The sequence below is a fragment of the Pelobates fuscus genome, chromosome 9 (genome assembly GCF_036172605.1).
Source record: "Pelobates fuscus isolate aPelFus1 chromosome 9, aPelFus1.pri, whole genome shotgun sequence".
NCBI lineage: Eukaryota > Metazoa > Chordata > Amphibia > Anura > Pelobatidae > Pelobates > Pelobates fuscus.
The window spans coordinates 22,564,417-22,675,192 of NC_086325.1; the positions used below are offsets into that span (position 1 = coordinate 22,564,417).

The 110,776-nt window shown below is 42.7% G+C and overlaps 3 protein-coding genes across 7 annotated transcripts; all 3 read left to right on the plus strand.

Annotated features, from left to right (window-relative positions):
• The first annotated feature begins 12,077 nt into the window (after nucleotides 1–12,077).
• On the plus strand, nucleotides 12,078–15,691 carry ZBTB12 (zinc finger and BTB domain containing 12). Of its 3 annotated transcripts, none has more exons than XM_063433274.1 (2): nucleotides 12,078–12,247; nucleotides 13,545–15,691. In XM_063433274.1, exon 2 carries the CDS (start codon nucleotides 13,972–13,974, stop codon nucleotides 15,319–15,321), a length of 1,350 nt encoding a protein of 449 aa, XP_063289344.1. In that variant the 5' UTR covers nucleotides 12,078–12,247; nucleotides 13,545–13,971; the 3' UTR covers nucleotides 15,322–15,691. The 3 variants fall into 3 exon arrangements, with proteins under 3 accessions (XP_063289344.1, XP_063289346.1, XP_063289345.1); XM_063433276.1 differs by lacking the exon at nucleotides 12,078–12,247 and adding an exon at nucleotides 12,681–12,740; XM_063433275.1 differs by lacking the exon at nucleotides 12,078–12,247 and adding an exon at nucleotides 13,191–13,257.
• Nucleotides 15,692–18,975: 3,284 nt separating this feature from the next.
• Nucleotides 18,976–36,467, plus strand: EHMT2 (euchromatic histone lysine methyltransferase 2). Of its 3 annotated transcripts, none has more exons than XM_063431480.1 (28): nucleotides 18,976–19,141; nucleotides 20,335–20,413; nucleotides 22,356–22,490; nucleotides 22,899–23,095; nucleotides 23,862–23,946; nucleotides 24,095–24,165; nucleotides 25,244–25,393; nucleotides 25,482–25,532; nucleotides 25,674–25,782; nucleotides 25,919–26,017; nucleotides 26,245–26,390; nucleotides 27,123–27,266; nucleotides 28,154–28,374; nucleotides 28,477–28,659; nucleotides 28,983–29,089; nucleotides 29,288–29,394; nucleotides 29,475–29,597; nucleotides 31,663–31,764; nucleotides 31,841–31,945; nucleotides 32,123–32,277; nucleotides 32,736–32,903; nucleotides 33,084–33,228; nucleotides 33,305–33,382; nucleotides 33,464–33,579; nucleotides 33,905–33,991; nucleotides 34,273–34,351; nucleotides 35,606–35,781; nucleotides 35,960–36,467. In XM_063431480.1, the coding sequence occupies exons 1-28, from the start codon at nucleotides 19,115–19,117 to the stop codon at nucleotides 36,132–36,134; spliced, it is 3,420 nt and encodes a 1,139-aa protein (XP_063287550.1). In that variant the 5' UTR covers nucleotides 18,976–19,114; the 3' UTR covers nucleotides 36,135–36,467. The 3 variants fall into 3 exon arrangements, with proteins under 3 accessions (XP_063287550.1, XP_063287551.1, XP_063287549.1); XM_063431479.1 differs by having other exon boundaries at nucleotides 18,980–19,141; nucleotides 28,947–29,089; XM_063431481.1 differs by lacking the exon at nucleotides 25,919–26,017 and having other exon boundaries at nucleotides 28,947–29,089.
• A 7,450-nt stretch (nucleotides 36,468–43,917) lies between these two features.
• SLC44A4 (solute carrier family 44 member 4) lies at nucleotides 43,918–109,665 on the plus strand. Its single transcript, XM_063431482.1, has 22 exons — nucleotides 43,918–43,989; nucleotides 62,423–62,471; nucleotides 62,558–62,631; nucleotides 74,236–74,314; nucleotides 74,443–74,542; nucleotides 75,274–75,366; nucleotides 76,681–76,741; nucleotides 90,844–90,949; nucleotides 91,290–91,373; nucleotides 91,807–91,919; nucleotides 93,756–93,878; nucleotides 97,779–97,878; nucleotides 97,959–98,051; nucleotides 100,530–100,632; nucleotides 100,778–101,034; nucleotides 101,456–101,550; nucleotides 102,117–102,220; nucleotides 105,637–105,710; nucleotides 105,875–105,945; nucleotides 106,380–106,474; nucleotides 107,937–108,021; nucleotides 108,398–109,665. The coding sequence occupies exons 1-22, from the start codon at nucleotides 43,971–43,973 to the stop codon at nucleotides 108,523–108,525; spliced, it is 2,106 nt and encodes a 701-aa protein (XP_063287552.1). The 5' UTR covers nucleotides 43,918–43,970; the 3' UTR covers nucleotides 108,526–109,665.
• The last annotated feature ends 1,111 nt before the right edge of the window (nucleotides 109,666–110,776 follow it).

Genomic DNA, 110,776 nt, shown 5'->3' on the forward strand with positions numbered 1-110,776 from the left:
GACACACAGATACACACACTCAGACACATACTATTTGACAGACAGACACGCATACACTCTCACTGACAAGCACACACACATTCTCACTGACAAACAATAATACAAACTCCTTTACAGACACACACACAATTTTAATTTTTTTGTAAAATTTCCCTCTACCTAGTTTACCTACCTTTGGGACTGCTGGCATGGAGTCTCTATTTCCCTGGGGTCCATTTGGGCTGCTGGGCTGAGCGGCTGGCGTGCAGTCCCTGGGGTCCATTTGGGCTGCTGGGCTGCGCGACTGGCATTTAGTGTGGGCAGCGAGGGAGCAGTGATCTTCCTGCTCAGCTCCCTCGCGCGCCTCTTAGTGATTCCGGAGCCAGAGTGATGTCCTATTCCGGCTCCGGCATCACTGCTGTGCGCGCGAGGGAGCTTAGCAGGGGAGAGTGCTCCCTCGTGCCTGCGGCCATTTTGGCTCCTGAAATTTTGCCGGTACCCCATTTGTGTTCTCGGAACACCAATTGGGAAACGCTGCTTTAGATTGTAAGCTCCCAGGCTATCTAGCTAAGTCCTTTGACTAACAGTAAGATCTCACGGGAAGGGTTTGATACCGGAGAAACTGACGGAAGCCAAGCACAGAGAGATGGACACAGGTTTCTTCAGGAAGGAAGAGATTCTTTATTGGATCACCGATCGGGACTCAGAGGGACTAACGTCACCAAAATACAGCAAGTTCTGAGCCCCGGACAATAGTGCAGGCTCCTTATATAGGCACATAACTCCTCCCATATTAAGCTCCACCCGCACATTCTCTTAACCAATCAACACAAATAAGAATTAACTTCCTGTTTGACCGCATGGCTTGTCCAGCACAATGGAGGAGGGGGAATACTATATCCTGTATTCTTGCACATGCTCCGTACACTACTGATCGTATCTTGCCTCGTGCAACCAACTGATCGATACGTCAGCATATGCACGTACACATGCCACGTGGTAATCTCGGCCTACTAAATTTATTTTTACCGAGATTCCACCACATTCCCCCCTTTGATGCCTCTTGATATTTTACAATTACTTGAGGCATCACTTAACCTTGGTTTGCATACACCGCAAGTTACCTTGAACCAGACCAGACTTATCTTATGATGTGAATCTCTTAACACTCATCTTCCTGCATTGGTTCTCCCTGATCTAAAGCCTTATACTTATAAATCGCCATTATCTGTGCAGCAGCCTTCCTCTCTGCTATACTTCCTATCAGGCTTTGCACAGACCTAACTACTAGGGGTATAAGACACGGCAGGAGTAGACACAACATTAAAATTAGTAGGACTCCACCTACCACTGCCTTAAGCCCTCCAAACCACTCATACCAGCTACCAAACCAACTACTTGGATTATACCCTTTCCATACCTGAGTAGGCACATGCGCTAGTTTAACCATATGGCTAGTAAGCTCAGCTATTGCTTGCCCTTCGTCATCTATTTGAAGACAGCAATTGCTCAGGTTAAACTTCCCACATACACCTCCCTCTACTGCCAAAAGGTAATCCAAGGCTAATCTATTTTGGTAGACTGCTGTCCTCATCCTGGTGTTATGTTTCGCTAGAAGATTGAGCGCTTGTGATGTCTCATTAGTGATAATCTCAACCACCGCCTGTAATCTTATAATACGGTTGAGCATATAAATAGGGGTTCTGTAACCAAAGGTACCATCCTCAGCCCACGTGGCTGGCCCATAATAATCTATAATACGCTGGGGAGGCCATTCATTATCTTCCCAGGTGCCTATCTCTATGGGTCCCCTTTTCTTCCTATGATTCACATCATACACTTTAACACCTAAAGTCTCACCTGTTTCAATCGGTAACAAGAAGAAGGATGGTTTGAGCATACCCAACACACATGCCCCTTCCCAGTCCTGTGGCAACTCCGAATAGGCTTTCTTACCACAGATCCAGTACAAATTTGCTGGGGCTCTCCAGGTAGATGTGATGGATAAATCAAACCACACGTCCTTTAAATTGGCGTATCTAGCAAACGGGTTTGATGGTTCTGAGACATTTGAAGCCGACCACCAAGTTGTATTTTTTGTATCATCATCATAAGCTTTTTGCCCTAGACAAGTTAATTCTCCTACAGAAGTATTATACATTATTCCTTTCCTTGCTATGCAAACATAACCTATGATGGAGGTCTTTAATCTCCACTCAGATTTACCTCTAACACTCATATGATAATCGGCTTGTGTAGATATTAGTTGGTCAACTGCCTCAGAACCGGACATTACCTCCTTTGCTTCCCAAGGCCATTGGTCTCCCATGTTAGTACCTCCACACACATAGCAGTTGGTAACATTAAGACTACCGCCAATACTTTCAGCTAAATCGATGAACAGGTTTTTAGCATTATGGGGGATCTTATTATCTATACTCATCTCTTCATAAAAGGAATGGTATACTTGATGAGTTTGGGAGGATACCGTATCAGTCTCTATCCCTATAAACAATAATGTCCCAGGATCTAAACCCGTCCCGTATATCTGAAACCCAAATAAATTGCCATATTTGTCTAAGAACTTATCGGGGTTATTTATAAGTATATGGATGGGATTACATTCCATAGACTTACAATATGGGCTAGTCGGCAACTTAGTCACTATCATGTCTTTGTCTACTGTCTGTCCCCAAGTCGCCCACCCCACACAAGACCAATATGGGCAAAAGTTATAGTCTTTATTTGAGCATCTAGGACTTACATATTTATTTTTACTACTGGGACAAATATATTTATCATTAGACCCATACGTCCTCTCCCATCTAAGATCCCCACATACATTCCACGGCTTTCTACCACTCGATATCGCTTTACACGCATCAAATAGCAGAACACCCGAAGAATGTACGGATTCTAACACCGTCTTATTAATTAGGGTCCCCTGAGGATCTCCATTCCTGAGAGTCAACCAAATTGTACGAGGTTGATACTCCGGACTGAAGCACTTAGGTTCTCCTACTCCTAAATGGCACACACTATAGTCTATATTTAAGTATCTACATCTCGATACATCTCCTTTACACTCGTATTGTGAATGCCAGATTAGGGTTTGGGAAATATGGTTACCTGTTCTCGTAGTCTTAATGCATACCTCACAGCTAGGAGTGTCGGTACCTCTACCTTCCTGAATATAAAAACACATATAAATAAACACTATCAAAAGCACATCTTTCGCCGTCATCCTCAGTCTTCGTCCGTGCGATGGCGCCTCAGCTTCCAGGATGTGAGGGCTGCAGGGAATGGAGTTCTGCTCGTCTTCACAGGTGTCCCTTCGAGACTTTCCTGGCTTATACACTATGTGTTGGTAAGCGGACAGGCTTTATTATGGCCTTCTCACTCACGCACCAAATCCCAAAAATAATAAAATTTGTAATCCACAATAGTTCCTCGTTACTCCGACTGAGTAGTGCGTTTTAACCGGATCTTGCAGGGATTCTCTGGATCTGCTGTAACTTGCCAAGAATCGACTGCCGCCGGCTTAACCCTGGAGTGATGTATCCACGGAGTCACTTCGGCTACTTTTATCGCTGTAGGGGTAGACAAAAGAACAACATAAGGACCTCTCCACTTGGGCCCTAACGGTACATTATTCCACTCTTTAATCCACACTTGATCTCCTGGATGATAACTATGAACAGGGGGATAAATATTCACAGGTAATCTATCTTGTACCCATTTCTGTACCTCCTCCATAGTCTTACCCAACTCTACAACCTGCTGCCGGGTAATTCCTTCTCCCAACTGACTCAAATCCCCCCTTAAGTTACCAAGTACGGGAGGTGGTCGCCCATACATAATTTCAAAAGGAGAGAGGCCCATCCTTCTGGTAGGGGTACTGCGGATTCGCAATAGAGCTATGGGTAAGAGAACGTTCCACTTAAGTTGGGTTTCCTGACACATTTTAGCCAACTGGTTCTTAATAGTTCTATTCATTCTCTCTACCTTACCAGAACTCTGGGGTCTATATGCAGTATGAAGCCTCCACTTTATACCAAGCATATGAGTCAGTTGTTGTAGGCACTGATGAACAAAAGCTGGACCATTGTCCGATCCTATAGAACAGGGTAGTCCATATCGGGGTATTATTTCTCGTAGCAGGAATCTTACAACTTCTCCTGCTTTCTCTGTACGAGTAGGACATGCTTCTACCCAGCCTGAATAGGTGCACACAATTACCAGCAGGTAACGATGTCCACCCGATTTAGGCATCACTGTAAAGTCTATTTGTAGATCGGACATGGGGAGTCCCCCCATAAACTGGACTCCTGGTGGCTTTACTGGTCCTTGTCTTGCATTATTTTTAGCACACGTTACACATCTGCGTACAATGGCCTGAGTCAAGTTGGACAATCTTGGTATGTAGAAATGTTTCCTAAGAGATTCTTCAGTACTGTCTCTCCCAGAATGTGTCCCGTTGTGATAATTTTGGACAATTTCTACCGCTAGTGATGCTGGTATGACTATTCTTCCATCTTCTAGCTGATACCACTTGTTCTCCAAATACTTTCCCGGTTCAGTCTTTAACCACTCCTCTTCTTGAGCTGTATAAACTGGAGTCCATTGGGACAGTGGAGTTGGTATAAGAGCAGCTATATGCCCCACATACTCCTGTCTTCCTGATTCAGCAGCACGCTTAGCTGCACTATCTGCCATCCGATTTCCCTTGGTTACATCACCATCTCCTCTCAGATGCGCTCGACAATGTATGATACCGACTTCTTTCGGCTCCCACACTGCTTCCAATAGTTGTAGGATTTCAGCTGCGTATTTGATTTCTTTTCCTTCTGAATTCAGTAGTCCTCTTTCTTTATACAAAGCTCCGTGGGCATGAGTGGTTAAAAACGCATACTTAGAGTCCGTATAGATATTCACTCTTAAACCTTCAGCCAAGTGTAACGCTCGTGTTAGTGCTATTAATTCTGCCTTTTGTGCTGATGTTCCTTTTGCCAGTGGCCGAGCTTCTATCACCTTGTCTATTGTTGTTACTGCATATCCTGCATAGCGGATCCCTTCTTTCACATAACTACTGCCGTCGGTATAATATTGAACATCGGGGTTCTGGATGGGGAAATCACGAAGATCTGGTCTACTTGAGAATACTTCATCCATTACTTCCAAACAATCATGTTGACTTTCAGTAGGTTGTGGCAAAAGGGTAGCTGGATTTAAGGTGTTTACAGTCTCTAAATGCACTCTTGGGTTTTCACACAACATTGCTTGATACTTGGTCATACGGCTGTTACTAAACCAATGATTTCCTTTGTAATCCAACAACGTCTGTACTGCATGTGGGACTCGTACATAAAGTTCTTGACCCAGAGTGAGTTTATCGGCTTCAGCTACTAGCAGGGCGGCTGCAGCTACTGCTCTTAGACAAGGTGGAAGTCCGCTGGCCACTGCATCCAATTGTTTAGACATGTAGGCAACAGGTCTTTGCCATGATCCCAAGTACTGTGTCAATACTCCCACAGCCATTCTTCTTTGCTCGTGTACATATAAGTAGAATGGTCGTGTGTGATCAGGTAGACCTAATGCTGGGGCACTCATCAAAGCCTTCTTCACATCTTCAAATGCCGTTTGCTGTTCTTGGGTCCATAAGAAGGGGTCGTGCTCTGTACCTTTGATAGCTGCGTACAGAGGTTTTGCTAGTATCGCATAGCTGGGAATCCATATCCTACAGAAGCCTGCTGCCCCCAAGAATTCTCGCACTTGTCTTCTATTCTTGGGTATTGGTATTTGGCAGACAGCCTCTTTTCTCTCTGGCCCCATAATTCTTTGACCTTCAGAGATATGGAATCCCAGATACTTGACAGTTGGTAAACACAACTGAGCCTTCTTTCTAGACACCTTGTATCCTGCCTTCCAGAGAATGTGTAGTAGATCGTGCGTTGCTTGCTGACAGATTTCTTTTGTAACTGCTGCTATCAACAAGTCATCTACATATTGTAACAATACACACTCTCCTGGGATGGACTCGAAATCCAGTAGATCTTGACTTAGGGCTGAACCAAATAGGGTAGGTGAATTTTTAAACCCTTGGGGCAGTCTTGTCCAAGTCATTTGGCGTTTTGAGCCCGTTACAGCGTTCTCCCATTGGAAAGCGAAAATACATTGACTTTCTGCGGCAATTCGGAGGCAAAAGAAGGCATCTTTGAGATCTAAGACTGTGAAGTAAGTAGCCCCGCCCGGAATTAAAGCAAGCAGGTTATATGGATTGGGTACAACTGGATGTATACTAACAACCGCATCATTGACTGCTCTCAAGTCCTGCACAGGTCGATACTCATCTGTACCGGGCTTTTGAACAGGCAGCAATGGGGTGTTCCAGGGGGAAGTACAGAATTTTAGGATACCATACCGTATGAACTTATCCAGATAGGATTGGATGTTCTTCTTAGCCTTCTGCGGGATGTGATATTGTCTTAGGCTCACTGGATAAACCCCAAGTTTCAGTTCAATTTTTATAGGTGGAATATTGCGGGCCAGTCCTGGTCGGTTGTTCTCTGCCCAAACTCCTGGTATGTTAAATAATGTCTCATCACTCCTAGGGTTTTGGCTAGTCAACGCTGTATAAAGTCGCCACTCTTCTTCCTTTGGTACAGATAATGTCATGATACCTGAAGGTCCATTAAACTTTAAAGATGTTGTTCCATTTGGTAGGAACGTAATCTGCGCTTGTAATTTTGATAGCATATCACGTCCCAGCAATTGGACTGGACATTCAGGCATATAAAGGAATTGATGTTTTATTACGTGGCCTCCCAATGTACAGAGTCGACTTTTAAGAACCGGTTTTTCAGCACTTCTTCCAGTTGCTCCTATCACAGTAATAGTCCTTCCAGATGGAGGAGCGACTAGATTAGTCACCACTGAATGTTCAGCACCAGTGTCGATCATGAACGCACTCCTTTTCCCCCCTATTGATACATCGACCATAGGCTCCGCTCGACCAAGGGGGATGGAGCCCGGTCGGTATCAATAGTCCTCCATGACCGTGTCAGCCAATCCTACGAAGTCCCTACCTTCTCTATCGCGGGACCTTTGCGCTGCTGGAATATACCTGTCTTCCCTAACACTTCCTCTGTTCCCATTACTCCCTCTATAACCATTACTCCCTCCGGGGCCTCCTCTACCTCTCGCTCTGCCTCTAAAGTTTACATAACCTGTCCTAGGTCTGTCTCTCTCAGACTGTTCTCTTCGCGGACACTCATTTCTCCAATGCCCTTCTTCCTTACAGTAAGCGCACTGATTTCTACTTAGAGGTTCCTCATTCCACTTACTATCGCCTCTATCTGGGCCCCGTCTATCTACGCCTGCGATCGCTACCGCTAGCATATCAGCCTTTCTACGCATCTTGCGCTCTTCCTCTTTCTTGCTTTCTGTTTCCCTATTCATATACACCTTATTCGCTACCTCCATTAGTTGGGTGATTGACATACCTGCAAACCCTTCTAACTTTTGTAGCTTGCGCTTAATATCTCCGTAAGCTTGGCTGACAAAGGCGGAGTTCACCATTCGGGAATTGTCTGCGTCTTCCGGATTAAAGGGGGTATACAAGCGGTATGCCTCCAATAATCGGTCATAAAAGACACTGGGCGCTTCATCGCTTTTCTGAATCACCTCAACTGTCTTCGACATGTTAATAGCTTTCTTTCCTCCGGCTTTCATGCCAGCAATTATAGCGTCTCTATAGGCTCTGAGTTGAACCATATCAGCACCATTTACGTTCCAATCGGGATCGGTGTTGGGATAATGTGTTGCGGCCCATGCTGATGGATTGGCTTGGTTTAAAGTACGGGCTTTATCCTCTAGTGCTTTAATGGCTGCTTGATTTATTCTTGTCCTTTCCTCATTGTTAAATAAAGTCATTAATAACTGCTGGCAATCAGCCCATGTCGGGTTATGTGTCTGTACTATTGAGGTGAACAGATCAGTCATAGCTTGTGGTTTCTCGGTATACGAGGAATTGTGGGTCTTCCAGTTTAAAAGATCGGTTGTCGTGAATGGGACATATACAAAGACTGGGTCAGCGTGTGCCATTTGACCTGCGGCATCGATATAGGCTGACCCGGGATTCAGACGAAGAGGCATCTGATAGTGCTTTAATTGTTGGGCACCGGTCAACTGTCGGGTCTGTATGGGGCTACGTGGAGGGGCGTCAGTCATGGGTTCCAGTCGGGGAGAAATAGGGTATGGGGATGTGGGAGCTTGGTTTTGGGAAAAGGTGGTAAATAAAACACTTCGAGTCGAGCTAGATGAAGCTTGACCGGAAGTCTGAAGTGGCGCCAAATCAGGATATTCGTTTTTAATGGGGGTTGGTTCTGATTCCGGAAGGGGAGATTTAGTACGAGGGGGGGTGGATCCTGTACTGGAGGAGGAAGCGGAAGTGGATGGGGGTAATGAGGGGAGGGTTGCAGGACTTCCTGCGTTTGCGTCACTTCCTCTTAACGGAAAGTAAGGGGGCGGCAAAGGGATCTCGGACTCAGGGGGCGTGTCCAAAATGGGCCTAACACCAGTCCTAGTGGACGAACAAGTCCTAGCTACCATGAGGCGACACTGCTCCTCGTGGCATGTCCGGAGCCATTTTGGCGAGTCATTTACGGCCTGTCTCCAACAATCAACATAAGGAAACTGGCCGTAAAGTTCAGGCCTACCTGATACAGCCACGTGTAAGCGCTGTACCAGAGTTGGATCCAAACTGCCACGTGGCGGCCATGCCGCAACCAAAGTAGGCCACTCCCTAGTACACAAAGTGACCAAACGTACAGGAGACATTTTAACCCCAAAATCACAAGTTTTGAATCCCTTTTTAAAATTCTTCACCATACAACCTAAGGGATCCGGGATCGTTGACTGCGACGCACCCATACTTAACAATGGAACGTCGTCGACAACGAATACTATACACGCGTACTTATTCAACAGTCACACCCGTTTCCTCTGGCAACAGCACCACGTGGTACGGTTACCAAGTGAAACGTACACAATAACAATAAACACTCAGGGAATTCCCGTACACACACAGCTGTTACACCAGTCACTATATAATCAATATTATGCCCTTTGGCGTAACTATACAGTCACCCACGCTATAATTCTCTATATACGAATTACCCGTCTATAACACACCCCAGTAACATCGTCTTTTACAAATAGCGGTTACAGTACGGTTAGCATAGGTCAAAGCACAAGTTAAGGTCACAATACAACTATTAGTGGTTATGGTGTTAAACATGCAATGGACGACAATGATTAGTACTTATATACAGTGTCAGTAAATATACAGGGTTATGGTACCGTGCACTATAATACAGCAACACACTATTAACACTCTCGCTAGACGGCTGAGCTCGCGCTATCTAACAAGATATACACTTTACTAAACAATCGTTAACACATTTACAATTCCCAACTAAACTATTGGCCAGTACCTTGAATGGACTACCTAAAAACAATCTACATACGTTTTGGTTAGCCACACTGCCCAATCACCACATATATAGCGAGCTAGAGGACCGAATTTACACAGACGCCTCTTAGTCGCACTATCAAAAGTCTAGTGGGTTCCAAATTTACACGCCTTCCCACTTAGCCCAGATAGGATGAGAACTAGCGAACCGAATTTACACAGACGCCGCTTAGTCTCCCGGTCCCTCCGACCTAGCGAACAAAAATGTACACCCTAGAACGCTAGTCTAGACAAGACACCGGTGTCCGGCTAGGGCTATTTACACCAGAGCCCCGCCTGACTAACAGAATCAAACGGTCTGACTAAAGAGCGTTCGATCGAGCGGTGCGCCTTCGCTCCTTCCCTCCGACAGAGGGGGCAGATACACAGATTCAAAACCCCTTTGGGCCTACCGCACAATCGGTATACCCCTAGTGGGTCCTGCCGTCTAAAACAGCAGTTGTCTTACCTCCTCGTTCCTGAACCTGAGTTCACACTCATCGACGGGGACACCCCAGCACTTCTCACGTAGAGGCCGATGATCTCCTGGACAACAGACCAGTGGCGCCGAGACGAAGGGAGGTCCACGCAGAAGTTCAGGGGTGCAGCCGTAGAGAACGTGGGCAAAGATAGACCGTCTCACGCCTCTGCCTCTCAGCTACCGTTGAACGATGAGCTTCCCGGCCAATGCACCAAATGATACCGGAGAAACTGACGGAAGCCAAGCACAGAGAGATGGACACAGGTTTCTTCAGGAAGGAAGAGATTCTTTATTGGATCACCGATCGGGACTCAGAGGGACTAACGTCACCAAAATACAGCAAGTTCTGAGCCCCGGACAATAGTGCAGGCTCCTTATATAGGCACATAACTCCTCCCATATTAAGCTCCACCCGCACATTCTCTTAACCAATCAACACAAATAAGAATTAACTTCCTGTTTGACCGCATGGCTTGTCCAGCACAATGGAGGAGGGGGAATACTATATCCTGTATTCTTGCACATGCTCCGTACACTACTGATCGTATCTTGCCTCGTGCAACCAACTGATCGATACGTCAGCATATGCACGTACACATGCCACGTGGTAATCTCGGCCTACTAAATTTATTTTTACCGAGATTCCACCACAGGTTCTCTTCCCATTTTGGACTGTCTTTTCCCCAGTTGTACAGAGCTGCAGAATTTGTTGACTATTTATAAAAGCAAGCAATAATCCCAAATCTGTTTTTGTTTGCTTGTTAATACCTATTCAGCAGACCAGCAATTATAGTGAATTAAAAAACAAACTGCAAAAAAATTCTCAAAAGCTTAGCTATATTACCCTAAATGTTGTAACTCAGTTTACAGTTCACAACTGGGTATTATTGAATAAACAATATATAAAACAGGGTTATTTACTAAACTGTGAATCGCATAGAATTTTAATAAGGATGGCAAAATTCTGTCAAAAATGATCCAACCCAGCTACAGTCACAGCTTGGCTACGTTCGAATAAACTTTGTTTTTCGTATTTTAACTCTCGACAGCTTTCAGATTTTCTCCGAAGACGACGTTCCAAAACAGATTTAGGAGACATCCACAGCTCAGAACCAATGTAATTATGTAAATGTAGAATATAAAGCATCATATATAGTGGATCATTGCGTGGCCATAAATGTATATATTACCTCTATATTAAAAAAATAATAAAATGATATATATCAGAGAAAGGAGACTACATGGATATTGTTGTATATTTAATATAGTTTACTTTATAGCGCCTCTTAGAGGGTACTGTACAAAGACTAGTACTTTTGCAGAATTCATGAGTTTAAATATATACAGTTACAGAAAGAATAAACTAGTTTCTTACCAATATGGCCCATGAGCTTACTATCTAATTGTGAAATCGTTGTGTCTGTGTGTAGACCCGAGCACTTAGCATGTTACAAAGGGCTGCTAAACGTTGCTGATCACTGAGAATGTGTAAATATATTTAAATCTTTTCTGGCAGCTTTAAGACATCGCATACAGGAATGGCTACCACCCTCAGCCAGCCAGTGCCTGGGGTTTATAGCCTACAGCAGCTGGTATTCCAACAGTACACAGCCACAATCATAACACACACTATAAACAACTGATTAGTTACTAGGCTTGTGCACCCAGCCCCCTCCTGCTGAATCCCTGACTGTGCTCTGGCAGGAGAGGGCAAGGGGAGGTTTGAAGGAGGCAGAGAGGGCATGGAGGGGGCAGGGGGGGGTATGGAGGGGCAGGGGGAGGTATGGAGTAGGCAGAGAGGGCATGGAGGGGGCAAAGACGGCAGGGGGAGGCATGAAGGGGGTAGGGGGAGGTATGTAGGGGGCAGAGAGCTCATGGAGGGGGCAGGGGGAGGGGGCAGGGGGAGGAATGGAGGGGGCAGAGAGGGCATGGAGGGGGCAAAGAGGGCAGGGGGAGGCATGGAGGACGTAGGGGGCAGAGAGCTCATGGAGGGGGCAGAGAGGGCAGGCATGGAGGGGGCAGGCGGAGGTATGGAGGGGGCAGAGGGAGGAATGGAGGGGGCAAAGAGGGCAGGGTAGTAATGGAGGGGGCAGGTAGAGACAGAGAGAGGCAATGAGTGGCTGCTAAACCCTGCTGCCAGTGCTGCCCCCTCTCCATGACCTGAGATTCCAGCTATACCCCTTTAAATCCTACAGAGAGAGGGAGGAGGGATCCAGGGAAGGAAGCTGGGGAACAGGAAGAGGAGGAGATAGGAGAGGAAAGGCCTGTGTATGGAGGTAATGTGTGTCTATACCTTTAAATTAAAGGGGGGGAAGAGAGAAAGGAAAGGGGAGCGCTGCAGAAAGGGGGAGTGGGGAGCCCTCTCCCCAAACTTCCTTCTCCTGCCAGTCATGTTGTCTCCTGCTCCTTGTGACCTGCCTCCCATTAACCCCTGTCCTACCTATCACCTCACTGACGCAGAGGTCATCCCATTAACCCTGATTTAGCCAAAAGGCAGAGCTCTGCGTGCACTAGAACTACAACTCCCATGACGCTTTGCTTCAGTGTGGCACAGCATCGTGGGAGTTGTAGTTCTACCACAACTGGAGAGCAGTATGTTCTCCATTCCTGCTGTAACTCCTACTTTACAGAAAGATACAGGACAGCATGGCTATGTATCCTGGAGTTATCTGTATGTTGCTGGACTGCAAGTCTCATCACTGTAAGCTAGCTGGCTGGGGATGGATGGGAGTTGTAGTCCAGCATCTGCTTGAAGTATTGGGGAGCAAGGTGCCCAAAAACCTGATAGATGGCTCTCATCAATATTTTCTCTTAATCTAATTGTTATAGAATGCCTCATTAACCCAGTCACGGTTATCACAGTGAGAAAATTCCCTTATATGCTGCCATTAAGTTTATCAGTTCATTAACCCTTCACAAGTCCATTTACTTGTAGCATTGGTTGTTTTTTCTACTCACTCATGAATGGTCATGTGCTTTGCTGTATTCCCTATAAAATGTCCTCTGCCAGGGACACAAGACATGATTGTTTTATTACTTCTCGCCCTGTTGGAGATCTTTCAAATTCTAACCGGTTTCTCCACCTCCCAAAGATCCCTAGACAGAGTTAATTACTTAAGACGGAATTCAAAAATAATTTTAAACTTGAATCCAGAGGAGCCAAACTAAAAGCATAGTTAAGCTTAGATAATTTTCCCACTTCGACGAATTTGACCTTAAATTTGAAATTCAGTTGGAATTCTCTTCTATGGGAACTGCTCCACGTTTGGAACTTTGCCCCAGAAATGTATGTAGTACAGAGTTCCTAATGCTTCAGTGTAATGTGTTTCAATAAAAGGCTTTCATTTCTCTTGGGTAGTTTTAGCAAGTTTTTTTCTTTTATTTAAAAGCTGACTTGAAATTTAGGAAATATAGCTAATATGGGAAATAAATGGGTAATTTTCCTATTCTGCAATTTCAGTTCATTTTCGAGAGTTGGCTATCAAGTCACTCCGTCTTGCTTTTTTAGTTAATAGAACACTGCATGTTTACTCTGGATTCATGTATTCACTGTACTATCTTTTTTCTGTCTAGGACATGTTGCCGTGGTCGTTTGAACAGTAAAATCCACATGAAGGACAGGTACAAAAAACACCCATCGGGTGAACTGTCTGTTGAGAGTGAAAGACTATGATTTTATCAATGTGACCTCCGACATCAGACAAATACCAAACCGACTATCGAGCTACTTTGAAAAATAAAACCTTTACAACTTTCCTGATTAATATGCATCATTGAAGACCTCACTCCTTTTACAAGACTCTTTCATTGATATGCCATTGACTTTTGCCAGGCCTATATTAATTACAAGCGTATGTTCTAATGGTTCGTCTACAGCTCTACCAAGCAAAAAAAGACTCTGCAAGTCCACTTAAATAGGATTCCCATCGCTCAACCAAGAATTGATCCATAAGTGCTAAAAATCCCTTCTTCCAAAATATTGTTGCATCAGAAAAAAAAGATGGCGTCTACCCCTGACATTCTGCGCTTCCAACTGCCTGGCCATGAGGCAGCCACCCTTCGCACCATGAACCAGCTACGATCAGAAGAAAGATTTTGCGACATCACTGTGCTTTCTGATGGCTTTAAATTTAGAGGCCACCGTGTGGTCCTAGCTGCTTGCTCTCCTTTCCTCAGAGACCAGTTTCTACTCAATCCAGGCTCTGAGCTCCAGGTATCTCTCATGCATGGACCCAGGGTAGTCTCTGATCTCCTCCTTTCCTGTTACACGGGCCTCCTCGAGTTCTCTGTGAGGGACATTGTGAACTATCTGACTGCAGCCAGCTATTTACAAATGGAGCATGTGGTGGAAAAGTGTCGTGAAGCTCTCACGCAATTTATTGAGCCAAAAATTGGTTTAAGAGACTCTAACAGAGGCATGCCCTCCCGTGCTTCAACAACAACAATGAGCTCCATTCGGTCATCAGACAACCGGCGATCTCTTACAGCAGAAGCTAAGACGGAAGAGGAAAGCGAGGAAGGCATGTTGCTAATGGCAGAGGAAGAAGAGGAAGAGGAGCAAGGAGAAGAAGGATCATCTTCGGATATTTGTATTGTGAAAGTGGAGGCCGGTATGGGAGGAAGTAAAGGGGGACGCTCATGGGGGAAAAGGGAAGAGGAGCAGAATGCTGGGACACAACAGGAAGAGGCTTTAGTAAATTCTACAGTAGAAGGTGGTGAGACTTGTGATGGGAACATCCAACAGGGAGGGATTTTGAAAGCCATCTACAGTGATGAAGTGGAGGGTGGTGAAGGTGTGCTAATTATCCCAAGCAATTACCATGAAGAAGGTGAGGTGTTTGATAGCTCAGGTGGATGCCAGAGCAGCATGGTGGCTGATGGTGGATCTAGAAGTGTACTTGGTGGATTAGGAGGAGCAATGGGTTCACTGGTCACTGGGGATGCAAGATTTGGAAGTAGACGTCCAATTAGGTGCTGTAAATGCGAGGAGGTTTTTCAGGGAGTGGAGAAGCTGGTTTTCCACATGCGGGCGCAGCATTTTGTTTTCATGTGTCCACGGTGCGGTAAACAATTTAACCATAGCAGTAACCTTAACCGTCACATGAACGTGCATCGGGGAGTAAAATCGCACTCCTGTCCCATATGTGGCAAATGCTTCACTCAGAAATCCACGCTTCATGACCATCTCAACCTACATAGCGGGGAACGTCCTTACCGTTGCTCTTATTGCTCGGTGAGGTTTGCGCACAAGCCAGCCATACGACGTCACCTAAAAGAACAGCACGGAAAGACCACCGCTCAGAATGTCTTGGAGGCCGGGGTGGCCGAAGTTAACATTCTAGTTGGGTGATGGTTAAGTAAAACTTTAATGAAAGTTGATGGAAATTCTGATTGGAAGACGGACATTTCTAAAATGCAAGATTGAGCTTTACAGAACATATGTTGATCAATGTTCAGCTAACATGTCATGACTCTAATTTAACCTCTTCCAGCTGCCCAGTGCCCTTATTAGAGTGACCTCTTTGCTGTCACGGTTTTCTCCTTTTATGAGCTAGTGTTGGACTCTATAGACTTTAGGACTAAATTTTGAAAGACCCCATGAATGCGTCTACTTCCCTTTTCCACCAGAAGTATAATGTTACTCTCACGCTCCATGCAGTCTTTTTAGTCGTTCTATAATAATACTTAATTTTTATGAAATAAAATATTTGTTTTACGAATGATACTGCATTTTTACCTTACCATTGTGTTATTAGCTATTGGTATCATGGACCCGTCTGCTGTATAGAGCTGTAACTATATCATTCTATCATTTAACGAAGCAGGTCAAATGCATTGGACTGTTGTGTATATTGTGTTAACTGGACACAGCGATACTATACGAATTGGAGCAAATCTTGTTGTACACAAAGGGGAAATCACTTAACACCAAATTTTCACAAATTCAATCCGAATGGCAAAATAGAGGCAAACTTTGCCAAATTGTGTCTGTGGCTAAATTGAAGAATTTTGGCAGATCTGCTATTTTTGCCTCAGTTCTGACATTTGGATTTAATTTGTAAAAATGTAAAGTTTAGTGAATAACCGTTACGCTTAGTAACTAACAGAGTTATTCACTAGAGTGAGAATTTAAAGTGAATTGCAAATTTTAGGTCAAAGTAGACGATCTAGATAAAAATGCTGTAAATCCACAATGCTTTCAATTCGACTACTCTGACCTTAAAATTTAAATTCACTTTGAATTCTCATTTTAGAGAATAACCCTGATAATTAGAATTGCGGAGAATTGACCTTGGGATTTAAAATTGTAGGTTAACAAAACTAGCTAAAATGGCAATATAGCTGCGTTTCGATATGTTTTTCCAAATCTGGCTAGTTTGGCCTGCAATGTACACAATTCACTTGTCAATTTCTCTGATATCCAGGTTTAGAGAATAATCCCTTGTGTGTCAGTATATGTCTATGTTCACTTGTTCTGTATAGCTTTAATGTCTGTAAATAATTCAAATGTATATAGAAATGCAAGGGAAATCATATGACAATCAAAGGAACATTTCAAGCACCATAATCACTGCAGTGTGCCAAGAGTGCCCTGGAGCCACTGCAGTTCAGGACTTAGCTCAGTGTCTGAGAGAGGTCTGCTGGGTAGTGGTTATGGTGTTTGGAGTGTTCCTGTAAGGGTTGCCATACCTAACTTATATTCCTGGAGATATACTTATTAATGTTGTTATGTAGCACAAGAATAGTTTTACCCTGCAGTATGTAAACTCATATGTTGTAGGGAGGAAATCGACTAAAAGGTTATGATCAATAAATTGGTGTCCTTCCTGCAGCACATGAAATCTTCATACCCCAGGGTATAACTTTTAATGTCTGTTCGTTATGGAGTCATAGGCATCCTTGAAGACATGGTAAAGGAACGCTCCAAAAATACAAAGCAATTCAGTTTGCTCGAGTCTATTACGTGTGACATGAGTTTTATTTTTTTAATTTTATAAAAGAAATCTATAGAAATGTGCACTATGATAAATGAGAGCAACTGACAATAAAAATAATAAAAAGCAGATCAAACCATTATATATGTGCAAATAAATATAACTCCTATAACACCGTTCACAGAGGGAGAGGGGCAGCTCCCTCCCCACCGCAGCTTTACAAATAAAAATCCAGTTGGGATGCAGCACAAAAAATAATGGAAATGAAAGAGACACTTCATAGAATGTGGCAGAGAGCTAGGAGAAGGATAATGAGTAATGTTCAATAAAAATACATGGCACACAAACTCAAATGTTCAAAAACAGGAGACGCGCCTAATGAATTTCATGATCAGCGTCGCACTTAGTCATAGACCATCGTGGCTTTCACTGTGTCTCACGTTTAAATCAACACCTAAGCAGAAATTCAATTCCTTTTCACTATGAGGGCATCATGGAAAGTGTGCTGCACAATAGCTAGAGTGCTAATATGTTGGCGCTATATAGGTGATAATGATCCCCACGCTATGATTGTACCATACTACGTACTATGTTGGAGCTATATAAAATAATAATGATGATCAACACGCTATAATTGTACTGCGCTGCGTAATAAGTTGGAGCTATATAATAATAATGATCCCCACGCTGTGTTTGTACCGCGCTGCGTTATATGTTGGCGCTATATAAATAATAATATTGATTCCCACCCTATGATTGTACCCCACTATATAAATAATAATAATATTGATTCCCACGCTATGATTGTACCGCGCTGCGTTATATTTTGGCGCTATATAAATAATAATAATATTGATTCCCACGATATGATTGCAACCCGCTTTATAAATAATAATAATATTGATTGCCACGCTATGATTGTACCGCGCTGCGTTATATGTTGGCGCTTTCTAAATAATAATAATAATGATACCTACACTATGTTTGTACAGCGCTGCGTTATATGTTGGCGCTATATAAATAATAATGATCCCCACGCTATGATTGTACCGCTCTGCGTTATATGTTGGTGCTACAGAAATCAAAATAATAATGATCCCCACGCTATGTTTGTACCACGCTGTGTAATATTTATTTATTTATTTATCAAATATTTTACCAGGATGGATACGTTGAGATTTCTCTCGTTTTTAAGTATGTCCTGGGTCTTTGTCCGCAAAAAATCCTGCCGCCCTGCTTTATGCAGAGCTCAAATTATACAGGAGGAAAGGCAGTGAGTGACCCTGTGAGAGGGCACATAGGGTGTGAGCTCACACACGTTTTATTAACCATAGATAAAGGCAGTTGTGTTTGTTTGTCAAAAAACAAAAATAAAGTGTGCTGTGCCTTTAAGATTCATTATAAGGACTACTTATAAGTGAGTTAGTATTATTATTATTATTATTATTATTATTATGCCAATTATATAGCGCCATCAAATCCTGCAGCGCTTTACAATGGGTGGAGTTACTAAAGGTCTTTTTCAAATATTTGCACAATACACTAAAAAGTGTTTTTTGTTTTTCACAAGAGCACCTTGTCACTTTGGTCATTTATTATTGCACTAATGTTTTTTTTTTTAGTGTTTTACACATTTATATGGTATTAATGTGAATATCATTAATTGTAGGCACAATGAAGGCACAGCACACTTTATTTGTTTTTGTTATATGTGAGTGGAGCTCTTTCACTATATACAGTGCTGCTTATTTATTAATATTGAATTGTGAGAACTGTTATAGCGCCATTTTAATACTTTGTTGGGTTTTTTTTCTGTGTTTATTTGTCAACCTGCAACAAGGTGAAAACAAAATGATGCCGCTTTAAGAGGGACCGGCCAGGTACACAGGGCGGGTCTTATTACAGCCAATCACCTGCGCGCTCTCACGGGCCAGTGCCTGGGAGCGAGGCTTGGATTCCAGACAGCCAATTAAATCGTGAGTTCCGCCTGTGACACGCACGTTTTTGAAACGAGGCTTGGAGTGCAGGTATTCAATCAGAGAGCGAGGAGGTGAGACCCAGTGGAACGCAATGCGAGAATCCTTCTCCATGGTTACAGAAGGGCCAATGGGAGTTCACAATGGCTGTTCTTTGTGCCATCCAATCAGGTGAAGCCGAGAGCCGGATGTGAGGTCAGGGGCAGGACGGGAAGCTCCGTGTGAAAGAGCCATGGAGACGGCGGGAGAAAGAGAGAGAGTGAGAATGGACGGATTTTAAATAAACATGCGGCATGGGGGCGCCATGTGGGAGGGGGGAGCAGGACTGAGGGCGATCTCAGGGCAGGAGGGGGGCAGAGAGCCAGCCAGGCAGACTGGGAGCAATGGGAAACAGCTGGCTCTCTGGGAGCTTGGCTGAGCATGGTGGGAGTGAACCTGAGGCACCAGAGCTCTCATAATAACAAGGCAGCCTGAAAGAGAAACAGCTGGCTCTCTGGGAGCTTGGCTGAGCATGGTGGGAGTGAACCTGAGCGACCAGAGCTCTCATAATAACAAGGCAGCCTGAAAGAGAAACAGCTGGCTCTCTGGGAGCTTGGCTGTGCATGGTGGGAGTGAACCTGAGGGACCAGAGCTCTCATAATAACAAGGCAGCCTGAAAAGGAAAACCACCAGGGAGCAATGGAAAACAGCTGGCTCTCTGGGAGCTTGGCTGAGCATGGTGGGAGTGAACCTGAGGCACCAGAGCTCTCATAATAACAAGGCAGCCTGAAAAGGAAAACCACCAGGGAGCAATGGGAAACAGCTGGCTCTCTGGGAGCTTGGCTGTGCATGGTGGGAGTGAACCTGAGGGACCAGAGGTCTCATAATAACAAGGCAGCCTGAAAAGGAAAACCACCAGGGAGCAATGGCGAGGGGAGAGAAAGGCCATCATGGAGATTACACATGGCATATAAAGTAGGAGTTTAGAAAATGCTGGCAGAGAGTCAGTGCCGGGAAGAGGTGGTTTAGAGAGGCTGTTATTGGAGAAGGGACATGCAAGAGACAGAAAATAGAAGAGAGCAGATCTGCAAATATAAAAATAAAGGAACGAGCTGATGTGATGTAAGATGCAGGAAAGGTAACGTAAGAGATGCATGATAACTAAAGAAGTGCAGTGAAGATGCTGGTTAGGTATAAGAATGGGGAGAGGGTGATAGGAGTGGAAAACCAAGGTATGGGGATATATAGAAAAAAAGACAGGAGCTGGAAGAGAGGTGGCGAGGCAGTAGTTGGATATGATGTGGTATGTTCTGCTTCCGGGAGAGAGAATAAAATATCACAGCTATAAAGGAAGACCAAAGCAATGGTGCATTCAGTTACACCTGGCACCATCCAGCATTAAACATAATGAGACATTAATATACACTTAAAGTAACTGTCACTATTGTCTACTTATTTTCTATTCATTTACAGGTGGTGTCTGTGAGAGAGGCTGAAAATGACCCTCCTCTTGAGAGAGAAATCCCAGGAGTGTCTCCTAGCACAAACAGGGGTATGGCTGCATATTTTTTTTTTTTTTTTTAATTCTTTATTTTTGATTCGACACGGAATGCGGCATAGTGATATACAGTGGCTCACGCAGGGGCCGATTACCAACAATTTTACAGGTTATGTAACAATAGACAGGTGGTTTCTCAGCATGTGTGACGTTAATATTTTGCCGTTCCGTGTCGTCTTTAACTGAGGGGTGCATTCCCAGCCCTTTTATAGAGTAAAAAAGAAAAATAACAATACAATAAATTAAAAAACATTACATTGTAAAAGTACAATACGTAGTTCAGGACACTTTCCATCGATTCACGGTGGTAAAATGCAATCTGTGTTGCATAGATCAGGTCAGGCTTTAACATCTTTGTGTTGCGTCGGCACTGAGTGTGGCCCGCTGAAACACTGCGGCTCACACAGAGACCGACCTCCGAGAAGTGTCGTTTGGCATACAATAAATGCTAGGTGTTTTTTCGATTTATATGTGGTATGGCTGCATTTTTATGTATATGTGTATGTAAACTCATTAAAGGGGCACTGACACTCCTGCCATTGAATAAAGTAAACCACTTATAACGGGATTCATGAAACGGTTCATTTTCTTTTAAAATTACAATAAATATTTTGCTAATGACAGCAGTCCAGGTCAGAAAAAGGCAAAGCAAGGGAAAACATTGCGAATGGAGAGGAAAATAGAAACCGTTTTATTTCTCCTCTTTTCGGTACGCTATCTCTTTGCTGACTTCCAGGGGCAAAGGGCAGGGCTTATAGTAATAACTGACAGAGGGCTTAGATAGAGGCGCCCAGTTACAAAATAAATAGGTGGATTTTTAGATTTAATTTTATTTTTCAAACTGACAAAATAAATATTTAATAAATACATGGCTAAGTAAACATAGTATTAAAATTCCTGGAAAGTGACAGTTCCCCTTTAAATCTTTATGTATGTCACCACTATACAAATACAATAGTCTTAAACAGCTGCATCAAACTTGTATATTACATGCATATATAATAATGATAATAAAGTATTTATATACCAACAATGAATAGAAAAGAAAATAAACTATGAAGAATTTACTAATATACTAAGCAGACAAATTATTTCAGCACAATCTATATTTGAGTTTTATTAAGCTATTACAGTGTGTTAATTGAGGACATGCTTCTTCCTCTTGAAAGGCCTTTTAATGTAAATTGAGAAAAGTTGGAGATTTGTTTTGGATGCATAATAACCAGCAATTTACTGCCTTCCAACCTCTTGCATTTCATTCTATTTTACTAATGTAATTTATACATTAACTTTTTAATGTATCCTTTTGTATGGAACGCACCAGAGTTGAAATCAATTAAAACGTCAATATTTCTTAGCCACTTTTAAGAGCTGTCCTATTTAGTGGGGCCATCTAGCCACCTTAGGGCAGGGTTACTTACTACATTGAAATGTTTTTAGAGGTGAATTTTAAATTTTGGGACAAGATAGCCACATTTAAAACACAAGTAACATTTAGATTTTTCTTGGAATTCCGTTGTCCTAAAATTTGAAATTCACTTTGGAATCTAGACATTTCACATTTTAGTGAATAATAATGGAATGAATTATGTGTTCGTGCAGGAATTCCATCAACATTCCTTTACTCTCTACTTAGTTCTCATTCTGAACCCACGCTGACTTTTACTACACCGTGATAAACTGGGCTGGTTATTTACCTCCCTAATACTTACTGGTGCTGCAGTTTGTCTGGGATTTACAGCACACTCGGAGGTTGTGTTATCAGTCACATGTCAATCTTGCAGTTATACATTTAAGCGTCTCAAAACACCCAAGTGTATTTACTTGTTGTAGTAATGTATTGTTGCTATTTATTTATATACCTGTATATTATTTTAATGTGGATGTTAGCCTTGATTATAGTCCTTTTGGGAACAATGTTTTATTTGCTTCACAGCTGATCCTGAGGGTGAAGTGGTACAGAGTAACAAAGAGGTGGCATCCCTAAATGTGACTCCTATGCAGGAGGAGGAAAAAAGCGAAACTGAGAAGGAGATTCTCACATTTTCTCCCGTGTCCAGAGGATTATCTGGTAAGAGCTCATGATGTTTAAACTGGGACAGACTGAAAGTGATTGACACTCTGTTTTATTTATACAACGTGATAAGTGTGGAAGGCGATTCCTAGTGTTATATCTGTAAGATGTGTCCTTGCCATGTAACAAGCTTTTAAAGCAGGTGGGCTGTAGCTGCTAGTTGTCTTGGGAGGAAACTAATCATGTTCCCAATTTTAGCATAATGTCTCATTAAGTAGTTTAGTGAATCTGTGTTTTTGTGGTCTGAAAGGTTTGGCTTTTCAGTAGTAACTATTGATGAAGGATGCCCACTTTTAGAAAAATCTTTTAGGATAATGAGCTACTGAGATATTCTATATTCTCTTCTAAAATGTGTTGTGGGGATGTGTACAACTGTTTGATATTTATTACATTAATTTCCCCCAGGCCATGCTTCCAAATCTCTCCCTACACCACCCTCCTCTTCCTCGTCTCCAGTCACCAGCAGAGCCAAGATGTCTCTAACTGGGGCAGGGAAGCTGCCACATGCAGCACAAAGCTTAGCCATGAGATTGCTGAGTATAACCAGGGATGGAACAGACAAAGTGCACCGTGCCAGGAAGACCATTCCCCGGGCCGGCAATGTATGTATGAAGTAGTATTGAATCTGAACTTGGTTATAGCATATTTGATTCTTATGATACAAGTTTAAAGACGATCTCCAATGTCAATTTTGCTGATCATCTGTCTTTCTTTTAAAATTTATACAGCTAATGTAATAACTAAAATTATTTATATAAAAAACAAACACATGGTCTGCCCTGCATTTGGGCTTCATTGATGTCCTGTTTCAAGCAGAAAGCATCAGATTTATCTTGACCAATCCCTGGTTTATTAGGAGACCCACCAAAGCTTGAAATAAAAAAAGTTTAACAGGTAAAGCTTCAGGAATTAATTTCTAAAGCGGACTATAGCTTATAGACTAGTAAATTTAGCATCTGGATATTTTAGCAGTTTGAATGTATTTTAATTAATCCCACTGATGTTCCCATATTCAGATATTTGTGGCTGCTGTATGTAGCCATATATCTCCCAACCTGGAAAAGTAAAGTTAGGTTACCAGGTGAGGCGAGGGATATGACATTCTAATTTATGTTGCCCTTTAAGTCCTTTTTTACGGCTAGCTTTGCCTGTTCACAAAACACTTTGAGTCAGTCTCATTTAATTTTACACTCAGGTTTTTTTTTCCCTGTTATGATAACAATAAAGGGACCCAACTTTCTCCACATTTTTGTGTACAAAAGCTCTTCTAACCTTGTGCATATTGTGTAACACATACAATGTGTAATCTTTTTATCTTGTTCTTTCGTGCACTTCACATCTAATAATATCGCATGTCACTAATCCTAGGCAACAGGGGACATTCCGCTCTTTCCAGATGGAGAAAGACTGGGTGCCAGAAGAGAGTCTGAGATGGAGAAACGCGACAGCCCAGGTGCGGAGTGCTGGCCTTGGACATGGAGAGTTTTGTGGGAGGGCAGGCTGACATAAAGGGGAATGAGCGGAACATGTTTCTAAAACCTCTATATTATTAGACGTTTATTTTTTTATCTCTTCTTACTTTTCTTCACTTATTCCTTTAGACTCCACACAAAAGAGACCCAGCTCCTCCCTGGGAACAGAAACGTCCGCAAACCGATCCAGTGAAATTGAGGTGAGATGAGATTCCCAACAATCTATGGGAATAAAATTGCTTATGATGTCCTACACGAACAACCCACCTTCTCTATCTGAATTTCAGAAGTAGTTTTTTTGTTTGTTTGTATTTTTTGGAGGGGAAGAGGAAGGTGGAATATTACATTTTTACTAACAAAACACTCCTGTTATTTAACTGTGCATCAGGACTTGTGCACAGGTAAAAAAAAATGGTGTATTTTAATTGATGTATGCTATAGCCATTGCTGCCATCAAGGAGTAGTGGAGTTTGAGAGCAGGATTTAATTTTGTGTGTTGTGTGAATTTTAAATGTCTATAACTAGAAAAATAAGTTGGAAATCAAACACTATTATACAGTAAGTTCTGAAGTTTAATCAAGAAAAGTGGGTGCAATGCTTCTACCCTTGAGGACAATATCTAGCACAGTGATGACGAACCTATGGCCTCTCTGTGGGCACGCGGCCATAGGTCGCCTGGATGGGGGGGATGCTTTTGTATCTTCACCATAGGTAAGAAGAAGGGAGGGGTGGGACAAAGATTTCATGTATAGGTCAGGATTATTAAAAAAACAAAAACACATTTGCTACCTGCAGCACCCCTACTCCACCCCCCCACACACACACAGCATCCCCCTTACCCCCCATGTGTATACGTATTCAGCAGTCTGTGTGTATGTTTGTGTGCGTGTATTCAGCGAACTGTGTGCACGTATTAAGCAGACTGAGTGTGTATGTATTGTATGTATTGAATTTGGTGGAGATACTAATAAATATAAGCTTAATTTATCTATTTTTAAATATCATTATTTAAAATTTACATCATTAAACTCTGTTGTGTTCTTTTAAAACAAAAGTTGTTGATTAGTTTGGACAGCTGTATGAGTTGTTTTTTCTAAACTTAAACCTCAGTATTCGGGTTTAATTGCCGTGTTGGCACTTTGAGGGGAAAAAAGTTGGCATGTATTGCGGTTTGGGCACTCTGACTCAATTAGGGTTCGCCATCACTGATCTAGCATATGGGCCTTCCATTGGAAACCGTTGTTTACATAAATGATACTTCCGGTTTATCGCGCACAGGGTACATCTATACCAACATCACCTGCTCCTGGTTCATCCCGCGACCCTGGCGGAGCAGAAACTGAAGACTGGGAGCCGGAGGTGGGGAATGAGTTCAGCCTTTACTATGATAGCATATCACTTGAGGATCAAGGGGACAGTGACAGTAAGGTGAGTGTAACATTACCATGGAGTGGTGACAAGGGGACAGTGACTCCACTAAAACACAGGAAACCTTATTGAATTTTGTTGACTGCAGGAGGAGGAGGAAGAGGAAGAAGAAGAGGGTTCTGGGAATCAGTCAGAAAGGGTAAGTGTGATCTTATTTTTGTCCTACACTCAGTGGCATATCTTTCACTGTGTGATGGCATGTGGTAGGCCACTAATGGACTGTAATGTAAGCAATTCTGTGACATAGACTGCTGATGGTGATTCTCCTCCTTCTGTTCAGAGCTCCAGCAGTTTGAAGAAGAAGAGTAAAAAGAAATGGAAGATGGATAAGGCTTGGCTGAAACCTACAAGAAAAAGGAAACGGAGGGAGAGAGAAAAACCTGGGTCAGGTATGATTGGAAAAATGACATCTCTGGGGCTGGAGGGGAGGGGAAGAGGTATGTGCAGGCAGCAGGCACACATAATTAAATGAAATGCATGCTGGGTGTTTCTCTGGTGGTCCTAGCCTGTTCCCTGCTCTTGTAGCTGTCAATTCTGCGGGGGGAACACACAGTGAGTACACGGAGGTGCCTCTGGGAGCCCTGGATCTTCCAAGCGAAGGGGCGATGTCTCCCAATCATGCAGGTAAATGCCTTTTTTTCACTTTTTATTCCTGGTATTTGCCTAACTTTAAAACCAAATCCTGCCATCCTCGCTTCCCTCACACCTCTCAGTATGACGGTGCTGCCATTTTCCCTTTTTTTAAAAAAAATTACAAATTGAGCACTTTAATTGCTAACAATGGTGCTGCCACGTTCCCATTTCCCTCAACATAGCGCCTTTTGATTGTCATCCATTGATGTCTTCTCTAGGAGTATGCAACGAATCCAGCTCTATGGACACAGAAAGGTTTGAGGAGCTTCCTCTCTGCAGCTGCCGCATGGAAGCCCCCAGTGTGGAGAGAGTCTGTGAGCAAGCTAATAATGTCTGTATGGCCACAGAGAGTGTGGATGGAGAGGTGAGTAGCAGGGGCAGGCCTGTAAACTGGCTTGTAACATGAGTCTGTGATCGGGAATGGGTAAAAACCTGTAATATTGACTCTTGTTTTCTGTAGTGGCAGCTAACTTGCTCTACCAACACTACATTTTAAAGCTGCTACTTATTCTTTAAAATTTTTCTCAATCTCCCACAACAAATGTTGAAAAAATAAAGTAAACTGAAAACGCTATACATACACATTTTATTACAGGTCCATGTTCTTATTCTAAAGAAACAATAAAAGTAACCGTGCAGACTGATTACAATTAAATGGGGTCAAAGTGTAATTTGTACCCGGTCTGCACTCCCATTATTCTGAGCTTTAGTCATAGCTCTGAGATTTTGAAGCTCTGGCGTCTTTTTTTGGGTGTTCTCTACCCCTTTCCTATCATTGTATATCCACTAGGCTTTTGGAACCCAGGTCTCAGAAAGTCTCTGTAGTGATGGAAACTTGGAATACGGATTAATACAGGGGGGAAAAAACACTTAGCAAAATAATGAGAAAAGAGCATTCACTCCATATCTGTCTTTCAAGGACTGTTGGGAAAATCCACGTGCAAGGGAAGCCAGCATAAAGAATCTCTGTGTAGGACAGTCTTCGAAGTGGCTTGCAGTGTCTTTGAAGTGAAGCTTTTTGTTGCCGATTTATATTTTTATGCTGTATTTTAAATGCACCTTAATATTTTCATATGTTTCTCCCTGGTGTCTTCAGCTAAGTGGATGCAATGCTGTAATCACAAAACGGGAAACAATGCGGCCTTCCAGTCGAGTTGCACTCATGGTTCTCTGTGAGAGCCACCGCGCCCGCATGGTCAAACATCACTGCTGCCCAGGCTGTGGACACTTCTGTAGCACTGTAAGTGATATTTAAAGGCCTTTCACTACTCTCTCCTTACTTTATATATTTATATATTGTAATTACCTGCAGCTCGGTGATTGATACACTGTTACTGGCTGCAGGCAGCTTAGGGAATAACACATTACTGGCTGCAGGCAGCTCTGGGCATGATGTATTGTTACTGGCTGCCGGCAACTTGGGGAATTATACATTTTTACTGGCTTCCGGCAGCTCGGGGAATGATACATTGTTACTGGCTGCCGAAAGCTCTGGGAATGATACATTGTTACTGGCTGCCGACAGCTCTGGGAATGATACATTGTTACTGGCTGCCGACAGCTCTGGGAATGATGCATTGTTACTGGCTGCAGGCGGCTCGGGGAATGATGCATTGTTACTGGCTGCAGGCGGCTCGGGGAATGATGCATTGTTACTGGCTGCAGGCGGCTCGGGGAATGATGCATTGTTACTGGCTGCAGGCGGCTCGGGGAATGATGCATTGTTACTGGCTGCAGGCGGCTCGGGGAATGATGCATTGTTACTGGCTGCAGGCGGCTCGGGGAATGATGCATTGTTACTGGCTGCCGGCGGCTCGGGGAATGATGCATTGTTACTGGCTGCCGGCGGCTCGGGGAATGATGCATTGTTACTGGCTGCCGGCGGCTCGGGGAATGATGCATTGTTACTGGCTGCCGGCGGCTCGGGGAATGATGCATTGTTACTGGCTGCCGGCGGCTCGGGTAATGATGCATTGTTACTGGCTGCCGGCGGCTCGGGGAATGATGCATTGTTACTGGCTGCCGGCGGCTCGGGGAATGATGCATTGTTATTGGCTGCCGGGGAATGATGCATTGTTACTGGCTGCCGGCAGCTCTTGGATGTTCATTTACGCTTTCTTTTCGCAGGGAACATTTTTGGAATGCCACCCAGATTTCAGGATAAATCATCGTTTCCACAAGGCTTGTGTCTCACCTCTGAACGGCGTAATATTCTGTCCTCATTGCGGGGAAGACGCGTCTGAAGCTGAGCAAGTTACAATAGCAAAAGCCGATCTCCCAATTGCCGTTCCTGCACCGTCCCACCATGACGGGGGCGGTCCTGGTAGGGCAGACACGACACAGCCTAGGTAAGAAAAGAAAAAAATATCTACATTCGTTCTGGAGCAAGGCAAGGATAAAACCAAAGTGCTCCTAACTGTCTGTTCTCTCCTTCTTGCTTCTGTTTTCAGTGCAAGAATGTGTGGTGTTGGGGAAGGAAAGCGTAATCTCTCTGAAGATTCCACAATTGGTGATGGCTCAGATGGTCCTTGCGTTCTTCTACCATCAGGAGCTTCTCTTAGTACTTCTGGGTTACCACCAGGACCAGCCCGAGATGCACTCCGAAAAGCTTTACTGTCCCAGGAGACAGACAGGTGGGGATCTGGAATGTATCACCCTGCCGTCCCTTTTCTATAGGTCTCCTTTTACTATGCTCTGGTTTTCTGTCTAACTACATACTCATCCTGCTTCTGCTCTGTGTCCTAATGTTTGAACTCTTTCAACCCTTCACTTTTATTTATTTTATCTAGTTTATATTTCCCCTGGCTTTACTTTTGTTTCATTTCCCAAGATGACCCCCCTCCCTCCGATGTTTAATTTTATGTATTTTGGTCGCTGCCGCATTCATCCATTTTGCGTCTTCGTCTTTTTTGGTTTGGAGGTCGTTATTCACCCCTCCTGCTCCCTCCTTGCATAGTTTGTCTCAGCAGAAGAGAGATCGCAGGAAGAAGGTTCGATACAACTCCCGTCAACTTTACCTGTCTGTGAAACAAGGAGAGCTGCATAAAGTCTTACTCATGCTCAGTAAGTTTCCATTTCCTTCTCTTTACTACCATCTTCTTTTTGTCCTTGAATTACCAACATTAGAAAACCTAAACTACAGTTCATTGGTCACCGCACTTTAACCCAGTGTGTTATTCTCGGAAAATCTTTTTCATTTTTTTTTTTTTTCTTTTCAGTATACTTTTAATGTTTGTATTTTCCTCCCTTTTATTCTCTCAGTGGATAATCAAGACTCTAGTTTTCTGAATGACCAACAGTTAAAAAGGAGTCCTCTCCATGCAGCAGCTCAAAAAGGCAGCTTAGAAATGGTTCACGTGCTGGTTCAGGTAAACGTTTTACCCTTGTTTCTATTGCTTCCTTTTTCATTTTTACCATCCGTTTCTGAAGTTGCCTACTTTTCACACAGGCCGGAGCGAACTTTAATGCCACTGACAAGGTTCTCCGTACCCCTCTGTTGGAAGCTGTGGTCAACAACCATATTGAAGCCGCCAAATACTTAGTCCAGTGTGGGGCATGTGTTTATCATAAGGTAATATCTCATCCCATTCTGTCCTGTACCTGAGCATGCAAGCGTTTCTCCTCAACGAGATAACTAGCACTAAAAAGAATACATTTTGGCCTAGTAACCAAATGACATTGCTTGTATCTGCACGTATTGCATGAAACTGCCTTTACCTTAAAATCATAATGTTACATCTGTTTTTTGGGGGAGGGTGGGGTTGTTGTTCTTGTTTTCCAAAATGCAGTGTTTCTGACTTTTAATGGATATAAAGCATAACCAGTTCAGCTTCCACAGGAGATTAGGCAAACTCCTACTATTACTGTAAGTTTAAATATTGTGGTGCGTATCCAGAATGGGAAAACCGTATTATATTAAAGCGATGATTACAGTTACATTTGCCATAACTTGGTTTCATAAAGCTGTAGATCTTATTTGGGATAAATCACTTTATATCTATGTATATTTTCACACAGTTATATTAGGGGTGAGCTCTGGAAGCCAATTGTTGCTTACTGAGAATTCTGAGAGTAGAACAATAAGTTTAAACAGAGCCAGCTGATACTTTAGGGGGGGGGGGCTGGGGGGAGTGTAGTGTTATGTAGAAATGTTGTTATGCTGAAAAATGTACAACTTTAAAACTGGACATTGCATTTGGTATTCTGTCCTTTTGTCACAACACACTGCAAATTTGATGACATCCTCGCCTTTCTGAATCCTTGAAACAGCCATTAGTTCTTGTTCCAAAACTGAAAAAAAAATTGTATCTCACTTTTGCAATCTTTTAAAAAGATTCCTGGTCTGTACATCAATAGTTTTTCAAATGCATTTATTTATTTAATCATTATAGTGGAAAACTTAATAATGAGCACCAGTTTATTTTTCCAGGTTTTCCCTAGATAGTGTTTTAGCATTTATTTAAAATGAAAGGGAAAAAAGAATCAGAAATACAAGCTGTATTTGTCTGTCAGTCTAATCTTTACTTCCAACCTATAATTACTTTTAATGTTGAAAGATTATGATGTGAGCTCCTCGGTTAAACCTTTAACAACTGAATACAAAGCCTTAAAATGTGTGCATATCTCAATCTTCATCTCCTGGCTCTGAAAAATATTGTTAGTGATTTTTATATTTACAAACTACAACAGTGGGGTGTCGTATCAAAATGTCAGCTAAGATTATATGGGCTGCAATTAAGAACAGTAAGTGACATGTGATAACCGTAAAGTAGGCTTTTAGGAACTAAACCTGATCTAACCAGGTGAGGGAAGATAAGGACAGGTTAGCCAAGTTAAAGGAACACTATAGTCACCTAAATTACTTTAGCTAAATAAAGCAATTTTAGTGTATAGATCATTCCCCTGCAATTTCACTGCTCAATTCACTGTCATTGAGGAGTTAAATCACTTTGTTTCTGTTTATGCAGCCCTAGCCACACCTCCCCTGGCTATGATTGACAGAGCCAGAGAAAAAAAAACTGGTTTTACTTTCAAACAGATGTAATTTACCTTAAACAATTGTATCTCAATCTCTAAATTGAACTTTAATAACATACAGGAGGCTCTTGCAGGGTCTAGCAAGCTATTAACATAGCAGGGGATAAGAAAATCTTAATTAAACAGAACTTGCAATAAAGAAAGCCTAAATAGGGCTCTCTTTACAGGAAGTGTTTATGGAAGGCTGTGCAAGTCACATGCAGGGAGGTGTGACTAGGGTTCATAAACAAAGGGATTTAACTCCTAAATGGCAGAGGATTGAGCAGTGAAGCTGCAGGGGCATGTTCTATACACCAAAACTGATTCATTAAGCTAAAGTTGTTCAGGTGACTATAGTGTCCCTTTAATACAGGTTGCTCTCTGCCATCATTTAAAGGCAGATTGGTTTCCTCTTACTGTTGGTGAATCATTCTTCATGTAAAGACTCAAGTGAGCTAAACATGTTTGACATGTCCTGCGTAGGACGTTCCTGTAGGTTTGAGTATTAGGGTTTTGCTATCTGAGGGATTGTAATGAAATGAAAGGTGTGGTAGTAACCAACTAGGGTGACATTGAGGGGATCGACTATTAACCTTTTGCTAATTGTTCCCACCTGCCAGGAAGAGGACGGATCTACGTGCCTACATCATGCCGCAAAGTGCGGGAATCTGGAGATGCTAAGTTTCCTGCTTTCTACAGGCCAAGTCAACGTCAATGCCCAGGTGAGATGGTGATGCAGTAGGAGGACACTTTAAGTTGAAAAGTGTTGGTGCTGTATTTATATTTTTGTCTTTTCAGGATAATGGTGGTTGGACACCGATCATTTGGGCTGCAGAACACAAGCACATTGAGGTGATCCGGATGCTCTTAACTCGGGGTGCAGATGTCACTCTACAGGACAACGTGAGTGAACAAAATAGTGATGACAGATTGCCTCAATCGCTTCCTTACAGTTTCTCCACAAAATCACTTACATTCTTTCACGATTATATTTTTAACTTTCCTAACCTCAATTTTTATATATTTTTATCTCTCCTAACCTCCATTTCCAGTAGCAATTTTTTGTTTCTTTATTTGTAGGAGAAAAACATTTGTTTGCACTGGGCTTCCTTCACTGGCAGTGCTGACATTGCTGAAGTTTTGCTCAACGCTCGTTGTGAGCTCCACGCGGTGAACTTCCATGGAGACACACCTCTACATATTGCTGCACGCGAGGGCTTCATCCAATGTGTCAAGTGAGAGCTCACAGTTCCCTAAAGTACTCAACCATGAAATAAAGATTTAACCCCTTAAGGACCAAACTTCTGGAATAAAAGGGAATCATGACATGTCACACATGTCATGTGTCCTTAAGGGGTTAAAGCTCGCATACAAGGAAGTGAGAGGAATTGGGAAACTTTATAACTGCTTGAGCGAGCTGTGTGTATACCATAGCACAGGACTCACAGATATCTATCCCTAAATCTTGGCTCTTATCTAAAGCTAATGGCATGTTGTAAATACATTCTGATATACCGAATATAGTAAATAAATGGCAGAAAAATCTCAAGAAGTAGAGGAGGTACTAATAAAGAGTGGAAGGGGGCGGGAATCAGCGTAGACAGTAACTTAGCGGAAGCTAAAATTAAGGAAACCTTCATATATTTTTGAGGATCTATTTTAAATTTTCTCTTTATTGATTCTTCCTTTGTAGCCTTTTCCTTTCTCGGGGAGCCAGCACAGAAATTCGTAATAACGAGGGGGATACACCAGGAGATCTAACCCTGGAGCACACAGATGTTTGGTACGCTCTGCAACTGAACCGTAAGATCCGGCATGGCATTACCAACCGAGCTGTTCGCACAGAGAGGATAATCAGCAGGTGAGGCCACATCCATAATGAGACTTTGAGGAATGTTGGGTTTATCATCCAAGTGAGAGAAATTATCAGGAGACTTTGGGCAACATAATCATTATCAACAAAGGGAAAGTGGAATTTTAAGCGGTCAGTGAGCATGTATTTGACAGGTCATTTTCCCTGTACTCATATTGTTCCTCTCAGGGACATTGCACATGGCTACGAACGGGTCCCAATCCCCTGTGTGAATGGTGTGGACGAGGAGCTAACTCCAGATGACTATAAATATGTTTCAGAGAATTGCGAGACGTCAGCCATGAGTATTGATCGCAATATTACTCACCTGCAGGTACAGCACTCACTCCTTAAACCTTTTCCTTACAATTGCACCTCCAAATTCTTTACTCACTTCTCTCTTCTCTCAGAACTGCAGTTGTCTTGATGACTGTTCTTCTAGCAATTGCCTATGTGGTCAGCTCAGCATCCGCTGCTGGTATGACAAGGTGAGTGCTGGTGAAGTTAATGTGATTGTGATCTGTCACTTTGAACTTGGAATAATCCATCTGGTATCTCTCTTACCTTAGGATGGGCGTCTGCTCCAGGAGTTTAACAAAATTGAGCCTCCACTCATCTTTGAGTGTAACCAGGCCTGTGCTTGTTGGCAGACCTGCAAAAACCGAGTGGTACAGAGCGGCATCAAGTAAGTCTGAGTGCCGAACTTGCACTCTCTTTTCAATAGTAAAGTCAGACGTCCAGTTGTTGTAGGAGATGCATGTATCTGTTCACATCATAAACACAGTAGCAATGAATTGTAGGAATGAGATGAGGGATAACAGTGGGAATAATATGTATAGAGATGGCAATAGCGATGTCTAATTGTTAGTAACTGCAGTATCTCAGAGTCCCCGATAGCTAAGATCAGACTGTAATCCTTCTCATGTTTATAAAATGAGTACCTTGAAGTTGGATGTACTTGCATACTGTGTTTTTCCAATGCTACTTGTTTAACTCTCCATCTTTCCCAGGGTCCGTCTCCAGTTATACCGCACTGCTAAGATGGGCTGGGGTGTGAGAGCCCTGCAGGCCATTCCACAGGGATCCTTCATCTGCGAGTAAGTCCGGTTTAATTTCCCCCCAGTTTGTGATAAGCCCCACTCTGCCTCTTAAAAACACACTTAAAACGTCTGCGCACTAACTCCCACTACTCGTGGACAGCAGTCGACTAACTGTAGTAATATTCAATATGAAGAAATTAAATATATAGAACAAACCCCAATAAAATGACCTGTGCACTATCTCTATCTAAATTAGGATAGTACATAGGTAACGTGTCCAACCTTCCCCCGCCCGTCTCTTGGTGTTCTGTGAGTCACAAACCTTTTGCTTCTTGCAGGTATGTAGGTGAGCTGATCTCTGATGCGGAAGCTGATGTGAGAGAGGATGATTCCTATCTATTCGATCTGGATAACAAGGTGAGGCATTTTGTTTCTACCTTTTCTCAAGCATATAAATTCAAGGGACGTGCCAGGTGGTAGATTCCCCAACAAAAAAAGTTTGAGGAGTTGTGCTGGTTGAGAAAATGAGAGCTACTCCTTGAATAGTTTATACAGCCTCAGACCATATACAGCCTAAACCTCCTCTGCTCCGAACCATAACAGGTTTCTCTTCTTCCCTCACGTTGTATCATCATTGACTCCTCCAGGGAACTGTCCGCTAATATTGTGTAGTTTTGATCTTTTTCCTATTGTTTTGTCTATTTGTACTTCACTCCCATTTTTAGGTAAAGTCTTTATGAAAATAAATTAGAATCTTTCTTTGTTGGGAGCCATCTGGCTTATTACTGTAGAAGCACTTGTGTAACTGTTTAACAGCAATAAATGTGGTCACCACTAGGTGGAGCAGTGTATTAATAAGATATAGACCATGTTTATTCATTTGTGACCTTTTCATTTAAAATAGAATTACTCCTTTTTATATTAAACAAATTAAGTAAATTTAATCCCTTAGAAATTATTGCCGTGGGAGCTTTAGTCTTCTTAGTGTTTGCCTGGCGAGTGATGTCTTTGGTGTTTGAAGAATGACTTACTTTATATTGTAACTATTGAAAGTAGAAACCTCCCTTTGCTCACTGCTACATTCTATGAAGCAATCATAGACTGCAAACTATTTCTCATTAATTTTATGTTTATTGCTTTTTAACCCGTGCAGGTTGTTTTATTGGGATACATTTCTGTCACTGGTCCTGAAGGTGTTAACTTCTGACCTTGGAAACTTTGCTTAGTCCATATTGTCAAAGCTGCCAAGCAATAGGCATGCCCGTTTCATCACTGCCAATTACTTTTTTAAGGTCCTTGCTTTAACTTCGTGCATGAGCTACACTACAGCGTAGTCTTCAAATGCCTTTAGTCAAACCTATGTGTTCTTATTGTCACTCCCCATTTACACTTTGTCTTCCCTTCTCCCCCGTCACTGACCTGATGCCCATCCCAGCCTCAGTGCCAGTTTACAGACTCTGCTCATCACACCAATAACTCCATTCCTGGTAGCATTTCAATGATATATAATAAAGACTTGGGTTTGTTCGGTTGTCCTGTAGCTGGAAACAACAGCATTACAATCTTTTAATGCCTTTTTCTATGCAGTAATCCGTCTGTTTTTCATACTCCCAGTTCCCCTGTCTTTTTTCCTTTTTGGTCCTGTTTAAGTTTTGTTTTTTGCTCTATTAGGATGGAGAGGTGTACTGTATTGATGCACGCTATTACGGGAATGTGAGTCGTTTCATTAACCACCTGTGTGAACCCAATTTAATCCCTGTTCGAGTCTTCATGTCCCACCAGGACCTACGTTTCCCTCGCATTGCATTCTTCAGTGGAAGGGACATCCGTTATGGTGAAGAGCTGGGGTAAGTAGCATGAAATAAAGCAAGTTTAACATGAAAGGAGTGGCATTGAATATGTATAGATTCCAATGACATGGGTTGGGCCAAGAAAGATGACCACATTGCAGAAGATAAGTGATCATTATATGTAGAATATCCTGCGATCTCTCTTGCCTTTACCACATCTTTCTTCCTCCTGTAGATTTGATTACGGGGACCGTTTCTGGGACATAAAGAGTAAATACTTTACGTGTCAATGTGGATCAGAGAGATGTAAGCACTCGGCAGAGGCCATTGCGCTGGAGCAGAGCCGCCTTGCCCGCCTTGAAGTACCAGACTCCGTTCCAGCACCAGCTCCACCCCCTCAACCTGTGTGACACTTGCTATGCCCCCAATGCCTTTAACTTACTGCCAAGGATGGCCTTGCAGAGTCACACCGTTATCCCAACAGCTGTAAGAGACCCTGCCGAGCGTCACCCCGTTAGTTGACCCCACCAGTCTTGTCACTTTAGCCCTTTCCCAACTACGGAGACCCTGTTGAACTTAGTCTGTTAACATCTTCTGTACTTGGCCATTGTCTTGTAAAGCACCCAGACTCACAAGTGAAAATAAAGTCCTTGATCTTTTTTTTATTTTATTTTATACACAACTGTCTACATATTATTCTTCCAGTTACTAGTGGTCTAATAAATAAAGACATCTGATTTGTATCCATTTGCCATATTTTGGAAGTGGGGGGGGGGGGGGGGGTTTGCTTTAAAAAAAAAAAAAAAAATATCATTAATAATAATAATTTCTTCGAAGGGCCATCATTTAATGCAGATCCCAAGGAACTGTGTGTAATTGTTTACAGGCAATCTGTGTTCTTACATTATGTTTGTATGTTCCATGTGACATACTATGCCCATAGTGCTTTATTGTTTGCTGCCAAGGACAGATTGCAGTGTCTTACACCTATCCCAGTAGAGATTTACAGACTGTCTTTTTACGATGACCACTTGATACAGACTTGGCAGCAAATAGTTTAAAGGGACACTATAGTCACCAGAACATCTACAGCTTATTGTATTTGTTCTGAGTATAATCAGTCCCTTCAGGCTTTGTGCTGTAAACACTGTCTTTTCAGAGAAAATGCAGTGTTTACATTACAGCCTAGTGATACCTACACTGGCCACTCCTCAGATGGCTTTCAAAGGTGCTTCCTGGGGGCAATGTTTCACAGTGAGCAGCACTGCCATTCAGTGATTCCACCCTTTGCAGGGATACACTGAGCTTTCCTCCTAGAGATGCAATGATTCAATTCATCTCAATGAGGAGATGCTGATTGGCCAGGGCTGTGTTTGGCTTGTGCTGGCTCTGCCCCTGATCTGCCTCTTTGACAGTCTCAGCCAATCCTATGTGAAAGTATTATGATTGGCTTTTGTTTAACACTGCTGATGATGTCAGCCAAGCAGGCAGGTCAGGGGCATAGCCAGCTGCAGACTGCAATAAAATGTAAGATTTTGCTATTTTTAGGAGGTCTGGTTAGATGGTGATTTTAACACTACAAGGGTCAGGGATACTTGTTTGTGTTCCTGACCCTATAGTGTTCCTTTAATTCATTAAAAGTGCATCCAACTTCTACAACATTTTAAAATAAACTGCTATGTGGTTTTTGACCAGGTATATGAGTAGTTTAACTCCTGTGTCGTAAATTAAAGCAGCATTGTCACTTTTGAGAAACAATCTTTATGACCGAGCCAGTTTTTAATTGAAAAATAAAAGTCAGAGTAAGTCCCTGCTTTCTCACATGGACAAAAGAAGTTTTGATAAAATGTTTCAGGGGTTGGATCATCACATCAGCCGAAGGGCAAGTCATGGTGATGGAATACAGTTTGACAGGACAGCCATGTTTTGTTCTGCGTAGAAGTGAATGAATGTACTCGAGCGAACAGTGATTCACTTCAGCTGTAAAATCAAACAATGTTAAGAAGAGGGTAAATATTTGGGACATCTCTCTATCAGCGTGGATTACCTGGGTTGGTGTGTATTTGTTTGCTACATTTATTCAAAGTTAAATGGTTTTCATGAAAGATGTGATGGGTGGACTGTGCATTTTCTATTCGAAAGGTCTGTAGTAAACGACCATTTGATTTGTGTTCGTTATACAAGATAAATGGTGCCTACAGAATATTTGCTCAAACGGTTACTCTAAACGGTTAGTTCTGAGAAAAATCACGGGACTCCGAGCAATGGCAAATCCAATCCAGCTCCCAATTTAGAGCAGCAAAAAGCAGGAACCTCAAAGTTGGCTCTTTTTTTATTTTTCTATTCTCAATATTTATTTATATATATATTTTTTGTATCAGACATGTTGGTAAATTCTCTCCGTAGTTTATTAAACACTTCATTACCAGAGTGGAGTGTAATCTGTTTTGCAGAGTGAAAGTTAGTCCATAAAGCCTCACTCACCCTCATTTATACTCTAGTTGTGAGTACCAACCTGTAGACTAATCAGAATAATAAAATCCTTGTGTTTTTGTTTTATATTGGGTTATCCTTTCTCAATTACTGTAGGTAAGTAGGCAGTTACTTACCTATAGCATACCTCCCTAGTGTCCCTATTTATATAGGTGAAGGCTGTTGTCACGTACTAGTAGGTAATAGGTTGTTGGTTACAGTAGGTAGAGTTTTTTTAGTTAGAGTAAGTAGTGGCTTCTTAACTACAGCAAGTACATGGTTGATCTTATTTAAAGTAGGTAGTGGGCTGCTACAGTAGGTAGGTGGTTGTTAGTTACCGCCAGTAGGTAAATGTTCTTAATTACATTAGGTAAGATGGTTGTTACTTACAGTAGGTGGGCTTTTAGTTACAGTAGGTAGGTGGTTGTTGGTTACAGAAAGTGGTGGGTTGTTACAGTAGGTAGGTGGATTTTAGTTATTGTAGGTAGTGGTTAGTTACAGCAGGTAGGTGGTTGTTAGTTACAGTAGGTTAGTGGTGGTTAGTCGGTAGTGGTTGGTTACAGTAGGTAGAGGTAGATAGTTACAATAGGTTAGTGGCTGTTATGGTAGGTGGTTGTTGGTTACAGTAGGTTAGTGGCTGTTACAGTAGGTTAGTGGTGGTTAGTCGATAGTGGTTAGTTACAGTAGGTAGTGGTTGTTGGTTACAATAGGTAGTGGTTAGTTACAGCAGGTAGATGGTTGTTAATTACAGTAGGTTCGTTGCTGTTACAGTAGGTAGTGGTAGATAGTCGGTAGTGGTTAGTTACAGTAGGTATTGGTAGATAGTTACAATAGGTTAGTGGCTGTTAGTTACAGTAGGTAGTGGTTACAGTAGGTAGGTGAGTTTTGTCAGGTACAGTAAGTAGTGGTTATAGTAGGTAGGTGGTTTTTGTCAGGTACAGTAGGTAATGGTTACAGTAGGTAGGTGGGTTTGTCAGATATAGTAGGTAGTGGTTACGGTAGGTGGGTTTTGTCAGGTACAGTAGTGGTTATAGTAGGTAGGTGGGTCTTGTCATGTACAGTAGGTAGTGATTATAGTAGGTAGGTGGGTTTTGTCAGATACAGTAGGTAGTGGTTATAGTAGGTAGGTGTTTTTTGTCCGGTACAGTAGGTAGTGGTTATAGTAGGTAGGTGTTTTTTGTCCGGTACAGTAGGTAGTGGTTATAGTAAGTAGGTGGTTTAGTCAGGTACAGTAGGTAGTGGTTATAGTAGGTAGATGTTTTTTGTCAGGTACAGTAGGTAGTGGTTATGGTAGGTAGGTGGTTTTTGTCAGGTACAGTAGGTAGTGCTTATAGTAGGTAGGTGGTTTTGTCAGGTACAGTAGGTAGTGGTTATAGTAGGTAGGTGGTTTTGTCATGTACAGTAGGTAGTGGTTATAGTAGGTAGGTGTTTTTTGTCAGGTACAGTAGGTAGTGGTTACAGTAAGTAGGTGGTTCAGTCAGGTACAGTAGGTAGTGGTTATAGTAGGTAGGTGGTTTTTGTCCGGTACAGTAGGTAGTGGTTATAGTAGGTAGGTGGTTTTTGTCCGGTACAGTAGGTAGTGGTTATAGTAGGTAGGTGGTTTTTGTCAGGTACAGTAGGTAGTGCTTATAGTAGGTAGGTGGGTTTAGTCAGGTACAGTAGGTAGTGGTTATAGTAGGTAGGTGGTTTTGTCCGGTACAGTAGGTAGTGGTTACAGTAAGTAGGTGATTTTGTCAGATACAGTAGGTAGTGGTTATAGTAGGTAGGTGTTTTTTGTCCGGTACAGTAAGTAGTGGTTATAGTAGGTAGGTGGTTTTTGTCAGGTACAGTAGGTAGTGGTTACAGTAAGTAGGTGGTTTTGTCAGATACAGTAGGTAGTGGTTATAGTAGGTAGGTGTTTTTTGTCCGGTACAGTAGGTAGTGGTTATAGTAGGTAGGTGGTTTTTGTCCGGTACAGTAGGTAGTGGTTATAGTAGGTAGGTGGTTTTTGTCAGGTACAGTAGGTAGTGGTTACAGTAAGTAGGTGGTTTTTGTCAGGTACAGTAGGTAGTGCTTATAGTAGGTAGGTGGGTTTAGTCATGTACAGTAGGTAGTGGTTATAGTAGGTAAGTGGTTTTGTCCGGTACAGTAGGTAGTGGTTACAGTAAGTAGGTGGTTTTGTCAGATACAGTAGGTAGTGGTTATAGTAGGTAGGTGTTTTTTGTCAGGTACAGTAGGTAGTGGTTACAGTAAGTAGGTGGTTTTGTCAGATACAGTAGGTAGTGGTTATAGTAGGTAAGTGTTTTTTGTCCGGTACAGTAGGTAGTGGTTATAGTAGGTAGGTGTTTTTTGTCCGGTACAGTAGGTAGTGGTTATAGTAGGTAGGTGTTTTTTGTCCGGTACAGTAGGTAGTGGTTATAGTAGGTAGGTGTTTTTTGTCCGGTACAGTAGGTAGTGGTTATAGTAGGTAGGTGAGTTTTTGTCAGGTACAGTAGGTAGTGGTTATAGTAGGTAGGTGAGTTTTTGTCAGGTACAGTAGGTAGTGGTTATAGTAGGTAGGTGTTTTTTGTCCGGTACAGTAGGTAGTGGTTATAGTAGGTAGGTGGTTTTTGTCCGGTACAGTAGGTAGTGGTTATAGTAGGTAAGTGTTTTTTGTCCGGTACAGTAGGTAGTGGTTATAGTAGGTAGGTGGGTTTAGTCAGGTACAGTAGGTAGTGGTTATAGTAGGTAAGTGTTTTTTGTCCGGTACAGTAGGTAGTGGTTATAGTAGGTAGGTGTTTTTTGTCCGGTACAGTAGGTAGTGGTTATAGTAGGTAGGTGTTTTTTGTCCGGTACAGTAGGTAGTGGTTATAGTAGGTAGGTGAGTTTTTGTCAGGTACAGTAGGTAGTGGTTATAGTAGGTAGGTGTTTTTTGTCCGGTACAGTAGGTAGTGGTTATAGTAGGTAGGTGTTTTTTGTCCGGTACAGTAGGTAGTGGTTATAGTAGGTAGGTGAGTTTTTGTCAGGTACAGTAGGTAGTGCTTATAGTAGGTAGGTGAGTTTTTGTCAGGTACAGTAGGTAGTTGTTATAGTAGGTAGGTGAGTTTTTGTCCGGTACAGTAGGTAGTGGTTATAGTAGGTAGGTGAGTTTTTGTCAGGTACAGTAGGTAGTGGTTATAGTAGGTAGGTGTTTTTTGTCCGGTACAGTAGGTAGTGGTTATAGTAGGTAGGTGTTTTTTGTCCGGTACAGTAGGTAGTGGTTATAGTAGGTAGGTGAGTTTTTGTCAGGTACAGTAGGTAGTGCTTATAGTAGGTAGGTGAGTTTTTGTCAGGTACAGTAGGTAGTGGTTATAGTAGGTAGGTGAGTTTTTGTCAGGTACAGTAGGTAGTGGTTATAGTAGGTAGGTGAGTTTTTGTCCGGTACAGTAGGTAGTGGTTATAGTAGGTGTTTTTTGTCCGGTACAGTAGGTAGTGGTTATAGTAGGTAAGTGTTTTTTGTCCGGTACAGTAGGTAGTGGTTATAGTAGGTAGGTGGGTTTAGTCAGGTACAGTAGGTAGTGGTTATAGTAGGTAAGTGTTTTTTGTCCGGTACAGTAGGTAGTGGTTATAGTAGGTAGGTGTTTTTTGTCTGGTACAGTAGGTAGTGGTTATAGTAGGTAGGTGTTTTTTGTCCGGTACAGTAGGTAGTGGTTATAGTAGGTAGGTGGTTTTTGTCCGGTACAGTAGGTAGTGGTTATAGTAGGTAGGTGTTTTTTGTCCGGTACAGTAGGTAGTGGTTATAGTAGGTAGGTGGTTTTTGTCAGATACAGTAGGTAGTGGTTATAGTACGTAGCTGTTTTTTGTCCGGTACAGTAGGTAGTGGTTATAGTAGGTAGGTGAGTTTTTGTCAGGTACAGTAGGTAGTGCTTATAGTAGGTAGGTGTTTTTTGTCCGGTACAGTAGGTAGTGGTTATAGTAGGTAGGTGGTTTTGTCAGATACAGTAGGTAGTGGTTATAGTAGGTAGGTGGTTTTGTCAGATACAGTAGGTAGTGGTTATAGTAGGTAGGTGTTTTTTGTCCGGTACAGTAGGTAGTGGTTATAGTAGGTAGGTGTTTTTTGTCCGGTACAGTAGGTAGTGGTTATAGTAGGTAGGTGAGTTTTTGTCAGGTACAGTAGGTAGTGCTTATAGTAGGTAGGTGAGTTTTTGTCAGGTACAGTAGGTAGTGGTTATAGTAGGTAGGTGAGTTTTTGTCAGGTACAGTAGGTAGTGGTTATAGTAGGTAGGTGAGTTTTTGTCCGGTACAGTAGGTAGTGGTTATAGTAGGTGTTTTTTGTCCGGTACAGTAGGTAGTGGTTATAGTAGGTGTTTTTTGTCCGGTACAGTAGGTAGTGGTTATAGTAGGTAAGTGTTTTTTGTCCGGTACAGTAGGTAGTGGTTATAGTAGGTAGGTGGGTTTAGTCAGGTACAGTAGGTAGTGGTTATAGTAGGTAAGTGTTTTTTGTCCGGTACAGTAGGTAGTGGTTATAGTAGGTAGGTGTTTTTTGTCCGGTACAGTAGGTAGTGGTTATAGTAGGTAGGTGTTTTTTGTCCGGTACAGTAGGTAGTGGTTATAGTAGGTGTTTTTTGTCCGGTACAGTAGGTAGTGGTTATAGTAGGTAGGTGAGTTTTTGTCAGGTACAGTAGGTAGTGGTTATAGTAGGTAGGTGTTTTTTGTCTGGTACAGTAGGTAGTGGTTATAGTAGGTAGGTGTTTTTTGTCCGGTACAGTAGGTAGTGGTTATAGTAGGTAGGTGGTTTTTGTCCGGTACAGTAGGTAGTGGTTATAGTAGGTAGGTGTTTTTTGTCCGGTACAGTAGGTAGTGGTTATAGTAGGTAGGTGGTTTTTGTCAGATACAGTAGGTAGTGGTTATAGTAGGTAGGTGTTTTTTGTCCGGTACAGTAGGTAGTGGTTATAGTAGGTAGGTGAGTTTTTGTCAGGTACAGTAGGTAGTGCTTATAGTAGGTAGGTGTTTTTTGTCCTGTACAGTAGGTAGTGGTTATAGTAGGTAGGTGGTTTTGTCAGATACAGTAGGTAGTGGTTATAGTAGGTAGGTGGTTTTGTCAGATACAGTAGGTAGTGGTTATAGTAGGTAGGTGTTTTTTGTCCGGTACAGTAGGTAGTGGTTATAGTAGGTAGGTGGTTTTGTCAGATACAGTAGGTAGTGGTTATAGTAGGTAGGTGGTTTTGTCAGATACAGTAGGTAGTGGTTATAGTAGGTAGGTGTTTTTTGTCCGGTACAGTAGGTAGTGGTTATAGTAGGTAGGTGTTTTTTGTCCGGTACAGTAGGTAGTGGTTATAGTAGGTAGGTGAGTTTTTGTCAGGTACAGTAGGTAGTGGTTATAGTAGGTAGGTGAGTTTTTGTCAGGTACAGTAGGTAGTGGTTATAGTAGGTAGGTGAGTTTTTGTCAGGTACAGTAGGTAGTGGTTATAGTAGGTAGGTGGGTTTAGTCAGGTTCAGTACATTTTGCGTTGCATTTGTGTATTTAATGAAAGAGGACCGCGGGTTTGTCACGTTGCTAGGTAACAGCGGATTGGTTGTACCGTTGCTAGGTAACAGCGGGTGGGCTGTACTTAGTGTGACCGTTGGATGCAGGGGGCGTGGCTTGTCGCTATGCGGAGCCTCGGGTGTAGTTAGGTAAATCTTTCTAAGTGTGGGCGTGTCCAGTGAAGTTGGATTCCTAGCGGGGCGTGGTTTGCCGGGCTCCAGGTGAGAAGCAGTGGGCGTGGCTTGGTGACACCTCGGGTAGAGAGCTGCAGCTTCGCGGACAGTCAGTGAGAGAGTCCGCGGGCAGAGACATGGCTGCCGAGGAGTATGGTGAGTCCCGAGACTGGGGTGTGGGAACTTCACATACTCTGTGTGTGTGTCCCGGGCTCCCTGTCACAACGGAACTTCATTGTACCCACTATGCCCACACCTGTGCCAGCCCCCCCTCCCCGACACCTGTGCCAGCCCCCCCTCCCCGACACCTGTGCCAGCCCCCCCTCCCCGACACCTGTGCCACCCCCCCTCCCTGACACCTGTGCCAGCCCCCCCCCACACCTGTGCCAGCCCCCCTCCCCGACACCTGTGCCAGCCCCCCCCCACACCTGTGCCAGCCCCCCTCCCCGACACCTGTGCCATACCCCCTTCCCTGACACCTGTGCCATACCCCCTTCCCTGACACCTGTGCCATACCCCCTTCCCTGACACCTGTGCCATCCCCCCTTCCCTGACACCTGTGCCAGCCCCCATGACACATGGGCCACCCCCCTGCTCTCTGACACCTGTGCCAGCCCCCCTGCTCTCTGACACCTGTGCCATCCCCCCCTCTCTGACACTTGTGCCAGCCCCCCCCCCCTCTCTGACACCTATGCCATCTCCCCCTCCCCCCCCACAACTGGGCCATCCCCCCCTCTGACACTTGTGCCAGCCCCCACCTCTCTGACACTTGTGCCAGCCCCCCCCTGCTCTCTGACACCTGTGCCATCCACCCCCCACACCTGTGCCACCGCCCTCTCTGACACCTGTGCTAGCCCCCCTAAAACTGTGCCAACCCCTCCAAAACCTGTGGCAGCCCCCCTCTCTCACACCAGTGCCAGCCTCCAATCTCTGACCTGTTTAGTCAAAATGTTTCAATTTTGCCAACACCCTCACTGAACAAATAGTTAAATGCGTCCTCTCAGACTATTGTATAACATAAACTGTCAGCCCTAACCCTGAATATCTCATTTATCATTATTATGAGAGGTTATCCACCCAGCACATGTCACCAAGCTTCCTCTCTATGAATTGTATTTCACTCTGTGTGCTTCCAAACTCCTCCTGTAACCCACATCTGTGTGAGGAAGGTTACCACATTAATATCTGTCTAAATATTGAACCCTCACTCCCAATACTCTCATCTGTGTATCTTGACCATCAGGCTACGGCTGATACTATTAGCAAGCCTGGCTGCATGTCACCTGCCTTCCCTCCAATCCCTGAGTTGTGTTTTCTAGTCCCAAATCCCCACGATTAGTACAGTGTGTTCCTTTTAATACCTGTATTGCCTTTTCCAGTCCCTTATGAATGCTATTACTGACGTAGATACCTGCCAGCTGCCTTCTTCTACATCACCTTTTCTAATCCCTGATACATACTATAAGTGTCTACCTGTGTCTCCTTCCCTAGTCTCTTGGCCACACTGCTAGTAAATGTTTACCTGCCACATGTCCTCTAACACCTGTGCCCCCTCTTCACGTCCCTCGGATATACTGGTGGTGTAAATCTGGAACATTTTATCGTTCTAAACGTCTTACTGACCATCTTTCTATAAGTAGACATAGCCACTTCAATCTAACATTAACATTTAATTTAAAGTGAGTTTGATCTTGTTCCCATGGCAAATGAACCAACATTTCTGATTAATTAAAGATCACCCACTCTCCTAAAATTCACGCAACAGAAAATCACCTGTCAAAATACAATGAACGTAAAGACGGCGCAGTAGGATTTAAACTGCCTTTAATTGTAAACTGTATTCAATGCATGCACTACATTTTAACCCTGTGTTTAAACAAGTCTGGCTGTTCTATTGTCTCCCTTTCAATACCTCATTTTAATGTTAAAATAGTTCCATAAAAGTGCAGCGTTTAGAATATCTTGAGCCATTACAGTGACAGCCACAAGCTTTTAACATTACAATGCCTCTCATAATGGCATAGTACACAAGGGACCTTACTGCATTATAGCCTGGCTGAAAATGATGGGATTTATAGTCCACAGCATTTTGAGTGCAATTATATCACACTGAGCGAGCACCATATTCATCTGTACCTCCTAACCCCACACTATTGGTAGGGGGGAGACTTCTGGGGAGATTATCATCGGAAAAACAGGCGCTATTTTGGATGCAAACTTTGGATGCAGTTTCCATGGCGATTGCTACATATTTAGCTCCTGTTTTTGCCTTGATAACTCTACCCCATTGGTATACAGCAAATAGAATATCACTATTACAAAACGGCTGTTAAAAGTTGAATTTGTCTGTAAACACTCTAAGTGAGCAGTACTATGTTATTCTCTAAAGGGAGAATAGTCGAAAATTGAAAGTGAATTTCAAGGTTAGTCAGCAAAGCCGTATTGAAAGCATTATCCGTTCATCTCTAAATTTCCTGACCACTCACACCTGAGGGAATAACCCTGTGTGTTTCCAATTTCAATTCTTTAACTTCTATTAGAAAATGTTAACCCGTGTTATCCATCCCCCATAAATTCGTTCACTCATCCCCTTCCTTCGTCTATTTCCTCAACTATTTCTTACTACCTGTATGTGTTACTGATCACAACGCATGCATAAAGCCCCCAACATCACCAGACTATCACCATTTTATTTTATTTCAGTAACTACTACTTCCTCCGGGTGTGCAACCAGTTTAACCAGTTATTGTTTCACCTGCTCATTGATACTGTCCTTTCCTGTCTGTCCACATATTGCCTTTGAGCCCCCTTCCCCCTCCTCATATGCATTATGTCCCCAATCCCACAATTTCATTCCGTCAGCCTGCCGGACCTCCCGGTTTAGACCCCTTTTACATTTAGGAAATGGGCTTGTCAATACCTAATATCAACTAAAAGGGTTTGCTGTGTGTGTGTGTGTGTGTGTGTGTGTGTATATATATATATAAATATCCAAAAAATACCGGCACTCCAGGAATTCTCAGCGAAATAAATATTCTTTATTCAGTTAAGGACATCAGATGTCCTTAACTGAATAAAGAATATTTATTTCGCTGAGAATTCCTGGAGTGCCGGTATTTTTTGGATATTTATGATTTTTGCTACCAGAGCACCAGGTACCACTTTATAGTTTTGTTGGAGTGCAAGAATATTTTCCCGTCTTTGTATATATATATATATATATATTTGAAGCTAGAGAATTAGGTTCATCTGGGACAAAAGAAATAGGTTTGGTCACGTCCGATTCGTCCAATTTCAGTTCGGACGACTTTTGTCCATGAGATTGTTTTGGAAAAACAATTCGAAGGAACCAAAATGGTGTATGTATATGTGTGTATGTATATATGTGTGTATATATATATATATATATGGGGGGAGTGATCACTGAAGACCTGTGAGTGCACCCCTTATTTTATATTTTTATATTTAGTTTTTTGTAAGGAAAGTGCCAAGCTGTTCTACATTGTGTATATATTTCTCTGTATATTTGGGTGATTTGTGTCACAAATCAAGTGATTAGAAATAACCAGGAGAGGTAAAAAATAAGGAGCAGTAAAAATGTATATTTATATTTTATACCTTTTATTAAATATACACTTTAATAAATATAGGTTTGTTTTTTTAGTAGCTCTTCTCTTTTTTTCCCTCTCTGTTAGTCACTTGCCACTTGATCAAAGTATTGACTCAAAATATAGTTGCTGTCGAGTAACCACCAATCATCTTTTTTGAAACGCTCGTTCATTCTTCATTTGTTTTGTGGTTTGGTCATATGATGAATTATGGAATTTGACTGACTTGCTAATTTCCTAAAATATAGATAAATCACAATTTGTTTCAAAAGGAATACACATGTGCTGTCTGTCTTATCTATCCATCTAATCTCCATACCCTGTACATGGTTTATAATATTATTGTTGATAATGGCTAATCAAGCAGTATGCGGTTTGGGTACACCCATGGTTTATATTGGAATGTTTATCTATCCAACTAATTTACAAATTTCACAAATATTGCCCTTGTTATAGTTACTGCCACGTTTCCTTGAAGCAAGAAGAGACCTGTGAGCTTTGCATGTAAACCTCCATTTCAATGTTTAGAGTAATGAATGCTGTACTAATTCAGGCCAGGGAATGTCTGCCGATAGAAAGTACTTACCGTATTATTATTATTATTAATATATATATATATATATAGCCTGGCTGTGCTGATATAGACCTGTTTAGCTAATTGCTGTAGTTCCCTGTAACAAGGACTGTGTGTTATCATATCTCAACACAATAAGTTCATGGGAGATGTTAGCCTGAAATAGAAGTAAATCCGAAAGAATTGCAAATCACTCCCTTTGTACCCGGCCCGCTAACTTTTATTTTATTAACCTGGAACTATAGTTATAGATTTACAGCATATGCAACATAAATGGCTAAACATTAGCAGTTTAATACAGGAAGGGTTTTATTGTAGACAAAAAAAGAGCCAATTATATGACTTCATGGCGGACATTTTATGGTCTTTCTCTCTCTACTCCCTATATAAGCATATATATTTGTGTGTATGTATGGCATGGGATAACCAGCTGCAGAGCCTGAAATGTGAATGCAGGCGGGTATCTGAGTGCAGAGCCTGAAGTGTGAATGTAGGGGCCCATTGATTGCCCTGCTATGTCTGTGCCCATTGATTGACCAGCTGTGCGGTGCCCCATTGATTGGCCTGCTATATCTGCCCATTGCTTGGCCTGATCTATCGGTGCCCGAACCCCCTTTTGGCCGCAGACCTTCAGGTGCAGAGCCTAAAGTGTGAATGCATGGGGGTATCTAGGTGCAGAGCCTGAAGTGTGAATGCAGGGGGGTTATATAGGTGCAGAGCCTGAAGTGTGAATGCAGGGGTGTTATATAGGTGCAGAGCCTGAAGTGTGAATGCAGGGGGGTTATATAGGTGCAGAGCCTGAAGTGTGAATGCAGGGGGGTTATATAGGTGCAGAGCCTGAAGTGGGAATGCAGAGGGGTTATACAGGTGCAGAGCCTGAAGTGGGAATGCAGAGGGGTTATACAGGTGCAGAGCCTGAAGTGGGAATGCGGGTGGTATCTAGGTGCAGAGCCTGAAGTGTGAATGTGGGGGGGGGGGGGTTATCTAGGTGCAGAGCCTGAAGTGTGAATGCGGGGGGGTATCTAGGTGCAGAGCCTGAAGTGTGAATGCGGGGGGGTATCTAGGTGCAGAGCCTGAAGTGTGAATGCAGGGGGGTATCTAGGTGCAGAGCCTGAAGTGTGAATGCAGGGGGGGGGGGGGTTATACAGGTGCAGAGCCTGAAGTGTGAATGCAGGGGGGTATCTAGGTGCAGAGCCTGAAGTGTGAATGCAGGGGGGGGGGTTATACAGGTGCAGAGCCTGAAGTGTGAATGCAGGGGGGGGGTTATACAGGTGCAGAGCCTGAAGTGTGAATACAGGGGGGGGTTATACAGGTGCAGAGCCTGAAGTGTGAATGCAGGGGGGGGGGGTTATACAGGTGCAGAGCCTGAAGTGTGAATGAAGAGGGCGTATCTAGGTGCAGAGCCTGAATTGTGAATGCAGGGGGTTATACAGGTGCAGAGCCTGAATTGTGAATGCAGAGGGCGTATCTAGGTGCAGAGCCTCAAGTGGGAATGGGGGCTGGAAGGTATCTAGGTGTAGAGCCTGAAGTGGCATGTTAGGCAAAGGGCAGAACCTGATGCGGGCATGCTGGTGGTACAAGGGTTCAGAGCCTGAAGTGGCTATGTGGAGGGTATTAAGATGCTGAGCCTGAAGTGGGCATGCAGTGGGTATCAGGGAGCAGAGTCCCTAGTGGTTTTGGTGCACTGTAGCAGTAAGGCAGAGCCCCTTGGCAGGACTGATAGATAAAGCTTCGGGTGTGTGTTTGTGTGTGCGTATAATTATTTGTGTTTTCTTGTTTATATGTATGCAAGAACCACGTCAGGGTGCGCATGTTGTATTTTCATATTCTGAATATTGTTTGCTGTTGAAAGGAGTCAAAGTACATTTCTAATAAGGAAATCACAAAATGTTAATGACTCACACAGATTAATTGCTAGTTAGACACTAAGGTTTCTCCTTCAAGTCTGGTTAAGGTGCGTCTATTCAGGTTTATTCCCACATTATTCTGCCACAGAAAATACCCTTTAATTCACACGAGGATCTTCCAGCCATTCATGGGGGGGACGGCGAAAGCTCACTGAATTAAAAGCCTCTGCAGCAGCAGACCAAAAGAATGAAAAAACTTAAACCCTTGCCGGACAAGTGTTCAGCACCTTGCTCAAATTATTCAGTTTCACATCTTAAAAAAAAATGACCGACATAGGGATTTGGTCATCCAGTGTTAAACTCACCACTACACCAAATTACCACAATATCAGTGGGTTCCATCTTGGAAGATGTTTGTGCTAACAGCATTCGTATTGATTGATGGGACACTCTAAGCACCATAACCATTGCAGTGCCCTGTTGTGGTTATGGTACCAGGAATCCTTTGGCGCCATCCTACAGTTAAACACTTACCTCGTGCTGTTTGATGCCCTCTGTCCTTGATTTGATCTATACGGATATGCTAAAACAAATGTTAACACTTCCACGTTAGCATACAAACTTTAAACATTATTCATCGCCTGCTAAGTATGGGATCTCCATTACACCCAGAATCGTTGGCACAGCACTCTTATTATTTTTCAAACCTCTTTCTATTTCAGATATTTAGTGGCTAATTTTGCATGATTTTCCCTGTCTAATATTTGCCGCTCCCTTTTCTGTGTATGGAAATCCAGGCAGACTATTCAAATCAGAGATGTGGAGAGTTACACTAACCCTTGTTCTGCCAGGAAAACAAATATTCTATTTTATTATTTAAATTTTTTTTTAATCCCAGAAGAACTTTTTGTTCATTTGTTTCATTAATTCTTTATTAATGAAAGGAATACCAAAACAGAGATAAAAATCACATTGCAGATATATCGTGCATAGTACCATACTCTATCCCAACACAGGATCCTGTCCGTTTGGGAAACACTGCTTAGGGGATAGGGGGATATTCACTAACCGTGAATTAAACATTAAATTTGCAATACGGAGGAAAAACTAACAAGGGCTCATTTTCATATTTGTCACTCTTAGGGCTCGATTTAATATTTTTGGATACATTTTTCAAATTATTTAGCATTATTTCGAATTTTTGTTGGGGGGATAAACAGTTAAAATGTTTTTTTGTTTTTTTTCTTCAACATATTAAAATATCAAAAAATATATTCTATGTAAAAGAATAAATCGCTACATAAATAATATCAAAATATTTAAATATTATGAAATCTTTTTAAAAGTTTATCTAAAAATATAAAATCGAGACCTTCATTATCTATAAGCCAGTAATGGGTTATAGTAGCCTTTGGTCAAGTTAGCGATTTGTGGCTAATTAGATAATTTTTCTGTTAGCGACTGGTAATAAGCGACAGTGGTAACTTTTAATATCCCTCCTAGAACTTAATGGGAGACAAGAAACCGTACATGACACCGGTTTTCCATGCTAGATGGTTAAATTACCACCAGCTTGGATGTAGTCACCAGCACCTTTTAATTCAGTTTAGTGTATAGAGACAAAGACAAGTCAGCCGCTGCAAAATACCAATACATCCAGATGGGAAAAGGATATTTACTCCATATTTAAGCAAATTTAAACTCTTAAGCCTGTCTATAAGAATTGTATAAGTAGTCTCCATTAATTTCTGTGAAATGTTGCAGGGATTATTCATTAAGCAGCAAAACTGAAGTATATTGAAAATGAATAAATCCCTAGGGGCATCCCATAATCATACTAGAGGCTATTGCTTACCACCCCCCAAGTGGATATAAACTGAACAGATGTATAATTTTCACTGTTTTTGACTTAAATAAATTCACTTTAATTTTACATGGTGATACACTGCTATGAACTGAGTTCCGCTGTGGGTTTGTGTGGTTGTCTCCCTATCAAGTTTCGATATTGGTACAGATGTGAATACTGTGCAGAGAAGGTGAATTATGGAAACCTGATGGTTACATTTAGCAGCATTAATCTACCAGCTGCTGATATTAACAATGTTTTGCTGCTTTTTACCAATAACCATGGAAACGAGACACAACTATGGATTTTTGCATAGCATCATGTAATATGTAATTTTTTTTTTTTGCTTGTTAACTTTACATTTTTATCTTAAAGCTTTTGCCCATTACTGGCATGCTACATGCAGACATAATAAATAATTATCTATTGTGTATAATATACTTTTCGTCTCTCATTAGATCATGCTCTCACAATCCCAGGCGTCTCTTTGACACCTTTAACTCTCTTCTTCAACCTGCTGTGGCCACCCCCCAAACTAACCTTACAGCCGATAGCTTTGCATGTTACTTTATCGACGAGATTGAACAGCTAAGGAAAGAATTCTCCCCACCCTGCCATAGGTCATGCCTTTCCTACCCTTCAGACTTTCTCCCTGGCTCTTGCCCGCTTGATCCTGTCTCACCTCACCTTATCAGATCTCTCCCCTTGTCTTGTGCCTTCCTTAACACACAACTTCAACTGCTCTCTCTATTCTGGCGTTGTCCCTGCTGACCTTAAACATGCCACTGAACCTGTACCTATGTACCTATCCTGAAAAAAAAAACATCTCTTGACCCCTCCTCCCCCTCTAACTATCGTCCCATATCCCTGCTCCCTTTCTCCTCAAAGCTTCTGGAAAGTGATGTCTCACTTCCTCAATTCCAGCTCGCTCCTTGACTCTCTTTAATCTGGCTTCCGTCCTCTCCACTTTTCTGTGACTGCGCTTATCAAAGTTACTAACGACCTAATCGCAGTTAAATCCAAAGGCCACTACTCCATACTAATTCTTCTTGACCTCTCTGCTGCCTTTGACACCGTTGATCATGCTCTACTCCTTCAAAATCTTCAATCACTCTGTCTCTGTGATTCTGTCCTCCCGTGGTTTTCTTCTTATCTCTCCCAATGCTCATTCAGTGTCTCCTTTTCTAATGATACCTCCTCCCCTCGTCCTGTCTCGGTTGGAGTCCCCCAAGGCTCTGTCCCTGGTCCCCTTTTATTTCTCTTTATACTGCCTCTCTTGGCAAACTTATTACCTCTTTTGCATTCCATTACCACCTGTATACTGATGACCCAGATATATCTCTCCTCCCCGGACCTCTCCCCTGCCGTCCTGCAACGTGTCACTGCTTGCCTTTCTTCTATCTCCGACTGGATGTCCTCCCGCTTTCTGAAACTCAATCTCTCTAAAGCTGAGCTCCTTGTCTTTCCTCCTCCTAATACTGATCCTCCTCTTTCGCTCTCCCTTCAAGTTAGTGGTATCCACATAAGTCCATCCTTGCAAGTGCACTGTCTTGTTGCCAAATCCTGTAGATTCCATCTTAAAAACATAGCCTGCATCCGCCCCTTTCTAACACAAGATGCTACCAAGGAGCTTGTCCATGCTCTAGTAATCTCCTGCATGGATTATTGTAGCCCTCTCCTAATTGGTCTTCCCAGAAGCCGTATTGCCCTGCTACAGTCTGTAATGAATGCTGCCGCCAGACTGATTTTCCTCTCTAGTCTGTCCTCTCACCCCTCTGTCAGTCCTTACATTGGCTTCCTGTATCCTATAGGAGTCAATTCAAAGTGCTAACCCAAACTATAAAGCACTGACCAATTCTAGCCCCTCTTATATCTCTTCACAGATCCATAGGTATGCCCCTTCTCGTTCTCTACGCTTTGCCCGTGACCACCTCCTGTCCGCTGCTCGCACCCGTACGGCCAACTCGCGCTTGCAGGACTTCTCGCGGGTGTCTCCCTTCCTATGGAATAGCCTGCCTACTGCCATCAGACTCTCCCCTAGTCTTCAATCCTTTAAGAAGTGCCTTAAAACCCATCTCTTTAGGAAAGCTTATGGCCTCCTAGAGTAACCTCTACCTCACATACCTGTCTCTTGCTCTCTCCTAAAGGGCAGCACTCTACTCTCTCCTCCAGCTCTGCTTCACTCCCACCTTATTTGATTGCTATTTCCTGTCCTATTGTGTTTTACACCCCACCTCCTATGAATGTAAGCTCGTTTGAGCAGGGTCCTCTTCAAACTATCGTTCCTGTAAGTTTTCTTGTAATTGTCCTATTTATAGTTAAATCCCCCCTCTTAGAATATTGTAAAGCGTTACGGAATCTGTTGGTGCTATACAAATTGTAATAATAATAATATGTATTAATTGTAAAAAAAAAAAACAGAAATTTCATGGAATGAATACACAAACAAGAAAAACAATCTTATTTACTAAATACTTCCAACCCTGGTTCTCTCGTTACTGAAGGTGACTTAATTTTTTTTTTTTAAACTCATTTATTGTTCTAGCAGTCCAATAGCACTTTTAACAGAATCCTTAACCTCAAGGTAGACCAACCCCTCCCCCCAGGAACGGGTAAATAATAAGGAATACAGAGGAGGAAGCACTGGCATAAAATGCTCAATAATTATTAATTCGCCTTCATACTCCATTGCCCCATTCACTGGAGTGACGGATCCGTGACTGTGACGGCTTTCGCTTCACAGCAACCAGGCTCTGCTCTAGAACAATGAGATCCCAGCGTAGCTCTGTAGAGCGCCTGTTACAGGATCCAGTGTTATCGGAGCAGACAGAATAAATCAGCAAGTCAAATATTACAAAACAAACCAAGCCTGACGGCAGCAAAATGAAAGATAAAAAAGTAAAAGGTATCATGCAAACACAAACTGCATTTAAATCTAATAAAATACATCGAACATACATCCCACGGCCAATAAATGGGCTCAGAAAGCACAGCATTGTGGGAATGCTGGTGAATATTTCAGTCCACTCTCGCTCATGTTAACCTGGCCGAAGCACTTTAAATCTCATTGTTATTTATTATATCTGCATGTAGCATGCCAATGGGAATATATTTTAGCCCCTTAAGGACCAAACTTCTGCAATAAAAGGGAATCACATGTCATGTGTCCCTAAGGGGTTAAATAAAAAAATTAACGTTCAAAAAAATGTGCATACATGATGCAGTGCAAAAAGTAAAAAAAAAAAATTCAATAGTTGGGTTTCGTTCCCATTACAGGGAGTGCATAATTATTAGGCAAATGAGTATTTTGACCACATCATCCTCTTTATGCATGTTGTCTTACTCCAAGCTGTATAGGCTCGAAAGCCTACTACCAATTAAGCATATTAGGTGATGTGCATCTCTGTAATGAGAAGGGGTGTGGTCTAATGACATCAACACCCTATATCGGGTGTGCATAATTATTAGGCAACTTCCTTTCCTTTGGCAAAATGGGTCAAAAGAAGGACTTGACAGGCTCAGAAAAGTCAAAAATAGTGAGATATCTTGCAGAGGGATGCAGCACTCTTAAAATTGCAAAGCTTCTGAAGCGTGATCATCGAACAATCAAGCGTTTCATTCAAAATAGTCAACAGGGTCGCAAGAAGCGTGTGGAAAAACCAAGGCGCAAAATAACTGCCCATGAACTGAGAAAAGTCAAGCGTGCAGCTGCCAAGATGCCACTTGCCACCACTTTGGCCATATTTCAGAGCTGCAACATCACTGGAGTGCCCAAAAGCACAAGGTGTGCAATACTCAGAGACATGGCCAAGGTAAGAAAGGCTGAAAGACGACCACCACTGAACAAGACACACAAGCTGAAACGTCAAGACTGGGCCAAGAAATATCTCAAGACTGATTTTTCTAAGGTTTTATGGACTGATGAAATGAGAGTGAGTCTTGATGGGCCAGATGGATGGGCCCGTGGCTGCATTGGTAAAGGGCAGAGAGCTCCAGTCCGACTCAGACGCCAGCAAGGTGGAGGTGGAGTACTGGTTTGGGCTGGTATCATCAAAGATGAGCTTGTGGGGCCTTTTCGGGTTGAGGATGGAGTCAAGCTCAACTCCCAGTCCTACTGCCAGTTTCTGGAAGACACCTTCTTCAAGCAGTGGTACAGGAAGAAGTCTGCATCCTTCAAGAAAAACATGATTTTCATGCAGGACAATGCTCCATCACACGCGTCCAAGTACTCCACAGCGTGGCTGGCAAGAAAGGGTATAAAAGAAGAAAATCTAATGACATGGCCTCCTTGTTCACCTGATCTGAACCCCATTGAGAACCTGTGGTCCATCATCAAATGTGAGATTTACAAGGAGGGAAAACAGTACACCTCTCTGAACAGTGTCTGGGAGGCTGTGGTTGCTTCTGCACGCAATGTTGATGGTGAACAGATCAAAACACTGACAGAATCCATGGATGGCAGGCTTTTGAGTGTCCTTGCAAAGAAAGGTGGCTATATTGGTCACTGATTTGTTTTTGAATGTCAGAAATGTATATTTGTGAATGTTGAGATGTTATATTGGTTTCACTGGTAAAAATAAATAATTGAAATGGGTATATATTTGTTTTTTGTTAAGTTGCCTAATAATTATGCACAGTAATAGTCACCTGCACACACAGATATCCCCCTAAAATAGCTATAACTAAAAACAAACTAAAAACTACTTCCAAAAATATTCAGCTTTGATATTAATGAGTTTTTTTGGGTTCATTGAGAACATGGTTGTTGTTCAATAATAAAATTAATCCTCAAAAATACAACTTGCCTAATAATTCTGCACTCCCTGTATTTAGCACTTTAAATCTCACTATTTAGTCTGTCCGGAGCACATTAAATCTCAATATGTAGTCTGGCCATTCTGTCTGTGTTAAATCAGCCTGTGCAAGCAAAGGGCCTAAAAGACAAGCTACCAGTTTTGATGGCAAATGTTTGGCTGTGTGTTGTGGGAAGAATTGTGCTGGACACCTGCAGTGCCAAATGTTCCCTATCTGTCGTCTGTCCATAATAGAGGGTAGATAGGAAGCATGCTTAGAACTGGTTCAGTAACCACTATTTAAAGGGACATTCCAGACCACTAATCACTTTAGCTTGCCGAAAAGCTTTTTCTTTTTATAATTTTGGAAATAGTGTAGATTTCAATATAAATTTACACTTTTATAAATTATACTGGTTACACCCCCTGGCTTTTCAAGCAGAGAAACAGTCCTGGTTTGCTCAGTGGAGCTAAACTTGAGGCAGCAATTGCCCAGAGCACCTGCCTTGCAAAGACTGCTCATTGAGCTGCATTAAGAAGTCTGTGATTGGACAGCCACAGAAAGTATGGGCGGGATTAGAAGGGGAGGGCTTGCAAATGCTGCAGACAAAAGATCTACAGTGTTTGCAAGCTGTTTTAGATATAACTCCAATGAACAAAGGCATAATTAAATGCATGCACGTTTTAATATGAGCTAGATCTACTAAACAGTGAGTTTTATTTATTTTGTATTTGGTAAGTGGAGTGTCTCTTTAATAATTAGTACATTGTGAGGCCCTTAGACATTCCCCATCTGATGTACAACTACAGATCCCAGAAGACATTGCAGCCTTATAGCTAGAAATCTATCATGGGAGTTGTAGTGATGGTGGGCTGATTTTTGTCCATCAAGTGTATTGAATGAGGAGTGAGTTATTGGTGAGTTCTATCTATCTATCTATCTATCCTGTGTTTTTTCCTCCAAATACATACATTACAGAATTCCTTTCACAAACAGTAACTCAACACGTTATTAACCATTCCATCTCTCTGACCATGTAAGACAAAATATTAATTTAGAAAATGACTAATTCTAGCCTTCTTGGCAATGTCTTTTTACCTTATGTGGGCTATTCTAGTCTATATGCCAATTTTAGAATTGTATCTCAATGAAGTGGCCTGGGTGTGGTGTTATTGTCCTTTTAACCCTGTAATGTAAAACATTGCGGGTTTTTTAAAATTTATTTTACATTGCTGGATTTAATCCACCACTAGTGATGGTCTGTCCACTAGAGGCACTGCCTGGTTCAGTGCTTTCCTATGGGGAAGTTTGAATGTGCGCTCACCACACATGCACATTAGGTCCCATAGAGGAGAATTGGATTGGACCATATCAGAGGAAGCCATGCCTCCTCTGTGATGTCATGGTGGGTGGAGGTTAGCATCGCCAGTGGAGTCATGGTGCTGGAAAAAGGTAAGCGAAACTTGGATAGATTGTGCTGGAAAGTATTTCAACTTATTACTAAGATACATATAACTACAGCCTGACCATAATAAACTTTTACAATCAAGATGGCAGCCTAGGAGTAAGATAACGAATCTAACATATGCTATACAGTGGTTTATTACATAATGGTGAAATCGGGTTAGGGTACACAAGGTTTGTTACAGAACATTTGGCAATATCTGTAATATTACAATTGCCCCTGAATTTGCAGGAAACGCCATGAAAGTTACATTTTCCTTAACGATCTTTTGGTATTGTAGAACTGTGCTAAAGTCCAATTTTGTTATATTCACGAGTTTGCTGAAGCTGAGTGTCACATTTAATGACATTTTCATAAAAGTGAAAGGGAGCATTTTATAGCTTATAAACTCACAAAACCAGCAAAACACGCATTTTGACAATATTTTATTATACAAGAGGAAAAAGTAAGAAAAGTATGTTTATTTAAAATAAAGCCTACGCTTCACGACAGTTGCTCATTGAGCATTATTTTGATTTAAAATTGCTCAGACTTTTTTAATTTATAAATCCAGTTTGCTAAGGCTTGAAAATTAGGTTTATCAATAAACAGTGAACCATAGGAGATTAGAAAAGGAATGGTGCATTTTATGCAGAACTTTTAGTGTGTCTGTTTTGTCCACCTATTTGGTTGTCAACTTTCCGTGGCATGATCAGTGTTTAGTAATTAAGCCAGTAGAGACTAGTCCATTGGGGCAGGTAGGGTAGCGCCCTTCACCCACTCCGTTTTTGTTGTGCAAAAAAAATACATCCGTTTGCGTTGTAAGGACTAATGATATGTTTGTTAAAAAAGCATGTTGTTTGTCATGATTATATCTGTGGTTTCCATCCTCCCCTTTACTGATGGCTTGAAATGTTCCTGAGAGTTCAAGCAACTAATCTTTTTAAGGTTTGGAATGTTTTTGAGGGGGAAAAAAACACATTTCCATTATATGGACCCCTCAAAAAAGCTTAGTCTGCTCAAACGGGAATCTCTGATTTCAGCCATTGGCTGTCAGTTTGGCCGTGAGATTCTGGACATGTTTCTATACGTTTATGTTTTGGACAGGGCATGGCATCTCATTGGGCAGAGGCCAATAAGTTAGGACCACCATCTTTAACCAGTCGCCTCTCAATTAAACGCAAGTGATGTTATGACCTCCAAGAGCACTTTATTGCAATTCCCAAACAATTACAATTATTCATATAGCACCAACATATTGTGCAGCTCTGTACAATGGGAAGCAAGACAAAACATCTCATTCTGACAAAGCCTGTCCAAGCGAGCTCACAAGCCAAATGGATGAGGGACAAATACACAAAGGGCAGTACGAGAATCAAGTTATCTGAAAGTACCAGAGAATAGGGAGGGTGATTGACATTTACAAGTGACTCAGGCAGGTGAAGATTCAAAATGTATGCAATATATAGTTAGACTGACCCTACACTGCTAGCTATACATCTTATTGTAATGCATAATAACCAGAGATGACTAGTCTTGGCCCCCCCATCTGCTTGTGAACTACATTTACCTCAGCCAATAGACCAGACAAGTATTATGGGAAATGCAGTCCACGAAGACCTGGAGATACCCAGGCTACTCTAACATGGCTATAGAGTTTGAGTTAAATACATTCAAAGCAGCAGGATAGTTGCAGTACTGAGAATGTTCTGAGAAAAGTGAGTGTCTTGTTAGATACATTATCTGACTGATAATCCCTAGTGTTGATAGGTGAAGATTCTGAAATGCCTCATTATTGCTCCATGAATCATTGAGCTAGTATTGCTGCATCACATTTTTCTCTAATTGGATTTATTTCCAAGGAAAATCAGGTTTTACAGGCTCATTCCAGATAAATGATGCTCCAAGTAAAGTATGGGTGACTGATTATATTTGTCCATCATTGGCAGTTTTTCCATCCCTGCCCAAACAGCTGGCAGCAGCAGAGAGCAGTATCACACCTGCCAGGTGCCTTCCTTCACTGCAAATCATATAGGAATAGACAGAGACCGCAGGGCCAGTGTGAAAGGCTAGGAAAAGGCCATAGTGATTGCCCAGAATGCTTTGCAGTCTGCGAGCTAAATCTGAACAACAGGTAACACGGTGGATTGCCCTGATTCTCCAGGGTTCATTGTCATGGTTGCGCTCGCTGTTTGTTGCTTTTAATTAATGTTTCGTTTCCAGGAATGGTGACTGTTTTGTTCTTGTTAGTTCCTGACTTGCCTTAATTGGAAAGGTAGCGTAACATGCTTGTCACTCATAAAAAAAAAAACATGTCGGCTCCTGAACATCGTTTTACAAGCCCCTACTTTAAAACAGCCCTTGATGTATTGAGTTGTCAACCCTCCATTTACAATGTCCGCCCCCACCCCCCAAGGAAATAGTAAACAATATTCTCCTATTAACTCCTCTTTTGTTCGTGCAGGATTTGACCACAAACCCGTTACTGCAGAAGCACCTTGCTGGAGGGGGGGTGTTGTATTTCAGGAAATGATTCTATAAATACAAAGTTACTACATAACTGCATTGTGATGTGTTGTATGTTCTGCCAATGCTTCCGTGTGACGTGGGGCAGAGATAAGAGATAAAGGTGTGAACGGGGAAGGAGAGAAGAAAAAAAATAAAGGAGGGGGTGGATAAAAAGGAGGACAAGTGAAAGGGGGAGAGATTAAAATGAACGTAAACAAGTGGGGGTGCTGAAAGTTTAAAAAGGAGAGGTGACTGATCAATGCCAAGAGGTAGTAATAAATGTTTTAAAAATTAGGTGAAGAAAGTGGATAAACCCTAGTTTCATAAAAGAGTAATAAAGGTAGAGACGGCAGTAAATATAACCAAGGGAGAGGTGGAGGTATAAATGTAGGCTAATCGGATTAATGTGAGCCAACGGGACATGTAGAGGGGATACATGCATTGCTTTATTTGATTTTATTAAAGATTATGATAGTGTCAGACAAGACATAGAGAAGGATTTGGGGGTCCAGGGTTGCAGTAATGCAGTTAGGACCTTATTAATGAGTGATGTTACATGCTGGTTGTATCTAGTATTGGGAATCAATGAATTTAGTTTTGGGAATCGATGAACATATCATTTAAAGGAATGCAGCAATGAAAAGTACATTCACAGAGGGTTTAAAGAAACGGCACAATTCAGCTAACGAAGGCAATTCATTTCTCCTGCGTATGTTCTGTGAACGTAATACAAGACCTACCACACCCTCTGTATACAGAGCATTCTGTTTGCATCACCCTGAAATAACTCATATCTTTGTGTATCTTATATCAAGTTTCCCATGGTTCATTCTGCTTGTCAGGTGGGGTTTGTGGGCAGGAAAAGATCTAAACATGAAAGTGGCCCTGAAGTTTAATGAGCAGGAGTGCTGGGGGACGATAACAGTGTCATTTTGCCCGGTTTTAATATTCAGATGAAATGAAGGGTGTCTGTGTTTGATCCGTAGGCCCAGTTGTTTACACTCATGGTTTGATCAAATGCTAAAACATTAACAAATAACCCACACCACAGTTTATTCAGGTCAACAGTGCTCAAGGTTAGGAGTGAAATTTCCTCCTGTAATTAACTGATAACAGGCAGATAGGACCTGTAATTATCCACATAAAACACAGATAGCCAGGACTCATAATAGAGGAATCAGGAAGAAACAAGCATGTACTGTTATTAATGACATGGGTAAAGGGAAATTTCTGAAGGTGAAAATGATCGTGTTTAAATGGGGAGATGACATAAAGTGGGGAATTGTATATGTGTGATGTGGAAAGACTAGACTGTGGAATAGAGAGGCATAGAGAACGGGCGTTATAAAGATATGAGAGACAGACGGTTTAAAGACATGAGGGGGACAAGAGACAGACGGTTTAAAGAAATTAGGGGGACAAGAGACAGACAGGATAAACAAATGAGACATACAAGAGACTGACTGGATAAAGAAATGAGGGGTACAAGAAGCAGGCTGGATAAATAATTGAGGGTATTAGAGACAGAAAGGATAAAGAAAAGAAGGATGTATACGATGAATTGAAAGTGGGGCATTAGGGACAGAATGAGCCAGGTGAAAGTAGATACAATGGAGAGAGAAGTAATAATTGGGGAGAAAGACTACAATTATAATGGGAGGTGGAAATAAGTTGGAGATGAAGTTAGTGCTTATTACAGTAATGAAAATGTTGCTCTTATAGTTATGGACTTGGGGAAACTAAGGCTGCTGGATCATCTGAAGAAAGAGAAGCCCTAGAGGGTTGCTTAAAAAGATCTGAGGAGTTCTATACCTTATTCAACTAATTCCACAAACCATTGTTAAATTATTATCCCATTTATATGATCTCAGAATTCAGAAACCCTGCCCAGCATTCCTGTTTAGGTGGAAGATGGGCTTTAAACATTATATAATCCCTGTCTCTCATTTTGCTTTCTTCTTCCAACAGGAGAACCTTCCAAACATGATCCTACCTTCAAGGGTCCCATCAAGTCTCGGTGAGTGAGTTGGACGTTTAAATGTCTGCTCTTGTCTTTGTCTGCTATGCTTCTTGCTAAATGTCAGTGTCCTTCTCTCTTTCCAGGAGCTGCACGGACATCATATGCTGTATCCTCTTCATGGCTTTTATTGGGGGATATTTTGTAGTTGGAATAATGGGTAAGAATCTGATTTATGCCACCCAAGTGCATTTCACACCAATACCTACAGGGGGCGTATCTGTAAAAAGTGTGACTTCCTTTCATTACACAGAAAGCACAAACCTGTTCTTTAACTCTGTACAGTGGGCGGGCAAATTGTAGAAATGATTAGCGGATGGAATGATTTTAAACAGCCTTGGGATGTAAGATCGTTTCTGCTCCTCTCTAAATATAGATACCGCCAGTCTGTTTTGTGTTACTCTATTTATTAGTCTGTTGTGGAAATTAAGGGGTAGATAATTTTGCAGATGGGGTGTATGCATGGATTGGGTTGGATAGGAGTTATGGGTTAGTGAGTTAAGCCTCAGGGGTCAGTGTGTGCTTTGACACTAGGAGAGAAGGATTTAAATGGCTAAATCCATGACGATTAGCATTAAGAAAGGTCACAATACTCAATATGAACGTGCATTTCATTTAACAAATGTTCATATTGAGTTTCAACTCTGACAACCTGGTTAAACCCAGCTAGGGTTCAAACATTTCCTAAGCTATTGAAGTGTTTTGTGTGGTGTTTTATGTTTCACTGGGTGTTAAATACCGTTCTGAATAGTGTAACTAGCACTGAACAAGAGTATCTCATTTCGTACTATTCCTTTACACTGTACCCATTGTACTGGAGGTCCCACGAGAGGGGCATAATACACCTGTAATAAAATAAACTACCTGTGTGAAGTGCCATTTAAGAATACATTTCTTTTTTATGGTTGAAAATGAATCGGTTTTACAGGTCGTTCTCATAGAATAGGAGTGTCATCCTCAGACTTTTGTCCAGTAATTCTGTGTCAGTGGACTGGTAATGAATGATGGAAATGGTAGAATAGCTGATGTAAAGGGCCAAGGTCGGACAGCCCCTGTTCTAGAAGCCAAGGTTCTGCTTCCTAGACTGATCCAGAACACTTTACTCCAACTACTGTATTACATAGATAATGTGTTATCCTTTAGTTAACATTCCTGTGTTCTTCATTTCTATAGTGATATCCTCACATATGGACTCATCAGACAGTAGCCTCTGATAACGGACACTCTGCTATCTTATCAATCGTGTCAATTCCTTAATTCAAGATGAGAAAATCTTAGAGATAATCTATAGAGAGCCTCACTGACCTGTTTTATCACCTTAGATAAGATTTATCTTAAATCAATGACAATTCATAGCGTGTGACAGGTGATTCACAGCAAAGGTAACGTGATCTACTGGCAGGGATTACAAGTGAATGCAAATCCTGTGTGCTCTGTATTAGTGTCATGTAGCGGGATGATCAGATTTAAGTAAATGCCACCAGCAGGCTAGTGGCGGTCAGTAACTGTCTCACAGTCTGATCTTCATTTACATTTATTGTAAATGTTACAACATGTCATGGAATGGTTGATTAGGGAGAGATTAGAACAGGGTTATTTACTAAAGGGAAAATCCAATGTGAATTCCAAATTCAAGGTCAAAATAGCAGAACCGCAGAAATTCAGCTATGCTTTCCGTTCAACTACTCTGCCCTCAAATTTAAATTCACTTTGAATTCACCTTGGCTTCTCACTTTAGTAATTAACGTGCAGATCAAATTTTTCTGCTTTGTAACCTCTGCTAGTGCTACTGCGTGTACGACATCTGTATATACACATAATCACATAAGGTAAATTGGGGCCAGCCATATGATAACACTTGGAGTTTTTGTTTCCTTTGCCTCTCAGGCTGAATCTTCTCTGTCTTGTCCCTTCAATGTCAAGGTCTATTTCTGTCTGAACGTCTTTTGCATCTAAGACAAGTTCCATTGTTTCATCCACTTGGCCCACTTTCTCTTTCGCTAATGTGCCTTGTCTTCTCCAGTCCATGCCTAGATCTTTTACTCTTTAGCCTCAGGTCTTCTACTGTCTATCGATAGGATCCTTAATTAAAGTTTCCAGTTCTGTTATCTGTAGTCCCACCATTTCCCTGGTGTCTTAACTTCTGTCTCCTCAATCCCCAGGTCTCTAGCATTTTTTGCATTGTGGTCCTGTACTCTATTCGTTCGATCTCCCCATTAACAATCCTCTATTCTTCCTTCATCCCATTGATTTTCCACGTTGATTCCTTTTTTCATTGTTCTCCCTCCCCACATGAACATTCTGCCCTTTTAGCCAATTTAGGTAAACCTTTCTCCTGCCAATAACGTAAAGCTTTGATTTGTAATCTGTGTTATGAGAACTCCCAATCCAATGCGTTTGCAGGTGGACCTTTTTTAACTTTGTGTTATTATGGAAACATTTGGTGAGTAACAGAATGTACACAATGGTTTGAGTTAATATTTTTTCTTTGTCGGTTTTACCTCGAAGAGGAAAAAAAGTGACTGCTTTATCTCTGAACAGCCATAATATGACTTTCGCAATAAGCTTGTGTAAGCAAATACTGGTCAAATAGCGAGACTGTTCACATCTATAAATAGTCACTAAACAGCGAGATGGCTGCATTTACAATCTGATCATCTTGCTACACAACGCCTAAACACGGAACTCCCAGAATTCACAATCACCCATGATCCCCAATAGATTACAACGTGTTATTAATTAAGCTAAATCTTATCTAATGTGATAAAACCATGTCAGGGTGTCTGAATACATTATCGATAGTTATCATGCTATCTCGCTTTCTGTCCATCACTCTTCCCAGCTTCCATACGCTCATCTTTCCGTGCAGGCTCTTCCATTTTTTTCTTGCTTTTTGTTTGTCCTTGTTCTTCCAGTCTGTCTCCCTCCACATTCCTCTCCATGTTGGATTTTTTATTTTCTTATTTTCAGCCTCCCTTCTGATTGCCAGAATTTCAGGCTTTGGGAAAAGATAACCGGTGAAGGGAGCAAGTTATCTCTGCCTTCTCCTTGCTCATAGCTTACTTTCCTGCACTCCCGACTGAGACAAAGTGACTGGATATTGTTTTGTATTTCATACTTATCACTCAGACTCTTTACATTTCACAGGACTATAAGGGGAGCAATGAAAACTGTTTGTTTTCTTTGGAGACGGCAGATGACTTGCTCCATTGTAACACTAACTGCTGTCAGGCAATCATGGGAGACCATTTGATCTCCCAAACTGGTCCAATATGAAGTAAAGTTCCCAACAATTTGCAGTCCCCCTAGGATTAACCTGCAGCCTCTGTGAGGCAGCAGGCAGGTTCAGAAAGCCTTGGAACTCTTAGATCCTCCCGAACAATGATAAGTATTGGAAGGAGCTATAACCACAAACTGAAAGGTGGACTTTGCGCAGGTGTGTCTCAGAGAACAGTGATGCCGATTCTACATTCACCATAGTTGAAGTATATAGAACGTGGAATGTGTATGGCTAACTAATACGTGGAATGTGTAATACAGTTAGATTAGTTAAGTGGGTAGTAGGAGAATGCAATACAGTTATATACTCCTATTATTGGTATTATTATTTGGATTTACAGGGATCGTGGACAGCTGCAGCACTGACCCAGGAAGACCCAACCGTCTGATGGTCCCTGGAGGTGCCCCTGGACAGTAATGTAATAATTGCCTTTTCTTTGAAAAGGCAGTGTTTACATTAAAATGCCTGCAGGGACTGACTATGCTCACCAGAACCACTACATTAAGCATTATTTGTTACTTTAAAGCAGGGCTGCCCAACAGGTAGATCCTCAGATGTTGTGGAACTACAACTCCCATGATGCTTTGCATTCCTTTAGTTCCACAACATCTGGGGATCTACCTGTTGGGCAGCCCTGCTTTAAAGTGTCCTTTAAAGTAAACCATATAAAATAAAATTCAAAATCTCGCAGTTAATACTAGGCTTTTACAAATAAACCCTCTCATATTCTTTTGCTTTCTTCATCCAGTCCTTCCCCTTATTATACATTATTCTTATAAAATATTATTTATTCTTGTCTTGTTTGAATGTTTATGTAATTATGTCCTTGGAGGTGGTTATGACGGAAGCTGATTAACTGTATCATATTAACCATAAGCCTTACTCTATTCTATCCAATACACCACACAAATCAAACCATACAAAAAAGATCTTCAAACTCCTTCCTGTAAGGGGCAATAAAGGGTTCTTGTAAAAGTGTAACCTACTGCATAACCTTAATTGTAGCTACTCACTTCAACCCCCTGTAGCCCGTTCTCTATTGTCCCTATTAGGTCTCAGGAGTCCTTCATCCCTCACCAGTCTGGCTTACTCACAAAGAACCCGCAGCCATAGTTGCCGATGTGTTATACACATTTAATAAAGCACAATCCCCCAAATCTCACACAGGGCACACCTGGCATTGGGCTAAGCCAATCACTTCACACCCACAAACATGTTACTACCGAACATGCTCCGTCTACCATATACCCTTTGGTCATGTTATACTGTTATAAAGCAGTAGTTTATATTACTGTTATTCTGTGACGGTTTCTCTTTATTTTGATTTTTGTATCATTATTGTTTATTATCTCATGCTCATTATGGGATCAGTCACCCAAAGACTAATGCTAGCCCTTAACGTGCCTGTTTACAATTTGAAACACATTCCCACTGTGTGTTAGATGCGATGTGACATGCAACATGCTAATTGTTTTTTTTTTTTGTGAATTAAGTTTTATTCAGATTTTCAAGAATAAATTTGCAAACAACAATAAAAGTAAACGTCTCAAGTGTGGTTCAGTGAAACACGCAGGTTTCCAACAAATGGCAGATACAAGTTATGGAGCACAATGTTAGCGAATCTGAAGTGTCGGTATAATAAAGCAGGGAAACGCTCAGGTTTCCAGGTCGAAACATGTGTAGTTAAGCTTTCAATGGCATACCTGAAGTCTGCTGTATCCTGGTCCGGCTGCGTGGCCCGCAGGTCCACCCGGGAAGGGGGGTGGGGGGGGGGGGGGAGGGATGGGAGAAAAAATTGGGGGGGGGGATTCCTCAGCGTTTGAGAGAGCGTCCTCCCTGCCCTATAGGTTTGTGTGGTCCTTCGTCTCTGTCAGGGCTAGAATTGTCGTGTTAACTTCTGTCAGTGGTAGCTTCATGTGTGACGTGCGCTGTCTTTTCGGTCATTCCTTGTCACCCCTACCCATTGTCTCGGGTCATGTTCCCATTGGTGTCTACTCAGTCTGTGATAAGTGTCTGGAAGTCGGGTTTCGTCGTGGTCAGTATCCAGTGTGTCCAGGTCGTCATATACGACTGTTCCCTCCCCTCTGCGTGTGAGGTGAGTTCCTCTAGCGCCCTGAGCTCTTCCATGCGCTTAAACCAGGCCGACACAGGTGGTGGGGTCTTTTGTTTCCAGTATAGGGGAATGAGGCTCTTGGCTGTGTTTAAAATCCTGATCGTTAGGGATTTTTTGTAAGCTGAGCTACGGGTGGAGGTGTGGTGTAGGAGGAAGGCTGCTGGGTCTAAGTGGGGGGGAGTATCAGAAAATTTGGTGATGATCGTGTGGATCGCTGCCCAGTAGGGTCTTATCAAGGGGCATGTCCACCAGATATGGAAGAGAGTGCCTAGGGCTTTCTCACATCTCCAACAGTTGTTGGTGGCGGTTGGATCGTAGGAGTGGGTGACCAATGGCGTGCGGTACCAGCGAGACAGTACTTTATAGGCCGTTTCTTGTGTGCTACTGGATGTTGAACAGTGAAGGGACAGGGTACAGATCTTTTCCCATTGGGCTGGCAAGAGTGTAATTCCCAGGTCGGTTTCCCATTTACTCATGAAGCTCGGTGGGGGAAGTCTCCTTGCGTCCATGAGGAGGTTGTAAAGAGTGGACAGTCCCCTGGCCAGTGGGCTTGGGTCATGGCAGAGCCTTTCAAAGTCCGTGAGCGTCCTGTGAGCATGGATGTCTTTGGTGATTGTTAGTAGGTAGGCGGATAGTTGTTTGTACCTGAACTGTACCATGAACGTCGGTCTCTCTACGGGCATCAGGGACTCAAGAGTCCGTATCGTGCCATTGGTGGTAGCGTGGCAGAGTCTAGGTAGCGAGTTTCCTAACATTTGTTGGAACGGGCCTGCGTCCAGTCCAGGTGGGAAGGCGTCATTATGTGTCAGGGGTAAGAGTGGTGAAATGGGCGTGGTGAGGGAGGAGGGTGTCCCCACTTTATGCCAAACCATTAAGGTCGCTCTAATTAGCGGGTGTGGGTTAGCCAGCTGTCTGCCCTGGTGGTGGTCTAGCCACGGTAGGAGCCCTATTGGTCTTGATATTTGGTCTGACTCTATTTCTTTCCATAACTTGTGGACCTCCGATTTGGACCATTCCATCACCCTCTGGAGATGGGTTGCTTTGTAATAGACCTGGAAGTCTGGGAGGGCCAGGCCGCCCTTCCGTTTTGGTAAAGTGAGAGTGTCGTGTTTGACCCGTGCCTGTAGGTTGTGCCATGTGAATCTGAGTGCCATGGAGCGCAGTGTTGAGAAGTATGCCTCAGGTATGTGGATTGGTAGTGTCTGGAACAAGTAGAGCAGCCTGGGTAGAATGTTCATTTTTAACACTCCAATGCGTCCAAACCAGGAGAGACGGACTTTGGTCCATTCCTCCAGGTCTCTGCGCATTGTGGTTAGGAGGGGTTGAAAATTAGCGGTGTATATTTGTGACAGGTCTCTTGGTATGGAGGTGCCTAAGTATCTTATAGTAGTGTCAGACCATTGGAATGGGAGCGTGTGTTTCAGGGCTTCAACTCTATTGGGAGGGATCGAGACATTCAGAACCGAAGATTTGGCGAGGTTAACCTTGAAATTCGATAATTGGCCGTAGAGCTGGAACTCTGCCATGATTGCTGGCATTGATGTTTCAGGCCGGGTGACATAAAACAGCAGGTCATCTGCAAAGGCAGCCACTACGTGTCTCGTCCGTCCTATTTGTATCCCACTTATGGCTTGGTTGTCCCGGACAGAGTTAAGAAAGGGCTCCAGCGCCAGTACAAACAGCAATGGGGACAAGGGGCATCCCTGTCTTGTGCCGTTCCGGATGGGGAACGGGTTTGTGAACAACCCGTTCACGCATACCCTTGCTGTGGGTTTAGAGTACAGTGCTCGTATCCAGCTCATCATGTGCGGGCCCAGACCTATCGCTTCCAATACCGCCAGCATGTAGCCCCAATCTATGCGGTCGAAGGCCTTCTCCGCGTCCGTGGAGAGCAAGAGGAGGCCTTCCCGACCGTCTTGTGCCCTGTGGATGAGATCTAGTGTCCTGATAGTGTTGTCTCTTGCTTCTCTCTGGGGCGTGAACCCTGCCTGGTCCCTATGTATGAGATCAGGGAGGTAGTTTTGTAGTCTGCGGGCCAGTATTTTTGTGAAGAGTTTAAGGTCACAATTTAGTAGGGAGATAGGTCTGTAGCTTGCACAGAGTTCCGGGTTTTTACCTTCCTTTGGGATTAGGGAGATGTTGGCCTCTAGAGTCTGCGTAGGTAGGCTGGCTCCGTCACGTAAGGTGTTAAGGGCAGTCAGGAGATGTGGGGATAATACGTCGGCAAATTTTTTATAGTATCTAGAGGGGAGACCGTCAGGGCCCGGGCATTTGCCCAATTTCGACTCTTTTATGGCCCAGGCTAGCTCGCGAGGTGTGATCGGTTCGTCAAGTGCATTCGTAGCTTCCCTGGGAAGTCGGTTATGTATGCGTGTGTGTAGGTATTGTCTAGTCTCTGGTGAGGCGTCACCTTGGCGCGGTGGTTCCCTGTCGGGGTGTATGGCATAAAGCTCCGCATAGTATTCCCGTATAGCCTCCGCCATGTCTCCCGGGAGTTGTTTCAGTCGTCCGTCTTTGTCTCGAATTTTAGGTATGTAGGATTCTGCTCTCTTTTTGGCAATCATACGGGCCAGCAAGGTCCCGCATTTGTTGGCGTGTGTGTGAAAGAAGGCTTTGGTGCGCAGGTGTGCCCTTTGGTGGTAGGCATTCATGATGGATGCCAGTTCCCTGCGTAGTGTCAGTAGCTTGGCACCATCGCTCTGGAGCCGTGTAAGTTTGTGTCTGGCTTCCACCACCTGTATCTCCGTGATTATGGTCTCCAGTCTGGCAGCCTTTGCTTTTTTCATGGCTGCGCTTTTAGCTATGAAGTAGCCTCGTATAACGCATTTGTGGGCCTCCCACACGCAGAGGGGTGTCACATCTGGGGTAACATTGTCAGTGAAGTATTGAGTAAGTGTGGTTCGGGATTCCGTGGTTACTGTTAGGTCGTTAAGTAGGGCTTCGTTCAGTCGCCAGTTGCTGCACGTCGGCTTATAGAGGGGAGACGTCAGCGTCATGGTGAGTGGTGCGTGGTCTGACCATGTCGCGGTTCCGATCGTCACAGACTTAACATCTGTCAGGTAGTAGTGTTGTAGGAAAAAGTAGTCCAGTCTGGAGTACGTCTTGTTCGGATTAGAATAAAAGGTGAAGTCTCTGTCGTCAGGGTGTGTCGCTCTCCAACAGTCGGTCAGGCGTTGGTCTCTAAGGGTTTTGTTGATAGTAGTCAACACATGTCTGGGTATCGTCGAGGTGCCCGTAGAGGTGTCTAGGCTCGGTTGTAGGGCCACATTAAGGTCTCCTCCCATGATCAGACAACCCTCCGTAAAGGCCATGATGGCTTTCAGTGATTTAGTTATAAAGCGGTGTTGCGCGGTGTTAGGAGCATACAGGTTTGCTAGCGTGTACGTACGGTCAGCTATCGTTCCCTTAATGCATATATACCTTCCCCAGTCATCTTTCAGGGTAGCTGTGGGAGTGAAATGTAGGGATTTATGAAGGAGGATGGCCGTGCCTTTGGATTTCCCTAAGGGGTTGTTGCTGAGATAGCATTGGGCGAACCTTTTGTCAGTCATTCTAGGTGTCAGACCTTCCTTGAAATGCGTCTCCTGTATGAATACTATGTGGGCTCTTTGGCTGTGAAAGTGGCGGAGCGCTTGTGATCGTTTCTCGGGTTGGTTAAGGCCCTTGGCATTAATAGAGATAATGTTGATGTCTGCTCTGGCTAGCGGTTTCGGGGTCTGCATGCCGGAGTTCCTGTGGACCACTCCGGGAGGGGTGGTGTGGGCAGATAAGTGGTGGGCCTACGGGTTGCAGTACTACTCCGGTGTTGGGTGGGTTCAGGGGAGGAGCGTGTCGGAGGTACAGGGAAAGGGTGTTACCTGGACGGGTGGTCCTCGATGAGGCCCCTTCTCGAGTCCCCACGCGGGCACCGCAGCCGGACCTTGAGTGCCTAGGAGTAGGTACAGAGACAAAATAAAATAAACACTATGTAAACAATAAGTAAACAATAAACAATTGACAACAATATACAAAGTAATGGCTCGGGTGTAGGCCGAGGTGGAGTCGTCCCGTCCGTACTAGCGGTGCGGTCGAGTCCCCTTGCCTTTCTTCCAGACACCCCGACCAGGTGGGAACGTGGCCTACTGGTTACTAAATGCCTCTCGGATATACCCGGTCCCTCTCCGGGGTCCCGGTTCAGAGAGGTGAGAGGAAAGGATAAAAAAGAGAAAGGAAACGAGGTGTTTCCCCGTGGGGTCACCTATAGCGGTGACAACGAAAAAAGAAAAACTCCCACGTGGAAGGCCTCTCTGACTACCCCCTACCCGCCCCGCCCCAAAAATATACTCTAGCCCCTAGGTTATCCGTGATCTTGTGAGTGGGGTATCTTAAAGATTATGTGTGTCGTATGGACCAGGCTTCGAGCCTTGTGAGTCGTGAGTGTGTGTGTGTGTGCATCATGGCGTGTCAGGTTGTGTGGCGTGTCGTGATGTGGCCTTGAGCTCTAGCGGCAGGCGTGTGTGTGGTGGCTGTGACCCCTTCCTGCCTACCCTTCCTCATGGTATATACCCATCTACTTCAATAAAGGGGGAGGTTGGGCCCTCCGAAAAAGACCCTATATCTCCGTTACTGGTAGTCACAAAATGTCGGTGGCACCGAGTCTCCACGTCTCTGCGGCTCGTGGTTGGTGGTGTAGCAATGTCAATCCCTCCATGGCAGCGCAGCTGGTGAAAAGGATGTTCCCCATCCGAGTGGTAGTCGGGGCACAGCGTGAGCCGCAGAGTCGTCAAATCCCCCGTTTCAGCCCCCCACCCAAAAGTGAAACAAGAGAGGGAGTCCGGCAGTTCAGTGTGGTGTGTGGGATACCTTATGGGAAGCTCCCCAGCGGGTCATAGTTCATAGGCAGGTACTTCAAACTGTGGGACTCAGAGTCTCTCGGGGGACGCGGGACTCAACGAGTGTTGCCGGCTGGTCGCGCCGTCTCCATTCTGGATCTGGTTCTTCTTTGTGGCAGCGGGTCGTCTCGTGCCGGCCTCGGCGGGCCAACGTAGAAGTCTAGCGGGTCCGGCCAAGGCATGTTTAAGGGTGGTAGCTGGAGCTCGGTAGTGAGATCTTGCAGGTCCTGTTGGTTGCGTACCGGCATGGGGCCGTTAGGAGTGTGAGCAATTAGGCCGGTCGGGAAAGTCCATCGGTATCTCACCTTCTGAGCCGTCAGGGCTCGAGTGAGGGGTTTCAGGGCCCTGCGGTAGCCCAATGTGGCCGGGCAAAGATCAGGAAATATCTGGATAGGGCGATCCTCATGGGTGATGGATCCCGCATTGCGAGCCGCCTGTAGTATGTCTTCTTTGAGGGAGAAGATAGTTAAGCAGCATATTACATCTCTTGGCGGCGCTCCTTCAGGGCCTCTGGGTCTTAGTGCCCTGTGTGCACGGACAAAGTCAATCGGCGTGTCCGTAGGACGGCCTAGAAGGTCGTTAAATAAGATGGTAAGTGTGTCAGTGAGCCGGGTTGAGGGTTCTTCGCCTTCAGGTAGGCCTCGGATCCGCAGGTTATTTCTGCGGCCCCTGTTGTCGAGATCTTCTACATGGCGCGCCATGGCTTGCAAGTGGGTAGTGTGGCTGTGAAGCGTGGACTCTGTGGTGGTGTGGGCCACAGTGAGGTTGTCCTGTTCCTCTTCCAGCCGCGCCATGCGGTCCGCCATACCCTGCATGTCTGCTCTCATTAGTTGAAGGTCGGCCCGGATCGAGGCATGGAGGGCTGATGTGGCTTGGGTCAGGTCAGCTCTGGTAGGCAGTGCTCTCAGCAGGGCCATCCAGTCTGTCGGCGGGTGTTCTGTGGGTTCTCCACTCGCGTCACCGGCCTGGGAGTTCGGGCTCATGGATGAGGCCTCCGAGTACAGGAAGGCCTCAGCGGAGGCCTGGGATGATGGGTCCGGCTGTGTGGTCATATATTGCCTGACCGATGCCTGGATTGCAGGTGGGCGGGTGGCCGCCGGTTTGGGGGTACCCCCAGCCTTAGTGTGTTTCCCCATATTTGCGTTTGGGGCAGCTTTCTAGCGATTTGCAGGGCGAGTACGGAGGAGCTCAGAGATTAGGCAGCCATTCCGCTCCGCTGCTAGGCCACGCCCCCTGCTCATTGCAATTTATCTAACAGCATCACTGTGCTGTCTGCCTGGCTGCTGCAGCTCCTTATCTTCTCATGCTAATTGTTTTTAACGCAACTGCTCTGTAATTGTCTTGAAAGTTGATGAATAAACACAAATTAAACAAAACAAACAAATTGACTGTGATTGTAATTGGGATCCTGAGTTATGTCTGTAGCCAACTTCTCTCTTACCCAATACAATGCAGAATATATCAAGATATATTAACTTGTTTTACTCGACTTCTTCTCAGCCTGGTTGTACGGGGATCCACGCCAAGTTATATATCCCCGAAATTCAACTGGAATGTACTGCGGGGTTGGAGATAATAAGTAAGTACACTCACCATTCATCCTACTTTATTTTTTTGTACCCTAACACATCTTTTTACCCCTCATGTCCTCTGTTTTCTCCCCTTAAGCTTTGCTTTTCCCTAATATGGTCTTTTTTCTTTTTCCAGAGACAAGCCGTATGTCTTATATTTTAATTTATTGAAGTGTATCTCTGCAACGAATGTCTTGGCTGCAACATTGAATGGATTCCAGTGTCCCACTACTCAGGTACTTCATTCGAAACAAAAATGTCGGAAATTTCTGTAATCCGCAAATATGGGTTTTTAAAACCCCAGTGTATCTGTCATTATTTCGATCTGGCCCTATATGGATCAGAGTATACCTTTGCTGTGTATCTTGGCATTCTCACGATACTAGTTTAATCTTCTTCTATGTTGCTATAGTATTGTTTGTTTTGGGGTTTTTTTTGTCTTGTTTTATTTAATTCTTGCTGCTGTGCAGAAGATGACAAACAGGCTTGCAATGACATGGGAGCAAATGCAAGCGTTTCAACAAAAACAGTCATGGCATGCGAGAAAACTGCACATTTTGTACATTGTAATATACAAGCTTGGTTGACATGAGTAACATATAGTATAGAATCAAAGAATTGAGTAACACTTATTAGGTGCTGCCTAAAGTTTGTTGAGAAAAGACAAAGCACATACAAGAGATATAATTCTATCAATGATAAATAAGCAAGCTCAAAGTATATCTACCATAAGGTGCATGCACTTATCGCTCATTAAATGATTTCTAAATGCCTATTTATTATTTTTTTATGGAATCAGAGATTTCCCTAACTAACTAAATAGAAATGCCATGTATTGTTTTATTGTCTTTTAATTATTACCATGTTGTTTTTTTTTTGTTGTTTTTTTGGGGGGGGGGTGGGGGGCGGGGGTTGTATTGTTTGTTTTTTGTTTTTTTTACTGTTGCTTATTTCCTTCTTAACCCAGATCTGTGTCAAAGAATGTCCAAATGATTTCTACTGGCCACCCCTTAAGTTTAATAGTACTTTTTGCCTGCCAGGGACCAATCCAACAATAACTGTGAGTATCTGATAACCAGTGTCTGAATAGCATAATGTGCTGTGATGTCCTGAGAGATATCTAGAGATCTATTGTGTCCTGTACAGCAATATCTGATAGGTCAATGGTCCTCAAGCCACTGCTTTAGTATCACCAGGATTCCAGGATTTGTCAGCAGAAATTAATTAATCTTGAGCTGTTGTCGTGCCTTGAATACTGGGTTGAATCTACAGATACCTTGAATCTAAATCATGGACGTATTGAAAATTGTTGGGAAGTCCCTGTTGTTGCGGACTGTTTCGCCCACAAGAGGATAAACGTTTAGGCGATATCCCCCTTTCCAGATACACAGGCAGCTACTGTAAGCACCAATCTCCCGAACTGCAAAATGCACAAATTCACCAACTCCCGAACAAGAGGCACACAAATTCTAGAAGCAGCCGAACAGGAAAAGCAATACGCCTGGCAATCGGCATACAGTCAAATTCCCCCCAAGAATGAGACAACACTTCACTTTGAGGGTTAAGCAGGAACTCTACTGTAATGGCCACACACTGGCTTTTATGCAAGTCCACATGCAAGGGGACCCCCCCCCCCCAACCCAAACACACACACACACACACCGTGATTCAGATGGAGTTAAAAACCCCTTCTGTCACTTACCTGGGTCCAGTGCCAGTGTCCCTTGCCGCTGGCTCGGGTCCACCTTCACTACTACCCTGACGACAATTGCCACGCTCACATTAGGATTTCCCTATAGGAAAGCATTATACAATGCTTTCCAGTGGGATTCGGGTGACGCTGGAATGGCGTGAGGAGGTCTCCAGCGTCTGTTAGGCAACCGAAAGTCGTCTACCAGCCCAGAAGTCCCTCTAGTGGCTGTTTTTCTTGAAAACTACAATAATTACCTTTTTCAGGGCTAAGGGACCTGGGGCACTGCACCCAGACCTCTTCAATGAGCTGAAGTGGTCTGGGTGCCTACAGTGTCCCTTTATCCCTGCAATATAAACTTTAAAGGGTTAAAATTACAGGGCCACTTCACTGAGATGTAGTGATCTGGGTGACTTCAGTGATCCTTTAAGTTATCTATGGTTGGAAGCTCCACTGATCCATCCCAACATATGGGAATATATTAAAAAACTGAAGTGAAAATCTAGATCTCTTTGCATTCAGTATGCGTACAAAACATTGACTATTCCACAAAAATTATCACACAAAAAAAGGAAACTTGCAGGGGTAATTTGTGCTTGTGGTAATTACGCTGTGTGTGCAATAAAATATGTTAAGCATGGTGATAGATAAATGTTTTTTCTTGAATTTTCTTCTTTCTTGCAGAATATATTTGAACTGATTAATCAGGAAAAATGTCCGGCATTTCTTGTTCCCTCTACTCCCTGTGAGTATTGTGATATAATTATTAGTATCTCCATCATTGTACGTACATCACCTGTACACATTGATCACATCATGTGAGCACAAAAGTAATTGTGAGCTACGTTTAATATGTAATACTGCCGATATATACATGTATGTATTTATTTATTTATTTATTTATTAAGAGTGATTTCCTGATATCTTTATTTTCTTTTTCATCAATTGCATTTAGTACTCTTTAATAAATTCCATAGCGCTGTACAATGGTACATGGCATCATATTCTTGCCCTCGTCTTTTACACCCGTTCAGAAAGGAACTCTACAGACTTTATCACTGCAAATGAGTTCCTCAATAATGTTTATCTGTATGCCACTGTAAAGGAATCCTTGATAAGATAAGCATACAAGACACAATGTGACCATATTAGACTAAGCATATTTGGTTGGGAGAATATGTGACATTATTACAGTGCTATAGACAGGGCCAGATTAAGAGCACACTGGGCCTGGTGCTGACAATTATGATGGGCCTAATGACGGAATCTTATCGCCCAAAAACACTAAAACAGTCATACCTCTGTATCTGATGGAGATTGTGTTGGAAGGAAACTCATAGGATGCAGCTATAAGAAAACACATACTCTATGCTAATCTCTCTCTAATTTATGCTTTCATATTTCAAGTAAATCCATAACCCCTAACAGCAGTGTCCAGTGAAGCAGGAAGTCAATGGGCGGGGTAAAAGGGTGTGCCACTGGTGCGAATCATGTGACCAGACCTGCCAAAAGGGGTGAACATGCCCAAAAAGGGGGCATGTTTGTCCAAAGAATTGGAAGGTCAGCCTGGCATGAATGCATGTCAGGCTGCCCGCCAATTATGCAGGCTGTCCAACTAAGGGCATACTATGCAGGCAGCACCCTGAGCTTGACATAAATGCGTCTAATGATGCGCTCACTCCACGCTTTCTAAGGACTGTCCCCTAGCACTCGCTGGTCCACTTGTCTCCTTACCTTCTTACTAGCAGGCAGAAGTTCCTGAGACAGAGAAAAAAGTAGAAGAAAGGGAACATGCCATAGTGTTAGAGAGACCAACGTCTGCATTACCTAAACTAATTATATTGTCAGCCAGTCCACACAAGTTTTGTTCCCATACATCCCTCTTAAGCTTCCAAACTTAAAGGGACACTATAGTCACCAGAACAACTACAGCTTATTGTATTTGTTCTGGTAAGTAGAATCATTCCATTCAGGCTGTTTGCAGTAAACACTGTCTTTTCAGATAAAATAACTCCACTGGCCGCTCCTTAGATGGCTGCTAGAGGTGCTTCCTGGGGCAGGACTGCCTAGTGTGCAGCACTGCCACTCGGTGTCTCCACCCTCTGCATGCAGACACTGAACTTTCCTCATAGAGATGCATTGATGATTGAGGAGATGCTGATTGGCCAGGGCTATGTTGGACTTGTGCTGGCTCTCCCCCTGATCTGCCTAGTTGACCGTCTCAGCCAATCCTATGGGGAAGTATTGTAATTTGCTCAGACCACCATTTCTGATGATGTCAGCAGACAGTCAGTTCAGAGGCAGAGCCAGCAGCTGCAGACTTGAATACAAGTAATATTTTACTATATTTAGGGAGGCAAGAAGGGGCCAGGGTGGTGGTTTTAACATAATAGGGTCAGAAATACATGATTGTGTTCCTGACCCTATAGTGCTCCTTTAAGCAAGAGTAGTTATAATGAATTAGTTATGCGCGACATCAGAAAAAGTTCTGTAAAATCACCAGAAAACTACTCAGTTTGATTCTGCTGTATAGATGGATTGCTTCCAGTGTCTCCCTGTCTCCCAGTGTCTCAGTCTCGCAAGTCACCCAGTGTCTCAGTGTCCCTATGTATCACAGTGTCAGTGTCCCCATGTCTCCCAGTCCCCTAGTCTCCCAGTGTCTCAATGTCCCCATTTCTCCCAGTGTTCCAATGTCTCAGTGTGTCCCCATGTCACTAGGATACTGGGGACACAGTGAGACATGGGGACACTGAGAGACCCGGGGACACAGAAACATGGGGACACTGAGAGAAATGGGGACACTGAGACACTAGGGACACAGACACTGGGATACATGGGGACACTGAAACATCTGGGGACACTAAGACACTAGAAACACAGAGACATGGGAACACAGACACTGGGAGACTAGGGGACACTGGGAGACTAGGGGACACTGGGAGACTAGGGGACACTGGGAGACTAGGGGACACTGGGAGACTAGGGGACACTGGGAGACTAGGGGACACTGGGAGACTAGGGGACACTGGGAGACTAGGGGACACTGGCTGGGAGACAGACACTTGGGGACACTGGGAGACATGGGGACAGTTGTGGACATAGACATGGGGACACTGGGACATATAGGGACACTGGGAGACATGGGGACACTGAAACATTTGGGGACACTAAGACACTAGGGACACAGAGATATGGGAACACAGACACTGGGAGACTAGGGGACACTGGGAGACTAGGGGACACTGGGAGACTAGGGGACACTGGGAGACTAGGGGACACTGGGAGACTAGGGGACACTGGGAGACTAGGGGACACTGGCTGGGAGACAGACACTTGGGGACACTGGGAGACATGGGGACAGTTGTGGACATGGGGACACTGGGACATATAGGGACACTGGGAGACATGGGGACACTGAAACATTTGGGGACACTAAGACACTAGGGACACAGAGATATGGGAACACAGACACTGGGAGACTAGGGGACACTGGGAGACAGACACTTGGGGACCCTGTGAGACATGGGGACAGTTGTGGACATAGACATGGGGACATATAGGGACACTGGGACACATGAGGACACTAGGCACACTGAGAGACATGGGACACAGACACTGGGAGACTTGGGGACACTGAGACACTAGGGACACTGGCTGGGGACATGGGGACACTGGGAGATATAGTGTCCCAATGTCTCAGTGTCTCCCAATGTCCCTATGTCTCACAGCGTCCCCATGTGTCTCAGCATCCCCATGTGTCCCAGTGTACCCAAGTGTCTCAGTGTTCCCAGGTCTCCCAGTGTCCGTGTCCCCATGTGTCCTAGTGTCCCCTAGTGTCTCAGTGTCCCCATGTTTTCCAGTGTCCCCAAGTGTCTGTGTTCCCAGGTCTCCCAGTGTCTGTGTCCCCATGTGTCCTAGTGTCCCCATGTGTCCCTTAATGTCTGTGTCCCTTAATGTCTGTGTCCCCTAGTGTCTCAGTGTCCCCTAGTGTCTCAGTGTCCCCTAGTGTCTCGGTGTTCCTAGGTCTCCCAGTGTCCCCTAGTGTCTGTGTCCCCATGTGCCCCCTAGTGTCTCAGTGTCCCCAAGTGTCTCAGTGTTCCCAGGTCTCCCAGTGTCTGTGTCCCCATGTGTCCTAGTGTCCCCATGTGTCCCTTAATGTCTGTGTCTCAGTGTCCCCATATGTCCCCTAGTGTCTCCGTGTCCCCAAGTGTCTCGGTGTTCCTAGGTCTCCCAGTGTTTCAGTGTCCCCTAGTGTCTGTGTCTCCTAGTGTCTCAGTGTCCCCAAGTGTCTCATTGTTCCCAGGTCTCCCAGTGTCTGTGTCCCCATGTGTCCTAGTGTCTCAGTGTCCCCTAGTGTCTATGTCCCCTAGTGTCTATGTCCCCTAGTGTCTATGTCCCCTAGTGTCTATGTCCCCTAGTGTCTCAGTGTCCCCTAGTGTCTCAGTGTCCCCTAGTGTCTCAGTGTCCCCTAGTGTCTCAGTGTCCCCTAGTGTCTCTGTGTCCCCTAGTGTCTCTGTGTCCCCTAGTGTCTCTGTGTCCCCTAGTGTCTCTGTGTCCCCTAGTGTCTCTGTGTCCCCTAGTGTCTGTGTCCCCTAGTGTCTGTGTCCCCTAGTGTCTGTGTCCCCTAGTGTCTGTGTCCCCTAGTGTCTGTGTCCCCTAGTGTCTGTGTCCCCATGTGTCCCCTAGTGTCTGTGTCCCCATGTGTCCCCTAGTGTCTGTCCCCATGTGTCCCCTAGTGTCTGTGTCCCCATGTGTCCCCTAGTGTCTGTGTCCCCATGTGTCCCCTAGTGTCTGTGTCCCCATGTGTCCCCTAGTGTCTGTGTCCCCATGTGTCCCCTAGTGTCTGTGTCCCTATGTGTCCCCTAGTGTCTCAGTGTCCCCATGTGTCCCCTAGTGTCTGTGTCCCCATGTGTCCCCTAGTGTCTCAGTGTCCCCATGTGTCCCCTAGTGTCTCAGTGTCCCCATGTGTCCCCTAGTGTCTCAGTGTCCCTATGTGTCCCTGCTGCCTTTCCCCCCATCCCTCACTTACCTGAGCTGTAGAGCTGCTGTCTGGACTCTGTGCTATGTTGCTGCTCCCCCACGGATAAGTGAGTAGTAGAGAGAGGCAGGGATATGCTATAACTTCCTATCCCTGCCTCTCTCCACACACAGTGACCCCTACTGGCTGGTGCTGATATTGCAGAGTAATCTCCATTTATTCTGAGAAAACTACCTGCATTTGTATTGCCGGTATTACTGCAATACCGGCATGGCCAGGCAGCCTCAAATACCGGCTGTGCCAGTAAAATACCAGTCAGGTGGCAAACCTAAGAGTAGTGTGTAAAAACATATATATATATATATATATATATATTTTTTTTTTTTTTTTAAATGGGCCTATTCCATGGGCCTGGGCCTGGGCCTGGAGCAACAGCTCCATCAGCCCCTATGTTAATCCGGCCCTGGCTAAAGAGAATGTAAAGATGCCTTCACGGTAGGTGTCCCTTTAATATTCGCTCACGTTCTGCTTGATCGTGCAGTGGTAACTTGATGTACCAGCAATACAGAGCCAGCATTCACATCAACCTGTTCACACTATAGTCTGATCAGCGAAGCAGGGTGACCCAAGAGTCAATAGAACATGGTTAGGGCATCGATGCTCCAACAAGAGCTCTTATTATCTCAGAAGGTTTATCAGAAGATAACAGACTAAGACAGGCAAAATATAAAGAAAATCCAGAATTTTGTTTTGTTGAATTAAAATGTCCGATATTAACATATTAATCGCTGTAGTGTAGCTAAAAACTAACATTACACAAAAATTAGGCTTTTTTACATGTGTATAATTATAGAAAAAGCTAAATTTGTGTTGGCAAACAGCCTTTGTATAAGTATCCCTGGGTTTTTTTCACAAAATGTGCAACACCTGGCAGCCCCCCCTGCCGCACTGCGTCTTCTCTGGTTACTGAACCAATATTTGTATTTGGATTCTGTAGGACCAGCTCCGAATATTGTTCCAGTGCTTTATAAATATATAAACAAAGAAAGGCATTATGTAGAAACAGATTTGTGTGTGCATATTTGGTTTTATCTTTAAAATTTAGTTCTGTATTAAATCAGGTTTGTGTTGATACTTTATGGATATAAGTATGCTTCTAAAAACCTCAATAAACCCGAAATGGGGTGACTTGTGTGGTCTGAAAGCAAGCCTAAGTTATTTAATATTTTCTTACTCAAGCTGAAACACTGCACATACTGACTCCTACCACCATGACTTTAAATCACTGAAGTGGTCATGGTGGTTGTATTAACCCTTTAAGAAGAGTGGGATGGAAATATGTTATGACCTAGTATGAGATAAATACTATCTGGCTAGTTTTGTAGATGTTTTCTATCAACAAAGTACTGTTACTTTGTAACTGTTAACATAAATGATGTCCCTATCCCCTTTGTAAAACAACTTCCCCAACTTAGCTTTCCATGCAAGAAAGGTGGTTAGTGTAAAGAGCATTACGAAGGTGTGTGTAAATGGTAGAGATGAGACCAGAAGGTCTGGCTGTCAATCAGAAAAGAGTTTAAGAAAAGGGTAGCAGTTGATTAGAAATAAACATTTCTGTACCGTTTTAAACAAAATATAATGTATAATTTTCTGGAGTTCACTAAAATCAATCACTCTGTGTTCTATGTAGAGTCTGATGTATCGAAGGGCAAAAGACATTAAGCAATATCTGAATTAATTCTCATTTAGTCAGGAAATACTGCTTTAATACATGAAACGGCAAACAAAAGGAATCAATAAGGTGCAGAGAAAAGGTTAAAACATTTATAATAGACGATAAGATAAGTCATTCACAGGGTTTCTATATGGGAAAGACTGCAAATGGTCAGTGCTACGGCATATGTTAATTATAAGATATCTTACATAATATACTTATTATACCCTAAACTATGATACCATAATGCCATCTACGGGTTCTGAAGACAACATAATAAGCTATGAGATTTAAGGACGAGTAGTTTATTAATGTCTGCAGAATTCTAAAATTGTGTTACTGTACTTAATACACACTTTGCCATTATGCTTCTTTGATGATAACATTATACTTTTGGGTTAATATGTTAAGGTTTGAGATTCTGTTAGTGGTGGTGTTGATATTAAGGTTATGGTTTGGGGTAGTGTAAGGATTTACTGTTAGTTGTTGATGATCTGCAAGTGTAACTAATAATCCACTTCACCAATGTTAAACGGTTGTGGATGTAGGCCAAGAGCAATGCTTGGATTCCATAACTAATGAGTCATATGAAATTTTTTATTTTATAAAGCAAATTTATGCCTTATTTTTTCCCTAATCCTCAGAGAATTAATGCTGGGAAAGTGGGCATAACAAGAACCGCTGTTTGGACATCCAAAAATAAAACTGAGAAAGATCAGACCCTATTAGATTTGATTTGAGAGCCACCTATCTCTGAATATCCAGTGCCAAATATAGCGTCTGGAATTGTGCAAATTAAGTCATTCATTTTTATTTAATCTTACCAGTCCATGAGATGTTATATCTGGTGATCAAAGTGATATTGGTGAATGCTTCCACTCACAAGTATTACCCTCCAATCCTCCAATATAATAAGGAAAAGTGTATATAGACAGCACTACATACAAGTGATGGTGCCAAAAACCAATAATATATGCAAAACAATAGTGGATACAAATGTATTGACCACATAGAGATATTAAACTCCTACTTCCAGTATATGAATATTCTCATATGGGGAAAATAAACAGACATCTATATATAAAAATATATAGTGTCATAACATATATTTATTCAAAAAAAGGGGAGAATAAAAACACCCACACAGCATAAAGCACAAATACAAATAAATGTGCAAAAAGGCTATGCCACAGGACTCCATCCTACTGCGTGGTAAGAGAAAGACGCAGTCCAAGATCCAAGGTGCAAGTAAACCTTTGTCCCCAATCTGAGTGCTCTTCGGCAGCAGAGGCCCTTGGTTTCCAGTTCAACACGTTTCGTCCTGTCGCTTTCTGGTCTTCCTTAGGAGCTGTAGTCTCCCATCTTCTTCCTATTATGCTTTGGGGGATATTAGACAAGATAGAGGAACACAACTGCAGAATTAATTTGTGGTACTGTACCTTTAAGAAAAATCAAAGAAGTTTTATTTATCTTCTCTCTCTCTGATAATTAAATAAGTTGTAGACAATTGTAATTGCTTCTAATAGCAGATCTGCATGCAGCATAAAATAAAAAGATGAATTGTCTTGATTTGAAGAGTTGCAACAGTTGTAGCAAACAAAAGTAATAAAGTCCTTAGATTACTTCTAATAGGAGTTAGCATGCAGCATTAAAGGACCACTATAGGCACCCAAACCACTTCAGCTCAATGAAGTGGTCTGGGTGCCAGGTCCCTCTAGTGTTAACCCTGCAGCTGAAAACATAGACTTTTCAGAGAAACTGCTATGTTTCACTGAGGGTTAATCCAGCCTCTAGTGGCTGTCTCACTGACAGCCACTAGAGGCGCTTCCGCGATTCTCACTGTGAAAATCGCATTGAGCACGCTGAACCTCCATAGGAAAGCATTGAGCTCTTGCCGCGCATGCGCATTCGGATCTGACGTCGGCAGGGGGTGGCGAGTTCCCCAGCACAGAGGGAGCCCGGAGCTGGAGAAAGGCAAGTGGCTGAAGGGGTTTTAAACCATTCAGCCCAGCGGGAGGGGGGACCTGAGAGAGGGGGGACCTAATAGCCAATAGACAAAGTTTGTTTTCCTGGCAATATAGTGCTCCTTTAAACAAAAATTAATTGAATTGCCTGAATATTTGCAACAAATATTTACAAGGTAGATGAAGTAGTTGAATCTTTTGTTAGTAGCAAGTAGCTAGATTAGGTCGGAAATAGTTGTTACTATTCTGACGTTCTTGGCTGGTTTAGTGTTAGGAGAAGACCAGCAGTAATATGAACGACGATTCAGAATATTTGAGAGAGATAACGGAATTCCGGTGTCAGTCCTGGTCTTGGAAAGGAGATGGCAGCATGGTCTAGGTCCGAGCAGAGTTTCAAGGAGTGGAGAATACAGCTACAACGTTAAACAGGTCTAGTTCGGTACAAGAGAGTAGTAATATGACAGCTCAGCTTTGCATTTGAGCTTGAACTTGAATTTGGCGCGGCTCCCCTATAAGGCAGGTGAGTGTTGCGTCATTCAAGTAGGAGGAGTTTACTTCCAAACGCGGAAGTAACCCCAAGGTAACAGAGTTTTGGTTCTGACACATAGTTACACACACACAGCTACAGGCAGACAGTCACACACAAATACTTACAGGCAGTAGCATGCACAATTACAGGCAGGCTGTAACAGTTACAGTCACACACACAGTTACAGGTAGACCGTCTCCCACACAGTCACAGGTGGACCGTCTCCCACACAGTCACAGGTGGACCGTCTCCCACACAGTCACAGGTAGACCGTCTCCCACACAGTCACAGGTAGACCGTCTCCCACACAGTCACAGGTAGACCGTCTCCCACACAGTCACAGGTAGACCGTCTCCCACACAGTCACAGGTAGACCGTCTCCCACACAGTCACAGGTAGACCGTCTCCCACACAGTCACAGGTAGACCGTCTCCCACACAGTCACAGGTAGACCGTCTCCCACACAGTCACAGGTAGACCGTCTCCCACACAGTCACAGGTAGACCGTCTCCCACACAGTCACAGGTAGACCGTCTCCCACACAGGCAGGCTACATGCAGTCATAGGCAGACAGTCACACACACAGTTACAGGCAAACTGTCACACACACAGTCTCACACACACAGTCACAGGCAGACAGTCACACATACACACACAGAGTCACAGGCAGTCAGCCCCACAGTCACAGGCAGTCACACATACAGTCATAGACAGCCACACACACACAGTCACAGGCAGATAGACACAATCACAGTTACGCACATACTCTCTCTCGCTTACTGGAGGAGGAGTGGAGTCACTGAAGTCCCTGGTGAGTAGTTGTTGGGGAAGCAGGGACTCCTTCCCTATAGGGTCAGGAATACATGATTGTGTTCCTGAACCTATAGTGTTTCATTAATGTTGATGTAAAGATCAATTGTGACAATCAGTCAAGTTTATTTCGGTAGAAAAGTGGTCTTTAGTGATACACACGGGGTTAATATAGTGATAGAATGCAGAATGCTGGCCAGGAAAGGCCTCAAACAATGGGTATATTGTAAGAGCTTTGACACATAAGTGATTAATCAAACTGCATATTACAGGATGTCAACATTAGGGGTTGTGTTAATGTAAAATGGTTCATTGGCCCTTTAACTGACCCCCATCAGATACTTCCTTCTTTAAATATGGTACTTTCACAGCCTTGCTAGTCAGTGCTTGTGCACATTTGTGTCGTCGCCCACTCGTTGAGAAGGCTTGGCATGGCGCATGTGTTTGCTTAATGCAACGTGGAACACGAAACAATTTTATTAGCACATACCTATTATTCCAAAACCCCAGTACCACAGACACAAATTTAAAAAAGGGACAATATGTCCTAAAACTACAGTCTGTATGTAGATGTTTACTTAGTGATAGGTCTTGGACCAAGTAGTGCTTTAAAAAATACATACTTGGTTATATACACAACTATAAAAGAAAATATATTAAAAAAAACACAATCTTGTATTTCATACATTTTTCCTTCAGTATTGTTCCATAAAATATTTCTTATGGAAAATTGTGTAATTTGATAAAATATCTCAGCCAGAAAAAAAACTTTTAAAAAGACGATTAGTGGCGAAACAGGCTAATAAGGGTGGAGGTATTGTGATTATGGACAGAGCTAACTATTTAAAAGAATCATTGAGGATACTTTTTAAATAAGAATCCAACAGATGAGTTTGGAAAACAATTATATATGTATAATAGACTCAATGTATACTAAATCACCAAGGAGGACTGTTTTCTACAATCAGCCAAAAATTAATTAGAACCAAAGTAAATCCCCAAGAAGGCCCATTGTTAGTGGGATTGGTTCTTTAACTAGTGATGTCTAAGACTCCTTCCTATGTAAAAGACTCAAGAAAAGACTCAAAACAAACAGAAATGGAGCGCCATGAATGGAAAGAAGGATATATATGGGCCACTATTGATGTCACTTGCTTGTACACCTTGTCACTAATCATACAAAAGGAATTGAAGCGATAAAAGAAGTTATAGAAAATTATCCGGAGATGCATAGTATGCATATCCAATTTTATTTTAGAGAGTATGAGATTTTTTTTTTTATATATATAACTTTTTCTATTTCAAAGAGCATACTACCTACAGATATGTGAAACAGCCATGGGGACCAGGTTCGCTCCTAGTTATGTCAACATATTTGTGGCAAACTGGAAGTCCAAGAACATCTGGCAGAAAAAATATTTTGGAGTCAGTTTGGTGCTATAGAAATGGTACACCTATCATAGACTATAAACATCTACATACAGACTGTAATTTTAGGATGTATTGACCCTTTTTTACATTTGTGTCTATGATATTGGCCTTTTGAAATCATAAGTATGTGGTAAATGTGATGGAGCTCCTGTACTCTGAGTGAGGAAGTACAATCTGCTTCCTAGTCGTGATCAGGGTCCCTGGAACGCCTCAGCCCTAGTAACCGAAGCTTGACTGGGGTCGCTGAGAACATCTTCCACAGTTATTTCCCTACTTTCTAATACTTCCTACATGGCTGGATATCATGGAGTATCACCCTGGAAGAAGTTCTCAGCGACCCCTGCAGCTCTCTCCTTCCAGGCAGGTATTGTCCTCTCTGCCTTTTCAGGTTGGTCGCTTCAGCGAGATCCAGGAGGTCTCTCCTGCCTGGATGTCCCAGAATCTGAGCACTGAATGAGCTTTCAATCTCTGTCCCCTCCTTAAAGGCCTCCTACATTAGGCCAGGGCCATCATTGCCCTCATCCTCTGGAGGGTTGTCATCGGCTAGCCACGGGTACTGCCAGACTGCATACCACGGTAAAGACTGGTAACCATCGTCCACCCACAATTCTTTCCAGACCAGCCTCTTAAGTTGAACCACCCATTGTTCCAGGGGCTGCTCTCACAGGAAAGGTATTCACAGATCCAATTGATGTTGCTGTACTGGGGTTGGGAGGGATTCTCTCTGGAGAACCTGAATCTCCTGGATGCCCTCATCTCCCGAGACAGTGCCATCATACTGGAAGAGAGCTTTCTGTAGTCACCACTGAAACTTCAAGGTCTGGCACCTAGATTTCTGCATTCCTCAATTTGCCACTGCACGGGCCTGGCTGGCCAGGCTGGCCAGGCAGATCTGCCTCTCTTGGTCCATATATATGGACACTTCATCCAAGATAGGTTGCACCACCTCTGCTGATGGATTGGCTCCAAAGAGAGCCAATCTCTCTGATATGCTCCTCTGAAACTCCTCTGATGATGAGGATGCTGCATGGATGCTAGCTCTATCCATCTCCTTGAGTCCAAAAAGATGTGCAGGGGTCCCAGTGGTGTCTTGGGTATTTCCCCAATAGCTAGGAGGCCATCCCACTGCTACCACCAAATGTGATGGAGCTCTAGTACTCCGACTGAATACCTCCACCCAGATCAGGGACAGAGGAATGCTTCAGCCTCACTTGATTGGGGTCACTGAGAACTTCTCCCACCCTGGACCAGGCTGCGGCTCTCTTCCTCCAGGCAGGTAATGACCCCTCAGCCTTTGTCTCTTCAGCTCCTCTCCCAGGCAGGTATCCAAACCTTTGCCTAGATTGTCAGCTACAGCCTTTACACGGGTGGCTCTCAGGCCAAGCTCTTTTTCACTTGTCCTCAGATCCAGGGACCAAGCAGCCAACCAACAGGTAAAAGACTTTATTACTGGAATCCCTGAACAAACCAACACACAGTTCCCAAAGGAACTAACACACTCTGCTTTATTATTATTCAGGACTAGCCCATAAGTTCATTAAATCAAACTTATGGAGACAAACTTAATTTAATACATATATTCAAATCATATGGAGCAACATAGAGGAACTCCTAATAACACATTAACATATTTATAAAGGGATTGGGAAGACAATAATTAACAAGAAATATCTCCCCTGCCTACATTATTCATAATATGCAAACTACCTGTATATGGAAATTAACAAGCCTTGTTATTCAGGTAGTGCATACAGCTGTTTCCGGATCCTTACAACCAAGAGATGGCACTAATAAAGATGTCTTGCACGACAACACAAATACCCACATGCGCTGACCAGCAAGGGTGTGAAAGTACCATATTTAACCCCTTAAGGACACGTGACATGTGTGACATGTCATGATTCCCTTTTATTCCAGAAGTTTAGTCCTTAAGGGGTTAAAGAAGGAAGCCAATGGGATACCACATCTCCTGAGGAAGTTCAGACAGCAACAGGACAAAACGCGTTGTCGGTTCCGGGGCTGAAGCCAAGGGTCTCTGCTACCAAAGATTATTCCGATCTGGTGCAAGTACTGCTGCACTTTGAATCTTGGACTGTAAACTGCGTCTCCTCATACCAAGCAGTAGAATTGAGCACTAGGTTCAAAGCCTTTTTGCACATTTATCTGTATTTGTGCTTTATGCTGTGTGAGTGTGTTTTCAATTCCCCCTTTATAATTGTCTCATTGCTCCATAACATTAGAGCATAAATTAATTATACAGATCTCAAGTATCTGGTATTATTGGGAGAAAGCTGCCCTCTAGTGGCGGTTTGAGATAAATACACTTTTACCATAATCTTGGTTCTTGTTTATTTTTTTGCTTTTTTATATTGGGCATTTATATATTGGTTATTATTGATTTAAAATTGTCACCTTAGTGGATGGCCAATATGTGAGCTCTCTAACTGGCCAGATACTACATTCCAACAGCCTTGTACTCTATTTTGGAGTGCAGTGCTCCTTAACCCTGTTCTCGATGCACACCTAACAGTCCTGGATTTAGGGATTACCTGGGTGTGTCTAAGGTGTTTATAAAACAGTGAAATCAGGATAACTTCTAGTAGTGTAACTACAGAGTGAACCCTGGAAGGCTCCCAAGTGAGTAGTGTGAGAGGAGAGCATAATATGTAAGGCAAGTCACAGTATGGAAAAAGAGGAGTCTAATATAAGGCAAATATCAACTTGCGCAAGATTCATGATTCATCAGAGAGACTGTTTCACCCGACACCCTCTGTGTGTCGAACACAGTCCTGCAACAAAGGAACATTCTTCCCCCCCAAGCCCATATAGAAACAGGTGAATCTAGTAGATTGACTGCATCTGGGTTCCCCGCTGCACTCCGACACTCTGTGAGATCTCGGTAATGTCTGCAAGGACTCCTTCTCCCATGTCGACGAATGCTGAGGCACTGGATGGAGCCTGTGTCTCTGCCATTTTCGGGCATTTCCAACACGTGGGCTCCCGATGTGGATGAAGGGATGGCACGCTGGGTAGGTTGGGACTTGCTTGTGGTGGGTCGTATTGATGCATCCTTCATTCCAGCTTTCACCAGAAATCTTCAAAAATGCGGTCCAGCTTGGCTGAAATATCAAGGTGTTCTGAGCTGAAGTTGTGGGAACTGGTAGTGTCCACCTTGATGATGGAGTCTCTGCTTGCTTCATCCGCTCTTTATTATTATTTATTTTTTAAATACCTTAGACACAGCTGGGTAATACCTAAATCCTGGACTTTTAGGTGTGCCTTGTGGAAAGGGTTGAGGAGCACTAGTGTTGTGAACGTGTAGCATATCTTGTCCAATACATATATTGTAAAGCACTGCCGAATATGTTGTAGCTATTGAAATGCCAGAAATAATACATGCAGCATTTATCGATCTTCTCAGTTTTAAACAGATGTTTCCCGAACGCCAACCTCAAAGTTCCTGAAAATTTTACAGTTAACAGCTTGATCGGAGACCAGACACTTCCTAGTATTACGAATGCCTCTAAGTGAGAGACTTTCTCTTCCTTCATTACTAGTCTTCTCTTTATTGTGAATAAAAAAAATATTCCTTTCATTTGCCCATAACACTCTCATTTTTTTTATTCTCTGTCTTTATCCCCTTCATTTTTATTTATTAGGGGGGAGGAGGGGTACTCTCATCATGATCTCCTCTACTGTGATTTTCTTAACCTGTTATTTTCTCTCATTTTTATCTACATTTTGTTTTATGATTGGTGTCCATTATTTTCTTTCCATTATTAATTTTTATTTTCCAGTCTGTTTTTTTCAAATTATTTTGCTGGTCATTTTTAGAATTTCTTTCTCTCCTTTTTTTTCACATTTCAGTGCCATAGCGAACACCTTCAACTTGCAGAACTTGGGGAAGAAAATATTTGAGGATTTTGCAAAGTCCTGGATTTGGATCCTCGTGTGAGTGTCCGCTAAGTTCTAACCTATGTTCTTCCACTTTGTATCCAAGATGGAAATGCCAACAGTTACCCATTGTTATCATGTAATATAATGATTATCATCCATTTATCTTACTGTAAAAGCATTTTCCACATAGGGTTGGAAATAAAATATTATGTCACCAGTGGAAGATGTATATCGGCATAATTGAGTAAAAAAAAGATCTTAAATAATTCTGACAATATTTCGGTCTTGCTTCTAGATGTTCTTGACTTACAGGAAGTTTTTTTAATCCTCAGAATAATGTTTTATTACTCACCATATTCAGTATGGTCCCATTAAAGGCTCCATTATACCAGAAGCTGACACATAATTTTTTGTGAAAGATTTGGTATCATGTCTCTCAATAGTATTGGTGAATGTGTGGTCCTGACTCTCCTCTCTTCCTCCCCAGTGGACTGGTTATAGCTATGCTGGTCAGCCTCCTGTTCCTCCTCCTCCTTCGATTCACTGCTGGGATCCTGGTCTGGGTCCTCATCATTGGTGTCATTGGGGTCACGGCATATGGTATAACTCATAACAGAAATTATTGCAGTACTTCTGTCTATACCTGGAACTATGTGGCTGAATTAAATATTTTCATTGAAATCTAAATCATCTCTTCACCTCTGTGCCCAAGCTATCTCTTTACTATAATCACCCATCACTTGCCCTCTGTGCCCAAGCTATCTCTTTACTATAATCACCCATCACTTGCCCTCTGTGACCAAGCTATCTCTTTACTATAAATCACCCATCACTTGCCCTCTGTGCCCAAGCTATCTCTTTACTATAATCACCCATCACTTGCCCTCTGTGCCCAAGCTATCTCTTTACTATAATCACCCATCACTTGCCCTCTGTGCCCAAGCTATCTCTTTACTATAATCACCCATCACTTGCCCTCTGTGCCCAAGCTATCTCTTTACTATAATCACCCATCACTTGCCCTCTGTGACCAAGCTATCTCTTTACTATAAATCACCCATCACTCTCTTTCTGTGCCCACGCTATCTCTTTACTATAAATCACCCATCACTCGCCCTCTGTGCCCAAGCTATCTCTTTACTATAAATCACCCATCACTCACCCTCGATGCCTAAGCTATCTCTTTACTATAAATCACCCGTCACTCACCCTCTGTGCCCAAGCTATCTTTTTACTATAAATCACCCATTACTCACCCTCGATGCCCAGGCTATCTATTTACTATAAATCACCCATTACTCACCCTCGATGCCCAGGCTATCTCTTTACTATAAATCACCCATTACTCACCCTCGATGCCCAGGCTATCTCTTTACTATAAATCACCCATTACTCACCCTCGATGCCCAGGCTATCTCTTTACTATAAATCACCCATTACTTACCCTCGATGCCCAGGCTATCTCTTTACTATAAATCACCCATTACTCACCCTCGATGCCCAGGCTATCTCTTTACTATAAATCACCCATTACTCACCCTCGATGCCCAGGCTATCTCTTTACTATAAATCACCCATTACTCACCCACGATGCCCAGGCTATCTCTTTACTATAAATCACCCATTACTCACCCTCGATGCCCAGGCTATCTCTTTACTATAAATCACCCATTACTCACCCTCTGTGCCCAAGCTATCTTTTTACTATAAATCACCCATTACTCACCCTCGATGCCCAGGCTATCTCTTTACTATAAATCACCCATTACTCACCCTCTGTGCCCAAGCTATCTTTTTACTATAAATCACCCATTACTCACCCTCGATGCCCAGGCTATCTATTTACTATAAATCACCCATTACTCACCCTCGATGTCCAGGCTATCTCTTTACTATAAATCACCCATTACTCACCCTCGATGCCCAGGCTATCTCTTTACTATAAATCACCCATTACTCACCCACGATGCCCAGGCTATCTCTTTACTATAAATCACCCATTACTCACCCTCGATGTCCAGGCTATCTCTTTACTATAAATCACCCATTACTCACCCTCGATGCCCAGGCTATCTCTTTACTATAAATCACCCATTACTCACCCTCGATGCCCAGGCTATCTCTTTACTATAAATCACCCATTACTCACCCACGATGCCCAGGCTATCTCTTTACTATAAATCACCCATTACTCACCCACGATGCCCAGGCTATCTCTTTACTATAAATCACCCATTACTCCCCCTCGATGCCCAAGCTATCTCTTTACTATAAATCACCCATTACTCACCCTCGATGCCCAAGCTATCTTTTTACTATAAATCACCCATCAATCTTTCCTATAAAGCCCGGATGTACAATAATCTCACTCTGTGTCTAAATGTATCAGAGATTGAAGCAAACTTCATTGATTAATGTTTTCATTCCTTCTGCTAGGGATATATCACTGTTACACAGAGTACGATGCGCTGAATAAAAGTGGAAGTACAATCCAGAATGTTGGTTTTACTGTGAACATAGGTGTTTACTTCAATGTGAAGGAGACATGGCTGGCGATCAGTGAGTATTACTCTACTCTCTAATACTTCCTACATGGCCGGCTATCAGTGAGTATTCACTTTCTCTCTAATACTTCCTACATGGCCGGCTATCAGTGAGTATTACCCTACTCTCTAATACTTCCTACATGGCCGGCTATCAGTGAGTATTCACTTTCTCTCTAATACTTCCTACATGGCCGGCTATCAGTGAGTATTACCCTACTCTCTAATACTTCCTACATGGCCGGCTATCAGTGAGTATTCACTTACTCTCTAATACTTCCTACATGGCCGGCTATCAGTGAGTATTACCCTACTCTCTAATACTTCCTACATACCCGGCTATCAGTGAGTATTCACTTACTCTCTAATACTTCCTACATGGCCGGCTATCAGTGAGTATTACCCTACTCTCTAATACTTCCTACATACCCGGCTATCAGTGAGTATTCACTTACTCTCTAATACTTCCTACATGGCCGGCTATCAGTGAGTATTACCCTACTCTCTAATACTTCCTACATACCCGGCTATCAGTGAGTATTCACTTACTCTCTAATACTTCCTACATGGCCGGCTATCAGTGAGTATTACCCTACTCTCTAATACTTCCTACATGGCCGGCTATCAGTGAGTATTACCCTACTCTCTAATACTTCCTACATGGCCAGTTATCAGTGAATATTACCCTACTCTCTAATACTTCCTACATGGCCGGCTATCAGTGAATATTACCCTACTCTCTAATACTTCCTACATGGCCGGCTATCAGTGAGTATTACCCTACTCTCTAATACTTCCTACATGGCCGGCTATCAGTGAATATTAACTTACTCTCTAATACTTCCTGCATGGCCGGCTATCAGTGAATATTACCCTACTCTCTAATACTTCCTACATGGCCGGCTATCAGTGAGTATTACCCTACTCTCTAATACTTCCTACATGGCCGGCTATCAGTGAGTATTACCCTACTCTCTAATACTTCCTACATGGCCGGCTATCAGTGAGTATTACCCTACTCTCTAATACTTCCTACATGGCCGGCTATCAGTGAGTATTACCCTACTCTCTAATACTTCCTACATACCCGGCTATCAGTGAGTATTCACTTACTCTCTAATACTTCCTGCATGGCCGGCTATCAGTGAGTATTACCCTACTCTCTAATACTTCCTACATACCCGGCTATGAGTGAATATTAACTTACTCTCTAATACTTCCTACATACCCGGCTATCAGTGAGTATTACCCTACTCTCTAATACTTCCTACATGGCCGGCTATGAGTGAGTATTACCCTACTCTCTAATACTTCCTACATACCCGGCTATGAGTGAATATTAACTTACTCTCTAATACTTCCTACATACCCGGCTATCAGTGAGTATTACCCTACTCTCGAATACTTCCTACATGGCCGGCTATCAGTGAATATTACCCTACTCTCTAATACTTCCTACATACCCGGCTATCAGTGAATATTAACTTACTCTCTAATACTTCCTGCATGGCCGGCTATCAGTGAGTATTAACCTACTCTCTAATACTTCCTACATGGCCGGCTATCAGTGAGTATTAACCTACATTCTAATACTTCCTACATGGCCGGCTATCAGTGAGTATTAACTTACTCTCTAATACTTCCTACATGGCCGGCTATCAGTGAGTATTAACCTACTCTCTAATACTTCCTACATGGCCGGCTATCAGTGAGTATTAACTTACTCTCTAATACTTCCTACATGGCCGGCTATCAGTGAGTATTACCCTACTCTCTAATACTTCCTACATGGCCGGCTATCAGTGAGTATTACCCTACTCTCTAATACTTCCTACATACCCGGCTATCAGTGAGTATTCACTTACTCTCTAATACTTCCTACATGGCCGGCTATCAGTGAGTATTACCCTACTCTCTAATACTTCCTACATGGCCGGCTATCAGTGAGTATTACCCTACTCTCTAATACTTCCTACATGGCCAGTTATCAGTGAATATTACCCTACTCTCTAATACTTCCTACATGGCCGGCTATCAGTGAATATTACCCTACTCTCTAATACTTCCTACATGGCCGGCTATCAGTGAGTATTACCCTACTCTCTAATACTTCCTGCATGGCCGGCTATCAGTGAGTATTACCCTACTCTCTAATACTTCCTGCATGGCCGGCTATCAGTGAGTATTACCCTACTCTCTAATACTTCCTACATACCCGGCTATGAGTGAATATTAACTTACTCTCTAATACTTCCTACATACCCGGCTATCAGTGAGTATTACCCTACTCTCTAATACTTCCTACATGGCCGGCTATCAGTGAGTATTACCCTACTCTCTAATACTTCCTACATACCCGGCTATGAGTGAATATTAACTTACTCTCTAATACTTCCTACATACCCGGCTATCAGTGAGTATTACCCTACTCTCGAATACTTCCTACATGGCCGGCTATCAGTGAATATTACCCTACTCTCGAATACTTCCTACATGGCCGGCTATCAGTGAATATTACCCTACTCTCTAATACTTCCTACATACCCGGCTATCAGTGAATATTACCCTACTCTCTAATACTTCCTACATACCCGGCTATCAGTGAGTATTAACTTACTCTCTAATACTTCCTGCATGGCCGGCTATCAGTGAGTATTAACCTACTCTCTAATACTTCCTACATGGCCGGCTATCAGTGAGTATTAACCTACTCTCTAATACTTCCTACATGGCCGGCTATCAGTGAGTATTAACTTACTCTCTAATACTTCCTACATGGCCGGCTATCAGTGAGTATTAACCTACTCTCTAATACTTCCTACATGGCCGGCTATCAGTGAGTATTAACTTACTCTCTAATACTTCCTACATGGCCGGCTATCAGTGAGTATTAACCTACTCTCTAATACTTCCTACATGGCCGGCTATCAGTGAGTATTAACTTACTCTCTAATACTTCCTGCATGGCCGGCTATCAGTGAATATTAACTTAGTCTCTAATACTTCCTACATGGCCAGTTATCAGTGAATATTACCCTACTCTCTAATACTTCCTACATGGCCGTCTATCAGTGAATATTAACTTACTCTCTAATACTTCCTACATGGCCGGCTATAAGTGAATATTACCCTACTCTCTACTACTTCCTACATGGCCGGCTATCAGTGAGTATTAACCTACTCTCTAATACTTCCTACATGGCCGGCTATCCGTGAGTATTACCCTACTCTCTAATAACCCTACTCTCTAATACTTCCTACATACCCGGCTATCAGTGAATATTAACTTACTCTCTAATACTTCCTACATCGCCGGCTATCAGTGAGTATTACCCTACTCTCTAATACTTCCTACATGGCCGGCTATCAGTGAGTATTACCCTACTCTCTAATACTTCCTACATGGCCGGCTATCAGTGAGTATTACCCTACCCTCTAATACTTCCTACATGGCCGGTTATCAGTGAATATTACCCTACTCTCTAATACTTCCTACATGGCTGGCCATCACCACACTGATGTTAGACTAACAACCGCTATTAACCATTAGTCTCTTTATAGTCCCTTCAGAGGCACTGGGGGTGTATTTTGCATATATATATTTTTTTCCAATATCTATAAAAAAAAATCAAGTGACTTGATCCTTCAATTGGTGACAAAACATGCAACACTGTCATGTTCTGCTTGCATATTATTATTGTGCATTTTATAATAACTTGTGTTTTTCTCCTTTTGGAGTTTGAGATTACATATATATTATGTGTCCTATCTTGATATATATCTTGAGACTGTCACTTGTGTTCTGTCTTCATCTGGTATACTTATGCCTCAATAAAAACAGACTGGCAAAAAAAGATACATCTACACTGATTTTCTTACAACTTGCAACAGTCACTTGTCTCTCTCTCGTCCGCAGTGATCATACTAATTGTTGTTGAAGTGATCCTCCTCTTACTTCTACTGTTCCTCAGAAAGCGGATTCTCATTGCAATCGCTCTGATTAAAGAAGCCAGCAAGTGAGTGAGGGCTTGTGGGACTTACTGCTTGTGTAGAAGGAGGAGAAAATCTATAATACGCATGTTCCCTCTCTCCACAGGGCTATTGGTCACATAATGTCCTCTCTTTTTTACCCTATCGTGACTTTCGTCCTCCTGCTGGTCTGTATCGCATACTGGGGCATAACGGCCTTGTATCCTTTAACATTGATGGAGCCAGACCAGGGATAGGCAACCTTCGGTCTCCAGATGTTTTGGACTACACCTCCCATGATGCTTTGCCAGCATTATGGGGGATGTAGTCCACAACATTTGGAGAGCCGAAGGTTGCCTATCCCTGAGCCAGACGATCTGGGGATTTTTACCAAGTCAGACCTCATAGAAGAAATCTGGGCATATTTTGCAAGTGATGAGACTTAATAGCGAGATGCAATAAAATGATCACAATTGGGGGGGGGACACACGTATAGTTAGTCCATAGGGAACAAAGATTTGCAATTCACTGTCTAGAGAAAAGGGGTTTGTGGAGTCAAGCTTGGCTTATAGTCAACAGAACAACTACAACTTATTGTTATGGTGAGTATAATAATTTTCCTCAGGCTTTTTGCAGTAAACACTTGTGTTTACATTACAGCCTAGGAATACCTCCACACAGAGGCATACCTAGAGCATTTGGCACCCGGCGGGTCCTATTTTTGTCACCCTCGACCCCCTTTAAAATGTAAAAAACAATCACAATTTTTATATAATGCACTTAGCACTGAGCAGTGTTTGTGTGTTTGATTGTTAGCATATTTGTGTATGGAGTATGTTTAAGTAAATGTAGGGATGTGTTTGTATGTAGTGTTGGCATTTGAATGCAAGCATTCATTTGTGTGTAGTGTGGTTTTTGAATGCAGTGGTGTGGTTATATATAATGGTGGGGTTTGTATGAAGTGTTGACGTTAAAATAAAGGGGTGTATTTGTGTGTAGTGTTGGTGAGATTCTGAGATGTATGCACATATACACACTGACACACATGCAGATACTTATATACTCATGCAGATACATAGATACACACTGACACACATGCAGACACAGTGGTGACACTAGGAACAATAAATGCGGGGCACAGAAGATACCACAGTCAAAACTGGTGGGGCACTAAAACATTTCACTAGGGGATGGGGTAATATGCTGCCATTGGCTGTCTGATGCCAGCTGGCATCCGGCAACAAATTTGCATAGAATTCACATAAGCCACTCAGATTTCTTGTTGTGGGCTGGCTGACACCTTTAAACTTCGATCTTTGTTTATTAGATAACTCCCGTATTTGCTTGCTACATACACACAATTAATAAGAGGTCCACCCCACCTTCCTACCTTGCTCTAGGAAGGCCAGAGTGGAGGGCTGGTGGTAAGTGGTTGCTGCTGGGATCTCTGTGCTCTTCCTGCACAAGTCCCTTGCGTGCACTGTAATGACGCTGATGCCGGGATGATGTCATATTCCAGCTGCCGGCTCACTGCAGGGCAAAGACAGTCAGACACAGTCAGATGCACACAGTTATACACATATACTGTCAAATACAGCCACAGGCACATAGTCATTCGCACACAGTCAAACACACAGTTACAGGCAGACAGTCACACACAAATACTTACAGGCAGTAGCATGCACAATTACAGGCAGACTGTAACAGTTACAGTCACACACACAGTCACAGACTGACAGTCACACATACAGTTACGCACATACTCTCTCTCGCTTACTGGAGGAGGAGTGTAGTCACTGAAGTCCCTGTTGGGGAAGCAGGGACTCCTTCCTGCTTCCCCTCTGTGTGCAGCAGTAACAGCAGGGGGTGGAGGGCGCATTTAGCTATGCCCTGCTGTTGATAGGCTCTGCCGATTTGACTCCGCCCCCAACTCTCCGAGAAGTTTTCTTGCTCCTGCTCCCAGACCCTACTGCCATGGCGCCCTGTGCAGACTCACAACTCACTCCTCTCCAAGGCCAGCTCTGGTGGCACCTCCCTACCTAGTGGCACCCAGGGCAGACCACCCCCCTCCCTTAGTAGGACACTGCCTCCACAGTGTGCAGCACTGACAATCAGTGTCTCCACCCTCTGCATGGAGACACTGAACTGTCCTCCTAGAAATGCATTGATTCAATGCATCTCTATTAAGGAGATTATGGCTGTGGCTGTATTTTATCTCTGCCCCTGACCTGCCTCCTTGACAAGCTCTGCCAATCCAATGCTTTCCTATGGGAAAGCATTGTGATTGGCTGTGATCAACACTTCTGATGGGGTCAGCCAAGCAGGCAGACTGGAATAAAAGTAAGATATAACTATATTTAGGAGAGCCAGGGGGGCTAGATGGTGTTTATAACCCTATAGGGTCAGGAATACATGATTGTGTTCCTGAACCTATAGTGTTTCATTAATGTTGATGTAAAGATCAATTGTGACAATCAGTCAAGTTTATTGCGGTAGAAAGGTGGTCTTTAGTGATACACACGGGGTTAATATAGTGATAGAATGCAGAATGCTGGCCAGGAAAGGGCTCAAACAATGGGTATATTGTAAGAGCTTTGACACATAAGTGATTAATCAAACTGCATATTACAGGATGTCAACATTAGGGGTTGTGTTAATGTAAAATGGTCCCATTGGCCCTTTAACTGACCCCCATCAGATACCTTGCTACGTCTGGAGCTCCATTATACATAGTGTCTGTTGCAAACACAACGTTCCCAGGATGTGCAAATATCACTGGCAATAAGACCTGTGATCCTATGGTGAGTGCCACTTGTGTGAGAGTCGGTGTGTGGCTGTTTGGAATCATATATGTGTTTGTGTTACTGGTGACATGAGGATCTGTGACTGTGTTGATATAAATGGGGCATTGTTCATTAAATGTAGCCGTGTTTTTATCTCCACCAGACATTCAATGCTTCCAGTACAGGCTGCAGTGAAGCTCAGTGTATTTTCTATAAGTACAATACTGAGGGACTCTACCAGACCAACCTCTTCAACCTGCAGATATACAATGTCATTGGGTTCCTGTGGTGCATGAATTTTGTCATTGCTCTTGGACAGTGCGTGATGGCTGGAGCATTCGCGTCCTACTACTGGGCCTTCAACAAACCCAGAGACATCCCTTTCTTCCCAGTATCTGCTGCCTTCATGAGAACACTCAGGTGAGTCTAGAAGGTTTTGATTATGCATGGGTGGGATGCTCACCTGCTGTTCCAATAAATAGAGGAAATGTTTTTCAGAGTAATTTCTTTTTGTAGGGTCTGTTTGATAATCTCCCCCCCCCCCCCTTAATGGAATATTGTGTGCAAAATGAGAGCAGCACCTAATGTCATTTTTCAATGATAAAGCTTCCTGTTTAAGGTAGTTATCGCGGTTCGATATTGGTAATTGCTAGTTCTTTGCAGTTCTGCTCTTTTAGATGATCCTTATCCAGCCAGGGGTCACATAGAATTGATTCCATTTGTTTAGTATTGTGTGTATTGATCCAGAGACTACTCTAAAGTATTAATTACTGTTCTTTATACTTCTCTCTCCCCCTCCCCTCCTCCCCTTTTTTACTCATCCAATACCCTTTTCTCTTAGATATCACACTGGATCACTAGCATTTGGAGCCCTGATTCTCACCATCATCCAAGTCATCAGGATCATACTGGAATATCTTGACCACAAACTGAAAAGTAATGTTATCAAACAATGACCATTGTTGAGTGGTAGCCGATGATTTTAATTCAGTTTTTTTTGTTTAGCAAGACAAAAGCCAGACAGCATAAACAAGTCTCCTAGAATTACCTCTTATATTTACTCTCCACTAGAACAGGGCGGGTTCCCCCAAGTCCAGAACCAAGAAATAGATCGGTAAGAAGCTATAATAAGGGGGGCAGAAAAGTATTCCCATGGAAGGCGAGCGAGAGCTAGAACCTCCCCTAGGACTACACCACCAGAAGATTTACTTGGAGGCCATCCATCCATGGAGTCCAAATCATCTTTGGCTTTTTTTATTTAGATCGGAAGCAACCAATAACATCATCTGAATTTGAATAGTACTGATTATATGCAGTTATTATTAGTGCTAAACCAAAAGGTACTCACTCTGTTAGAGCTTAGGAGGATATCACACTGCTGGGAATTAAATCTGTAATGCCAACATCTGAGCTATTCTAGTGGCTGTTATGCATTGCCATTCTTAGCTGAAATTGAACCTATACTGATGGATTCATTTCATAGAGCTTTCTATTCTTCCCAGACGTCCATAATCCCTGTACACGCTTCCTCCTCTGCTGCCTGAAATGCTGCTTCTGGTGTCTGGAGAAATTCATCAAATTCCTAAACCGCAATGCATATATCATGGTAACTCTTCTTCTGGAAATATACTGTGTACACTTTATTAAGGGGAGTAGGCTATGTATATTGGTGGAAATTCATCTGTGTACACTATACTCGTATGTATGCAGCATACTGGGGCTCTTCCTCAGTATACACTGTAACTGGATAACACACTGTGTGTCCAACACTCTCCTGTATACACTGTAACTGGATAACACACTGTGTGTCCAACACTCTCCCGTATACACTGTAACTGGATAACACACTGTGTGTCCAACACTCTCCTGTATACACTGTAACTGGATAACACACAATGTGTCCAACACTCTCCCGTATACACTGTAACTGGATAACACACTGTGTGTCCAACACTCTCCTGTATACACTGTAACTGGATAACACACTGTGTCCAACACTCTCCTGGATACACTGTAACTGGATAACACACAATGTGTCCAACACTCTCCCGTATACACTGTAACTGGATAACACACTGTGTGTCCAACACTCTCCTGTATACACTGTAACTGGATAACACACTGTGTCCAACACTCTCCTGGATACACTGTAACTGGATAACACACAATGTGTCCAACACTCTCCTGTATACACTGTAACTGGATAACACACTGTGTGTCCAACACTCTCCTGTATACACTGTAACTGGATAACACACTATGTGTCCAACACTCTCCTGTATACACTGTAACTGGATAACACACTATGTGTCCAACACTCTCCTGTATACACTGTAACTGGATAACACACTGTGTCCAACACTCTCCTGGATACACTGTAACTGGATAACACACAATGTGTCCAACACTCTCCTGTATACACTGTAACTGGATAACACACTGTGTGTCCAACACTCTCCTGTATACACTGTAACTGGATAACACACTATGTGTCCAACACTCTCCTGTATACACTGTAACTGGATAACACACTATGTGTCCAACACTCTCCTGTATACACTGTAACTGGATAACACACTATGTGTCCAACACTCTCCCGTATACACTGTAACTGGATAACACACTATGTGTCCAACACTCTCCTGTATACACTGTAACTGGATAACACACAATGTGTCCAACACTCTCCTGTATACACTGTAACTGGATAACACACTATGTGTCCAACACTCTCCTGTATACACTGTAACTGGATAACACACAATGTGTCCAACACTCTCCTGTATACTCTGTAACTGGATAACACACTATGTGTCCAACACTCTCCTGTATACACTGTAACTGGATAACACACAATGTGTCCAACACTCTCCCGTATACACTGTAACTGGATAACACACAATGTGTCCAACACTCTCCCGTATACACTGTAACTGGATAACACACTATGTGTCCAACACTCTCCTGTATACACTGTAACTGGATAACACACTATGTGTCCAACACTCTCTTGTATACACTGTAACTGGATAACACACTGTGTGTCCAACACTCTCTCGTATACACTGTAACTGGATAACACACAATGTGTCCAACACTCTCCCGTATACACTGTAACTGGATAACACACAATGTGTCCAACACTCTCCCGTATACACTGTAACTGGATAACACACTATGTGTCCAACACTCTCCTGTATACACTGTAACTGGATAACACACTATGTGTCCAACACTCTCCTGTATACACTGTAACTGGATAACACACTATGTGTCCAACACTCTCCTGTATACACTGTAACTGGATAACACACTGTGTGTTCAACACTCTCCTGTATACACTGTAACTGGATAACACACTATGTGTCCAACACTCTCCTGTATACACTGTAACTGGATAACACACTATGTGTCCAACACTCTCCTGTATACACTGTAACTGGATAACACACTGTGTGTTCAACACTCTCCTGTATACACTGTAACTGGATAACACACAATGTGTCCAACACTCTCCTGTATACACTGTAACTGGATAACACACTGTGTGTCCAACACTCTCCTGTATACACTGTAACTGGATAACACACTATGTGTCCAACACTCTCCTGTATACACTGTAACTGGATAACACACAATGTGTCCAACACTCTCCTGTATACACTGTAACTGGATAACACACAATGTGTCCAACACTCTCCTGTATACACTGTAACTGGATAACACACTATGTGTCCAACACTCTCCTGTATACACTGTAACTGGATAACACACTATGTGTCCAACACTCTCCTGTATACACTGTAACTGGATAACACACTATGTGTCCAACACTCTCCTGTATACACTGTAACTGGATAACACACTGTGTCCAACACTCTCCTGTATACACTGTAACTGGATAACACACAATGTGTCCAACACTCTCCTGTATACACTGTAACTGGATAACACACTATGTGTCCAACACTCTCCTGTATACACTGTAACTGGATAACACTCTCCTGTATACACTGTAACTGGATAACACACTATGTGTCCAACACTCTCCTGTATACACTGTAACTGGATAACACACAATATGTCCAACACTCTCCTGTATACACTGTAACTGGATAACACACACTATGTGTCCAACACTCTCCTGTATACACTGTAACTGGATAACACACTATGTGTCCAACACTCTCCTGTATACACTGTAACTGGATAACACACTGTGTCCAACACTCTCCTGTATACACTCTCCTGTATACACTGTAACTGGATAACACACAATGTGTCCAACACTCTCCTGTATACACTGTAACTGGATAACACACAATGTGTCCAACACTCTCCTGTATACACTGTAACTGGATAACACACAATGTGTCCAACACTCTCCTGTATACACTGTAACTGGATAACACACAATGTGTCCAACACTCTCCTGTATACACTGTAACTGGATAACACACAATGTGTCCAACACTCTCCTGTATACACTGTAACTGGATAACACACAATGTGTTCAACACTCTCCTGTATACACTGTAACTGGATAACACACAATGTGTCCAACACTCTCCTGTATACACTGTAACTGGGTAGCTCCTGTTTATAAACTGTAACTTGGGTGGGGATAATATCAGATATCTCCTCTGTGCATTGTGTGATATGAATACTAGCTTAAAACCTGACTTAATCCATAATTCTGGATTAAGGTGAATAGTGTTTTATATAGATGAGGATTCATGCAGTACTGAAGTAATTATTGTTTCTATCTCAATTTCAAGAAACCCAACTTACTATGCTGGGCTATAACCCCTATAATGTTCAAACATCTCGCTAATTTGTAATTTAATCGGAAAGTAGATACAGGAAACCCTGGGTGTAGTGTGTATATATAGCATGGTAGTACTACCTGAATTGAGGTGTGTTCCCCTTTTTCTTAACATTTTGGCGTACCCTCTCATCATTCCCCATAAACCAGAGCTTCTCCTTATTCTACCGATGTAATTCTCCCTTCTCCATTCTCAGATTGCGGTGTACGGGAAGAATTTCTGTGTTTCCGCTAAAAACGCCTTCAAACTCTTGATGAGGAACGTTTTGAGGTGAACATATTGCATCCATGAATTTACTGTGTGCATGCGTGCGTGTATTAACATGGGTCATGTGCTGTGTATTCAGAAGAGGACCGTAATTGTCCATGCATGTAGGTTGGGATGCTGTTTTGTGCGTACGGTGGTCCTAAACTTGTCCATTTGTCTGTCTATAGGGTGGTTGTTCTGGATAAAGTGACCGACTTGCTCATACTTTTTGGGAAATTGATTGTAGTTGGAGGAGTAGGTGAGAACCAAGAAATATTGGTTATATCCGGCTCCGTATCCCAGCCTGTCCGACCTTTCTACAGCTCATGTTAGATTCTTCTCTCTGTTTATCTTGTTTGCTCTCCCTACACTCTCTTGTTTTACCTTTTCCTTTTCTTGTCTCATTATATTTTTCACTCTGCATCGATCGGTTTCTTTTTTTTTTTTTGTACTGCCTCGTTTCTCCTGAATTCTTCCATTTTATTCCCCCTTCCTCTCTGAATTTCTGCCCCTGCTCCACTGTATCTCTATATTCCTTCCTCATTTCTCTCTTTCTACCTGTACCTCCTCCACTCTAGTCCATTCATTTTGGCAGCTCGACTTTATTCTCCCTCCTCTACCTCTCCAACTCTCTCCTTTTTTCCCCTTTTCAGATCTGTTCACTCCAAACTCACCGTGTCTCTTCCCTTTCAGGAGTCCTTGCGTTCTTTTTCTTTTCTAATAAGTTAAAGATTGACAACGATGCTTTCAAGCCCCCAAATCTGAACTATTATTGGATCCCCATTTTGGTGAGTTGTGTAGGTGTACGAGGAGCTTTGTGTGAGCAATATCTCTGCTACAGGGAAGCAAAGCCTGAAATGGCAAATATTCCTAACAGATCACATTATTCTTTTATAAATATTTATACACCAGTGAGGACTAACCTTTGTAATCTGTATGTAAGTGTTGTTTCATGATGCCCAGGCAACCTCTGGGTTGGTCAGACTTTCTAGGAAATTAATTTCAATACAATATGGATTGCAATCGTTGATATATAACAGAATTTATTAATGACATGCTTTCAGGATAACCTCCCTTTCTCAAGTCTGAAGCATTTCTGAGCCAGACAACACATAGAATTCAAAGTTGAGTTGTGATACAGGGGTTAAAGAGACATGAGTGCAGATAAGACACAGGTTTGATAGAATATAGACACCATTCTTGCAGAGGGTCCTAAATATCTTGTGTGAAGATCAGAGTGAGGGGGGGGAGAGAGAGGGAAAAAAAACAAGCAAACAGTGAAAATGGTGCTAGAAGAGGGGAGTATTAATATAAAGAATGCATGAATTTCCATCCAAGAGTTACAGGATATGCATGAAGACCTATATCCAGCATACACAGACACACTCACACACATGTACATATACACAAGTAGTGTATATGTACAAGTATACACAAGAACATACACACTGTACACAAGTACATATAAATACAACCAAATGTCCAAATATATGTAGATCCACACACAAGCACCAATACATGTATCAACACGTATTCAAATGTGCCTACACATACATAGACCCATATATATGTATATATGTACATATACATGCATTCTTAATATTAATACTCCCCCCTTCTAGCACCATCTTCTGACTGTTTGCTTGATTTTTTTTCTCTCTCTCCCCCCTCGCTCTGTGACCTTCACACAAGATATTTACGACCCTCTGGAAGAATGGTGTCTATGTTCTATCAAACCTGTGTCTTATCCACACTCATGTCGCTTTAACCCCTGCATCACCACTCAACTTTGAATTCTATGTGTCCTCTTGCTCAGAAATGCTATAGATTTGAGAAAGGGAGGTTCTCCCGAAAGCTTGAAAAAAATTGTTAGTCAAAAAAAAAAGGTATTACAAGATAAGAATTTTCTGTTTTTTTTACATCAACCTCACTGGACTAATACGGCGACAATCTCTACTTGAACACAATATATATTATTCTTATTATTAAAAAAAATTGCTACACACATTTTTAGGATTTTTCTTTTTACATGTTCCTAATTAAAAAGTATTAATAATACATTTGTAAATAAGGCATGTTACTTATTAAAGTGTTTTGGATTGCTATCCAGTAGAGCGCACACAGCACTTCAAGGTTTAACTCTGACATCATTCCTGCATCCAGATTAATGAGATACAGTATAAATAATCTATTAAAATGCCTGTTGCTTATTAGTATCTTTGTTTTTCCCCATTTTTTTTGCCCCTACAGACGATAGTCGTTGGGTCATACATGATTGCTCAAGGCTTCTTTAGCGTGTATACTATGTGCGTGGACACTTTGTTCCTGTGTTTCTGTGAGTATTGAATTATGACCCGATGTATTCCTGAAGACCATCTTGTTGGAGCTTGTAGCTGAGAGGGCACAATGATTTCACAGAGATGGCCTCATGGCTTAGATCAGTATAGTAGCGAATTAAATTATCCTTAGAATAAGCTTCTCCCATGACAGGCCTGATAAGGTCTTCTTGTAAGATTATGTTTTCCAACTAAGAGTTCTACAGTTCTGAGTAAATATATAATAACCAAATAACCATAAAAAACAATGTTGAGAGAGGCACGTGTTGCTACATTCTCCTGAAGTAGTGTACACATGATTTCCCCCCCAAATACAGAGAATGCCATGACCACCATGATGTGGCCTTAATGACGTGGATTTGTTTCCATTTTCAGTGGAAGATTTAGAACGTAATGATGGGTCTCAAGAAAAGCCATATTACATGCCCAAATCACTCATGTCTATTCTGAATAAGAAGAATCGACCACCAGAGTCAGAAGTGAAGAAGAAGAAAAAGAAATAATGCATGGCTTGGGTGGAATGTTACTTTCTATTCGTTATCATCACTCCGAGCGTGAAGTGACCAAACTTCCTTCATAATCAGATATCATATCGCATTCGATACGTTGTTGATTTTTTTATATAAAATACTTTTTTTTGTCACTTCCTGCTGCTGGCCATAGCCGCCCTATTTAGAGATGGTGGTAGAATTGTTTACATTTCAGTTACTTAATACATATCTGTGAAAATAGGGCTTTAGAGTGAGAAGGGCTTAGAACAACGCTCAGTGTTCTCTTCTGTGACCTCACTTCCAGTTTAAAGGAAACGATTTTTGTATTTCACATGTCTCTCGTTTGGTTTTCCTCTCAATTTCTTCTGTTTACTATGCATGTTTTTGTACAAACATTGGTTTTATAAATACCACATTATTTTATTTTACAGTTTTCAAGTAATTGTCACATCGTTTTCAGTATGTTGGAATCTGATGTCCAGTTCCCCTCTGTCATACATGTCAGATCTCGTTTAATGACAGAATTGGTGGGTCAGGGGTCCAAAGCCCTTATTTTAATTTTTAAACCATTTTATTGGACAGAAAATAGGTGGGTTCTTGACCGGATAGGTGGAGCTTTGGCATTAGTGTGGGGCAGGTTCAATATTGACTGGTGTAGGTTGAGATAGGTCAGTGGAGGGAGCAACTAAAATCATGACCCCTTCCCAAAGGCATTCATACTTCCAACATTCCACCATCTTCCACACACACATCGTTACCATTTCGGCCATTCACCTTGGTTAAATGTGCCTTCATCTGGATCTTTGCAACCTGTAAGAATGTGAATTCTGTTTTTAGGCATCTTTAACCTAGAATTAGTCATAGACTGAAGGAATCTTATTTATAAAGTTTCTGCGTAGCCAAAGATAAGGCGTTAATATGAGCCCTAGAGTTAATTAAAATGCACTTTATAGTGTATATAAACTGTGTAAATGAATTTAGTCCTTTGATTTTTATCTACTGATTAATATTTTAAATAGATATTAAATCCTATATTACTGTACACTCAATGAGTTTGTGTATATATAAATATTTTGTATATGTGTGTGAAGAGCAATACAACAAAAATGAATTATATTTATATAATAGTTTAATAAACTGGTTCATTAATGATATTGTTCTGCTTTCTGATTTGATCAAACTGTGTACATACAGAGATATTAAATTACAATGTGGAAGTCACATGATGATGTCCGCTATAAGGTGAGACGAGGGGAAAGGAATCAGAATGTAGGTAGCAGCAAGGAATCTATCCTGGCAGTAGCCAGCTTTTATCATTTAGAAATGTGTGTCTAGGTTATTCTAAAGAACACTATAGTCACCTAAATTACTTTAGCTAAATAAAGCAGTTTTAGTGTATAGATCATTCCCCTGCAATTTCACTGCTCAATTCACTGTCATTTAGGAGTTAAATCACTTTGATTCTGTTTATGCAGCCCTAGCCACACCTCCCCTGGCTATGAGTGACAGAGCCTGCATGAAAAAAAAAACTGGTTTCACTTTCAAACAGATGTAATTTACCTTAAATAATTGTATCTCAATCTCTAAATTGAACTTTAATCACACACAGAAGGCTCTTGCAGGGTCTAGCAAGCTATTAACATAGCAGGGGATAAGACAATCTTAATTAAACAGAACTTGCAATAAAGAAAGCCTAAATAGGGCTCTCTTTACAGGAAGTGTTTATGGAAGGCTGTGCAAGTCACATGCAGGGAGGTGTGACTAGGGTTCATAAACAAAGGGATTTAACTCCTAAATGGCAGAGGATTGAGCAGTGAGGCTGCAGGGGCATGTTCTATACACCAAAACTGCTTCATTAAGCTAAAGTTGTTCAGGTGACTATAGTGTCCCTTTAATTACTTTTCTTTTTTTTTCTAACACAGCAATAAAAAGCTCCCAGTTTGTACATGGTGATGCATATCATCATAAAACACTGTATCAGAGCTTTACAGTAATCGGGAGCATAGATCAGAGCTCCACGGCAGTAAAAGGCCCCATTAATGTGCATTGACAACGTAACAGAGCTCCACAGCCATAAAACTCACAGTAATGTGCAGCATTTCAATGTATCACAGAGCTCCACAGTAATAAATCTCACAAAGGGTGTGTGAGTATGACAGAGCTGTGTAGTAATGGTTTAAACCGTAGTAAATGTATTTACATATTAGTTGCATAAATGGCTTCCTTTGGTCCTATTGTAAATCTTTCCACCTCGTATATACCC

Bases quoted from the DNA above. Each gene is read 5' to 3' on its own strand.
- ZBTB12 (XM_063433274.1), top strand. From the start codon at position 13,972: ATGGCGTCTACCCCTGACATTCTGCGCTTCCAACTGCCTGGCCATGAG.
- EHMT2 (XM_063431479.1), top strand. From the start codon at position 19,115: ATGGAGACGGCGGGAGAAAGAGAGAGA. The intron at 28,660-28,946 runs GTGGGGATCTGG...TTTGGTTTGGAG, and splicing joins CTGTCCCAGGAGACAGACAG to GTCGTTATTCACCCCTCCTG. The intron at 33,229-33,304 runs GTACAGCACTCA...CTCTTCTCTCAG, and splicing joins GCAATATTACTCACCTGCAG to AACTGCAGTTGTCTTGATGA.
- SLC44A4 (XM_063431482.1), top strand. The intron at 75,367-76,680 runs GTGAGTATCTGA...TCTTTCTTGCAG, and splicing joins GGACCAATCCAACAATAACT to AATATATTTGAACTGATTAA. The intron at 93,879-97,778 runs GTGAGTATTACT...TCTCGTCCGCAG, and splicing joins GGAGACATGGCTGGCGATCA to TGATCATACTAATTGTTGTT.